At 45.7% G+C, this 144,179-nt stretch overlaps 2 protein-coding genes across 3 annotated transcripts; both read left to right on the plus strand.

The window, feature by feature from the left end:
- Positions 1 to 2,294: 2,294 nt before the first annotated feature.
- Positions 2,295 to 13,103, plus strand: sumo2a (small ubiquitin like modifier 2a). Of its 2 annotated transcripts, XM_056279888.1 has the most exons (4): positions 2,295 to 2,424; positions 3,973 to 4,104; positions 5,149 to 5,220; positions 12,432 to 13,103. In XM_056279888.1, the coding sequence occupies exons 1-4, from the start codon at positions 2,404 to 2,406 to the stop codon at positions 12,495 to 12,497; spliced, it is 291 nt and encodes a 96-aa protein (XP_056135863.1). In that variant the 5' UTR covers positions 2,295 to 2,403; the 3' UTR covers positions 12,498 to 13,103. The 2 variants fall into 2 exon arrangements, with proteins under 2 accessions (XP_056135863.1, XP_056135864.1); XM_056279889.1 differs by lacking the exon at positions 5,149 to 5,220.
- A 327-nt stretch (positions 13,104 to 13,430) lies between these two features.
- jpt1a (Jupiter microtubule associated homolog 1a) lies at positions 13,431 to 81,864 on the plus strand. Its single transcript, XM_056280261.1, has 5 exons — positions 13,431 to 13,633; positions 49,120 to 49,262; positions 73,021 to 73,130; positions 76,675 to 76,705; positions 80,318 to 81,864. The coding sequence occupies exons 1-5, from the start codon at positions 13,578 to 13,580 to the stop codon at positions 80,446 to 80,448; spliced, it is 471 nt and encodes a 156-aa protein (XP_056136236.1). The 5' UTR covers positions 13,431 to 13,577; the 3' UTR covers positions 80,449 to 81,864.
- The last annotated feature ends 62,315 nt before the right edge of the window (positions 81,865 to 144,179 follow it).

Here is a 144,179-nt window from a genome sequence, read left to right on the forward strand (position 1 = left end):
ACTGTATACGTTGATTTTCTGTTGGGGTAGGCACTATTTAACCCATAGCTGGGGGCTGGTTCGTGGGCATCAGGGAATATCCACACACCGGTGGGCCTACGTACCGCACGTCTAGGGGTCAGACCTCCTCCGAGTCCCTTGTAGTTGAGCCAGGGTCCAAGGTGTACCCAGTTACCGTGTGTCGCCACGAGGAGGCACTACATAGGGCTTGCTGTTGGAGAGGCTATGTACTGGCAGGGAGAGACTTACATGCTCAGCTCTCCTGTTCGCATTTCTGCTAGCCAGCCGTGAAGGTTGAGAGTGAGACGTGACAGGCACAGAACACTACACCAACACACTAGACGCTTCACAACAACCCGACTTCTTACACAAGAATGTCAGACACAGACTTAAACAGATACAGAAGGGCAAGAAAAAAAATCTTACAAACTAACAATCGTTTAGTCATTCATTGATTACAGTTTAGTTATTTTATTGTTATTTTACGTGTTATTCTGCTTAATTGGTTTATTTAAGGTTATTTTTTATTCTGCTTAATTGATTTATTCTTTGCCTTTTTTGTATGGTTTGTGTACATGTTTTACATCCCTTGAGGTATCTGCTCGTTGTTTTCTAGAGGATGAAAAGTTTACAATTGTAATGTTTGCCTTATTGCTATAAATTTATCGTTTGAATAATAATAAAAAAACTCTCCCAGCTGCCTCCGCCACCTTGACCGGAAGTACCCGACAGAGTAATCGACTCTGTGCATATGAGAATACTCATACTCATCCTCATAATTGTGGACGTAACTTGATATGTACAACTTGAATCGTGAAAAATATGCTATTGTCAATAGCACACGCCAACAAACAGGAAACTGGTATGACCGCTGCACTAGAAACCGAAAGTCTGGACTACCGTTATGCACAGAGCGGGTAGGCCCTTTTCACAATGACGTCAATTAACGTCCGCCTTTCCGCGAAGCATATTATCTTCACTTCCGTTTGTGCCGTAGACGGATCGGTTCTCAGTTGCAAGCAACATTGTAAATAAGAAGCGGTCAGCTCTCTTCTCGGACAATGTCAACAAGTTAGTCTGTATTAGTAGCTGGCTGAAAAAGGAGTAACAGGGCCACATTAATGTGGATAAATGTTTGTTTTGAAAAAGAGAGTAGATGTAGAGACGACTTTGAAAATGCAGGAATGCTCAACCTGAAGTAATTTCGAAAGGCAAGACTAGCTAATTATGACTATGATTCTGTCTATCTGTCTTTCTTTAAAGTAATTTTTCTGACTATCTATCTATCTATCTATCTATCTATCTATCTATCTATCTATCTATCTATCTATCTATCTATCCGTCTGTCTGTCAGCCTATCTACCTATCTGTCATAATACTGCAGGTCTTATGGCACACAGCATGGCTGAAATATTCTAGTTTTCGATCATATTTGTTCCAAGTTGCTGTAGCACACTTTCATTTGTTCATTTCTCTATCCAATCTATTCTCATCAAACGGCGGCAAAACCACATTTCGGCAGCATTGATTTTCTTTTCATCTATTTTAGGCAAAGTCCATCCTTCACTTCCGTATATCATGACTGACCATACGACTGTTTTGTAGTATCTTCAGTTTCAGATTAGTTGAGGTGGCGCGATCTTTGCATAAATTATTTATTTGAATTCAAGATCTTTCTCTCTCTCTCCCCCCCTCTCTCAAACTCTCTCTCAAGATCTCTCTCTCTCTCAAGATCTCTCTCAAGATCTAGCTTTTTTCTGATTATGATTTAAAGTTATTGCCTTTAACATAAATTATTTAGGATAATCAAACAGGTGCCGTTCGATGAAGAATTTGTAGCCTTTGTCGAGTTTGGACCGTTTGGTTAATGCAACTGTTTCGGCAATCCGTGGTACATCATCTAGCCGTATTTCAGGCAGGTTTGTCAGCGACTGTGTAAACGTCATAGTCCGTCCGGAAGTTAGCATACCCTGCAAGTGGTCAGAACGGACGTTCTCTGACGTTATGTGAAAAGGGCCTATTGGGATTGAAACGTTTCACGCGACCCCCCCCCCCCGGCACTTTTCCGAGCACGCTATTGGATGATAACCACAAATACGTCATGCATGTCATACCCCAAACATAGCTGCCCGCTCTCTTTGCCAGAAAAAAATAACTTAGACAAAGTTACCGATAGTCAAAAAATGTGCAAGTGGCAACCTTTTTTTGTTTTTTTATTTGTTGAAAACTATAGAAGTTGGCCCACCGCCTATTATGGGATGCGTTTTGCGGGCCTATATTTAGACGCTGAGTGCGGGCTGCCTCGCCTGGCGCAGTCGTGCACCATGGATGTATGTCGTGCACTGACTGAGCAGCCAACGAAAGTGAAGTTCCCGACAGCGCAAGCGCAAACAAACAGCAGCCATGGCGGACGAGAAACCCAAGGTGAGGAATGGATTTATTTACTTTTTTGGGTTGTGAGTACTTAACATCCGTCGACGTGAAATTATATTTTGAAAATATATTTGAATGGCTGGAGGTACTGAATGGGTCACTTATTCGCAACATAGGGGAAAAAATAGCGCTCCATCACTACCTTATAGCTAGTGTGATTAGCATAACAGGCTAACCTTATTATTTTGTGCCTGGATGCCGGAGTGGATGAAAACCAACCTACGGAAAATATGGCAGTTCTTATAATAACTCCAGTTTGTTTTATTTTTTTAATTACTTGGTGTTGGGTATTTTCTGCTAATATACATTTGGTTTGTTTTTAGTTTCGTAAGCGTAAAAGCTACGCAAAATAATACACACCAACGTAAAGCTTCCAGGCCGCAATGAGACACTCATTCCAGTCAATAGACTGACCCCACAGCGATACATTTCTACACTACAGTTCTCATTAAAACTCTTTGTTGCTTCTCTCGACCCGACGTGACACAAACTCGACAATCTCAGGGCATACTGCCAGTCTGTCGCTATTAAGACAACCGGCACTCAGGGCTTGTTGAGGAAAGAAAAGTTTGCTCAGCGAACCACAAACAACGGAGCCCCCCTTTTCTCTGCCCCTGCTGCGAGTCTGAACCGACTTGTGTCGCTGCGAACGTACACCTAAAGGTCCGTTTCCTGGTCCGGACCAATTGGCAAATTGAAACAATATTTCATACTCGCATTGGTTCGGTTTGCGATCACAAAGGCCAAAATCAAACGGTCCAGATATTGTAAACAAATGCCACGCGGGCGGAAATGTATTCCGCGCGAACCCTGTCGCTAAGCAACATGATACCGCACTCCACAAAGGCAATCTTCTCTTTACATCATGATGGAGCGTCGTCGGGTTATTTTCATGTTGGTTTTGATCTGGAGTGCATATCAGCAAGACTTTAGCTAAACATTTTGAATATCCCGGCGTTCTTGTGCACTTTCTCGAGGGTTTGAGAAATGTGCTCTTCAGCCCAGATATTTAAAAGGCATCTCACTTCCTCTTTACTCTAGGTTTGTCCCCTGCCAGTGCCAGTCATATTGTACACGTTAGCTAGCGTTAGCTACAACCAGTGCCGTGTAAAAAGTGCTGGCTAAAGTTACAACCAAAGCCCTTCTACTAGAGCGCCATTCAACTATACTTCTACTGGAGCCCTTCTACTATAACGCTATAATTTTTTTCTCTATGGCTCTGCTCTGCCTTCTACAGCTTGCGAACTTCGCGGTCACCAAAACAGGAAATACTCGTTATACGGTACGCTTCCCGTGATTGGTGCGGATGGCGTTCACGCCAGAAATGAACCGCTCCAGAGTTCACTTGATAGCAGTCCGAGACCACCCCTACGAGGCGGACCAGGGAGTGGTTGTTTGGTCCGCACCAGAGTTCGAGTACAGCGTTCACACCAACCTAAACGAACCGCACTAAGGGGGTAAACGCTCCAGGGTTCGATTCAACCGGATTAAACAAGGCTGGTGTGAACGAGCCCTTAACGCCATCTCTCCGTTACTTAGGAGGGAGTGAAGACGGAGACCAGTGAGCACATCAACCTGAAGGTGGCCGGGCAAGATGGCTCAGTGGTGCAATTCAAGATTAAAAGGCACACGCCTCTCAGCAAGTTGATGAAGACTTACTGTGAACGACAGGTGAGGTTGATTTCCATTAATCACGTCTTGATTATTACATCTGCAGTAATCAACTTTGTTTTGAGTTCTGCACAATATGTGATTATAGTCTAACTGATGTGATACTTTCTTCACCTCTATGTGCTCAGGGTGGGCATCTCTTGAGCTTGCATGTTCTCGATAACACTCCCACAGTTGGGCTTATATCATGCTAGATGACTGTTCAAAATGAGACCTAGAAAGCCAGTTCAGCTTTAATGACTGGTTTGAAGTAAATGTTTCTTTAAGTTGTTCAACTTCTTATCAGAAAGTTGTGTGGCTAGACAATGGGGCGCCACATGCATGAGGAGTTGTGATCGCCCGCTGTCTGATTTAGTGTGCATATTGATAAATTTGTGGTGTGTTAAACGGATTGACAGCAAGTAGGGACCAATAGAGATGCCAGCTTGCAAAGAAATCTTCTGATTGGCTGGAGCGTGTACAGAGGAAACTTTCTGTCCTCGAATCCCCATGCTACCTCCGGCTTGGTTGGTCGTCCCTACAGACACAATTGGCCATGTCTGCGGTTGGGAAACCGGATGTGGGTATGTGTTCTGGTTGCTGCACAAGCGCCTCCTCTGGTCGGTCGGGGCACCTGTTCGGGGGGGAGGGGGAACTGGGGGGGAATAGCATGATCTTTCCACAAGCTACGTCCCCCTGGCGAAACTCCTCACTGTCAGGTGAAAAGAAGCGGCTGGCAACTCCACATGTATCGGAGGAGGCATGTCGTAATCTGCAGCCCTCCCTGGATCGGCACAGGGGATGGAGCAGAGACGGAGACAGCTCGGAGAGCAGGGTGATTGGCCAGGTACAATTGGGAAGAAAAAGGGGAGGGAAAAAAAACCTTTCCGTCCTCCTTTAACAGTACTCAGGGCGGCCACAAATCCCAGCTATTTTTATCAGTGCATCTACTTACTTGATAGAATTACAGTATACTTGATATCTATTATATGCCTTGTGATCGCTCACTCAGGCCCAGTGGTCATTTTCTGAATTCTAACATTGCATTTCTTTGTGTTCACAAAGGGACTGTCGATGAGGCAAATAAGATTTCGATTTGACGGTCAGCCCATCAATGAGACAGACACGCCCTCGCAGGTAATCTATCAATCAATCAAGCTGCATTTTTATAGCGCGTTTCTAGTTGTAGCAGCCACGCAAAGTGCTTTGCCTACATGCGTATTATTAAATTTTATTCATTTTTTTTCCAAACAAAAAAATCCATCATGGATGATAACCTGTAAGGCTACAGCGAAGGGCTACTCCATCTCCTAGTCTGTCGGTCAGCTAGTCATAATCAGAGACCTGTTTTATTAGACGAGTCAAATTTGCACTTAATGGAATTTGACTTGGTGGGAAGCTAACTTAAAGCACATGACTTATTAACATTCTAAAGTGAAATATCTAAGAATATCCAAGTTTAATGGGCAAGGGAGTAAAATAAATTCTGGAAATGGATATTTATGGGTTGCAAAAAGCAAAGCTAATGATGTCACAAATTGGGTCTGTATAATATTAGCACAAATTAAGTAGATTGCTCATCAGAGCTGCATTTGGCTAAAATGTTAGTTTTAATTTTATGAGTATTTTAAAGTTTGTAATACAACAAGTTTCATGTGTGTTTGCTAAATTCACCTCTAAATCCAACAACTACATGTCACAAAACTGAACTATTAGTATGATGTATTCATTTTCATTTGTAAAAAGAAAATTAGTTAAAGACAATACATCATTGCTCTGATCTTACGTCTTCTACTGCCAGAGGGATCATTATGTAGACTCCCTAAGATGGTTACACATTAGAAAACTTAGCATAGTCAAGTCAAGTCAAGTTTATTTATATAGCACATTTAAAACAACCACAGTTGAACCAAAGTGCTGCACAAGCTTAAAATACAATATAAAATAAGTAACACATATGAATATAAAAATAAATGTAAAAGTAAAATAAAGGAATTAAAATGTAAACAATAAAACACAAGCGTAAAAGTATATTTCCACAATAAAATCACGGTGTCTAGCTCAACTTGAATTGAATGCCAGTGAGAAGAGGTAGGTCTTTAACCAAGATTTAAAAGTCTCTAGGGTCTGAGCAGATCTTATGTGTATTGGTAAGTTGTTCCAGAGATCAGGGGCAGCAACTGCAAAGGCTCTGTCACCCCTATTCTTAAGCCTGGATCTCGGAACATGTAAGAGCATCTGGTTTGCTGACCTGAGTGCTCTGACTGGTGTATGATAATATATTAGCTCAGATAAATAAGATGGTGCCAGCCCATTTAACGACTTGAAAACAAGTAATAAAATCTTAAACTGGATCCTAAAAGAGACAGGAAGCATAGGTTCACTTTTTCAAACCCAGGCCCAATTAAAACATTATCAGGCCAGGCTTCCGCAGTGGTGCAGCAGTCTAAGCATCGGCTTTGTGTCAATGTAGTTGCCCACCGGGGACCGGGGTTCGCACCTCGGTCTCGCCAGATCCAACTATGGATGGAGTCAATGAAGCAGCAACATTGGCAAATGCTGCTTCGGGAGGGGAGAGGAGTCAGCGTGTGTTCGTCACATGATACCTTGTCACGGAGGTGGCGAGGCAGTTCCTTTGACACTGCCGGTCGGAGAGATGCAGTTGGCAAACGCATACAGTACAAGGGTGGGTGTTTGATCTAGAATAGGGATCAATTGGCCAATAAATTGGGAGAAAAAAGGGAAAAGAATCAGAAATAAATTATTAAAAAAAAACATCGGACTATATTTAAAATCATAGACAAAACCTTCACTCATCGCTCTACTATTAAGAAACTTGGCACTTTGCTGAAAGTTGAATCAGTTCATGTGGACACAACGTTTATTGAGAGAGAAATGTTCCATCACTCCTCTAAGTGACCTCTACAGTATCAACTGACTGCAGGTATCCCCACCCTGAAAACAATAGTGGCATAATGACCTAAAATGATCGGTTTCTTATGCAAATTGCCATGAGCATTAACTAGTTTCAGTGGCAATGTTTACTATTCAGAGGATAAGGGAATGGTTGTAATCACAGTGCGGTAGCTTCACAGCAAGAAGATCCTGGGTTCGAACCCCGGGGTTGTCCAGCCTTGGGGGTCATCCCAGGTCATCCTCTGTGGAATTTCCATGTTCTCACCTGTGTCTGCGTGGGTTTCCTCCGGGTGCTCCGGTTTCCTCCCACAGTCCAAAGACATGTAGGTTAGGTGAATCAGCCATACTAAATTGTCCCTAGGTGTGAATGTGTCGGCCCTGTCATGGACTGGTGGCCTGTGAAGGGTGTAACCCCGCCTGCCACCAAATGACTGCTGGGATAGGCTCCAACATCCCGCAACCCTAAGTAGGATAAGCGGCTTGGATAATGGATGGATGGATGTAATCACAGCATTTTAAGATGGCGACAGATGTACTCTTAGCTTCACCCCCCCCTCCGTTCAAGGTTGATTGTTCACTCTTCACATTGATGGCCTCTTTGAGTCCCCGTTCAAACCAGTGTTCCTCCCTATCATGATTTGCACAGCCTCATCCTTGAAAGAATGGCCACTGGCCTGTAGATGGGTGTAGACCATAGAGTCCTGGCCTGACGTGTTAGCTTTTCTGTGTTATGTCATCCTCTTGGCCAGCGTCTGTTTGGTTTCCCCAATGTACAATTCATGGCAATCCTCCCAACACTTAACAGCGTACACTATATTGCTCTGTTTGTGCTGGGGGACCCGATCCTTGGGGTGGACCAATTTCTGGCGCAGCATGTTTTGGGGTTTGAAAGCAACTGAGACACGGTGTTTGGAAAATACGCGTCTCAACTCTTCTGACACTCCCGCCACTGGTTTATGTTTAGGTAGCTGTTGTCCTTCTTCTTTCTTTGATGGGCTGGTTCACTGTTTCGGTGTCTTCCTGGCTTTGACAAACGCCCAGTTAGGATAACCATATTTAACCAGGGCCTGTTTGATGTGGGATTTTTCCCCTTCACTGGCCACTGTGTTGGTAGGGACATTATCAGCTCAGTGGTACAGCGTCTTGATGATGAACCGGAAGTACTTATCAGTATGTGTTGGATGACGGTAAACATCAACAATCAAATGTCCCCCATCACCAACTGCAGTTTCACAATCGAAAAGGGCTAATCTGTAATTTTTCACATCCTCCCTGGTGAACTTGATGTGGTTGTCCATAGAGTTAATGTGGTCGGTGAAATGTGGTATGTCCTGAGATTTAATTTTAACCCAGGTTTTGTACACAAATCTGGGTGGGGATACCTGCAGTCAGTTGAGACTGAAGAGGTCACTTAGATGAGTGATGATAAGAGATGAAACGTTTCTCTCTCAATAAACATTGGTGGCCAGATGAACTGATTCAACTTTCTGTGATTTTCCTTACCTGGATTATTGAGCATGCATAAAGACATTAGCACTTTGCTAAATCTTATTCTTGGATCTCAGTACAGTTCAATCAACGGAAAGTCAGACATGCTTTCATATAGTATAATTTAATATAGTGGGAGTGTGTAGCATTGTATATGGGCATGGTGGGTTGTGGTATGGTATAGTGTGTGGGCAATATGGTATAATATAGGGGCATAGGTTGTTGATTAATAATGATGGATTACATTTATGTAGCGCTTTATCTTTACACCCAAAGCGCTTAACAGTGAAGGGGGAAAACTCGCCTATACCACTACCAATATGTAGCATCCACCTTGGTGATGCACGGCAGCCCTTTTGCACCAGAACACTCGGCACACATCAGCTTGAGGCGGAGAGGGAGGAATTGAGTGAAATACTCGGGGATGATTAGCTGGCCAGATGGAGAGAGCCAAGTTGGGAATTTAGCGAGGATGCCGGGGCACCCCCTACTCTTTGCGACAAGTGCCATGGGATCTTTAATGATCTCAGTTTTAACATCTCATCCAAATGATGAGCACAGTGTCCCCATCACTGCACTGGGGCATTGGGATTTTTGTTGTTTATTGGGACCAGGGGGAAGACTGCACCCTACTGACCCACCAACAAGACTTCCAGCAGCAACTTAATTTTCCCAGGAGGTCTCCCATCCAAGTACTATCCAAGCCCACACTTGCTTAGCTCCTGTCATTCAGCAGAACCAGGGTACATGTTGGTATGGCTGCTGGCTACTCAACTATAACAAAACTGTATAGTAGCGACATACCTATTGTGCATACATGCTTGCCTCTAGTGCCCTTTTGTTGCTCCATTTTTTAAATTCTTATTATTGTTCTTATTATTACTTCTCCTTCATCTTCAGTGATGTCTGCAAGTGCTAGTAGCTGCTGTGTACCTGAGTCAAATTCCTTGTGTGCGTAGGCACACTTGGCCAATAAACTTTATTCTGATTCTGATATATATTTCAGTGAAAAATTGGTCGCAGACCGTACTTTCTACTACTACTACTACTACTACTTTCGGCTGCTCCTGTTAGGGGTCGCCACAACAGATCATCCATTTCCATTTCATCCTGTCCTCTGCATCTTCCTCTGTCTCACCAGCCACCTGCATGTCTTCCCTCACCACATCCATAAACCTCCTTTTTGGCTTTCCTCTTCCCTGGCAGCTCCATATTCAGCATCCTTCTCCCAGTATACCCAGCATCTCTCCTCCACACATGCCCAAGCCATCTCAATCTTGCCTCTCTTGCTTTGTCTCCAAACTGTCCAACCTGTGCTGTCCCTCTAATATACTCGTCCCTAATCCTGTCTTTCTTTGTCGCTCCCAATGAAAATCTTAGCATCTTCAACTCCGCCACCTCCAGCTCTGCCTCCTGTCTTTTCGTCAGTGCCACTGTCTCCAAACCATACAACATATAGCTGGTCTCCCTACCATCTTGTAAACCTTCCCTTTAAGTCTTGCTTGTACCCTTCTGTTGCAAATCATTCCTTACACTCTTACCCATCCACTCTACCTTGCCTGCACTCTTTTCTTCACCTCTCTTCTGCACTCCCCGTTACTTTGGACAGTCGACCCCAACTGTTAAAACTCATACGCCTTCGTCACCTCTACCCTTTGCATCCTCACCATTCCACTGTCCTCCCTCTCATCTATACATATGTATTATTGGATTGTATCAAATATGCGTATCACAAACCGTACTTTCTATTAAGTTAAGATAACCATTTTGCACTTAAACAAAAGTTTTCCTTGCTATATACGTGCTAGTTTTTTTTTCTTTCTGCAGGACTGCTAGGCTACAGGACCTGCTCTCGCAATTGCAGAATTTTGTAGATGGTTGGGATGTAGTGCATCAACTGCAGAAAGGTGTTCCAAATCAAATAAGCTTTTACCCCTTTCCAAAACATATTCTGAACAAGCATAAAATAAATGAAGACATGTGTGAATGTACTGTGAGCCTCCCATTTCATAACAAGGAGATGGATCATTTATGTCTTGAAAGGTTTAAACAATTTGGCCACGTTGGATTGTGTTTAGGAGTGGCATGGTGGCGCAGTGGTTAGCGCGGTCGCCTCCCAGCAAGAAGGTCCTGGGTTCGAGCCCCGGGGTAGTCCAACCTTGGGGGTTGTCCCGGGTCATCCTATGTGGAGTTTGCATGTTCTCCCCATGTCTGCATGGGTTTCTTCCGGGGGCTCTGGTTTCCTCCCACAGTCCAAAGACCTGTAGGTCAGGTGAATCGGCCGTACTAAATTGTCCCTAGGTATGAATGTGTGTGTGTATGTGTGTGTGTGTGTGTGTGTGTGTCGGCCCTGTGTGATAGTCTGGCGGCCTGTCCAGGCTGTCTCCCCGCCTGCCGCCCAATGACTGCTGGGATAGGCTCCAGCATCCCCGCGACCCTGAGAGCAGGATAAGTGGTTCGGAAAATGGATGGATTGCGTTTAAATTCAGGTCAATCATTCACCAGTGTTGTTTGCCAGTACTGAAGCAATCAGTGAAGTTTTTGCATGTATGGTTCTAAATGTTACCTGACACCATTTTAATGTGATCTGGGTTCAAAAAAGTGGGTCAAACCATTTAGCTGATTTAAAAAAAAAAGTTTTGCAAATATATAACAATGGATTTCCCTTAATCTGTTTATCATTTGTAGGCACTTAGGTAAGAACAGGGGATCGATCACACACTAACCTGATGTCAATAGTATCTGTAGTCCATAAAGGACTCTCACAGTCCAAAGTGACACCAATGAATCATCTTTGCTTTCTGCCCATACCCACCAAGCCATTGACAGGGTTTTCCCTTCACATTGTTGGTTGGGCTAAGTTTTTAGTTAATCATTCTGTTTATTCCTATTTTTTTCTCCCTGTTAAACGTTTTTTTTTTTTTAGGGAGTTGTTCCTTATCCAATGCGAGGGTCTAAGGACAGGATATTGTGTTGCTGTAAAGCTCCTTGAGGCAATTTTGTGATATTGGGCTATACAAATAAAATTGACTTTACGACTTGACTTTATCCTCTACTGTGTACCTAGCAGTATGATAAGATAAACATTGGATACCGGAATGGAATTTTTCTGATGTGATATAATTTAATGTTCCATGCTGTAAAGGCAAACTCCACAAAATGCAGATACCAGATTTTAATTTGATAACACTGTTTAAAAATGGTTAAGTGATTGTTAACAAAAGTCTTTACAAAAAAAACGAAGTATTTCATACTTTTTTAACTCTATTCCTATTTTATACTCAATTTACGTAGCACATAGGTAGGTTTCATTTCAGTCATCCAATTTGTCATCTGCAGTTAATGGGGACAAATCCATAATCCTTGTTCAGTGCAAAAAAAATCACTGCACTGTTCAACCAAAGCTAACATGATGCTACAGAAGTGTTGTTGTAGCAAATCTGAATGGTCATTTTAAAAATTCACGTTCCGATTCATTTTGCTCTTTAGGTAGTGACTCCTGCTGGTTGTTGCTTGAAGGCTGTATCCAACTGTTAAACGACTGTAAATTTTTAAATTGACCACTTGAATTTGCCATATCAGACTGCTGTAGCATCACATTGGCTTTGGTTGATCCGTGGTGTATTTGTTTTATTTATCTATTCGTTTATTTATTGCTCTGAGTAACTGCATTGAACTTTGGCTCATAAGCCAGAGTTGTGTGTCCAGTGTGGAGAAACAGATGGATGGTTGAAAATTAAAACTACCCATGTACTACAGCAGCAGTGAGTATAAAATAGGGATGGACTTCAAAATTTCCAAACTGTTCCTTTAAGGCTGTAGTATTCCAGGTTAATCCAAATTGTACCTTACTTAATCAGTCTTCCAATTATAGGTTCGTTTAAACTGACATAAGGAGAATAAACCTCTCAAAGTGCCTTTCCTATATTTTGTTTCTCTTACAGCTAGAAATGGAGGATGAAGACACCATTGATGTGTTCCAACAGCAAACGGGAGGCTCTATTTTCTAAAGCCTGCTTCCCATTAGCACCCCTACCTCCCCACTCCTGAACCCTTTTCATTATACCCATTCTTTAAATTCCTCATGACCAGTGTTAATACCATCCAGGGAAATACTTTCACAAAATGCACATAGGCTGTATTTACAGTTGTATTTTGTAGTTTATTTTATAGTTGTTATTCAGTTGTATTTACATCTGTCATTTTTGTTTGACATTTGTTTGTACATGTAGGGTGTGCACATCTTGTGAGCGGCATTGAGTCTAAATGTGCTGAATAAAATTGGACCTTTGTCATGATGTATATGTTTTAGTTCCTAGGTTCTTGTTTGATTTTTATACTTAACTGAAATTTTGTTTCAGGGTTTTTTTTCTGTTTGGTAAACTTCTAAGATCATGGACATGTTCATTTTGAAAATTTACCATTGGAATAAAGTGAGTCTTTATGTATATATATATAGAGAGAGATATGTTCCAATGTGGTATTGTTTTTTTTTTTTATGATTCAGGAACCTGGCCATGCACACTTTTTCAGAGCTAATTATATTACAAAAATTGGAGAACATTTTTCTGAGAATATTGCAGTAAACTGATTAAAGATGCATAGCTAAATCATTTGCAGAATCAGACTCATTCTTGTTTCATCAGTGACACTCTTAGTTGTTTTTAGGATATCTTAAGTCTCGCAGGAATTTAACAATCGACCCGTGTGTATTCGTTTACCAGATTTTGGAATATCCAGTCTATGCCTGTTCAAAGGGGTCTAGTGCTGATGCCTAAACTGCAGTGCTGACAGAGGTAGCCCTTACTATGAGTTTGCACAGGACATGCGGTCCAATCATACGTGATTGAGTCAACTCTAATCCAATGAGAGGAGCGAACCACTTCCTTCTGGGCGGCACTTAAACTGCAGACACGCCCTCCAAGCGCTGATGTTAGATAGTCGCCGCACAGCAGGTTGAAGAATATCTCTGGCTCCGCCGGCTTTAGAAAGCTATAATGAGATTGTGAAATATAGTCTTATGAGACTCGAGTTCGCGACGATAATTAAACAGTTAGATTTATCAACATTCCACTAGTTCCTTGTGTAATATGACGACGACCACGACATTTCAGGGAATGGAGCCCGGTGCTAGGAACAGCTCCAGGTAAATCATGTCAATACGGTCATGTTGAACCTCCGGGATCCGTGTGGCTACAGACATATGATGTAGCTTGGTTTACTTAATAATATTCCAAACATCTTTTGTGTTGACCTGTGTCCACGGGGTCGACCGTCATACAGTCTTGCCGATTACCCAGAAATGATTAATTGAGGTCGGGTAAAAGCTAGTTACCACACCTTTCCCAATGCATTAATATGGATAGACCATTCTCTGCCTCTAACGTTACCTGTTAAGCGTATTGCCTCCCTTTTGTGGAGCTCAAGCTCATCTTTACCTTCTATTTGTCGGTACCCGATGACATGGTTAACTGACTGACCCATTTCGTGGGTAATGGTGACGTTCATGTCACATTAAGCATGTACGCAGGCCTCGGCCGATTTTTTTCTTTTTTTTTTTCTTCCTTTTTTTTCTCCCCGTTCTGCTGCCTTTATCTGTTGGAGAGCGAGAGGGCCCCTGCAAAGCAATGATCGTGGAGGTTCCATGTCGACAGTGGACATCAGCAAATTTTATAGTTGGGTGGGGCCCCGGTGGATTTAGAAAACACACATCTCACCACGTTTTGTATTTGACAAATAGAGAAAACAGTTATTTGCATTTTCTCTCATTCAGAAAATTAAGCCGTGCATTTTTCATGCTGCCACTTTGCTGTATCAACTCCTTAATTTTGATGTAATGCTTTATTTCCCTAGGTTGGACAGCGTCTGCTAATGACAGTCGGGTGTCTGAAAAATTATGCACTTGATTTCACTTACATGTCAGCCCTTAACACCTTTCAGTGTCCCTTTCTTGGCTGCCCTGTATTTTTAAAGGAATACAAGCCACTTAGAAATTGTGAAATGAACCAGGGAATGGGTCAGTATGATAAGGATTTTGGGTTTACTCATCATTTAGCTGAGATGTCATTGTGGGATGGCCGCATCAACCTGTCAGAGTAGTACAAGAGATGCCCACGTTGTCTGATCAGTGTTATCAATATATCAAATCAAAGTTTGTCAGATGCACAGTGTAATGCACAGAATTCTCTTAACACAAAACAAGGGTGGGAATATATACAAGGTGACATACAATTTGATAAATGGAGTAATGAAACCTTGTGCACAGTCATGGCGATAATGATACTATGACCTAACATATTTTTATTAATGGCTATTATTTAACAAGGTTAGATATAAGCTCAACGTGGAACACCAGTGCAGATATGACCAAATATTAATGTTGTGCACGAATAGCAGACGAGATGGTGTCTTAAGGTGCTGTAATTTAGGCAAAGGCTATAGGGTGGCAGTGCAACGTGGGCGGCGGGCACAGACTTCAGCAGTTTTGTGGGTTTTGTGCAGAAACTATCATGGTCCAGAAGCTGGTACCAGTTTCTGTACTGTAGCAGGGAAAAGAGTTTGTTAATGGATTGGCTAGAGTCTCTGATATTGGACTGGGCATTCTTCATCCATCTCCTGGAGTAAATATTGTGCATGGCCGATAACTCGTTGCCTGTGGTGAGCTGTGCTGATTCCAGCTCCCTTCTAAGGTGGTGATGCAACCAGACAGGATATTCTCAGTGGAGTCTTTGTTGAAGTTGGTCAGGATTTGGGGGAGCATGCCAAACTTCTGCAGCCCACAGAGGAATGATGAGCCCTGCTGTGGCGTTTTGACCACAATCTTGATATGGTGAGACCAGGTTAACTCCTCATTGCTGTTTACGCCCAAGAATCTTAAACTGCTGACACTCTCAATGGCAGCCTCATTGATGTGGATAGGAGTGTGTCCACCTCCTTCCTCTCTGCCGTGTCCTGTAGTCCACAATCATCCCCTTTTGGCTTGTTGATGTTGAGAGAGATTGTTATTTTGGCACAAGGGCGGGAACTGACAATTATTTTGATTATTGTTTAACCATTTGGCCTATAAAATATAAAAATTATAACCAATACCTGTCACAAGTTCGCAGAGCCCCAAAGTGGTCTTAAAACTAGGGATTGGCCGATATTTGTTATTTTTCATATTATCGTTATCGGCATATTTTTGTAGCCGGCCAGTTTTTTTAATCGCATATTGAAAATGTTTATTATTTTCTTACATACAGAAAAAAAGGTTTTGAAACAATCATATGAAGAGGAGAGATGTGAAACGAGGAGAAAGGGGAAACCTGTAGAAAAACGGCAAGCAAGTATTGTCAGGGTGTGTGTTAAAAAGCATAACTACAGCATTATCAGGAGTAAAATATATTAGACACTCCAGTCAATGCAGCAATCAAATTTCGCTGGACATTAGATTGTTAGATTGTTGTCAGATATTGCCTTGAACATCAGCACTACATACATATTTTCATGTAAAGGCAGCCTTGTGTTGGGGTTTGTGTTGTTGTAAATTTTGGCACATTTCTTGCATTTACTGCAACTTGACCCCAAATATTGGCCCTAAATATCGGCTATCAGCCTCCATAACTAACTCCATAACTACATTCTCTCAACCACAGAACATCCATCTGGTTCTGCTGATGTGCAGCATAATAATGTGCATTGCATAGGTGCACTTATGCGAAGGAATATGGACATTCTGCGGTTGAGAGAATGTAGTTCCACATGGGAGGGTTTTGTCCGTGTCCCATTCTTCAACTTTTGTGTCGGCTACTCCTGCTGAATCTCCAAACTGGGAGCGCACAGACTCCCATCTACTGCAGGTAATACACTGACTATTGATAAGTACCTCATGCAACCCCGCTTCAAAAAACCTGAACTATCACTTTAAAGATAAGAGAAAGGGAACATAATGACAGTAATGTACATTTTTCCATTCAGTTCAGTCAAAGCCTGCTGGGAGCACTTTAACCAATTTATGTGGAATATTTTAATATTGTAATTATTGTAATTATTCAGTTTGATCAAGTTTCATGTTTTGGAAGTTTTTTAATTTTCGATTAAAAAAGAATTCCACTCAGATTGTTATCTAGTGCCTTGAACATTGTGCACTTTATTTGTTCAAATATGTTCTGTTTTATACAAAATTCAATCAAACATATGTTCCTTTAAAGGCAATCTTGTGTTGGGGTTTGTGTCGCTGTAAATTTTGGCACAATGTTTTCTTACATTTACTGCAACTGAATATCGGCCCCAAATATCAGTTATTGGCCATCATAACTTACCGATAATCGATATCGGTATCGACCCTGGAAAAAAACCAAAAAAAACCAAAACAAAACATATCAGTCACCCCCTACTTAAAACTGTTGACAAAGTATGACCAGCAGCCAAAAGCCCTCTTGATTTTTATAATGATATGAACTGAATTTGACAAATGCAAAAATAACTTGGTGTTTGTGAAGCTGTAACCAGTAACTGTTAATTTTTACTCTACTAAAATGATAAATATTTCAGCAATAGTGCTACCAAACCGCCAGGACTTCAACCTCTTTTCTGTGGGTTCACTTGTCACCATCTGTGATCAGGCCGATGATTATGTTGTCATAGGCAATGATGGTGTTGGAGCAAGAGCCACTTGGCCACCCAGTTGCTAGTGCACCAGCTCCACTTTTGGACAACTCTTTTTTTATCGATAATTTGTTCTTGCGTTCGAGTGAACCCATTCTTGGCCATCACTTCTACTAATTCACCATACAGCTTACTCTTTCTCGTGCTACTTTTTCCTGAAACTCGGGAGATGCCTATATAACAACCAAACACTGATTTCCTCAGCTAACAACGACAACAGTCGACTAAAGGGTCCGACCCGTTAGCCAAGGGCTAACATGTCTATTTATTCGTGCACGTTACATTACCCCCCTACTTCGGGAAGTGCGTCCCCGCGCTTCAGCATATCGGCTCCCTCATGCCTCTGGGCGCACATGCTTCCGATGACCTCACGGTCTCACCATCCCACTTCTGACACCAATGCAGCGAATTAGGAGGGCAGCCTGGGAACCGCCACAGCCGGGACGCGAACCCGTGTCTCCCGCACTGCGGGCGACAACGTTATCCAGTTGACTAAAGGGTCCGACCCGTTAGCCAAGGGCTAACGCGTCTACTTATTCGTGCATGTTACACTTTTTTTCATAATTCCTGCCTAGCAGCTAGTTTGGCCTACCTTCAAACAAGGTTCGGTAAAGTGGACTCAATCAAAGCTAGGTAGATGGGTCACAGATTTTGGTACAATACCGGGAAGTTTGGATAGTGCATATTGCCATGATGAGAAGACGCTGTTTTCTTTGGTGCAAAGGCAAATGCATGTTGTATGGATTTCCAAAGGAAAACGAAAGGAAGAATCAGTGGTTAAAATTCCCTTTTAACAATATTCCTCAGCAATATATTCCCAAACTTTAATTGTGTCCATTCATGTTACCGAGGACTGCTTCCTGAACTGGGGACAGTTCAAAGCTGGATTTTCGATTTGTTTGCCTTCCCTAAAAAAAAAAGCACCACTGGACACATTGCACATGACACAAAGCAACATTGGATAGTTTCCTTTTTCAGGCCAACAACAGCCATATGCTGACGCATTTGTTTGTTCACGCAATATTCACAGAGGACTCTTTCCAACTGAACTGGTTTTAGCTGTCTTTATAAGCCCCCCCCCCAAAAGCCCACTGCTTTCTTCTGATTGGCCAACTTCCGGATGCCTGCCGAGGAGGCAGCACCCAGTGCATGTGAGCCCCACCTCATCCTCTTAACGGTGTAGTCGGTTCCATAATCTAACTTTAAACCTACCAAGTAACATAATTGCTTGTTCCTGATTGGAAATGGCAACTTCTCAAGTCTATCTGTACATGTTCAAGCCCAAATACAATCCGGAATATGAGAGTGGACAGCATGAACAGCCGCAGCAACAAAGATTACAGCAGGACAGCTTTGATAAATCACCTGATTACTGTGGGACATAACAGTGGATTTAGTCTTTCAGTCACAAGCTGTATATAATTTTTTTTATTCTATATATGCCCCTGTTATTCGGTGTACATGTGGCAGATGTGCTAAAATGTTGACTGAAGTGGAAAGCGTCTGCTGTCAGGAAATAACCAAGTTTACGTAGCTAGTAAATTGTTATTCTGCTGTCACATGCCATATGCTGGAGTACATTAAATGCCTATAATACTACTCAAGTAGACTGTTTGTGAGAACATTTACATACATTTACCAGGAAGATCATAGTTTGACAGGGTTTTGGCTTGGAATATCTTTGCTTGAGCATAACTGCTTTTGGAATTATAAAAATTATTGTTGATTGATTATTACTTGAAAAAATTTTGTGTTTTGGGGGATGGTGACATTTATCCTCAGCAGTTGTGAAAACACCACAATTGTGAGTGGATATGGTTGAAATAAAGGCATAGCTATATCTGGCTGCTCGGTGCATGGCTGTATTATGTGCAAATCACTGTTAGCTCCCGAAATAACATTAGCTACATTGTATACACCCATGGTCTGCACTAAAACTGTATTCACAAACCTTTTGGTCCAATTATCAAAACAAGACAAATATTTCAGTGATATGTTACTTACAGCTGGTACTTCTGACTCCTCAACACGGCCCGTTACAGATGGAACAGCCCCATCTTTTAGTACCACCCTAGCCAAAACTCTGGCTTCATACTGGGCTCTGTTGAAAGAGTCCTCTGTTAAGTGGCGTGAACAAACAAACATGTTGGCATATGGCTGTTGTTGGCCCGAAAAAAGAAACTGTATCCAATGTTGTCTGGTGCTTTCTTCATTAGGAAAGGCAAACAAATCAAAACTCCAGTGTTGAACTGTGCCTGGTTCAGAAAGCAGTCCTTGGTAAAGTGAAGGGGACACAATAAAAGGCCGGGGTTGTACTCCTGAGGAATAGTGGTAAAAAGGAATTTTAACCACTGATCTTTATTTCGTCTTCCTTTGGAAGTCCATACAAAGGGAATTTGCCTTTGCACCGAAGAAAATAGCATTTATCGACTTTGTGATATGCACTAACTAAACTCTTCCAGGCTTCTGCTGTATCCAACTTCGTTCGAGTCCTCCTGCCTCTGCTTTACCTAAGTTGTTTGAGGGTGGGCCAAACAAGCAGCAAGGTGAGCATTATGAAAATGTGTTACATAGCAACATAGATAAGTAACGAAAGAAAATGCTGGACTACAAACGAGGTTTTTCAGGCAACATTTTCTGTTGAAGAAAATGACTTGCTTTGGCGTGGACTTTGGGCTCTGCAGACATTTTACATGCACCTCCCAGCTATATAACACACTAAAGGAAAGGGGAACCCCCCCTCAAAAGCATGATATGGCCTCTTTAATTAATTACTTTTCATGGGGCATAGATTGGGAAAGGTTGTAGTCTACATGGGTACTTCATTCACATTAGCCTACTTTCTTTCACCCTGTGCACCAATTGTCGCTTATAAATAGGCATCTCTTTTCAACCCGTGTGTTATCATCGTGGCTGGGTGACTGTAATGAAACTTTCATCATCTGCTCCAAGTGTTTGTTCGTGAGTTACCGCAGTTAAAAAATACAATGGCCGAGAAAGACTGTACATAGTATATGCATTCCTGATTGTCGTTCTGCATCAACCTTCCTCCTTCGAGAGAAAGACATTATTGAATGATTCAAACTAAAGGCCAGGTCAGCCATTGATCGTTTTGTGCTTTTGAGGAGTGCATGGTTTTGAGAGAAGTTTTCCTTCAGGGCTTTCTGGCAGAAAGCTGTTAGATGGGACTGTTGGTCTAAGCCCCTCCCTGAGCATTGTGTCCGAATGGTACGCCCCAGCAGGAAAGAGGGATTGGGGTGTTACGTTATATTAATGCGACTACAATAAAGCAGTCATGCGTTGTACATATGCTGCAGTCTCCACTGTGATTATTTACACAAACATTGTGTCAGAAGTGGAAGAAACCCGAAAGTAAATGCGTGCCAAGTTGACATGCTCCACAGTGGCATCAGTGACATCGCCAGCGAGAAGAGAAAAAGGAAAATAATAGGAAAGAAAATACCATGCTAGCAGCAGACTAACTAGGCTAACAACAATAAATAAACTCCCAACAACGATAACTAGGCTAACATCACGGCGTAAAAGCATCCCGCCACCTGAGGAGATGAAAATGACTGGCTATCTCACAAGTAACTAGGACAAATTTAGAGTGGATTTTGAAGACTATACACTGGCATCGGGATTGAAGGACAAACCAGCTGAAGTGCAGGCAGCAACCTTGCAGAGAGTGATGGGCAGGGAATGCCGTCATATGATTGAAAGAGAAACTTTCAATCATATACGACGTATAATCATATAAACTTTCAAAGAAATAGATTAGATCCCAGAGAAACTGAGGATCTGCATTGAGCCCAAGGCACTCAATCAAGCTTTGAGGAGGTGTCATTACATAATGCCAACCCTTAAGGATGTGCTATATAAGCTGCCAAAGGCTCGCATCTTCACCCTTGTCGATGCACGTGATGCCTTCCTGCAATGTAACTAGTTTACATTGAGGACAGCAGTTACATGACCACGTTCTGGACACCTTGGGACAGAAAGCGCTGGTTGAAGCTGCCATTTGGTGTATCTGTGGCCCCTGAAATACACCAGCAAAAACAGCATGAATTACTGGCAGGGCTCAGTAGTGTGGAACCCATCGCAGATGACATACTAATAGTTGGCTGTGGAGAGACAGATGAGGACACCATACAGGATCGTGACACAAAGATGATAGCACTTATGGGGAGGTGCAGAGAGGTCAAACTGAGACTGAGTCTAAAAAAGCTACCATTCAAGGTTAAAGAGGTCAAGTTTCATGGGCACATTCTGTCGGCAGAGGGACTCGGGGCAGACCCGGAAAAAATCAGGGCAGTCCAGGAAATGCCCCACCCCACAGACACCAAGGTAGTGCAACGGTTCATAAGCTTTTGACCTACCTCGCAATGCTCATGCCACGCCTTTCTGAGGTGTGTGAGCGGCTACGGAGACTAGTAGACAAGGATGTGACATGGTACTGGCTACCCAAGCACGAAGCAGCAGTTGAGGAAATCAAGCAACTGGTCACAGCAGCCCCGATCCTGAGGTATTATGACGTGACCAAGCCAGTAACCATACAGAGTGATGCAAGTCAGAAAGGACTTGACTGTTGTGTACCACAGGAAGGTCAGCCAGTTGTGTTTTCATCCCAAGCATTAACACCAACAGAATAAAATTATGCGCAGATCGAAAGGAGTGCCTGGGCATTGTGTTCGCATGCCAGTGCTTCCTCTGTTATCTTTGTGGGAGAGGGGAGATCACAGGAAAAACAGACCAAAAGCTACTTGTCTATCTTTAACAAGCCCCTCCTCAGCATACCCAAGTGGCTCCAGAGCATGTTGCTCACACTTCAGAACTACAGCTTCAAGGAAGTGTACAAGCCAGGCTCGGCCGGACATGCACATTAACAACAAACTGAGCAGAGCCACAGCACCATCAAAGAAAACAGACACAGCATACATACGTCATACAGTTTTTAATCTACAGAGGGCACAAGAGGACACTGAACAGATAAATCAAGCTGATTACCTAAATGTCACCAGCCAGCGCCTTATTCAGACCAGGAAGCATACTGAGGGAGATGAAAACCTCCAGATAGAGAAAGTGGTAGTGCTACGGGGGTGGCCGGACCACCGAGAGGAAACTCCCCTAGCAATCACAGAATACTGGTCAATCCGGGATGAGATCAGTGCACAAGATGGAGTGCTTTTCAAAAGTCAACGAGTGATGATTCCAAAATCACTGCGTGCAGAAATGCTGAGACACATCCACGCCAGTCATATAGGAGGTGAAGCATGCTACAGACAGGTCAGAGACACACTGTACTGGCCCAACATGCAAGATGAGATCAAGGCCTATATGAGCCAGTGCTCAGCATGCAATGAATACTCACATGAACAACAGCGAGAACGAATGATGTCACATGCACTCCCCACATGGCCATAGCACATCCTTAGCATGGACCTGTTCAGACAAGCAGGCGAAGACTTTCTGCTCATGGTAGACTATTACTCAGATTTCTGGGAAATAGAGCTGCTCCCAGATCTCTCAGCAGAAACCACAGTACTGAGGTGCAAAGCCCAATTTGCACGGCACGGGCAGCCTGACGGGGTGATTACAGACTGTGAATCCCAGTTTGGCTGTGAATTATTCAGGAAGGTTGTGAAGGAATTGGATTTTGAACATGTTATATCATCAATCAGACACCTGAAGTCTAATGGGAAAGCTGAGTCGGCTGTGAAGAAAGTAAAAAAAAAACTGCAAGAAATTTGTGAAGGTATTATTGGTGCAAAACAACTGAGCACCTGTGACTGGAATTTGTAGTTGTAGAATATAGTTACACGTGTGTATCAGTAAATATGAAGTCACAGAGAAAAAGTTGCAAACTTGTAGAATGTTTTTCTCTCCCACAAACACAACACAAAAGTTACACCTTCTCAAATTCTTCATTGCAGGTGCACAAATCCTATTCTACAAATCACAAATTAAGCAACTCATACACTCACATTTTGGCTACAGTTGCTGCAGTGAATATGGTGCAAAACACATTCACACACCTGTATCAAACAATGTGAAGTCATGGACAAAATTTGCGCATCCGCAAATCAGTATGTGAATTCATGCAATGAGAGTTGCACACCTGTAAAATATTTTCTCACAAATACTTTTTTTTTTCTTGGATATTCTTCTAGCACACACACAAGTCATTAACTAAAACTGCTTGAATCTGCCGCTACAAATCTCAAATGCTGTTTTTTCACTCACAAATTACAAGTTCTGTGCGCTCTCACTTTTGCACCAAATATCTCAGTGGTGCAAAATAATTTTGATGATTTGTGCTTCTGTAGAGCCAGGGGCGGGTACTGTTCAGAGATCACAGAACCCTTTTGGCCACTCAAATTAGCTCATTTGGGTGCCTGTCTCAGTCTTGGCGCTGCTTGACACCCTAACGAGAGAGAGAGGGGAAAAAAAAACACCACAGCCTCCATCCAATCTCCAGAGTCCCAACTCAGGAGGAGCTGGCACCTGATGTTTAAGGTATTTTTTCTGATATCACCCACCATTATACTTTTGTTAATACTTTAAATATGCACGCTGGTCAGCTAAATTGGTATGCAATGTTTCTTAGTTAGGTTTAGCTACTCTGGCTTCCCCGAAAGGTAAGCTAGCTATCTATTTAACAAATTACTCATTACACTGTTAACGTTACGTTAGCTTGCTATCCAATTGTCTCTAGCTAGTCGGCAAAAGATACCCTTGTACTATGTGCATTGATTCCTTACCTAGCTACCTTTCGGGGAAGCCAGAGGAGCTAAACCTAACAAAACATTGATTAGCCTACCAACATAGCTGACCAGCGTGCATATTTAAAGTATTAACAAAAGTGTAATGATGGGTGATATCAGAAAACATACTTTAAACATCAGGTGCCAGCTCCTCCTGAGTCGGGATTCTGGAGATTGGATGGAGGCTGTGGTGTTTTTTTCCCTCTCTCTCGTTAGGGTGCCAAGTGGCCCCAAGACTGAGACAGGTGCCCAAACGAGCTCCTTTGAGTGGCCAAAAGGGTTTTGTGATCTCTGAACAGTGCCCGCCCCTGGCTCTACAGATGCACAAATAATCAAATCCATTTTGCACCACTGAGATATTTGGTGCAAAAGTGAGAGCACGTGGAACTTGTAATTTGTGAGCGAAAAAACAGTATTTGAGACTTGTAGCAGCAGATTCAAGCAGTTTTTGTTAATGACTTGTGTTTGTGCTAGAAAAATATCCAAGAAAAAAAAGTATTTGTGAGAAAATATTCTACAGGTGTGCAACTCTCATTGCACGAATTCACATACTGATTTGCGGATGTGCAAATTTTGTCCATGACTTCACATTGTTTGATACGGTTGTGTGAATGTGTTTTGCACCATATTCACTGCAGCAACTGCAGCAAAAAATGTGAGTGTGTGAGTTTCTTAATTTGTGATTTGTAGAATGGGATTTGTGCACCTGCAATGAAGAATTTGAGAAGGTGTAACTTTTGTGTTGTGTTTGTGGGAGAGAAAAAAATTCTACAAGTTTGCAATTTTTTCTCTGTGACTTCAAATTTACTGATACATGTGTAACTATTTTCTACAACTACAAATTCCACTGTCACAGGTGCTCAGTTGTTTTGCACCAATAATACCTTCATAGGAATCCCACATTAAACAGGCCCTGGTTAAGTGTGGTTATCCTAACTGGGCGTTTGTCAAATCCAAGAAGACGCCCAAGCTGTGCACCATCCGATCAATTAGAGGAGAAGGACAACAGCTGCCTAAGTGTAAACCATTCCGTATGTGGTGGGAGTGTCGGAACAGTTGAGACATGTATTTTCCAAACACCATATCTCAGTTGCTTTCAAACCCCAGAACACGCTGCACAAGAAATTGGTCCACCCCAAGGATCGTGTGCCCCAGCACAAACAGAGCAATATAGTGTACGCTGTTAAGTGCCGGGAGGATAGCTGTGACTTGTACATTGAGGAAACCAAAAAGACACTGGCCAAGAGGATGGCACAACACAGAAGAGCTAATGCGTCAGGCCAGGACTCCGCTGTCCGCACCCGTCTACATGCCAGTGGCCACACTTCCAAGGATGAGGATGTGCATATCCTTGATAGGGAAGAATGCTGGTTTGAACGGGGAGTAAAGGGGCCATCTGTGTGAAGAGGGAACGACCATCCCTGAACCGAGGGGTGGGTGTGGTGGTGGTGGTGAGGGGGCCTGAGTACATCTGTTGCCGTCTTACAATGCTGTGATTACAACCATTCCCAAATCCTCTGTGAATAGTACACATTACCATTGAAACTAGTTAATGCTCACAGCAATTTTCATATGAAACTGATCATTTTCAGTCGTTATGCCACTGTATTGTTTATAAAGGTCGGGATACCTGCCGTCAGTTGAGACTGAAGAGGTCACTTGTGCCCCTTTTCCACTACATGGCACCGGCTCAACTCGACTCGACTTTTTCGTTTTCCATTACCGGAAAGTACTGGCATTTTGGTAACAGTTACCACTTTTCTGGTACCACCTTTGTCGAGGTTCCAAAAAACTGGAGCGGGTACCAAAATCAATGCAGACCAACTAAACTGAGGGGGTACTGTTACGATAATGGAAAATGACACTCTGTGAGTCGAGTCAAGTTGAACCGGTACCATGTAGTGGAAAAGGGGCATTAGATGAAACGTTTGTCAGTAATATGTGCCCATAATTCCATTAAACTGGGTTCGAACCCCAGCCAGTCTCAGGTCCTTTCTGTGTGGAGTTTGCATGTTCTCCCCGTGTCTGCGTGGGTTTCCTCCCACCATCAAAAAGACCTGCATGTTAGGGTTAATACTCCTGTCTATGCCCCTGAGCAAGGTAATGGAGAGAAGAACTGGAGTTGGTCCCGGGCGCTGCAGCTGCCCACTGCTCCTATACAATAGGATGGGTTAAATGCAGAGAACACATTCATTGTAAGAATACTATTTTTTGTAAGAATGCAATGTCGGATAAAGTGGCTTTCATTTACAGATGAACTGATTCAACTTTCTGTGATTCCTGTGAATGCATCAAGAAGTTTTGAACTGAAAATGCCTTGGAATGTTTTTTTTTCCCATCAAGAACTGTTGGATTAGACTATAGAACAGAAGCTACCAACCCTCGTGTGTGTGTGTATATATATATATATATATATATACATACACACACACACACACACACACATATATATATATGTATGTAGATAACTGTTAAAAGAAACACTCAACAGTAGGAAAAGTGCTCAACAAATAAGGAGCAAAATAATTCAGTGATTCAAGTAAATTCTTTATGAGACAGTACAAGCCTGTTTCATGCCATAAGCAATCATCAGCTGTAAATAGAGTTACACGGGAAAGAACATGCCATTAACTGCCTCATCATGCATATCACGTGCACAATGTATGATGGGGAAGGGAGAGGTACCTACATTCAAAAATTCAAAACCGTGTCATCGCTAATGGTTCAGTGGGGTGGGGGTTAGGTTGCACACAAGGTTAATGTTATTTGTCTATTGGCATGATTTATTTATAATTACAAAATAGATGCTTATATCTGTGTCTGGGCGGCACAATGGTGCAGTGGTTAGCGCGGTCGCCTCACAGCAAGAAGGTCCTGGGTTTGAGCCCCGGGGTAGTCCAACCTTGGTGGGTCATCCCAGGCCGTCCTCTGTGTGAAGTTTGCATGTTCTCCCCTCTCCCCGTGTCTGCGTGGGTTTCCTCCAGGGGTTCCGGTTTCCTCCCACAGTCCAAAGACATGTAAGTCAGATGAATTGGCCATACTAAATTGTCCCTTGGAATGAATGTGTGTGTGGGGGAGCTGTGATGGCCTGGCGGTTGTCTCCCCGCCTGCCACCCAATGGCAGCTGGAATAGGCTCCAGCATCCCCGCAACCCTGAGAGCAGGATAAGTGGTTAAGATAATGGATGGATGGATATATGTGCAACTGCTGGCCAATTCATTCCTGTTATTCAATGGAGACATTTCTGGTTTGCAAATGATAAAATATTTTTCAGTTAGACATAGATTGCACATTTTACTACTGGTTGACTATGGATTGTTTTTGAGAGGATTTTACAGGTGGTTGAATAATTAATGTTTCTGTCTGCCAATGACAAATATAACGGCTTAAAGATGTTACATTCTTTTGAACGGTTGTTTCTAACGCTGCACGTGTGCATTAAACCTCTTTTTGAATGTTCCCTCTGTTAGACCAACGTATGTCTCTATTTTGCCATTGTCATTTCTTGCCACCATAGCTTGGTAGATAACTGCTTTCGTCTGGCATTTTCCTTTCGAGGGGGCATGAGTTGTTCTCACGGCAGTTGCAGTTGAGGGTGTCCATTTGTGATGAAGGGTCATTGGATTTGTTCATAATTCTTGTGTTGTGGGACGATATTAATAAAGAATTTACTTGTCTCACTGGATTTTATATATATACAGTGCTGCTTGAAAGTATGTGAACCCCTTGAGCAGTTTAGATTTTTCTGTTGTTTTACCATGATTTTGTTATTCTATCATCACCAGCTTTTATGTATGAAATGTCAGATATATGTTTATCAGTTGCATGCACTTGTTTAGTGGGACTTGTTTAAGTAGCCCAAAAACTACATGAAACATGGAATTAGTGTATGTGCAAAAGTAAGTGAACCCCCAGCTGCATTGGTTAAGTCAAGCAGGTAACAGACTCGGGTGAAACACATTTGGGTGCTTAATTAATCATTTAAGCAGACCAATGAAATGAGACATCCTTGGGAAAGGGTTTGGCCTGCACTAATTAAAAGAGAGGAAACCAACCAAACCACTGTGGTCCCATACAAATCAACAATGCCGAGAGCAAAGGAGATATCCGAGGACATGAAGAAGAGGGTAGTGATAGCCCATCAGCCTGAGGAGGGATATAAGACCATCCAAAAGATTCCAGCTCCATCCATCCACTGTAAGACAAATAATTTACAAATGGAGGGCCTTCAACATGACAGCAACTCTGCCTAGAAGTGGACGCCCATCAAAACTATCACCCAGAAGCACCAGAAAAATAATAAATCAGGTAAAGGCCAACCCACACATCACCTCTAGAGAGTTGCAGACCTCTCTGATAGCATCTGGGACAAATGTGCATGCGTCTACAATCAGACGAAAATTGAATAGCCATGACATTCATGGGAGCGTTGCTAGAAGGAAGCCTCTGCTCTCAAAAAAGAACAAAGCTGCCCGTTACAACTTTGCCAGAGAGCACTTGGACAAACCAGAGGCCTTCTGGAAGTCCATTCTCTGTCCAGAATAGAATTATTTGGTCACAATCAAAACCAACATGTTTGGAGAAAAGCCAACAGTGCATATGAAGAAAAGAACCTCCTCCCAACAGTGAAGCATGGTGGTGGAAATGTGAAGGTCTGGGTCTGCTTTTCTGCTTCTGGACCTGGATGACTCCATATTATCCAAGGAACCATGAATTCTCCAGCATATCAACAAATTCTTGACCAGAATCTCCTGCCATCAGTCAGGGAGTTGAAGCTGGAACGAAAAGGGATTATGCAACAAGACAATGACCCAAAGCATTCCAGCAAAACTACAAAGGAATGGCTTCAGAGAAAGAGGATTCGTACTCTGGATTGGCCCAGTCAAAGTCCGGATCTTAATCCAATTGAAATGTTGTGGCGAGACCTGAAGAAGTTGGTACATACCAGATGTCCCTCCAACCTCTCTCAACTGGCTGAGTTCTGCAAGGAGGAGTGGGCAAAAAGCCCCATAAGCAGATGCGAGAGACTGGTTAGTGGTTACAGAAGACGTTTGGTTGAAGTAATGGCTGCAAAAGGAGGAGCCACAAGCTACTAATACAAGGGTTCACATACTTTTGCACATGTTAAATTTTCAGTTTTTGTGAAATAAACCACCTTTGTTGAATTAAATAATGAAAATATATCACTTTTTGTGTGTGTGTCCATTATTTGGAAGGTGTGCTTTACAAATTGGGATTTGGATGTATGTGTAATAAGCTTATTTTAATGTTTTTTACAAAAACAGTGACCATGTCTGGAGGGTTCACAAACTTTCAAGCAGCACTGTATATATCAGGCACGTGCCGTGAGCTTTGAGATTGGGTAAGCATAAAATATTTTGATACACTTAATTACACATTGTGCCAAGCACAAATGATATGGGTGAGTGCAGTGTCAAGGAAATGCCATTCAGGTAAATTGATGCCGTAGAACCCACTAATAAACAGTAAGCGGAGTGTTACAGTGGCGGTCGTTATGATCAAATTACCAAATAAATAAATAAATAAATAAAAGCCAGTCGCAATATGTTGTTTCAAATCAAGGGCCATATACGTCGCCCTTCACTCATCGATTGATTCAGAACCACCGGGATGGACAGTGACAATTAGCCTAACTCAGAGCCGTTGATAGACAATCTGCTCTGGCCTTACTAATCTCTCTCCAAATACAACGTTCTCAACGTCAATGCACAACGCATAGGCCTACATTCAAAAGGTAAAGAAGGCGGTCTTAAATAAAGTACAGCCAGTGCAGCACAGCAGTCAACTCAGATCACCACTGTTATGTCTGCACACTGGGTCCTCAGTGCTGCATTTGGGTTAGCACTGTTCTATTGTGCTGCAATCGGCATGTGATGCCTTATGGTTGTTCTTGAAATGATTGGTTGAGTCTGCTTTAAGGTTTTTTGAAATGGAGGGTAAAATTAACGTTGCGTTGACTCTGATACTGAGTCATGGTATGATCCTTCAAACATAATATTGGTGACGAAGATGGCTGATGTTTCTCTTCCACCACCTGCCCCCTCTCTGGCATTGCCTGGTGAGCCTCCAATACCCTGGACTCGCTGGTTACAGTCCTTCGAAACTTACCTCATAGCCTCGGGGCTGAGCGAGGTGAGCGTGGCTCGGAAGAAGGCTCAGTTACAGCACTGCTTGGGAGCTGAGGGTCAGCATGTGCACGGGACGCTAGGGACCATCACTGACTATGACACAGCTGTGGGGCTTCTGAACACCCATTTCGCTGCTCCACATAGTGCCCTCCTTCAGCGATTTTTATTCCGTCAGCGACACCAACTGCCCGGTGAGTCTGTGCAGCAGTATGTAGCTGATTTGCGAGGGCTGGCTAGCTCGTGCAAATTTGGCGTGCTGCAGGACGAGATGGTCCGCGACCAGCTGATTGAACACACCAACAGCACGATGGTGCGTGAGACACTTACTTGAACCAGCTGATCTATCGCCATCTAGAGCAATTACCATTGCATTGCAAGTGAGAAGTGCAACTGTGTGTGCTGCTATGCTAACTACACAGCAAGTGGCCACCCCCAGGCAAGTTGCCTCCTCAGATTGCCCCCTGTACTCTAGGCTTTCCCCCGAGATGCTCCCCATTTAGCACTGTTCTATTGTGCTGCAATCGGCATGTAATGCGTTATGGTTCTTGAATTGATTGGTTGAGTCTGCTGTAAGGGTTTTTTGAAATGGAGAGTAAAACGAACGTTGTGTTGGCGCTGATACTGAGTCACGGTGTGATCCTTCAAACATAACAGCCACTTCATAGCACAAAGCATACATTCAAATGTAAATTAGACACAGCGGTCTTAAATCAATAAAGTATCCAGTGCAGCACAGCAGTTAAATCAGATCGCCATCAGCTTATTGGGCTAGCGAACAGTATGAGCCAGCAGCCATAACATAAAGTTATAGAAATATGTTATCTTACTTTACTTGAACACGAAATCCATGCCCCCCCCCCCGCGAATGAACACCTCCGTGACTCTGCTGTAAAAGTATCCCACTTGTTAGAGTTTCGAAAGTCTCTCCTTCTCAATTAAAATCAAGGCCAGCGATGAAAGGCGTCGTTGTCCGGTACGATTTCGACTGAGGGTCTTCACTCTCTTCATTATTGAAAATGACCTCTTAACAGACACCATTGTTGCTGGTATAGTTAAGGCTAATTTTAGCAACTTTGTAGCCTCGGGAACGGTTTCAACCAAATCATGCTGAATGAGCCATCCACGCATCATACTTTGCATTGAGATGAATGGTGAATGGACTGCATTTATATAGTGCTTTTCTAGTCTACCGACCATTCAAACCGCTTTTCAATGGATGCCTCACATTCACACACTGATGGCGGAGGCTGCCATGCAAGGTGCCAACCTGCTCATCAGGAGCGGTTAGGGGTTCAGTGTCTTGCTCAACAACACTTCAACACGCTCTCTGGAGGAGCCGGGGATCGAACCAGCGACTGGCCGATTTACTAGGCGACCCGCTCTACCTCCTGAGCCTTGCCGCCCCACTGAGATGAATGGGTTCCACGTAGTTGCCACGGATCAGAGTCCGTACCTTCATCATCGCCCCGAAATGCTATTTCTTGCTTAGCTAAATAGCAGGTAGCATCAATCAGTTTGTTTAGAATATCTCTATTCTCCCTAAGCTTTCGATTGTGAAGATCGATTGATAATCTCGTTTGCTCATCGAGAGCTAAATCGATACGGCTGGTGCCAAATGTTTTCAATGCTACTTGGCTTCTGATGTGTATTGCGGTCTCCTCGTGTTTACTAAGCACGTTTGTCAGGTTATTAAGGTCCCCGTATCCTGCCTGAGTCCACACACTATAATTCATCCATCCATCCATCCATCAATATCCAAACCACTTATCCTTACCCAGGGTACAGGGTACAGGAGTAGCAAAAGAGGCGGCTAGTCGCTGCACAGTTCATACCAGGCTTGTTGGAATCCCCCCACGATCCTTCCCTTTTTAGTGTGAAGGTCTTTCAACGCTGGTTTTGGGCGGGCTTTAGAAAGTAACTCCGTTTTTCCCGTGAAATCCAATTTGCGAAACCCCTGAAGGTCGCTGATGTTTACAGTACTACTGTCCATAGTCGACAGTGGTTAGCTAGGAGCTAGCGTACAGGCCCGTTGCGTGAACGTGGACGTGATGACGTTGATAACGAAAGAGCTCCTGATTGGTTTGTAAGCATGCTTACCCTGGGCATATTAGTAGTGGGCTGAGGGAACAAGTTCAACGTCCGTGGTGGAAATGCGAAATGCATTCTTCTAATGCATTTGAATCGACGCTAGAGAACGCAGAGAGAGAGAGAGAGTGCTTACACCTGCGGGTGTCGCCAAAAAGCTTAAGATAAAATTAATGACTGCTGCTGCACTGGAACCAAAGATGACGACTTTTTTAATGAAGACAAACAAACGGTTTATATTAGCACTTTCATTTTGAAATTTCGCAGTGTTTTTTTTTCTCTTTTTTTTCATTGGGTAAGCTTACCTTGCTTATAATGGCACGTCCCAGATATATATATATATATATATATATATATATATATATATATATATATATATATATATATATATAGTAGCGAATTCGGGGGGCAGTCCGAGATACTACCGTCGCCGCAGCCGGGACGCGAACCCGTATCTCCTGTACCGCAAACGACAACGTTAACCAGTCGACTAAAGGGGTGGACCCGTTAGTCAAGGACCAACGTGTGTACTTATCCATGCACGTTACACGTTATATATATATATATATATATATATATATATATATATATATATATATATATATATAAACATGGATACAGGTAAAAAGATTTTAATGCATAGCAATACAGGTCTGTTTTCACAAAGAGTCGTACAGTTACGTTGCCCAGCGTCACGCCCCTAATTTCGGTTGGACAGTGACCAATCAGATGGGGAAACATTCAAATTAAAACCACCAATGGGGTAGGTACTTATGATGCACAGCAACCAATGGAGGGGTAGAAAACATTACAACCAATGGGACTGGGGTTTGTTTTGAAAAGCATTTAGGGGCCAGGGCACTATTGAAATGGCGTACATTAAAAATATAACAAGGTAACTTATGTGAATTATATATTGGGGTTGTGTTGGGGCACAGTTGGGAGGACAGGTAGTCAAAAAAAACCCATATTTAAAAAAAAAACATTTAAAAAAAAAGCACATTTAAAAAACCTAATAAATGTCATATGTGTATCATCTAATGGGGGGAAGAGCATAATAAAGACATTTTACTTATAGTTACAAAGGAGATATTTTTTTCGGTGTCTACAACTGGTGGCCAATTTGTTTCTATTATTCAAGGTAGACATATCAGGTCTGCAAATAATAAAATACTTTTCTGCCAAGCACAGGTTACATCTTTTGCCCCTAACAGAATATGCACTACTCTTTACAAGGATTTTCCATGAGACGGAATAACTGATACTCTTGTCTACCAATGACCAAATGTGACAGCTTAAGGCCGTTGCATTTCTGAAGCTATGCACATGGGCGTTAAACCTAATTTTAAAAGGGCCCTCTGTTAATCTCACATAAGTGTCTACATTGTAGTTAAATTTTCTTGCCACCGATACCTGGTAGATGACTCCCTCTGTCTGGCATTTTCCTTCTAGAGAACACGATGTCTTAACACGGCATTTGCAGTTGGAGGTGTTTGGTTGTGGTGAGGGGGTCTGTGCCTTGGCCATGATGCTTGTGTTGTGGGATGAAATAACCTGTTGAACATTTGGTATGCAGCTGTAGCTCATTTTGACAGTGTTTCTGTTGAATATTTTCCTCAATAGATGGTCTGGGGTAATCCAAAAGTTTGAAAAATTGTTTTCCAATATTAGAGGCCACCGCCACGGTGTCGCTGTTGGGAGGATTATACCAGGTGATGTTCCGCCTTCTGTTGCGCTTTTTTTTGTTGTTGTTGCTGGCTGTCGCTAATTGGTGGTGGATTGTACTTAAGTCTGAAATCATATCCACATGTTTGTAAGGCTTCCTGGGATGGGGGGGGGCTGGCTTCGTTAAAGATGGCCTCGCTGGATGATAAACATGAGAGTCTTTTGTTTATGCTCACTGGGATATTTTTCAAAATGGAGGGCGGATGATTGCTTTCTCTGTGGATGTATTGTAGTATATTGTTGGGTTTCATGTAAGGCCTGTATGTACCATTTCTAAGATCTAAAGAGATGTCGAGGAAGTCAATCTGTTTTTTGTTAGCCTCAATTGTAATTTTTAGTCCATTGTTTGCAAATATACTACACATTTTATTTTTCATTTTCTCAACTTCTCTTGCCGGTTTGTTGCAGACTGCCAGCCCGTCGTCGCTATATAGCCCGACGTTGATGTCATCGGCTGCCAATGTGATTAAACAACAAAGAGAAATGCATAGTCAATAAATATTATGTTGCCCCACATCACGCCCCTAATTACAGTGGACAGCAACCAATGAGGGCGGCACGGTGGCGCAGTGGTTAGCACGCTTGCCTCACAGCAAGAAAGTCCTGGGTTCGAGCCCCGGGGTAGTCCAAACTTGGGGGTCATCCTGGGTCGTCCTCTGTGTGTAGTTTACATGTACTCCCCGTGTCTGCGTGGGTTTCCTCTGGGGGGCCCCGGTTTCCTCCCACAGTGCAGAGGCATGTAAGTCAGGTGAATTGGCCATACTAAATTGTCCCTACATATGGATGTGTGTCTTTCTGTGTGTGTGTGTCGGCCCTGTGATGGCCTGGCGGCCTGTCCAGGGCGACCTTGAGAGCAGGATAAGCGGTTCAGATAATGGATGGATGGATGGCTAGAGCAACCAATGAGAAGATAGAAAACATTTGAAATATTGCAACCAATGGGGTAGGTAGTTACGATGCACAACAACCAATGGTGGGATAGAAAACATTACAACCAATGGGGTAAGGGTTAGGGCTTGTTTTGAAAAAGCAAGGATTTAAAGGGCCAGGGCACTGTTGAAAAAGCATACATTTAAAATACAACAAGATAACGTCAAATGGGGTAATTTGCTTATCATATAGACCCCCTTTCAGTTAGTAAACATAATGATGTTTTTTGTGGGCGGAGCTTAGCTGGAGGCAAATATCCATACCCACAACAGACAAAAGTATAGTTTAACGTTACCTTACTTACCTGATATGAAGTGTGTGCTAATCCTCAGTCCAATCCTTTCCTCTTATCGTGTTTAACCACAGTTGTCTCTGATCTTTTTGACTGGGAGTGGCAGCTGGTATGTGATAAAACTTCAAGTTTAGTTTATTACTTCTTCAATTCTGGCACCCAAAAACACAAAGAAGTTAGTTAGACGATGTACGCTTTCCTGAGGACATGATTCGTATTTAACGTTACCGCTTCTGGCTTTGTTTTGCCTCCAGCTGACGCCCTGACGTAATCAATACGTAGGTTCTAAAAGGGTTAGTGGAGTGGTGTTGGGGTACAGTTGGAAGGGCAGACAGTTAAAATATAAAGATATAACATCTTATAACTGTCACATGTATCATCTAATGGGGGGGGGTAGTAAAGAAATTGGTTTACTTGTAATATGTCTGTGAATGTTCTCATTCATCCAGGTCATGGTTATCCAAAGGAGTTGAATCAAGTGCAACTGGACTTGGTATATATCCGTGAAGACGTTTCGCCTCTCATCCAAGAAGCTTCCTCAGTTCGTGCCTTTCTGACTAGATGAAGCTAGTCTCACTTGATTCAACTCGTTTGGATTTACTTGTAATAGCAAAGCAGTTTTTTTTGTGTGTCTACATCTGGTGCCGAATTCATTTCTACTGTTCAAAGAGGACATATCAGGCTTGCAAATAATACATTTCTCTTCCAAGCATAGGTTGCATCTTTTGCTGTTAATTAAATATGCATTGTTGTTCGTGAGGATTTTCCATGAAATAGATTAATTAATATTCTTGTCTACCAATGACCAAATGCGGTGGCTTAAGGCTGTTGCATTTCTTGCATGCTCATTCCTGAAACTACTCATATGGGCATTAAACCTAATTTTAAAAGGGCCCTCTGTTAGTCCAATGTATAAGTGTCCACTTTGCAGTTGTCTTCTCTTGTCACTGATGCCTGGTCCTGGACTGTTCCGGTGACGTCTGGACACTGCTTGGCATCCTGTGCATCATATTCTTCATACATTTTATAAGTCCATTATAATTCTGTTTATGTTAAGCCCACTGAGGCACATTTGTAATTTGTGATATTGGGTTGTACAAATAAAATTAACTTGACTTGACTTGACTTGACTTCAAGAGGGCACAATGCCTTAGCACAGCAGTTGCAGTTGGTGGTGTTTGTCTGCGTTGAGGGGGTCTGTGCCTTGGTCATGATACTTGTGTTGTGGGATGATATAACCTGCTGAACATTTGGCATGCAGCTGTAGCTAATTTTGACTGTGTTCCTGTTGAACGTTTTTCTCAATTGATGGTCTGGGGTAAAGCACTCATCTAAAAGTTTGAAAAATAGTTTTCCAATATTAGAGGCCACAGTGTCGCGGTAGGGAGGATTATACCAGGTGATGTTCCACCTTCTGCATTTTTTTTTTTGCTGGCTGTGTTGTACTTAAGCCTGAAATTATATCCACTTTTTTGTAAGGCTTCTTGGTATGGGGTGGGGGGGGCTGCTTCATTTACAATAGCTTCACTACATGATAAACATGAGAGTCTCTTATTTATGCTCCCTGGGATATTTTTCAAGATAGAGGGCAGATTGCTTTCTTTGTGGATGTATTGCAGTATATTAATGGGCTTCATGTACCATTTGTATGTACCAACGTACTAAGGCATCATGCCCTCTTGAAGGAAAATGCCAGACAGAGGAAGTCATCTTCAGTGACAAGAGAAGACAACTGCAAAGTGGACACTTACATTGGACTAACTGAGGGCCCTTTTAAAATTAGGTTTAACGCCCATATGAGTAGCTGTTGCAAATGTAGGTGCATCTAAATAACAGACAGAGTCGGGCTGTGTGCCTTAGTAACATTTATTCACCGGCTGTCCCCATAACAAAACTGATGCATGTTACATAAGGCAAGTATACATAAATCAGTGCCCCCAGGGGGAGCTGTTGGCTGCATAACATTACCCTACAACACCCCCCTCCTTTCGTAGAATACAATACCAGACAAGATAATGTATTGGCCATTAGAACATTAATGCTCATATCCCAATATTAAAATAGTGCATCAAGAAGAGACAGCAAGTCAATATCAACCAAAACCAGAACAATAACAACAAAATGGTAGCATCAGAACATTCACAAAACCACTGAATAAGAACATTAGAAGTGAACGTCACAGTTTTTTTAATTAAATGTCCACAGTCCAGTGTGTGTTTTAAACACTGTCCACTGTCCCGCATGTGAGTGTGTGTGTGTGTGTGTGTGTGTGTGTGTGCGTGTGCGCGTGTCAATCTCAGCACTGTGTATGACCTAGAGGTCAAGTCTTTCTGGAGGCTTAATCTGCCTCCCGCTCTGGGAGAAGGCCCGGCCCTGTAACTCACAGCATGGTGTGGTCACAGCCTGTGGGGGAGATGGCGGCGACCTCGGGGATGACGACCTTGGAGACATTACAGGGCTGCTGACGACTTCCTCCGCGCTGCCCCCGCTCACATGGCCCCCTTCAGCTGCACACGCGCCCACAGGCTGCTCCGGTGGCCGTTCTGTGTGGGCTGACGGCTGTGGAGGGTCAACCTCCGCTGGTCGGAGATCAACCCTGTTGCGACGGTACGTGGTTCCCTCCACGTTGACGAGATAGGACCGCGGTCCCACCTGCTGCAGGCATACACCTCCCCTCCATCGGCCTGTCCTGTCACCCGGGATTGGTTTCATCCTGACAGGCTGGCCGACGTTTAGCTCTGGCAGATCCCTCGCAGTTTTGTCATATGTGAGCTTCGCTGCCTGATGCTTCACCCTCAGCTTGTCTGTGACCCCCGTGATGATCTGAGATGCTAGCAGCTGGTCGGCCACAGGGAGAGGAGTTCTCAGTCTCCGTGACATCAGCCGTTTTGCTGGGCTGCAGCGCATGCCCTCAGTGGGCCTGTTTCTCCAGTGTAGAAAAGCCTTCCAGGGGTCTTCGTGGGCCCGGTCTGCTTTTCTGTATAGGCCTTTCACAATCTTCACTGCAGACTCTGCTTTGCCGTTAGCTTTTGGGTGTCTCGGGGAGGACATGACATGTTCGAAGCCCCACTCCCTCGCAAACGCCCGAAACTCTCCACAATCAAACGGCCCTCCACAGTCGGACATGACCCTGTCAAGGATACTGTACCGTGCAAACTGCGCCTTGCACCTTTGAATGGTCGTTTCTGCCGACAGGTCTGGGAGTAGATAAATCTCCCAGAAGTCTGAATAGTGATCCACCATGAGCAGGAAGTCCTGCCTTGCGTAACTGAACAAGTCCGTGCTCACCAGCTGCCAGGGATGTGTGGGGAGCGGGTGTGACATCATAGTCTGTTTCGTTACACACTGAGCACTGCTGCACATAGTCTTTGATTTCCCCCTGCATATTTGGCCAGTAGAGAGTATCCCAGGCCTGTCTATAGCAAGCCTCACCCCCCACGTGGTTGTAGTGGATCCGTTTCAGCATCTCAGGACGCATAGCTTTCGGAATGATGACCCGCTGGCTCCTAAAAAGCACACCGTCCTGTGCGCTTATTTCATCTCTGATGGCCCAGTATTCTCTGACGGCTATGGGGCTCTCCTCTTTGCGTTCTGGCCATCCCTCCAGCACGACCGACTTGAGTGTTTGAAGGCACACATCCTCCTCTGTGTGTTTTCGAATCTGTGCGAGGCGTTGGCTGGTGACGTTTAGATAGTCTGTTTGCTGAGTGGCTGCCATGTCGTGCTGCATGCTTCAGACCATTTCACGTCTGTACTGAGTGTCCGTTCTCTGTGGCGGGGTGGTGGCTCTGCTGAGCGTGTCACTTACGTACATTTCAGGGCCTGGCTTGTATATCACCGTAAGGGAGTAGTTCTGAAGTGTGAGGAGCATGCTTTGAAGGCACTTTGGTGCACTGAGAAGGGGCTCAGGGGCAGTGGTTGGTCTCTGCAGTCACATCACCCCTCCCATATAGGTAGTAGTGGAAGCGTTGACAAGCGAATACGATGCTCAGGCACTCCTTTTCAATCTGTGCGTAGTTTTGCTCCGTCTGGTTCAGCACGCGGGAGGCAAACGCGATCGGCTGCCCCCCCTGAAGCAGGCAGCAGCCCAAACCGGTCTGACTGGAGTCACTCTGTATGGTGACTGGCTTGCTGACATCATAGTAACGTAGTACTGGCACCGTCATGACCAGCATCTTGATTTCCTTCATAGCAGCATCATGTTTGGGCAACCAGTGCCACGGCACATCTTTGTCCAGCAACCTTCTCAGCGGTTCACACACCTCTGACAAGCGGGGCATGAACCTCGATAAATAGTTAACAAAGCCGACACACCACTGAACGCCTTTTGCATCCGTGGGGTTTGGCATGTCCAGGACTGCCCTGACCTTCTCGGGATCAGCTTTGAGGCCCTCCACCGACAGTATATGGCCGTGGAAGCGGACCTCCCTCACATGAAACTGTAGCTTTTTTATATTCAGCCTCAGCTTCACTTCCCTGCATCTGTCCATCAGAGCAATGAGGTTTGCGTCGTGGTCGCGAACGGCCTCCTCCTCCGTGTCCCCACAGCCGACTATGAGGATGTCATCAGCTATGGGCTCAATCCCTTTCAAACCGGCCAGCAGCTCATGTTGTCTCCTCTGGTACAGCTCCGGTGCAACTGACATGCCGAAAGGGAGCTTCAGCCATCGCTTTCTACCCCACGCTGTCCAGAACGTTGTCATCAGGCTGCTCTCCTCATCAAGGCGACACTGCAAGAATGCGTTGCGCGCATCCACCGGGGTGAAGATACGTGCCTTACACAGCTTGTACAGCACGTCATCTAAAGTGGGCATGAGGTAATGGGACCCTTTCAGGGCTCGGTTAAGTGGCTTGGGGTCGATGCAAAGCCTCAATTTGTCCGGCTTCTTCACTATGACCAGATTGCTAATCCAGTCTGTGGGCTGAGTGACTGTGGTTAAGTGTCCATCCTTTTCATATTGGTCCAGCTGCGCCTTAACAGCTGCCTTGAGGGCCCCCGGGACATTTCTTGGTGCGCACTGGACAGGGGCCACAGTGCTATCCAACTCGAAGTGAACATCACCCAGCAGTGACTCGACTGGGCTGGTGAACACGTCATTGTAAGTGTTAATGAGACAGTTAGCTCACCTGTCTTGCAGTGCTCCACTTTATTCCGCTCTTCGGGAATGGTGAAGCATATCAAGCCAAGTCTCTTGCATGTCTCCCCTGAAAGCAAGGGCTTCTGGCTGGTGCGCACGACCTCAAAGTCCAGTCTGTGCATCTTGCCCCTGATGATACACTGTGTGCTGTACACGCCCATTGAGCTCATCCACTCACTGTTGTAGAGTCTCAGCCTGATGAGACTTTTCTGAAGAGGCGCTCTAGGTGCCAGTCTCATTTTGTCTTTCAAGCTCATCACGGTGCAGGTGGCTCCAGAGTCAAGCTGGCACCTCTGGACCCCTCTGTGCAGTGGCAGGTTTACAAACCACTTTTTCCTTTGAGTGTTCACAGCCCCCACGCTCTCAGCCGTGTACACATCCCTCTCATCGCGGTTGCTGTCCTCCGGGCCCCTTAGCAGCGGGTCATCCACAGCGTTCAACTGACATGCTTGCTGGCCTCTTTTCATGCATACTTTGGCAAAGTGATTGGCAGTGCCACACAAGTGACATGACTTTCCAAATGCGGGGCACAGGTCTCGTCCCCGTCTGTGTGGTCTGCCACAGTACTTGCATTCACCTGTGCCTCTCTGTGGCTGTGCAGATGTGTTGGTGGGCTCGGATGGCCTGCTGGTAGGTCTCCGTCCTGGTCACTGCCCATGTGCTACATTGATGCTCTCCCCAGGCACAGAGCTGCTAAGTGACATGGATTTTTACTTATTGTCCAACACCTCCGCTGCACGGCAAATGTCAATAGCTCCCTCCAACTTAAGCTCCTTTTCTCTTAGCATGCGTCGTCTGGCACCCTCATCAGTTGTTCCAAGAACAAGCCTGTCCCTTATGAGCTCGTCTCTTATAGCTCCATATTCACATGTGGCAGCCTTTTCTCTCAGTCTCGTGACAAAAGCATCCACAGGTTCTCCTTCCTCTTGTTTAAGGTTGTCAAAAACATACCTCTCAAAGATGACGTTTTTGGTAGGTGTAAAGTATTCCCCCAGTTTGTCGAGTATTGCTCCCGCGTCTTTCTGCTCTTCCGCTGTGAGTCCCAGGTTGTGCATGTAAACATGGAGGCATTCCTTCCCCATTAGCCTCCTGAGCGTTGCTGCCTGCACCGGATTCTCTGCCTTGTCGATCCCGGTCGCAAGCAAATAATCCTCAAACTATGATAGAAAGCTAGCCCAGCTGCTGTGAAGATCCCGAGTCATCTTCATGGGCTCTGGCGGCGGAATATTGGAAGCCATCATCTTGGCGCGATGCTAATGCTAGCAGGCTAACTGAAACTTCTAACTACGCTTAGTAAAACAAATAAACGCATGCTGTTCAAGCAACAGGCAACGTAAGACTCACTTTGGGTTCCAATACAGCTTCTGACACCATGTTGCAAGTGTAGGTGCATCTAAATAACAGACAGAGTCGGGCTGTGTGCCTTAGTAACATGTATTCACCGGCTGTGCCCATAACAGAACTGACACATGTTACACAAGGCAAGAATACATAAATCAGTGCCCCCAGGGGGAGCTGTTTGCTGCATACACATTACCCTACAACAGTAGCTTCAGGAATGAGCGTGCAAGAAATGCAATGGTCTTGAGACGCCATATTTTGTCATAGGTAGACAAGAATATTAATTACTCTATTTCATGGAAAATCCTCACGAAGAACAATGCCTATTCAATTAACAGCAAAAGATGTAGCCTATGCTTGGCAGAGAAATATTTTATTTGCAAGCCTGATATATCCACCGTGAACAGTAGAAATTATTTGGCCACCAGAAATATATCTGCTTTGCAATTACAAGTAAACCAATGTCTTCATTATCCCCCCCACTCCATTAGATGATACACATGTGATGTTTATTAGATGTTATATTTTAATTGTCTGCCCTTCCAATTGTGCCCCAACACCACTCCACTATATCTACTACTACGTCCAGCTGCTTCCGTTAGGGGTCACCACAGCGGATCATCTGTTTCCATTTCTTCCTGTCCTCTGCATCTTCCTCTGTCACACCAGCCACTTGCATTTCCTCCCTCACCACATCCATAAAACTCCTCTTTGGCCTTCTTCTTTTCCTCTTCCCTGGTAGCTCCATGTTCAGCATCCTTCCCCCAATATACCCAGCATCTCTCCTACACACACATGTCCAAGCCATCTCAATCTTGCCTCTCTTGCTTTGTCTCCAAACCGTCCAACCTGAGCGGTCCCTCTAATATAATCATTCCTAATCCTGACCTTCTTCGTCACTCCCAATGAAAATCTTAGCATCTTCAACTCTGCCACCTCCAGCTCCGCCTCCTGTCTTTTCGGCCACAGTGTTAGGGTTTGCACCCGACCCCAAGAGCACAAACACAGAAGGCACAATATAGCGGGACCAACAGGCTAATTTATTGAAGAGAAAACTCAGGAAGTCCACTCTCACCAGGAAACGCGAAGTCCACCTTTAAACCGGGAACCGTGGAGTCGCCCTTTAATCCGGGAACAGTGGAGTCGGCCCTTAATCCAGGCAGGAGGGGGGGGGGTAAACAGGAGGATACCAAAGGAGAACGGAAAATCACAGCAACGCTGGAGTGAAGAAATCCTCTTCGTAAACGGAAAGCAGCGCACAGGGGAAGGGGAGCAACGAGGAAGGTCCAACAGAGAAATCTCCAGGGAAGATCCAGGTAAGTAAACAAACTTCGATGAGCAGGACAAGCACAAGTACTCTCCCAGGGAACGGCACGAACTGGCAACAAGCTGAGAGTGACACAGCCAGATATAGGGAGGTGATTGCCAACAGGTGAGTGGAGGGGTAACGAGGAAACAGGCATCAGGTGGAGTTGGCAGAGCTCCGGGTACGCTTACACTGCAGAGCGGGTGTGGAGCGGGGAGACGTTGAGCCTTGGCCAAGGTTACACTGCAGAGCGGGTGTGGAGCGGCGAGACGTAACAGTACCCCCCCCTCTACGGGAGCCACCTGGCGACTGACCTGGCGCCCCCGGGTGGGCACGGTAGAAGTCGGCGAGGAGAGAGGGATCCATAATGAGCTTCCGCGAAATCCAACTGCGCTCCTCAGGTCCATAACCTGCCCAGTCCGCGAGATACTGGAACCCGCGGCCGCAGCGCCGGACTTTAAGCAGCCGGCGGACCTTCCATTGAGGATGACCATCTACAAATTCCGGAGGCGGAGGCTCAGGAACCGGGGGCATAAGAGGACTGCTGGAGACGGGCTTAACTCGAGAGACGTGGAAGACAGGATGAATGTGCATGGAGGAAGGCAGCTTCAGCCGAACAGCTGCCGGGCTCAGGACTTTCTGGACTTGAAAAGGACCAATGAAGCGGGGCGAGAGTTTCTTGTCGGTTGTCTGGAGGGGAACGTCCTTCGTGGACAGCCAGACCCTCTGTCCCTTCTTGTACTCCGGCGCAGGGGTACGTCGCCGGTCAGCCCCTCTGCGAGCGCGCTCCCTAGCCTTGAGCAGTGCTGTCCGGATGGTCCTCCAGACACGCTGACAGCGTCGCAAGTGGAGCTGTACGGAGGGAACGGCCACTTCATCCTGCTGTGGGTCGAACAGGGGAGGTTGATACCCCAGGGATGCCTCGAATGGAGAAAGTCCAGATGCAGAGCTGACCAGGGAATTGGTGGCGTACTCTACCCACGGTAGGTAGTCACTCCAGGTGGAGGGCTTGCTGTTACATACACAACGCAACGCTGTCTCCATGCTCTGGTTTGCCCTCTCGGTCTGACCATTTGTTTGGGGGTGGTAGCCCGAAAACAGACTTACTGTGGCTCCGATGCCTTTACAAAATGCACGCCACACTTGTGAGGTGAACTGAGGACCTCTATCGGAGACTACATCTGATGGCAGGCCATGAAGCCGGAAGACATGTTGCATCAAGAGGTCCGCGGTCTCAGCAGCCGAAGGAAGTTTGGGAAGGGCTATCAGATGGACGCCCTTGCTGAAACGGTTTATGACGGTGAGAACCAGTGTTTCCCCGAGAAGGTGGTAGTCCGGAAACGAAATCCAAAGCCACGTGAGACCAGGGGCGGCTAGGAATAGGGAGTGGCTGCAACAGACCAGATGGCGCCTGGTGAGAGGCCTTGCTGCGGGCGCAAACAGTGCAGGCCGCTACAAAGCTCTTGACATCCTCCCGTATAGTTGGCTACCAGAAGCGCCGAGCGATGAACGACTGGGTACGACTAACTCCTGGGTGACAGGAGAAACGACTGCTATGACCCCACTGAAGAACTCGAGACCGAACAGCATCTGGGACGAAGAGGCGACGGGGTGGCACGTTACTCGGAGCGGGTTGAGCACGTTGGGCAGTGCGAACAGCCGACTCAAGACCAAAAGTGACCACACCGACCACTCTAGCCGCAGGGAGGATGGGTTCAGGCTCTTCAAACGCGCCTTCCTTCAGGTGTAGCCGAGACAGGATGTCAGCCTTTACGTTGCATGTCCCAGGACGGTAAGTCAGAACATAGTTGAAACGACTAAGGAAGCCAGCCCACCGAGCCTGACGACTGTTGAGACGTTTGGCTGCCCTCAGGTGAGTCAAGTTCTTGTGGTCCGTCCAGATGAGAAACGGGTGCTCAGCGCCTTCGAGCCAGTGGCGCCATTCCTCCAGAGCAGCCACTACAGCCAGTAACTCCCGGTTTCCAACGTCATAATTCTGCTCGGCCGGCAGAAAAAGGCGCAAGGATGGAGTTTCTGGTCCTCAGCCAACCGCTGGGAGAGCACCCCCCCTACGCCTGAATCCGAGGCATCAACCTCTACCACGAATTGTCTCTTGGGGTCAGGATGGAGCAGCACTGGGGCCGAGGTGAACCTTGTCTTGAGGACTTGGAAAGCAGAGCTGGCAGCAGGAGACCAGATGAAGGGTTTGGCTGGGGAGGTCAACGCAGTAAGCGGTTCTGCCAGCTGGCTGTAGTTGCGAATGAATCTCCGGTAGAAATTTGCGAACCCTAGAAAACTCTGCAGCTCCTTACGGTTGGTAGGTTCCGGCCAGTCCACCACTGTCTGGACCTTGCGGGGATCTGCTCTGGTCCGTCCCTTCTCTACGATGAATCCCAAGTAATCCACAGAGGGGGAGTGAAACAGGCACTTCTCCGCCTTGACGTAGAGTTGGTTCTGGAGGAGGCGCTGCAGTACCCTGCGAACATGCTGGACGTGTTCCTCAAGAGACTGGGAGAAAATGAGGATGTCGTCCAGGTAAACGACGACAAACACATCCAACATGTCACGGAGTACGTCGTTCATAAACGCCTGAAACACTGCTGGTGCGTTTGTGAGTCCGAACGGCATCACCAAGTACTCATAGTGGCCTCAGGGTGTTTTGAAGGCGGTCTTCCACTCATCGCCTTCCCTGATTCGCACGAGGTGGTAAGCGCTCCTCAGGTCTAGCTTGGTGAAGATGGTCGCCTGTGAGAGAGGCTCAAAAGTCGAACTCATAAGTGGAAGCGGGTACTTGTTCTTAATGGTGATTGCGTTCAGTTGCCGGTAGTCAATACAAGGTCGAAGTCCCCCGTCCTTCTTCACAAAAAAGAACCCTGCAGCAACAGAGGAAGACGAGGGCTTGATGAGACCTGCAGCAAGGGACTCGGTGATGTACTCATCCATGGCCGCCTTCTCAGGGAGTGACAAGTTGTAGAGGCGGCTACTGGGAAGAGTAGCCCCAGGACGGAGATCAATGGCGCAATCATACGGGCGGTGAGGCGGGAGTGACTTAGCACGGGTCTTGCTAAATACCTCACCAAGGTCATGATACACAGGGGGCACGGAGGAGAGATCAGGAGGCAGGGGAGTAGGCGAGCTCAAAGGCGTAGCACTAGGAGCTGCACGAAGGCATTGGGCATGGCAAGTAGAGCCCCATCCAAGGACTGTGCCTGTGGACCAAGAGATGTGGGGTTCATGGTGTCTGAGCCAGGGGCGTCCCAAGATAACTGGATTAAGCGGGGAACGTATGATGTAAAATTGCATTGTCTCTGTGTGGTTACCTGCAACGGTGAGTAACGGGGACGGTCCGCTGTGTGATACAGGCTAATCTCCGGTCATCCAAGGCAAACGCATCAATGGGGGTCCCAAGAGACTCAAGGGGAATGTCTGCCTGCGAGGCAAAGTCAAGGTCCATAAAACTATCATCTGCTCCGGAATCAATCAGGGCTCCAAGGGAAAGTCTCTGGCCCGCCCAGACTAAAGCAATAGGAACAAGATGGCCGCGAGATTCGGACCCACGGGAGAAGGAAAGGCGGCTTACTAGGATCTCCCTTGGTCCTGGTAAGCCTAATCTTTTGGCCGTGAGGGACAGTCGCGGAGTCGGTGCCCCTTAAGACCACAGTACAGGCAAAGACCTGCCTTGAATCGGCTCTCCCGTTCAGCAGGAGTAAGTCTAGCACGTCCTACCTCCATCCGCTCTTCTACATCCCCAGGTGGCGTTGTCGCGAAAGAGTCAGAGGAGGGATTGGCCGGGGAAACGGGAACAGCGGTTCGGTCTGACGCAGAGGTAGTTCTGGGATTGAAGGAAGTTCCACGCAAGGCCTTCTCACGCTTTCTCTCCCGGATACGTCCATCAATGCGGATAGCGAGAGCAATGAGGTCATCCAGAGATGAGGGTTCTTCTCGGGTAGCAAGTTGATCCTTCACCGCCTCGCTCAATCCTCTACGAAAAGTGGCACGCAGGGCCTGGTCATTCCATCCGCTCTCAGCGGCAGCCAGGCGGAAGTCGACGGAGTAATCTGTGACGCTGGCGCCGCCCTGCTGGATGTTATTCAGTCGTGAGTCAGAATCCCGACCGCTTACCGGATGGTGGAAAACCTTACGTAGCTCTGCGACAAAGTCTCTATAAGAGTTACAGTAGCTGGCCCCCATGGACCAAGAAGACGTAGCCCACTGCGCTGCTCGACCACTGAGCAGGTTGGTCACGTAAGCGATCTTAACAGCATCACTGGAGAACACGGTGGGCTGGTGTGTGAAAACAAGCTCACACTGCATAATGAAGGTAGAGCAAGTTTCAAAGTTACCGTCAAATGGGCGTGGACTGGTAATGATGGTTCCACGGGGTAAATAAACAGGAACCGGAGGATCTACTGGAGCGGCGGCCACAGGGGGCGCACTTGCTGGCGGTACAGGCTGGTTCAGCTGCTGGTTGGCAAGAGCTGCTGAAATGGTCTGCAGTTGTTGTATGATCTCTGCCTGCTGACTCGCCATCGCCGCCTGCTGGACAGCTAAAGCTTCCACAGAAGCTTGCAGGGGTTGAACTTGAGACCCTGCACAGCAACCGAAGCCTCTTGTAATTGCTGGGAATGGGCGTTGGTAATCTGAATTTGTTTTACTAGGGCTGCTTGCACCGGATTGGCTGTGGGTGTGCCGTCTGTGCTGGCTGGGGTCGTCATGGCCAGTTCGTACTGTTAGGGTTTGCACCCGACCCCAAGAGCACAAACACAGAAGGCACAATATAGCGGGACCAACAGGCTAATTTATTGAAGAGAAAACTCAGGAAGTCCACTCTCACCAGGAAACGCGAAGTCCACCTTTAAACCGGGAACCGTGGAGTCGCCCTTTAATCCGGGAACAGTGGAGTCGGCCCTTAATCCAGGCAGGAGGGGGGGGGGTAAACAGGAGGATACCAAAGGAGAACGGAAAATCACAGCAACGCTGGAGTGAAGAAATCCTCTTCGTAAACGGAAAGCAGCGCACAGGGGAAGGGGAGCAACGAGGAAGGTCCAACAGAGAAATCTCCAGGGAAGATCCAGGTAAGTAAACAAACTTCGATGAGCAGGACAAGCACAAGTACTCTCCCAGGGAACGGCACGAACTGGCAACAAGCTGAGAGTGACACAGCCAGATATAGGGAGGTGATTGCCAACAGGTAAGTGGAGGGGTAACGAGGAAACAGGCATCAGGTGGAGTTGGCAGAGCTCCGGGTACGCTTACACTGCAGAGCGGGTGTGGAGCGGGGAGACGTTGAGCCTTGGCCAAGGTTACACTGCAGAGCGGGTGTGGAGCGGCGAGACGTAACACACAGTCTCCAAACCATATAACATAGCTGGTCTCACAACCATCTTGTAAACCTTCCCTTTAACTCCACTGTATGATATACGTAAATTGCCCCATTTGACGTTATATTGTAGTATTTTAAATGTATACGTTTTCAGCAGTGCCCTGGCCTTTTAAATCCTTGCGTTTTCAAAACAAGCCCCAGCCCCTACCCTATTGGTTGTAATGTTTTCTATCCCACCATTGGTTGCTGTGCATCTTAACAAACTACCCCAGGGGTAGGCAATCTTATCCAGAAAGGGCCAGTGTGGGTGAAGGTTTTTGTTCCAGCCAAGCAGTTACACACCTAATCCCACTAATCAACCAGTGGAGTCTTTGCTGAGGATCTTGATTAGGAAACATAGGTGTGTAATTGCTTGGTTGGAACAAAAACCTTCACCCACAGTGGCCCTTTCTGGATAGGATTGCCCATCCCTGACCTACCCCATTGGTTGTAATATTTACAATGTTTTCTATCTTCTCATTTGTTGCTGTCCACCGTAATCAGGGGCATGACGTGGGGCAACATAATATTTATTGACTGTGTGTTTTTCTTTTTTGTTTAATCACATTGGCAGCTGATGAGTGCATGACGCACAAAACAAGTTGTACTGAAATGCATTAAAATTTTTCTCCTACATCTATCTTAATATCCTGCTCCTCATTTGGTGAGCACTTTTATCAACAAAACCATTGATGGTTTATGAAAAAAAACCGCTATATATATATATACACACACAAACACACACACATAGTCAATACATTCTAGGAACCCTTTTAACCAGACAGTTTTGCTAACCTTGTTTTTTATCTATAATATGACCAAATGTAATTATTTCCACTGTTTCTGATCTCTCTCTCTCTCTTTTCACACTGCTTCTTTTTGCTCTCCTATCAGGGTTTTGCGCCCCCCAGGTGGTGGCTCCAACATTTCTTTTGGCACAGATGAGGAGAAGCTGCCCGTTCGAAAAAACAAGATGGCCTCTAGTGTTTTTGCTGAGCCTGAGGACCCCTATGCTCATCGAAGAAACAACCCACCTGGTACAGTCTACCTGATCACACACACCACTCTATGGCCCACTACTGTAGTGTGACACTAGGATTGCCAACTCCTTGAAATGGAAATAAGGAAAAGGGGACAGGGACGGGAGTTGGATGGATGGGGCGGCGTGGGCATAACAAATATAATGTGCCTTACACTACACACACACACACACACACACACACACACACACACACACACACACACACACACATATATATATATAATAAGGAACGATTCCTTATTTTAAGGAACGGTTGGCAACCCCATGTTACACTGTCCTAACTGTATTCGACACATGCGAGCGTCACCGACAAAATCACTTTGATTGCTTTATGTCTGTTTGGAATGTACCAAGTGGCCATGAGGGGCGCAGCGTGCAATGGCACCCCGTTTTGAGTGGAACTTTTGTCAGACCCTCAGTTTCTATTTACTTCTTGTAGCTCGCATTGAAAAGTGCTGTGTCATAGATGCGGGACATCTCCAGTCTAATCTCGAGGGCACAGCTGCTGGGTACATCGTTTGTTCACATGACGGTATCAGTGTGGACAGAGAGCGTCCGATGCAAAGCGATGGTCGGACGCTCGCGCACGGTTAGGACACAATGTGAGAAATAGCCCCTACAGTTTTGATTTTTTTCCAAGTTTCGTAGTTTTAAATGAATTCGCTTTTTGACTAAGTTGATCCAGTTACTGCCTTAGACTACCTGCTTTATCTACCATCTGAAAACAAAAATAACTTGTCTAAGTCGCCTTTATCTTCTTCTCTAAGCACCTAGGTACTGTAAAATATGTTGCACCCCTTAACTCAGTCATCACAGTGTATTCAGTTTAATCAAATGGTCAATTCTTCTCCATTTCATTAGTTATTCACTCAGTAAATTCTCTTTTATTGACAACATCCTTCTTCAGGATTTTCCAAAAGCCGAGAATTCTTTAGACATTTAGAAAAATGTGTCCTGCCTCAAATCCTGGTCTGGATACAGTTTGTCAGAATCAAAAGGGGAAAAGGCATTGTCATGAATCTACTGAAGGAGTGAGAGCAATTTCCTTGACTGGTCAAGGAGAAACACCTTTTCTATAACTATATTCCCATAAAGGTTGTAAAACTTTGGAGGACCAGTTAGGAGTATGATGGCAGCCGCACACAAACATTGGTTCCCACAATGCTAATTTCAGATTAGCACTGTGCCCCCTGTAGTCTTCACCACTTCTGCAGTGTTTTGGACCGGTGAGTTCAGTAGATGCTTTGAGAAATATGTGTGCCAATGGCTACATTCCATCAAATTGTCAATAGCAGTTGTCATATTACCAATAACCCTACATTTAAGAGCAGGCATCACAAATAAGGCAACTCCCCTTCCTCTTTTACTGACCCTGTTTTGCCAAAACATTTTGTAGACCTCTAATCCATCCTGCAGTTCTTTATTATCCTTCCACCAAGTCTGTGAAATTACTATTACACTAAACCTTTGCTGAAACTATTGAAGGGTAATCTTTAATTTTGCAGAAGTGAATATAGAGACTCCTTCTGGTGAACTGAATCACCGAAAGCCCCTTCATTTCCACGTTGGAAGTGAACTTGTTTTCGGAATAATATTCACAATTAATGTACACGCTCTGGTAGAAGTGGGTCTCGGGATCAATGTCATGGTCTAACTCGTAAAGTTTGTGATCACTAAAGTCAAAAGACTTAAAATCTGTGTATTCACCCATTTTCGTATTCCACATTTGTCACTCACAAACAACATTGCCCCTTACAACACAACTAAAATAAATATATGATATTTCCCCACTATTCCACCTATCTACCATAATATTCATCATTATTCATTTATATTGCTCAAGATCTTTTATGTTTCTGATGTACAGGAGCTCAAGCAGGTGTCGTGACAACTTTCTCTTTCAGCTACACAACGTGCACCATTTATTCCTTCACCATTACAACAACAACAAAAACCCATGCAGCGGAAGTGTATCACTGTAAACCTAAACCGAGAAAACAGCAGCTGTAAAGAAACGTTCCTACTAGCTCAATAAGGGGAATTATGTATCCCCATAACCACTACACATGTCCCCCCAGAATTCGCCTTAATACGAAAAGTCAGTGTGGCGAGGGGGGCGGATCTCTCTGCTCCAACGGCTCCGCTGAACAGGAGCTGGGGGTTGGTTAACAGCAGGCAAAGCAGCAGAGTCCTCACAGCTGGACCGGGGAAAGGGAGGGGCTGGGGAAGCAGGGGGCGGCTCGCCGGGGGAGGGGGGCAGGGCCGGGGGGCGCCCCTGCCGTGGCGGCAGGACAAGACCAACAGGGCGGTCTAAGTCCAGGTGAGCAGGCTTGAGGCAGTCCACAGAAACCCGCTCCAGCCTGCTGCCAACCTCCACCACAAAGTGCTTATCTCCAGTGTCCCGTACTAGAAATGGGCCATTGTAGGGTGGCTGCAGGGGACCGCGGTGTGCGTCGTGACGGATGAAAACATATTCCGCCGACCGCAGCTCCATGGGGACATAGGACTGAGAGCCGCCATGCTGAGAAGTGGGGACCGGTGCAAAAGCCCTGGCTTACTCCTACAGCGCAGTCCGTTGGCAGCTGGCGGACCAGGGAGCTGTGGCGGTGGGAAGGAAATCCCCCGGGACCCGAAGCGGCTGTCTGTAGACCAGTTCGGTGGATGAGGACTGGAGGTCCTCCTTGGGGGCTGTCCTGAGCCCAAGCATGACCCAAGGCAGTTTGTCAACCCAGCGGTCGTCCTTGAGGGTAGCCCGCAATGCGGCCTTCATCGAGCGATGGAACCTCTTGACCAATCCATTAGCTTGAGGGTGATACGCTGTGGTGCGATGGAGCCTCACCCCTAAACCCGCAGCGATCTCCTCCCAGAGCGCTGACGTGAATTGCGGCCCTCTGTCCGAGGAGAGGTCAGATGGAGTGCCAAAGCGGGCGACCCAGGTTCTGATGAACGCTCGGGCAACCTCAGGCGCTGTCGTGGACGAAAGCGGGACGGCCTCTGGCCATCGCGTGGTCCTGTCGACCATGGTGAGCAGGTATGTGAACCCACGGGAGGGGGGTAGGGGGCCTACCAGGTCCACATTCACGTGGTCGAACCTCCTCTCAGGTACCGTGAAAAGTATCAGGGGCGCTTTGACGTGCCGGAGCACTTTGGAGCATTGGCACGCCACACAGGTGTCAGCCCAGCCCCTCACATCCTTTTTGAGTCCATGCCAAACAAACTTTGCCGCCACCAACCTCTGTGAAGGCTTTCTGCCAGGGTGAGACAGCCCATGGACTGCGTCGAAGACCCGCCGCCTCCAAGCAGTTGGAACGACTGGTCGGGGCTGACCCGTAGAGACGTCGCACAGGAGCTTGGCACTGGCGTCGTCGAAAGCCACATCCTCCAACTGCAGCCCTGTGACGGCGGTCCTGCATGCCTGCACTCCTGGGTCGGCGGCCTGGTCAGCCGCCAGCTGGCTGTAATCGAGTCCCAAATGGGCGGCACCAGCGATGGCCCGGGAGAGACGGTCAGCGACCGGGTTGGACTTCCCAGTGACATGGCTCACGTTGGTGGTAAACTCTGAGATGTAGGCCAACTGTCGCTGCTGGCGGGCTGACCACGGCTCTGCCACCTTGGCCATCGTGAACACCAGCGGTTTGTGATCGACGAAAGCCATGAACTGATGGCCCTCCAGTAGGAAACGAAAGTGCCTAACAGTGAGGAAAAGGCCAAGCAGCTCACGATCAAAGGTGCTGTATTTGCGCTCTCTCAGGTTCAACTGCCGGCTGAAGAAGGCAAGCGGCTGCCACGTGCCGCTCACCCACTGCTCGTAAACCGCGCCGACAGCGTAGTCCGAAGCATCCGTCGTGATGGCGATGGGCGCTCCAGACACAGGATGTGCCAGCATCGCCGCGTCAGCCAGGGCGGCCTTCACATCCTTAAAAGCCTTGTCCCTCTCTGCAGACCAGTCCACGGCGTGTTTGGGGGCTATGCCCTTCAGAGCCTCACATAGGGGGCGAAGGAGATCGGCAGCCTGGGGGATGAACCGGTGGTAGAGGACACCATGCCAATGAACTCACGGAGGGACTGGGCCGTGTGTGGGCATGGAAAGTCTGCGACAGCCTCCACCTTAGATGGAAGGGGGGCCGCCCCGTCCTTGGTGACCCGGTGGCCCAAGAAGTCGATAGTGCTCAGACCAAACTGGCATTTGGCTGGGTTAACTATCAACCCGTGCAGGCTGAGCCTCTCGAAAAGGGCTCTGAGGTGGGACAAGTGCTCGGACACGGAGGCGCTAGCGACCAGGATGTCATCCAGGTACACAAAGAGGAAAGGCAATTGTGGAAGACACCAGGTCCGTAACAGTCGCAAAGTTAAGGCTGGGTGACTGCAGTGCTTTTGAGAGCACATTGCATTGCGTGGGAACTCGTCGCATCAACAGGCATGGGAACAAAAAGTGGAAGCTTGTCATTGCTGTCATCAGAGTGTTTGCTCCCGTCCGCTTTCGTCATGTTTCACGGGCGTTGTGTTGGCTGATCTCTTCCATGGCATCCGACTATGGCCGGACTCGACGAAGCAGCAATCTTCGGGAGGGGGGCGGAGTCGGCTTGTGTTCGTCACATGAATGCGTCTCTGTGTGTGTCAGAAAAAGCAGTGGTTCGGAAAGGTTGAAAGGTTCTCCCTCCTGTTGCTGGGAATAACAGAATAGTTTGGTAGGGGCCGTTCTCCACGAAATTCAAACAGTTTCCTACACCAAGAATAGGATCTCGAGCTGCAGGTTGTAACACCACGGCATTGCCTGTTTCTCGCTGCTGAAGCTGTGGAGGCTCCATCTCTACATTGCCCACTTCTTGCAGAGATTGCTCTGAAATGTTGCCTGTCTCTGTGAGAGACACATCATCGTCCTGGCGCGATTCTTCATTTTCGTTCTCTTCAGCCCTATTGATTTTTTTTCTATTTGTAAAATAACTTAATAACGTGTTAACACGTTTGGACATTTTCAATTAGCCTCCCCTAGCTAGCTAACATGGTTCGCTTCAGATCGTTACATTGCCCCCAACGGCTCGTAGGTGTAATTACAGCAAATAATATTTGTATAATTTTTAATAACGTTATGTGATATATTAATTTAATTATTCTTTGTGAGTTGGGGGGGGGCAATTGTCCCCCTTTGCCCCCTCCCCCATAATGGCGCCCATGCCTGTGGCCTTCAATTTTTTTTGCATGCTTTAGCACCTCAATTTGTTTGTTTTCTGCTCACAAATTTAATGATGATGTTCGGCCTGTTGTTTTGTTTTTGTGGTGTGGTGTGACAAGCAGCTATGTTGTTACTATCCATATGAATATCTTTGCTATTAAAAAATTTAATGACTGGCTGCTCCAGTGTGTACAATTCACCTCTTAGCACATCATCTCCCCGCTTGTCTCCTGCTGTGATCTGTGCATATGAGCAGTGAGTTGTGTTGGAAAGGCTCCATTCACAAAGCTGATGATTGACAGATCATGGCCCCGCCCCCAAGACCAGAAGCATTCTGGGCTAGCCTCCCAACGGAGACAAGAGAGAAAGTTTGCTACTAGCCTAGCAATATTATGTTTACAGACAAGAAGACGATCTAAGTTGGAGTTTGTTTTTTGATCTATGCATGTGTGCGTCAATGAGGATATGTAAGTCCCCCCCCCCTTGTCCTTAGTGCACAACAGTGACTTGTTATTTGCTGAGATAACGTTAGCCAATTTTACGTTGTTTAGATTAGCTGTAAGTGTCCGCTAGCAACAGAGCTGTTAGCCTCCTTTCGTCACAGTATTTAGCTAGATCGTTCGGGACGTGTTATGGATCCTAGCCTATCGGGCCCGTTATTGATGTATTTGTTATGAGCGTTATTCTCTTTGTGTATGAGCTACATGTTTGGTTAGCTAGACTATATACTGAGCTTGACTATGTATACTTTCAGATCATCTGTTGTCGTCAGCTGTAGTCTAATAACGTTATAGCCTGATGTTTGACTTTGACTTGAATGTTAGATCTGTTCGTTTACTGATGGTAATATGATTTGTAATGTGTTACAGACCACACAGCATGTTAATAATTGCGAGACCAATGAAGAATGCCCATGCCTTTGTGCCTTGGAATAAAGTGGAGTAAACTATAATCTACACTCCGTGTACTGTGTCCTCACGGACACCCTGGGCTGAACGCTTGCTATACAAACAAACAACCACCGATACAGTCCTTAATAGTCCTCCCGAACATTTTTGGTCCTTCGAGCCGGATAGCAGCGCTTACCCCTACCATTTGAGATGGAGTATGATGAAGAACCTCGCCTGAGGTGTCTGACAACACGCCCACCACAACCTCTCAATGACTACGAGATGGACTATATAATCCAGAGACGTCGCGCCTCATCACCCACAGGCATGGCACACGACAGGCGTGGGCGAGAAGAGGTATGAAATTCTCAGACAGAGAGAGCTGCCAAGATGACACCCCCCAACTCTCCACATGCTTCACCCTACAGACACCAGGCCCGATGGAATGCTGCTCTCAATGAGTGGGACCCATATCATGAAGAAACTCATAGCAACTACGAAAGGTACGGTTCCGAACCCCAGCTAGCCCAAGGTCTTTGCAGAGAGGCACAGCATGAGGAGACCTACAGAGAATCCCTCTCATCTCACCACAACTTCCAGGAGGGAAGGGAGCTGCCAGTGAGGTTCCAAGATGAGCTCCAAGAAATCAGAAAGGAGAACCAGAGACTACGACAGTCACAACAAGACATGTATGCTGACCTAGCAGAGCTCCAGAAGGTCAGAGCTGACATCAAGAGGCTCGTAGAGGCTTCCAGTAGCCTGAGACCATTTCAGCATCCCCCTAGCAGCTCACCTTTCACCGACTCTTGGTCTAGACCTCCCCCCCTTCCTTCAAGGCCCAAGCCTGCTCCACCTGGCTACTCCCTCCCTCCACCATGCAATGAAGGACTGAGCGAGGATGAAGAGGAGTGGCCTGAGCCCCCTCCATGGCTTGAACCTGATGGCCAAGAGCAGCCTGCTGATGTCAAGCCTAAGTTGGAGCATCTGAATCAGAACTTAGCTGAGTATCAGCTGATGAGGGCCCAAGCCCATCCTCTTCAACCCCTGCCAATGAAGCGGGGCAGCCACCACGTGCCCTATAGCCCCCCACCTGCGATGGGATTTAGAGAGCCAGAGGACTTCGATTGTGAATATCATCCTCTCCCTACCCGCCAGTCCATCACACCACAACCCCAGCACCATCGACATGTCCCTTTCTTGCAGCCACCACCTCCCAAGGCTCACAGCTATCCAGCTGCCTACATGTCCCAACGGTCTCCAAGTCAGTACCAGCCTGGATACCCATCAGTTCACCCGCATCACTCACCATGGACGCAAAGAATGGAGTCACAATCTCTGGCCCAGACTCCCTACAGTCCAGCAACTGTAGCCAAGCAAACCTACAGGGGACCAAGACCAACCATCCCCAACTTCAGCCACCGTGACCCAAGTGAGTTTGCTCTCCTGAAGATAGCATTGGAGAACCTCCTGCCTGCCAATAGTACGGAGATGTTCAAATACCAGATCCTGGTGAATCACCTAGAGTTGGAGGAGGCAAAGCTGGTCACTGACTCCTACCTCAATTCTCCTGCATCCTACAGTGACACCTTGGCAGCCCTCAATGCAAAATTCGGCCAGCCCAATCAGATAGCTCTGAAGAAGATTGCCAGTGTCATGGACTTCCCCGATGTCCGGCGTGGGGACACCACAGCATTCAGAGGTTTGCCCTCCATGTCCAATCAATGGTCGGCCTACTGAAAACCCTGGGTCCTGACGGTGATGTGGAGCTCCGATGTGGGTCTTATGTAGCCCGCCTCCTGAGCAAGTTACCTCCGGAGCAACGAGCAGACTTCCATCGACATATGTTCAACCGGCCAGGGCCCACCTACACACTGCTTGACTTCTCGCAGTGGCTACAGCAGGGGTCAGGAACCTTTTTGACTGGGAGAGCCATAAAAGCCAAATATTTCTAAATATATTTCATTGAGAGCCATATAGTATTTTTAACGTATAATATTTAAATATGTCTTACTTTTAATGCGACTTCTGGTGCTGCATGGTTTTGCTGATGGCCTTGTAGTCTGGTTCATACATGGTGAGGTTGAGCTTCACGCAGGCGTTGAGGCTTCCATCAGTTAAACGTGAGCGTAGGTTGGTCCTAATGTTCCTCATATGCGAGAATGACTGCTCACATGCATATGTAGAGCCAAACATGGTCAATACGGCAATACTCACACGCTGCATTGTGTGGTATGTCACAGGAAGCTCGTTCCAAGTTTTAAGAATCAGCTGGTCTTCAGGTTGAAGATTTTTCATTTCTGTCCACATGTGTTCCCTCGCCAGCTCTGCTCGCTGTCACGCAAGACTTTCAAACTCTCCATTAAGTGACTTGAACTTACTCATCCACATGTCTGATGCCTTCAGGTCAGCAACTTCCAGCTCAAAGTCTCCGACAGAGACCCCGGGGATGCATGTCAGGTCGATTTTGTCCACTGCACACTCATGTGGATGAGTGATGAACTTGAAAAGACCAGTGCGCGCACGAAATTCTCCAAAACGTGCTTTGAATGACTGCAGGAGATTGGACGTAAAGCCAGCTAGCTGCTGGAGATCCAGATGTTGAGTGGAGTCACTTGCTAAGCATGCATCTCTAAATTGTTGCAGTCTTTCAAAGTGCAGAAGACGACCTGTTTCAATGTCCCTGAGAAAGACTTCCAGCTTGCTTTCAAATGCAAACACTGCTGGTTGAAGGGATGAGATTGTATTTCCAATACCTTGCATTTTCACATTGAGCTGGTTCAGATGGCCAGTTATGTCCACGAGATAGTGAAACTGCAGGAGCCAGTCAGTGTTGTCTAGCTCAGGATGCCTGACGCCTTTCATTTCAAGAAAAGTCCGGATTTCACTCAGGCAAGCTGCAAAACGGCTGAGCACCTTCCCCCTTGACAATCAACGCACGTTGCTGTGTAAAAGCAGACCGGGATAATGATTCACAACTTCTTCTAACAGAGCTTTAAACTGGCGATCATTTAAAGCTCGGGCAGCAATAAAGTTGACCACTCGAATGACCAGTGACATCACCTCACCAAGCTCCTGGCCACACGTCTGAGCGCAAAGCGCCTCCTGGTGCAGGATGCAATGAAAACTTAGGATGGCTCTCTTTTCATGTTCACGGAGAAGCGCTACAAATCCTTTGTTCTTCCCCAACATACAGGGTGCACCATCAGTACAGACAGAAATAAGCTTATCCATCGGTAGTTTTTTTTCTTTAGCAAACTCCATGAAAGACGTGAATAAATCCTCTCCTCTTGTTGTCCCTTTCATTGGCAAAACAGCCAAGCTTTCCTCACGCAGTGTGTCACCTGGAGCATACCGGGCAATTATACTGCACTGAGATAGATGGCTAACGTCTGTTGACTCATCTAACGCGAGAGAAAAGTATGTCCCGGCGTTTATGTCCTTAATTTGTGTTTCCTCGACTTGATTTGCCATCATGATGCTACGATCGTGCACAGTTCTTGCTGACAGGGGCGTGTCTTTTATTCGTTTGATTATCTTGTCTTTATTTGGGAAGTCATCAAACAGTTCATTGGCCACATCAAGCATGAGTGTTTTGGCATACTCGCCATCTGTGAATGACTTTCCATTCCTTACTATTGCCAAAGCCCCCGCAAAGCTAGCGGAATTCCCGTCACCTTGCTTGGTCCACACACGTAGTTGCTGCTGACTCGTCTGCACTCTCCGCTGTAGCTCCTCGCATGCCCTTTTCCTGCTGTCCCCCGCTGGATATTTCCATGCAAATGAAGCATGGTGCGTATCGAAGTGCCGCTTTATATTTGACCGTTTCATCGATGCAATTTTATCATTGCATATTAGACACACCGCAGATCCTGCTCTCTCCACAAATGCAAAGTCCTCTGTGCACGCAGCCTGGAACGCACGGTAATCATCGTCTTTTTTTCTTTTCGCCCTCTTTTCCGTTACAAGGGTTGAAGCGGATAAACTAGTTGGCTATCTGATAAAATTGATTTCTTCGCCTTTACAATGACCCGGACATGCTCGCGAGCCATTGGTTCCCGACCCGACCCACGGGTGACCCGTGAACCGTGAAATGTATCTTCAAAACTAATTTCTGTTTACTTTAAAATGACACAGTATTATTAAGAAATATCACAAGTATTTTAAAATCAGTTCCAAACTGATTTTTTTTTCAACTCAAAATTGTCTGGGAGCCATATGCCGTGACCGGAAGAGCCATATATGGCTCGCGAGCCATAGGTTCCCGACCGCTGGGCTACAGTATGAGTTATGGTGCCAAGACTTCGATGGGCAGTCAGCAGCCAAGGGGACAAAGGAGAAGCAAGTGCCAAAGTAAGAGGGTCGCCAGGGAAGGCGGTCCGTCACGGTCCTCCACGAAGCTGAAGAAGCGGAAGCCACTACCAGGCAGGAGGGCTCTACTAAGAAGAAAGCTAAAGCCAAGCCCCACTGCTCATTCTGCAACAATGCAGAACTCTACCTCAGTCAGTGCACAGAAGTGACAGAGCTGTCCAAAGAGCAACTCAAGGAGTGGATCCAGACCAACAGGAGATGCTGGCGCTGCGCGAAGCCCCACAGAGCCGCCCAATGCAACCTTAAGAAGCCCTGTGGCTTGTGCCAAGGGAAGCACCTGCAGGTTCTACATGAAGTCAATGCTACAGCACCTGGGGAGACAGCTGAGCCAACTAACAAGGAGAGTTGCCTGGTGAACACCGCTGAAATGCTGTACGTGGACAGACCAGCTCAAGGCAACCGTGTCCTGCTGAAGATCATCTGAGTGCTCCTGCACCATGGAAATCGTACCCTGGAGACCTACGCCATCCTGGACGATGGGTCTGAGCGTACCATGCTCCTCCCAGCAGCTGCAAGAGAGTTGGGTTTACAAGGGACACCCGAAGACCTAGCCTTAAGGACCATCCAGCAGGATGTCCAGACCTTCTGCGGCTCTTCTGTGTCCTTCCGCATCTCCCCAGCAGCTAAGCCCAAGACCAGCTTCCTCATCACAGAGGCATTCACCGCAACTTGTCTTGGCCTGGCCGACCAATCTTACCCGATGGACAGACTCCAGAAGCGGGGATTCATTGCCTGATGGGGTACACCAGCAGAGCTGTTCTCTGATCAGGGAACAAACTGCCAGGGAGGAGAGAGGGAACTACGTTAGTCCTTCACCGAGGTGTCTCCTGAGCTACAACGACAGCTTGCTAAGCAGAAGGTCACCTTCCACTTCAACCCCCATGCTGCACCCAACTTCGGAGGAGTCTGGGAGCGGGAGATCTGTTCTGTCAAGACTGCTCTATACACCACAGTGGGAGCCAATCTGTGACAGGAGAAGTACTTTGGACCATGCTTCTGGAAGTGGAAGGGATCCTCAACTCGAAGCCACTGGGCTACGTCTCTTCCAGTCTCACTGACCTTGACCCCATTACACTCAACGCCCTATTGATGGGCCGGCCTGACGGATCTCTACCCCAGATCGTCTATCCCAAGACAGAACTCATCAGTCGGCACCGCTGGAGGCACTGTCAGGTCTTAGCGGAACAGTTCTGGTCTAGTTTCATCAGGAATTATCTTCCCGGCCTGCAAACCTGCCAGAAGTGGTACTCCAATCCAGACGACCTCACTGAAGATTTTGTCGTGATGCTGGTCGAGCTGAACCTGCCACGAGCCCTTTGGCCCATTGGGCATGTCATCAAAGTACACAAGAGTGCTGATGGTCACGTCAGGTCAGCTGATGTGAGGATCAAGGACTGTGTCTACACCAGACCAGTAGCCCGGCTGGTTGTCTTGCCAGCCATTCCAGACAGTGAAGAAGAGCAGAACCTGAGTGCCTCAGCCCCCCCCCAGATCATAGAGTTTTGTTTACCGAGGCAGGAGCAGTGTCCAAGAGCTTCCACTGCAGCAGATTCTCAGAGCCGTATTCCACAAATTGGTGTGTATCTGGTACCCTTGTGACCACTATTCCTTCAAGGGAATGGAACCCCTGCAGAAACTGTTGCCCAGTGGTTTCCCGTGTGTGACATGAGAAGACGTCGAAGTTCAGTGGTTGTGGGTTTGAATTCTCTGCAGAATATCTGGAATTGTTCAGTGAACTTCGCTCCACTGTCAGTAACAACCGGGAGGTGAGATGACACTTCTTTAATATCTTTAAATGTCCATGGTCTGTGTACCAACTGACCATCTCCTTGTCCATCCGCCACTTTGATCATCGAGAGATTAAGTCTTGTACTGGTGAAGCACGATACTGGGTTCCTTGCCTGGTATGATGTGATGACACCTTTTCCATTACCGTATACGGTGGTGGAGATGCATGATCTGTACCACCAGCTGCACCCAGATGACTAAGATCTGGATGTTGCGGTGTGATTGGGATGGTGCTGTAGGTCGATTTACTAGGAGCCGTGGTGGCGGTTGTTGCTGTTCTCTTCTTGGCGGAGTCGAGTCCAGATCAGGATCCATCTGCATTTTGACACAGATACAGATGAGGATAGAACTGTCCCTGCCTTCGTTTTTCTGTCCCCGATGTTTGATTCTTTTAACCAGCATGTATGCAGTGCATCCGGAAAGTATTCACACCCCTTCACTTTCCCCACATTTTGTTATGTTACAGCCTTATTCCAAAATGGATTACATTCCTTTTTTTCCCTCATCAATCTACACACAATACCCCATAATGACAAAGTGAAAAAGGTTTTGTAGAAATTTTTGCAAATTTATAAAAAATAAAAAACTGAAATATTGCATGTACATAAGTAGTCACACCCTTTGCTATGACACTCAAAATTGAGCTCAGGTTCATCCTGTTTCCACTGTTCATCCTTGAGATGTTTCTACATCTTTATTGGAGAGCACAGTGGTCTCCATCATTCGTAAATGGAAGAAGTTTGGATCCACCAGGAATCTTCCTAGAGCTGGCCGCCTAGCCAAACTGAGCAATCAGGGGAGAAGGGCCTTGGTCAGGGAGGTGACCAAGAGCCCGATGGTCACTCTGACAGAGCTCCAGCGTTCCTCTGTGGAGATGGGAGAACCTTCCAGAAGGACAACCATCTCTGCAGCACTCCACCAATCAGGCCTTTATGGTAGAGTGGCCAGACGGAAGCCTCTGCTCAGTAAAAGGCACATGACAGCCCACTTGGAGTTTGCCAGAAAGCACCTAAAGGACTCTCAGACCATGAGAAACAAGATTTTCGGGTCTGATGAAACAAGATTGAACTATTTGGCCTTAATGCCAAAAGTCACTTCTGGAGAAAACCAGGCACCTCTCATCACCTTGCTAATACCATCCCTACAGTGAAGCATGGTGGTGGAAGCATCATGCTGTGGGGATGTTTTTCAGCGGCAGGAACTGGGAGACTAGTCAGGATCGAGGGAAAGATGAATGGAGCAAAGTACAGAGAGATCCTTGATGTAAACCTGCTCCTGAGCGCTCAGGACCTCAGACTGGGGCGAAGGTTTACCTTTCAACACGACAACGACCCTAAGCACACAGCCAAGACAACGAAGGAGTGGCTTCAGGACACTGCACCGTTGGTGCACCGTTGGTGCATTGATGTTGCACCAATGGTAACAACAGCTGAGAGCTTGTCAAAGCCCCCATGCTCACTTACAACACTTTTAATGGTGTTGAAAACATCCTTGCCCTTGGTAGTGTGATGCAAAGACCGATTTCAATAACTCCTTTTGCACTTCAAATAAACTGTCAAGGGCTCTTGTGTAAATGAGAAGCTGGCTAACATCCATCACATCTCTACTCTCGTCCAACGCTAAGGAGAAGCACTTTGCAGTCATGCATGACTTGTTTTAGCTTTCCCTTGACATGACTTTGAATGTTAAAAATTAATTGCTTCACTGTGCGATGGGACAGAGAGAATGTTTCAAATTTCTTAGCCATGTTATCTCCAAAAGCTTTGGAGATGGTAACATGGCAATGGAGATAGAGATAACATGCTCCAAAAGCATGTTATCTCCATCTCTACTGCACATACTAGCTTCACTGTTTCGCCATCTGACAAAGGCTTCTTTGCTTTAGTAAGCTCAAGGGAAACACCATAAAACACCTTGAGAGAGGACTCCTGTGTAGACGTGGCTTTGGTAAAAAAAAAAAAGGCTCTGCTGTCAAGTGTATTTTTCCTTTGAGGGCAACAATGATTGCGGCTCTGGCACCTCCGGTGTACATGCCATATTTGTCTTTGTGTTTCCAGGTACACTAAACACATCTAGGTCAAGTCTTTTTTTTTTTGCCACGCATGTCTCTTCTCGTTGCGTGTCATTGCCAAAGAGGCCCGCCAAGATCAAGACAAGACCATGTGCAAGCAGTTGCTTGACCACAGGCCTCTTGCATTTCGAGGGAGCACCCTCTATCAGTGGATAGTATAATTACAATTGGGAGTTCCAACACCCGTGAAACCAACAATTTATTGATATTTGGAAATTGACCTGTGGGCCGTACTGAGTGAGGATGGGGGCTGGATGCAGGCCGCGGGCTGCCAAGTTGCCAATGTATGCCCTACATGCAAGCCAGAGTAATTGAAGGGGCCACAGAGACACATTTGGGAATCCCATTAGAAGGGTTGCCAGCTTTAGCTCAGAAAAATAAGGGACACTAAACCCTATCCAATCTCGTCTCCCACGACCACCTACCCAGGCCCCATGACCCCCACCTCAATGGAAAAGGTTGTGTTTATTTTTAATGAATAGCAATCTCCCTGACTCAATGGATGCACACACTGTCGAGTTAGTTCAGCATGTGGCAGGCTTGAAAGGTTCATGTAAAGGGAAATATACAGTAGACTAGAAACCTGCCTACAGTAAGTAGACCTGTCAGAGTAATTTGTCTCTAGAAAACAGACAGGAAGGTGTCTCCCCACCTGCTGCCCAATGACTGCTGGGATAGGCTCCAACATCTCGCGACCCTAAATAAGATAAGACGTTTGGATAATGAATGGATGGATGAAAACAGACATGTAGTAACATCATCCATCCATTATCCAAACCGCTTATCCTGCTCTCAGGATCACGGGATGCTGGAGCCTATTCCAGCAGTCATAGGGCGGCAGGCGGGGAGACACCCTGGACAGGCTGCCAGGACATTTTATTGGCAAACAAAAGCAACACACAAAATAAATTCAATGAACATAACAATGTATTATTGTACAAATATAAAATGTACTCTTTTTTATTTCTCAAAATTATAGGCAGGTGGTAGAGGTCCTGCTGCGCTGAGTAAATCTCGAATGAAACCAGAGATATACATGGCTGTCAATGGTAAAATTATTGTGGAAGATGAACTGTTAAACTTCCTCATCGTCAAAATGAAAACGTTGAGCCAGGACGAGATTATTTTACTGGCTGTGAACCTCATAGGATCGGAGTGGATTGAGAAACCTAAAAAAGCTCTTTTTGATCTTTGCCCAGGCTCTACCCAGTGCTTTGTATCACACAAAGGGCCACAAAAAGATGCTAACAACGTTAAGAGTTGTTTAAAATTACTTAACGAGGTTGGTGAAAACATTCCTGGGTTTGTGTCTCACCATCTAGATGAGTTTCCACCTGTGACTTTCAACAGCCTTGACGTTTCTTACCTGCTTAGCAAAATTGAAAGTCTAAGTTCGGACATTTCCACCATGAAACAGGCAATGTTTGTGCAGACAAATGTCTCCGTACGGTAACATCGGATATTATCATTGCTAATGCGTGATTGAGCAACCTGGTCTGGGCAGAGGGGCTACGCCCTCCGAGGAGGCCCTGAGCCAGGCTGTGGAGACTGTGGCGTGGGCGCCTGGACCCTTGGGCCTGGACAGGCCTGATTTAAGCGGAGGGGGTGTGCTCACTCCCCAGGTCAGCAAGGAGGCCCAGGACTGTGGTGTGGAGAGTATGATGCCGGCACTTGGAACCTTGGTCCTGGATGCAAGCACAGCGGAGGGAGGCTCGAGTGTGGAGCGGAGCAGTGAGGCGGCGGTGTCACCTCTGTGGAGCCGTGTTGTGAAGGCGGGTCCCCAGCAAAAACATGGCACTGGAAATGTTATTATGCAGTCTAAAACCCATCTGAATCCTCCCAGAAAAGAAGACAGCCGACATTGTTGGAACCTGCACTGGGGGGAAAATACGAGTCATAAAGACTAGTGTAGTGTAGTGTTTTCACTACAAAATTCTTGCCTAACTTAGACTCTGAGACACTGACTAAATACCTGAAAGACAAACTCTGCTGCATTGTAACATGTCAAAAGCTAGACACTGCTCAAAGTCAGTTCAGCTCCTTTAAAATATCCGCTGAGTACAATGACGTGGGAGAAATGTATGAACCACAGCTTTGGCCAGAAAGGATTTTTGTGCGGCATTTTTATGAGACGCGCAGACCCAGGACTACTGCAGGGCCAGTGGATGTAAAAACACTTATTGCCACAAGGAATATGCATGTACCTGAGGCTGGGGATATAGTTTGTGTCATATAACTCACGTGGCTTGCACCTTGGTCAGAACGCAAGGGACAAAGTGCAATGTATTGTTATCGACAAGCTCCTGGAGAACACTGATATCTTGTGTATACAAGAGACTTTATTAGCTAAACATGATTTAGACAAATTTAATCTGTTAATAATGATTTCCATAGGGCAGGGGAGTCCACAACAGACATAAGCATTGGGATAGTGCGTGGCAGAATGAATACCTGGGGGCATGGCCCTTCTCTGGCACAAGAAATACACTGCTCAAAAAAATAAAGGGAACACATAAGCAATGCAATGTAGCTCAAAGTCAATCACACATTTGAGATATCAACCTGTCCAGTTAGGAAGCAACACTGATTTGTGAATCAATTTCACCTGTTGGTAAATTGTCTAATTTCCACCAGGTGGAAATTAGACAATTTGCAAGACAACCCCTATAAAAGGAATGGATTTGCAGGTGGTGGCCACAGACCATTTGCCTGTCCTCATCTTTTCTGGCCGTTCTTTGGTTAGTTTTTCGTTTTGCTTGTGCCCTCACCACTAGAGGTGGCATGAGGCGGTATCTGCAACCTACAGAAGTTGCTCAGGTAGTGCAGCTCATCCAGGATGGCACATCAATGCGTGCTGTGGCAAGAAGATTTGATGTGTCTCCCAGCACAGTGTCCAGAGCATGGAGGAGGTACCAGGAGACAGGCCAGTACACCAGGAGACGTGGAGGGGGCCGCAGGAGGACAACAACCCCGCAGCAGGACCGCTATCTGGTCCTTTGTGCAAGGAGGAACAGGAGGAGCACTGTCGGAGCCCTACAAAACGACCTTCAACAGGCCACTAATGTGCAGGTTTCTGCTCAAACAGTGAGAAACAGAATGCATGAGGATGGTATGAGGGCCCGACGTCCACAATTGGGGCCTGTGCTCACAGCTCAACACCGTGCAGCCCGATTGACCTTTGCCAGAGAACATCTTGGTTGGCAGATTCGCCATTGGCACCCTGTGCTCTTCACAGATGAGAGCAGGTTCACACTGAACACATGTGACAGACGTGAGAGAGTCTGGAGACGCTGTGGAGAACGTTCTGCTGCCTGCAACATCCTCCAGCATGACCGGTTTGGCGGTGGGTCAGTGATGGTCTGGGGAGGCATATCCTTGGAGGGCCGCACAGACCTCTACGTGCTAGCCAGAGGTACCATGACTGCCGTTAGGTACCGGGATGAGATCCTCAGACCCATTGTCAGACCATATGCTGGTGCAGTGGGCCCTGGGTTCCTGCTCATGCATGACAATGCTCGTCCTCATGTGGCCAGAGTGTGTCAGTAGTTCCTGTATGTCGAGGGCATTGATGCTATGGACTGGCCTGCACGTTCCCCAGACCTGAATCCAATCGAGCACCTCTGGGACATCATGTCTCGTACCATCCGCCAACGCAATGTCGCACCACAGACTGTCCAGGAGTTGACCGATGCCCTGATCCAGGTCTGGGAGGAGATCCCTCAGGAGACCATCCGTCGTCTCATCAGGAGCATGCCCAGACGTTGTAGGGAGTGCATACAGGCACGTGGAGGCCACATACACTACTGAGCCTCATTTTGAATCGTCTTGAAGAATTTCCACAGAAGTTGGATCAGCCTATGTTCTCATTTTCCACTTTGATTTTGAGTATGATTCTGAATCCAGACCTTAATGGGCTAATGATTTTGATTTCCATTGATCATTCTTAGGTTATTTTGCTCTAAACACATTCCTCTGTCTAATAAATAAAGATTTTCAGCTGAAATATTTCATTCATCGGGGTCTATATTGTGTTTTTAGGTGTTCCCTTTATTTTTTTGAGCAGTGTATGATCCACTGATCAGTGTGATTAGATTAGAGGTGCACTGGTGCATAGCAATCAAAGTTGTACATAATAAGAATGTCTTTATAATTTTAAATGTTTACACTCCTTTTGAATGTTACCAAAATGAGGATGAATATCTTAATAGGTTCACTTTTATTAGTGCATTTATTAAAGAAAGTGCATATACATGTATATTTGATGTGGGAGACATGAATGCGGATATCTCAGATAATAATTCCTTATTTGGTCAACATCTAATCCAATTTTGTCAAGATTACAAGTTGGTTCTTTCTAGTAAAGTGCTGCTACCAGTAGATAGCTACACATATATCAAGCACTAAATGTGGTGAACAAAATAAGATATCTGGTTCACATCATTAGGAATGATTTATGTAATGACGATGATGTGCAGCGCCAGTGTTGCAAACTGTATGCACAAGCCAATATGCTGGCACGCAAATTTCGGATGTGTACAGATGATGTTAAAACTGCTCTTTTTAGGGTCTACTGTACTCCACTCTATACTGCCCACTTGTGGTGCAATTATAGCAAGCAAAAATGAAAAAGATGCAGGTAGCATATAATAATGATGCATTCAGAATCTTGCTCAAGCTTCCAAGATGGATGAGTGCAAGTTGTATGTTTGTGACTAGTAATGTTCCCACTTTTCATGGTGTGTTGAGGAATTTTATGTACAAATTTATCTGTCAGTTAATGATTCTAAGAATGTAATTATAATGCTCTTAACTGAGCCTACACAAAATGACACAAGGTACTCCTCTTGTTTCTGGAAACACTGGAACAATTACCTGTATAGGTTTTAATCATTGTGGACTTGTGAATTGCTGTTTTTAGCTATATTTTTGTGTCGTCCTGTGTTGTATTTCTGTGTTGTTGTTTTTTTAAATATGGACCGGACCTACTTATGTGTCTAAATAAAGTAAGATTTGATTGATTGATTGATTGATTGATTGATATATTATTTGATTTAATAATGAATATACAATTTTAGGGCTTAGGCCATGTGTCCCTGGTACCCTGAAGAAACTGCTCTGTTAAACCACCACAATTTTCAAGTGACCGGAAAAGGCAGAAATACAGAGACACTGCCTGCATATTTTGGGATGACTTAAAAACATGTCTTGCCTCATAACCCAAAACCTCTGCTTTTGTGGTAGATGTTTTCTCGAAGGATTGAGGCCAGCACATAAAATAGCCAATAAGCAAAAATTATTTGTGTCCCCCAAGGTGCTTACCATTCCAGACCTTCCCACACAGAAGCACTCCCTTAAACCTTTCTATGATTTATACTTGTAAAGCTACTCTATTCAAATCACTCACTTTAATGCTTAGTATTCAGTTTCATAGGCGTGTGTAAATTAAGATAAAACAACACTACGGCAGCATAACAGTGGAATAAATCTTGAGGTTATACTTCTGTCTGCATAATCTCCCTGCAAATTAACTTGCAGGAAATCCCCTGTAATAACCCTGTTTAAAGTATAACACAAAAATGCCTCTCTCATCAGCTTGATGTCAGCAACACAATTTAAAACTGTATGTCGCCTCAGCTTACATCCACTGGAGAAGGACACAAGATGAATTTTCCAGACATGTGTTTACAGTGCTGCTGAAGGTAGAATGAGAATTCAGCCTCAATGCCGTGTCGATAATACGCCCTAAAGTATTTGTCACCAACATGGATTTCTCCTCATGACTGTTGTGGTGACTACTGATCAATGTTGGCCAATGCGGGTGCACCGTTTATTGACACTTGTGCAATTAGAAGAAAAGTTTGTCTGTGGGAGTGCATGCTGGTATGAGCACGTGGACCTGGGCTAATACCTGTTGGACTGTCTGAGTCCACAGACAAGGGGAGAACATGCGAACTCCACACAGATGATGACCCCCAAGGTCGGACTACCCCCAGGGCTCAAACCCAGGACCTTCTTGCTGTGAGGCGACCGTGCTAACCACTGTGCCACTGTGCCGTTGCATGAAATCATGTCCATCATATTTGTTTATAGAAATTAAAAGGAAGTTCTTGTAAAACCTAATAGAAAAAAAAATGTTGATGTCACAACATGTGATGAGCAAGTGGAAAAACACCACCGAAAACCTGCCAAGCAAGACACCACTGGCTTTATTTTTTTCACAGTACACAACATTGTTGTGAACAGATTTCATGCACTATTGGCTAATGAAAGTAAACATTTCAGTGAGTTTTGCAGCATACAGTGTTGAACAAACACCCTCGCATGCATACGTAGTGTTTTCACCAAGCATGGTCAAGGTTTGCTTTGTGAATATTTAACCGTAGTGTAACATGGTGGTAGGCCGTCCCTCCCAGGAGCCTTCGGTTTCACTCGTTGACTTCTCTTTTGTTGACAAGGGTTCATTATATTTAATGCCTTTTCTAGTTAAACCCATCCATTGGCATTAAATTTCTAGTGGAAAACCTAGACTTTGGGCTGAATGCCACTCGTTAATTCTTTGGACCCCTTGTGACATGACAGGAAATCTGAACTGGAGTCTTGCCAGGGGGGGTTTTCCACATTGTTTAATGAAACTTCCCAGTTTCAAGAGTCTATGTAATGCCTTGTTTATTGAGCTGAGATAACGATGCATTCACATCATAAAACACTTTTGGTTACTTATTACATCATGACGTTAGTTCCACTAGACGAACTAGTCAGATGGAAATTTGGTGATGGTTTATTGCATTTTCGCTTTTACACAAGTGTGGTGGAGTGGGGCACAGGTGCAGCTGTCTCAAATCAGTTCAAGAAAGCAAGGGAATTTTTTGTTACAGGAGTACATAGTCAAGTTTTCTGTTGTTGTTTTTCTTTTGCTTTAGATGCTGTGTGTGTGTGTGTGTGTGTGTGTGTGTGTGTGTGTGTGTTATTGTGGGTCTGAGACAGTCGCACACACCAGCGTTTCCGCTAGAATTTTTTTTCAGGCCTAAACAGAAGAGACCCAGATGTTGCAGGGGGTGGTCTGCAGTTTATATTTGCCCTTAGAATTTTGTTCACTTGGTAAATTCAAGACTTAAAACAAAGTGATCACAAGGAGAGGATGACTTAATAAGCTACAGTTATTGTATACAATTTTAAATAATTTTTTTTATAAAAATACATAAATTAATGATATGAAATAAAGAAATATTACATAAAATTAAACTGTGTAACCTATGACCTTTGTAAAACAATTAGCACATCATGAACACTGTGCATGATTCATTGCCGCACTTAAGGTCTATTGCAGCTTGGCTTGGAGAAATTTCACCATTCGATTATTATGATAGGAAATTTTGCTACAGGAGACCCATTTGTTATTTTCATCATTATTACCTACCAAAAAAAAAAAGAAAAGAGAATCAGTTAGAAAAAAAGAAAAAAAGAAAGCTAAACACATTTCCATTTGAATTAAAATGATGTGTGATCAACAAATTGGAATTTACCATGGATAGTCTGGTACAACCACAGACTATATTTGGGGTTCTTCAACCACTCTTGGTCCCAGCCAGATTTTCGATGTTATTCTGTTTTTCTCTTTTTTTTTTTTTGACTGGTTAAACTTCAGTTGGGCTGGCATCAACGATGTTTATGCTTGAGCTAATTTACTCGAGCCCCTCCCCTCCCCATCTGCCCCTCTCACTTCTCCCACTTTTGTCCTTCTCGCTTCTTCCCCAAATGTATTTTTGCTTGGCCCCGGAGTTTTAGAGAAAAATGTTAATATATTTGGTTGTCCATCCCTGACTTAAGAGCTTTTTCTCTTTGTAGGCAGCGCCATGCTCACATTAGCAAGCCTTCACCCCATACGCTTGCGCACTTGCCTATGCAGTAATTTAAAGGTTCTCTGATAGCAGTGGCACTTGCATTGCATCAAGAGTTTCCCAGGCAATAACACAGAAGTTGACTCACATTTCGGAACAGCGACGCACAAAGGCTCCCAAACGCAAATTGATTTCCGAATGAATGGATAATTGGCATTACTTTTGGCATTAAACATTTTTTTGGGGGGGATTTTTTTGGCCTGGCGGGTGTTCTCTGTACAACTATAGGGGAAACACTGTACACATTTTCTGTTTTTTTAAATATTTTTTTAATTCAGATTTTTCGATAGTTACAGGTCATTACAAATATAACCCCACCCACTCCCCTCCCACAACCTGTAACAGCAGCAACATCCAATTTACAATACATTAAGACAACAACATGTGGAGTGGAACCTGTCTGATTAAAAATACGAAAATCATCATTGGAAATGGAGATCATGTCACAAAACTCTATCAGACAGCAAAAAAGAATTGAATCTCCAATATGGGGGTGTTTGGGGTTGTGTAGCTAGAACTATGTCTAGGGTCAGGGGTCCATGGTCAGAGATAACAATTGGTAAATATTCAGAGGATGTAACCTTCATTAGTAATGCCTGATCAATGAAGAAATAGTCAATGCGAGAAAAGGAATGGTGTACATGTGAAAAGAATGAATACTCACGAGATTGGGGATACTGGTATCTCCAGGGGTCAGTACAACCATTCAGAGACATGACATCTGAGAAAGACTTCGCCATAACAGATGGAGGCATCAAGTTGGGAGAAGAGCAGTCTAAAGAAGGGTCAATAACACAATTTAAATCCCCACCAAATATCAAAAGGAGGGTGTTAAGACAGGGAATCCTACTCAGTAAACTGTTGGCAAAAACAATACTATCAGAATTGGGAGCATATTACATTCACTAGTATGACAGGTGTGTGCCAAAGGGTACCAGTAATAATTAAATATCTACCATTTTTATCAGAAATAACATCAGAGGAAGAAAATTGTATTTTCTTGCCAATTAGAATTGCAACACCTCTGGCCTTGGAATCATAACCTGAGTGAAAGACCTGGGCAAAGTATGAGTTCTGCAGCCTTGGGTGGTCTTTAATACACAAGTGGGTCTCTTGTAAAAAAAACAAAAAACACACATCTGCTTTTAGTTTTTTCAGATGGGAGAAGACTCTTGATGTCTTGACAGGACTATTCATGCCTTTCACGTTCCATTACAAAAACTCAGTGGAATTAGGCCTATCTGAACTCTCATCTCTAACCGCCATCTAAATACACTGTACACATTTTCAACTGCTCGTATTTGAATCCCCAACTGGAAATAGTGTGGAGTGCTCCCTGATCTAGCCTGTGTATGCTTCCATGTCTAGAGATGAAGTAGTTCAGTCTGCTTGCTGTGGAGCAAAATGTATGTGCCCACTGGTCTAGGCCTGAATCTGTCCAGAGCAGTCTTTCCTATGTCTGTGACATGTTCCTGTTGCTTCAATGAACTATGTAATATACTTAAGTATACTTTTTCATGAATTCATAAAGCAAATATCCTGCATATCTTCTTTCCTTGCTTCAGGAGGTAAGCCTACAGGGGTCCTGTGTGGGGAGTCCTCGGCTCCGCTGCGGAGAGGAGGGAACCACACTGCCTCAGGCAACCACTCTGCAGAAGCAGAAGCACCTGCCACAGTAAGATCATGTCACCCGGCCCCTCGAATACAACTGCTCACATCATGGGTTACAAAAGAGTTGCAGGGCATTAAGGTGGCGTGGCGGTCTATTCCGTTGCCTACCAACATGGGGATCGTCGGTTCGAATTCCCGTGTTACCTCGAGCTTGGTCGGACATCCCTACAGACACAATTGGCCGTGTTTGTGGGTGGGAAGCCAGATGTGGGTATGTGTCTTGGTCGCTGTACAAGCGCCTCCTCTGTTTGGTTGGGGTGCCTGTTCAAAGGGGAGGGGGAACTGGGGGGAATAGCATGATCCTCCCACATGCTATCTCCACCTGGCAAAACTCCTCACTGTCAGGTGAAAAGAAGCAGCTGGCGACTCCACATGTATTGGAGGAAGCATGTGGTAGTCTGCAGCCCTCCCCAGATCAGCAGAGCAGGTGAAGCAGTAACTGGGGACGGCTCAGAAGAGTGGGGTAATTGGCCAAGTACAATTTGGGAGAAAAACGGGGGAACCCCCCCCTCCAAAAAAAAATAGAAGAGTTGTAGGTGGGAACTTTGACTTCATGTGACAGCAAAGGTTAGGCAAACATTAGGCAGATGTTGTAAGAGCCTTGATAAATATCAAAAAAGTAAAGAAAAACAAAATTGGCTTCTATTCTAAAGGTGGCCGGTGTCTAAACGAGTAAGCGTGGCATTATTGACCGAAGTCATTTGAATAGGCAAGGTAACTTCTGCCTTAAACGTGTCAACTTTGCCTTTAAGGTCTGAAAAGGCATCAACACTTGGATAGTAGAATGCATCCAAGTACATTTTTGAGTCGTCCCATTGCCACATGATTTCAATTGGGTTTAAGGATGTCATGGAAGACTGCAATGTTTTAAGTTTTTTTTTTTTTTTTTCGTTTTTTGACCCACACTTTGTCAAAAATGGTTATATTCCTGAGATTCACTCAAACGATGTGTTTGACTGTTATTTTCAAAGATTTATTCCTATCCCTTGCTTTGGCAAGAAATGCATTGTTTTGAATCCCGCAAAGTTGAATAAGTTCATCTGGACACAAGGTTTAGTGGGAGAAATGTTCCATCACTCTTGCATAACCACTGGAACTGACACAATTGCATAACAACTGAAACCAGTGATTGGTTTCATATGCAAGTTGCTGTGACCATTAATTAGATTTACAATGACCAAGTTGGCCAAGGTAACAATATTTTTCTGGATTCATATTTTTGAATACTTAATTGTCCCTGTGTGTGTGTGTGTGTGTGTGTGTGTGTGTGTGTGTGTGTGTGTGTGTGTGTGTGTGTGTGTGTGTGTTTGTGTGGGCCCTGTGATGGCCTGGTGGCCTGTCCAGAGTGTCTCCTCGCCTGCCGCCCAATGACTGCTTGGACAGGCTCCAGCATCCCCACGACCCTGAGAGCAGGATAAGCAGTTTGGATAATTTATGGATTGACATGTACAATTCACAGAGGATTGGAGAATAGTTGCAATCACAATCCTGTAAGAAGGTGACAGATGTACTTAGCCCACCTCCTCAGTTCAGGGATGGTCGTTCCCTCTTCTCCCCTTATTGCCATATCAACTTTACAGTTGATTTGGAATATGTTTCGGTGTGCTCAAAGATAATGGCAGTAAACTTAAAACCACACAATACATACAAGGAGTGTCCACAAAAACATACTGTTAGAATTATATTACAATAATTCAATTAATTCAACCATCTGGCCCATGCCCTTATAGTGACAAATTAAAGTGCATGTGCTTAAGGAGTGTATACTTATGCAATCAGTGAAGCATTTAGAATGTGGATTGCTTCAGGGTAAGTGCTCTCTTGGAAGCAAGATGGTCAAGTCTTAAAATTGCGGAGTCTTTTACCCAAAGGGAGATGGTTGAATAGGGAGTTGGGTGGGTGTGAGGAGTCCTTTAAAATGTTAAAACCTTTCTGCTGAATGCAGATATGGTAATGGTGGGGAGTTCACAGCCAATTATTTTTGAAGCTGTGTGCATGACTCTGTCCAACAGTTTTTTTCTTGGGGACTGTAGAATTGCTATACCATACAGTTATTGAAAAAGTGAGCACACTTTCTATTGCAGCTCTGTAGCACTATAACATTGCACTTCTTGACACTCCAAATTTCCTAGTCTTTGATGAGCTTTCTTCTGGATGGTGGTGAAGTTGTCTTCCCATTTCAGGAATTTGGAATGATCCATTCCCTCTACCAGCTGCTTGTTAATTGCCAGCAGTGGTAGCTCTCCCTGATTTTTTTTTATGGAAGTCAACCACAAGTTCTTTAGTTTTGTTAATTTTCAGTTCCAGATTGTTGTTGCTACACCAGTCAGCTCGAGAGGAGACCTCTTTTCTTATCATTACAGGAAATCAGTCCCACCAGTGTTGTATCATCAGCAAACTTAAGTCATCTCTAGAGTGTCAGAGTGTGAAATATAGTCATTGGTGTATAATGAGTAGAGCAGAGGTGAGAGGACACACCCCTCAGGGGCACCTGTGCTAATGATCAATGAGTTTGAAAATCTATTGTTGAATTTGACAGCTTGTGTTGTTCTGCCCAGTAAGAAGTCCAAAACCCAAAGACATAGAGACTGATGGAAACCTAGCTGCAAAGTTGATGGGTATGACTGTAGTAAAAGCTGAGCTATAGTCAATGAACAGTACCCATAGGTGGCAGGCGCTTCTAGATGATGCAAGATGGCGTGGAAACAGAGAGATACACCATCATCCGCTGACCTATTGGCCCTGTATGCAAAATGCTTGGGATGTAGCACAGCACTAGACACATGTTTACAAACTACACACTCAAATTCTTTGATTACAACAATTGTTAGGGCAACGAGCCTGTAGTCATTTAAACAGCTAACAATGGGCTTCTTAGGCACAGGAATTATTACTGCAGATTTAAAGCATGCTGGTACTTTGCTCTGGTTAAATAAACTGACCAATTGAAAATACAAGTCAGAACAGAAGCAAGTTCAGCAGCACACCAATTTAAAGTGGCTGAGGACACAAGATCAAGGCCGGCAGCTTTCATGCTAAGTACATCTGTCACGATCTTACAGTACAGTGATTGCAGCTATTCCCCAATCCTCTGTGAATAGTACACTTGGCTATTGTAACTCTAATTAATGGTCACGGCAATTTGCATATGAATCCAATCACTGGCTTCGGTTGTTATGCGACTGTGTTGGTTTCAGTCATTATGCATATGTGCCGGCTTCAGTCGGTATGCAACTGTGCTTTTTATAAGGTTGAGGATACCTGCAGTCAGCTGAGACTGATGAAGTCACTTAGATGAGTGATGAAAGGTTTCTCCAACTAAACCATGTATCAAGACGAACTAATTCAACTTTCTGGGATTTCGTTACCTGAACTATTGATCATGCATCAAGACGCATTGTTTTGAAGTTTGCAAGTTGTCAAAGTTCAGAAGCAGTATGTGTCATGTATAATTCACTTTACTGGTATTATAACGGTTATTAAAATTCTTTATCTTGCTTGCCATCTACAATGATATATTAACCATGTCTTTTCTCCTCTCTCCTTAGGAGGTAGACAGTGGTACAGGTGGTGATGCTGGTAAGAACTTTTTAAAAAAAAGATTTTAGGTTTGAGTTTGAACTTTTTTCTCTGGCCAAGTCACCCATGATCTGAATTAGACTACATAAAAAAACACAACACCTATCTATTGACACTTAAAGCAAATATACTGATTTATAGAATTTCTGATGACAGGCGCTTGGGTGGTAGTGAAGAATTGCCAGATGGCTGGGCAACGACTGCAGAAATAGTGGGGGAGACACCTAGGAAGGTGCTTGGTGTGTCATCTGGACAGAGGATGGAAGACAAGGAGACTTGGTGGTTGAATGAGGGAGTACAGGAAAGTATACAGAGGAAGAGGTTTGCAAAGAAGAAGTGGGATAGTCACCATCTCCGACAAACCACTTGCAACAGTGGAATCCTTCAAATACCTGGGCAGCTTCCTCTCTGACGACTGCAGCATTGACAGGGAGATACAAAACCGGATTAAACAAGCGTCATCCTCTTTTGGCAGACTTAGGAGAAGGGACTTTCAAAACAAAGACCTCAATCTCCACATCAAAATATCTGTCTACTGGCAGTTGTCATCATGACTCTCCTCTACAGCTGTGAGGCATGGACCCTGTACAGCCACCACCTCAGGATGCGTGAGGCCTTCCACATCAGATGCCTACAATGCATCCTGAGGATAACCTGGCATGACGGAGTGCCCCATACTGAAATACTCCGCAAGACCAACTGTATCAGCATGGAGGCTACCGTCACCCAGCGCCAACTTCGATGGCTCGGTCACGTCATCAGGATGCCAAAGGAGCGCTTACCGCGTAAAGTGCTGTATGGCCAGCTACATCTTGGTCGTCGCTTGGCAGGGGGCCAGAAAAAGCGGTACAAAGACCAACTGAAGACCATCATAAAAAAGTGCGGCCTGAACCTGAGCCAGCTGGAAGACACTGCCGCCCAACGCTCCATCTGACGGCAGCTCTGTCAACAAGGGGTGCAAAACCTCGAGAAGGAGCGTGGTGATCGACGGACCAGGAGACGTCTGAAGAGACATGAAGCCAGTACCACACCTACACCCCCAGTCAGTGATTTCGCCTGTTCTGTCTGTGGCAGACATTGTGGATCGCGGATTGGGCTTTACAGCTATAAGAAGACTCACAAGTGACAGAGGCAGGATTGTCATCATCGGATACGACGGACAACCTAAAGCAAGCAAAGCAAACAGGAAAGTATACAGAGGAAGAGGTTTGCAAAGAAGAAGTGGGATAGTCAGAGAGATGAAGAAATTGGATAGGAGTACAAGGAGATGCAGCATAAAGTGAAGAGAGAGGTGGTAAAGGCAAAGGAAAAGGTGTATGGTAAGTTATATGAGAGGTTGGACACTTAAGGAAGGAGAAAAGGACTTGTACTGACTGGCTAGTCAGAGGGACCAAGCTGGGAAGGATGTACAGCAGGTTAGGGTGATGAACGATAGAGATGGACGTGCTGACAAGCGAGGAGAGTGTGCTGAGAAGGTGGAGTGAGTACTTCGATGAATAAGGAAAATGAGAGAGAAGGCTTGATGATGTGGGGATAATGAATCAGGAAGTGGCATGGATTAGCAAGGAGAAAGTGAGGGCAGCTATGAAAAGGATGAAGAATGGAAAGGTGGTTGGTCCAGATGACATACAGGTGGAGGCATGGAGATGTTTAGGAGAGATGACAGTGGAGTTTTTAACTAGATTTTTTAACACAATCTTGGTGAGCAGCAGTATGGTTTCATTCCACAAAAGACCACCACAGATGCGATGTTTGATTTGAGAATGTTGGAGAAATATAGAGAAGGTCAGAAAGAGTTACATTGTGTCTTTGTGGATTTAGAGAAAGCATATCGGACAAGATCAGACAGTAGTCTCTGTGGACTATCTGTAGTAAGAGTAGGGAGCAGGTTGAGGAGAGCCTGGAGAGGTGGAAGTATGCACTGGAGAGAAGATGAGTGAAAGTCAGTAGGAGCAAGATAGAATACATTTGAAGTCGGAAGCTTACATATACCTTAGCAAATACATTTAAACTCAGTTTTTCACAATTCCTGACAATCCTAGTAAACATTACCCATCTTAGGTCAGTTATGATCACTACTTTATTTTAAGAATGTGAAATGTTAGAATAATAGTGGAGAGAATGATTTATTTCAGTTTTTATTTCTTTCATCTCATTTTCAGTGGGTCAGAAGTTTACATACACTATGGTCATTATAGCCAAACAGATCAATTTTTGTTTCATGAGACATGAAGATATTTCTCCAAAAACTAAGATCTTTGTCCCCATGTTCAAACCACAGTCTGACTTTTTTTTGGTGGCAATTTCAGAGCATTGGCTTCTTCCTTGCTGAGCGACCTTTCAGGTTATGTCGATATAGGACTCGTTTCACTGTGGCTATAGATAATTGTGTACCTGTTTCCTCTAGCATCTTCACAAGGTCGTTTGCTGTTGTTCTGAGCTTGATTTACACTTCTCGCACCCAACTACGTTAATTTCTAAGACAGAACGCATCTCCTTCCTGAGCGGTATAATGGCTGCGTGGTCCCATGGTGTTTATACTTGCGTACAATTGTTTTATTTTTGGGGGGGGGCGCATGGGCCCTTTTGCAATGGAGGAGCGTTTATAGTGACGCCAGCAAAATTAACTAAAAATAAAAATTACAAGTGCGCACGCACACATGCATGCAGACAACAATTACGTGACTTACAGTAAAATGATCAATATGCAACGTATATTGCAAGCTCGGTAAGATAGCTAAAGTCCCTCTCACATTGGCCAAAAAACCCGCTAATACCCGCTAACATCCGCCTTTGGTGGTCAATGTAAAAGGGTAAACTCGGCATTCACTCCCGGGTCAAATGACTGCAGTAGTCACGGGTATTTATCGGCTCCACCTCCGATCAGCATTGATGTAAACGCGACACCCGGGTGGACAGGCTAATTTGTGCGATGATGTCGCGCCATTGTCCGCGTGTCGTAAAATCGCGCCGGCTACTGAGGAAAAACATTTGTTGTTTGTGGGTACAGCCTCTTCGTTCAAGCAGCCCCAGAACATCGTTCAATCTGTGTTGAGTTTGTATGGTTTGAAAGATGAAGTACAATATATAAAACAGTAACGTTAACCGCCGTCTCTCTGGCTTCCGTGCTGCTTTCTGCTGTTTACTTCCGTCTTTTCCGGAGCGTTCGTGACATCACGAACATCATGACGTCAAAGATGACGCTACAGAAGAAAAAAAAAGGAAAATTGTCTGCTGGCACTGTGAAAGGGGTCAATTGCCTATTTTTAGCGGGTTTACCGTTTAAAACCTGCTTACGCATGCTAATTTTGGTCTAAAAAAGGGTATAAGTTAGGAGTTAATGTTAATTGTTGTCCTTTTTGACATTTGTGGTAAGGCTGGTAATTGCATTTTTTTTTGACAAATCCTTGTTAAAAGATGTACAACCATACATTTTTTTCTGTGGAAAATACAACCACACAGTCACCATGAAATGAGTGACTACAACAGTGTTCCTGATTTGTGGATTAGCTTTCATTTTAGATATGCCACCAGCATAAATATACATTTTCAGGATTTTCTCTTTAATGTTTTGCGAATGGGTCTCTTATCTCTCTCCATACCTGTGTTCAGAGAACAGCGCAGAAGCTGAAGTTGTCCCTGAGCAAAAGGAGGAGCCCAACCCAGCCGACCCGGCTGCTGCAGGACTGAGTTCAGGCCGCAGGAATCCCCCCGGTGGCAAGTCCAGCCTCATTCTGGGTTAAAACCCAGTCAACTGTTCCCCCTTACCTCCAGTTCTTCTCGCAGAACCCATCCATTTTATGTTTCTTTTTTTTTCCATTTCAAGAAACCTTCCTTTATCTGTACCCCAAGTGCATTGTTTTGATACCTTTTGACTTTTCAAAAATGTATTTTTATTTTTGACAGAAGCACTTTATGTATCTTTATTTATATGATTGGAAGCCTGCCCTTGCAGGGTGTTATGCCTGCAGGTGTGTGCATGGGGTTTACGTTGTCTTGTACATCAACTGCCCCCAAATCTTCCTTAACATTGTTAAAATGGAAAAAGCTTTGATTAACTATGTGGCCAGTTTCTTTTTTTTATGGGGGGTAAACAGAAATGGATATAAAGACAGTTGTTGCCTTTGCTTTTTGCTTAATTTTGGCCAACCTGCATGCATGTCTGGTCTGTAACGTATGAATGTTAGGAGGGGAAAAAAACTGGACTTTGTTAATTTAAGATGGTAACAGGACTCAATGATTTTTTTTTCAATTGTTGAATAGTTGATGTGTTGTTTTTGCATGAAGTTGGAACCTGTCTACTAATTTCAGTATTAACATAGGGGGGAAAAATCTGACTGTAATCTGAAGGATGCAAAGTTAAACTGTTGTCCTGTCCTCAGAAAAATCATTCCCGTATCCAGAAATTCAGAATTAGAATGAGCATTTTTTTTTGTATAGTATCAATTACCCGTAGATTATAGTGTCCCCATTGCTAGTTTCAATTGCCATGTGTTTTTATAGATAAACTGTACTTAATGAGTGTCTCTTTGTATGGTAGGCTACAAAATCAAACAGGGTTGGGTTTCCTAAAAGCATTTTAGCAGATCATGGTCTTTCTTCTTTCATTTTAAGTCAGTAGGACATTGATGGTCTTGGTCTTGATATCACAATGTTTCTGGTAAACCCAGTCCAGATTTGACAAGTGACCTTATGGCAGCTCAGCCTATAAAATTGTCTTGTTTTTTTATTTTTCCCTTAGACACTTTTGACAACTTTTATGTATAATATCTCCAGCTTGTTGGAGATTTGTAACAGTTTTTCGGACATTTGATTTATGGGTACCCAAGGTTTACAGACCACAGTTCATTCTGACCCCCACCTCTCATTCCCACTTCTGTCGTTGTGCGTCACAGATCTGATGCTCTGACAGCAAGCTGCCATGTAAGAAAATCAACAGGTCAACTTATTGTAGTAAGCAGTACATGAAATTTATTTACTGTGGTGTCAAGTACGTAACATTTCTTTTGACGGGTACTGCAGGGTGCAAGACTTTTCAGTATGCATTCTACTCTTCTGATTTGATGCTGGATGTAAGCTACTATTGACATTTGAATCCAGAAATTGGCATAAATGGAATTAAAAGTCATTTGACCGTGGACACTATGATTGTCGTTATTATCAAATCGAGGAAGGCTAGCAGAAAAATTATCAGCTGTCAATCCATCATTTCTCCCCTGAGATTAATGTCAGGAATAGGGTTAGAGTTAGCCAAATCTGGATTGCTCACTGGGCAAAATGGGCAACTGCCTCAGGGGCCCCAAAGGCTCAATGTACCCCATATGTCAATTGGTTTGTAGATATTTGATTAAATGCAAATTGGTTTGGGAATATGTACCATTTAAACATATCAACTGAAATGGTAGGGGCCTTGAGAAGGGTCCATATCCAGTATTTGTACATCGACACTATACAGAGAGGTGACTATTGGTCAGGTTGGTTGGGGCCCAAAGTACACTATATGAACAAAAGTATTGGGGCACCTGGCCATTACACCTGCAGGAGCTTTTATGACATCCCATTCTAAATCCATAGGCATTAATATGAAGTTGGTCCCCCGTTTGCTGCTATAACAGCTTTCACTCATCTGGGAAGGCTTTCCACAAGATTTTGGAATGTGTCTGTGGGAATTTTTGCCCATTCATCCAGAAGAGCATTTGTGAGGTCAGGCACTGATGTTGGACGAGAAGACCTGGTTTGCAATCTCCCTTCTAGTTCATCCCAAAGGTGTTCAATAGGGTTGAAGTCAGGGCTCTGTGCGGGCCAGTCAAGTTCTTCCACACCAAACTTACCCAACCATGTCTTAATGGACCTTGCTTTGTGCACTGGGGCACAGTCATGCTGGAACAGAAAAGCCCGCCCCCCCAAACTGTTCCCACAAAGTTGGAAGCATAGAATTGTCCAAAATGTCTTGGTATGCTGAAGCATTAAGATTTCCCTTCACTGGGAAAGTGGCAGAGTCCAGTGGCAGCGTGCTTTACACCACTCCATCTGACGCTTGGCATTGTGCTTGGTGATGTAAGGCTTGCATGCAGCTGCTTGGCCATGGAAACCCATTCCATGAAGCTCCCGGCACACAGTTTTTGTGCTGATGTTAATGCCAGAGGAAGTTTGGAACTCTACAGTTATTGAGTCAATGGAGCATTGTCGACTTTTACGCACTATGTGCCTCAGCACTCGTTGACCCCACTGTGTGACTTTACGTGGTCTGCCAATTCGTGGCTGAGTTGCTGTTGTTCATAAATGCTTCCACTTTTCAATAATACCACCTACAGTTGACCATGGAATATCTAGCTGGGAAGAAATTTCACGAACTGACTTATTGCAAAGGTGGCATCCTATGACAGTACCACGCTTGAATTTACTGAGCTTTTCAGAACGGCCCATTCTTTCACAAATGTTTGTAAATGCAGACAGCATGGCTAGCTGCTTGATTTTGTACACCTGTGGCAATGGGTCTGAATGAAACACCTGAATTCAATGATGAAGAGGCATGTCCCAATACTTTCGTACATATAGTGTACATATTTGCCCCAGGGCCCCCTTGGCGGATTAATCCGGCCATGGAGTTAGCCCAAAAGTGACTCAGCAAATAGCTCAACAAATGAAATGTTGATCCCAGAATGTCGCTCGCTTTGTATAGTTGCTGCACGCCAAGTTGACAGGAAGATGCCAACAATAAGTTTGTTCATAGGCCAGTGGAGGCTACGTCCTTAGCAGATTATCTACTGATAAACCAGCAATGGTAAAAAAAAAAAAGGCCACCTATCTTTTGGATCTGGCGCCAGTGGGAGTCGCTAGCTGTAGGTGGGCTGATGTTAGCCTTTTATCATCGTTGGAGATGGAGCTGATGGAGAGATCAGGATAAGGGACAGAACTGGTGGACATACACTGTCAACCATCTGCAGTGATTTTAGATTTGATAACTTGAAAAAAAATTCTCTTATGACACGATGAAACTCAGACCCCACAAGCAGACAAATTATCCTCATTTGCATGTGGGAAAGACAAATACAACAGGCTAAACACATTTTGAAAATAAACACAACAGAAGAAAATACAAACAAAAATGTCACCCTGCTGTGAACACAAATAGGCCTGTTCTATGAACAAAATACCCCTAGTAATAAAAGGTTCAAAATTTTTGTTCCAAACTTAACCGCTTTTGTAGTTAAATCAGGTGTTTCAGCACCCTCAATACCTGCAACTTCCTGAGGCATCCTTGTTGACAATTCATAACTGGATCACTTAAACAACTTTTATATGTATGCTCCTCACAAAAATAGCATTACCTTTCAAAATGTGTTGGCAGACTTTGAAAGTGTGTGACAGTTTGGTTATGACTGATGGCTCAAATCTCGTGGTTGGTCTTCCCATGTTGGAACCAGATTGTTTTTATCAAGTCTGGACGGCAGACATCGTAAATCACACTTAAATCAGGTGAGACATCGTGAATTAAGTTTTTTTCCATTAAAACATGATTTAGTGGAAATTAATACATGTCAACAAAGTCTTTGGTGCTTAGACTCATCAGGGATATCTTTTAATCGAGGGGCATCAGCCCTGAGCAGCAGCATAATGAATCCCCCCATAGAGTCCAGACACTGGTGGTGGTGGTGGCTGATGACCTCTGCTGAGATTGATAAGGCTGGTGAAGAGATGAAACTGAGGACTAGGCGGTGATGGGGAGGTGGAGGGGCACGCATAACAGCAGCACAAGTGTACTAAAGGCAGAGTGAGAAACATTAAAAAGAAGCTACACTGAAAAGCTGAAAAACAGGTTTTTGGACAACAACCCTGTGTCAGTGTGGAGGGGCCTGCAAGACATTACAAACTACAGAAGAGCATCCTGTCACCCTGAGGCAAACAAAGACCTGACTAGCGACCCGAATGTCCTCTGTTGCAGGTTTGAGAGACATATTCAAACATCTCACCTGTAGTGTAGCGGTCTATTCTTTTGCCTACCAACAGAGATCACCGGTTTGAATCCCTGCGTTACCCCCGGCTTCATCGGGTGTCCCTACAGACACAGTTGGCCGTGTCTGCAGGTGGGAGGCCAGATGTGGGAATGTTTCCTGGTCGCTGCACTAGCGCCTCCTCTAGTTGTCGGTCGGGGCACCCGTTCAGGGAGGAGGGGGAACTGGGGGGAATAGCATCATCCTCCCATGCGCTACGCCCCCCTGGCAAAACTCCTCACTGTCAGGTGAAAAGAAGCAGCTGGTGGCTTTTCCAGAGACAGAATGGGACAGCAGAACAGGCCAACGTTATAGCTGTCAGAAACATAAAAGATCTTGAGCAATATAAATGAATGATGAATATTATGGTAGATAGGTGGAATAGTGGGGAAATATCATACATTTATTTTAGTTGTGTTGTAAGGGGCAATGTTGTTTGTGAGTGACAAATCTTGTATAAGAAAATGGGTGAATACACAGATTTTAAGTCTTTTGACTTTAGTGATCAAAACTTTATTAGTTAGAATATAACATTGAGCCCGAGACCCACTTCTACCAGAACATTTACATTAATTGTGAATATTATTCTGAAAACAAGTTCACTTCCAACGTGAAAATGGAGGGGTTTTCGGTGATTCAGTTCAACAGTAGGAGTCTCTATATTCACTTCTGCAAAATTAAAGATTTCCTTCAACAATTTCACAAAGGTTTAGTGTAATAGCAATTTCAGAGACTTGGTGGAAGGATAATAAAGAACTGCAGGATGGATTAGAGGGCTATGAAATGTTTTGGCAAAACAGGATCAATAAAAGGGGGTGGGGGTTGCCTTATTTGTGATGTATGCCCTTAAATGTAGGGTTATTGGTAATACGACAACTGCTATAGACAATTTCATGGAATGTGTAACCATTGAAATTAAGGTGGAATGATTCAAAAACATATGAATTAGTTGCATCTATAGAATACCGGGGTCATGTATTGATCAATTTAATAGGAAGATTTCTGAATTATACGAAAAATATAATCAATCAATCAAGTTGCATTTTATATAGCAGTTTCAGACACCTGTTATAATAGAACACAAGCTGTTTTCTGTTACAATTGCTACCCATTTCTTATGCGTAAGACCACCGAAATGTGATTTACACCAGTTAACTTATTCACATGTGCATCAACATGCGTCCAAACAGCATCTGTAAGTGTGAGCAGCTTTTATAGCCTCCAGGGATGTGCAACATGATCCAGAAAGGGTCAGTGCGGGTGCAGGTCTCCGCTCCAACCAAGCAGCCACACACCCAAATCTATAAATCAAAGTCCTCAGCAAAGACTATTGTTTGACTAATAGAATCAGTTGTGTAACTGCTTTGTTGGAACAAGACTATTGTTTGACCAATAGATCAGGTGTGTGGTGTGTAACTGCCTGGTTGGAACAAAGACCTACACCCACACCGGCCCTCCCTCGGATCACGCTGCCCACCTCTAATCTAACCTGACTCAGCATGCCCAGGCATGCCTAAAGCAACATTTGCATGCCCGGCCCAGGTATGTTTGGACTGACCAAAACAGCTTGCTTTGTGGGCAATGTACTAGTAGAATTGAAATATGATGGGAAATAGCAAAAATAGGTGGTTATATCTACAAAACCTAACGATAAAATGATTTTTGTTTGTGGTGACTTTAACATTGATTTGCTGAGATCAAATGATCATACGAAAACTACAGAATTTGTTAATATTATGTTTGGTTTGAGTTTCTATCTGTTAATAGTAAAACCGAGCAGAATAACAAAGGAAAGTGCAACTTTGGGATAAGCGGTTAAGATAATGGATGGATGGATGGATTGATGGAAAGATAAAAAGTGGTCTATTAGTGACTGATGTAAGTGTATCGTTTGCCTCTCTTTACAGTGTTAGATGTTTACAAGTTAAAATTAGGAGCAAATAGGCAGACTAACAGCTTGATTAGAATAAAATCACCAGAGGCAATTATAGCTCTTAAGGCAGAACTTTTGAATCATGATTGGCAGGAAGTTTGTGTAGAGGATACTAATGAGTCATATGATGAATTTTTGGACACATTCTTGACAATTTATGTCAAGCATTGTCCAAAGAAAGAGTATAGACAAAATTCTAAAAAAGAGGGGAAAACCATGGTTCACAAAGGGGTTGGAAAAAGTTGCCAAAAGTAAATAGGCTCTATAGGGAATTTATTAAACATCGAGCAAAGGAGGACAAGTACAAAAAATATAAAAACATGAACATTTATTATGAGATCACAACAAAAAGACTATTATAATCAGCTGTTGCAAAAGCATAAATATAATATTATGGCTACCTGGAGTGTGCTTAGTGACATGATTAAAAATGGTAGTAAAAGGAATTTCCCATCATATTTCGTAAAAAAATGATTGAAAATATGAAGGAGATTGTAATTGAGTTTAATGACTTTTTTTTTGTTAATGTAGGCCCAAATTTGGCAAAGGAAATGAATCTTCCTACAGATGAAGGCAGTTATTTTGATTTTGATTTTGTATTTGACAACAGAAATTCAATGTTCCTGGGTGGAGTGTGTGAGAGTCATGTGGTAGCAGTGGTTAGAAAGTTTAAGAATAAAAAATCCACTGTTGGTTATGCTATTGATATATCACTAATAAAAGAGGTAATTGACTGTGTTCTCGGACCATTTACTTATATATGTAATAAATCTTTTCAAACAGGTATTTTTCCTGATAAAATGAAAATGACTAAGGTGGTTCTAATCTTTAAAAATGGTGACAAACATTTTATCAAATTATAAACCTGTGTCTTTGCTACCTCAATTTTCTAAAATACTTGAAAAAATATTTGTAAATAGACTTGATGACTTTATTGAAAAATATGAGTTATTGAGGGACCATCAATATGGGTTTAGGGGCAATTGATCGACATCTTTAGCAGTAATGGATTTTGTAGAAAATATAGCAACAGCAGTAGATAAGAAGCAAAACACTGTAGGTGTTTTTATTCATTTACGTAAAGCATTTGACACAATTGATCATTCCTTACTCTTGAAGAAATTGGAGCGCTATGGTATAAGAGGTGTCACACAATGCTGGTTAAGAAGTTATTTAAATAATAGGTTTCAATATGTGAATATTGAAAACACTGAATCACTTCTAAGAAAAGTAACTTGTGGTGTTCCACAAGGTTCAGTACTGGGACCTAAGTTGTTTATACTTTATTTAAATCATATTTCTATGGTATCTAATATGTTTAAATTTGTTACGTTTGCTGGTGATACAAATTTATTTTGTTCTGGGGGGTACATGAAAGAATTGCTGAAGACAGTAGAAAGGGAATTGAGAATGTTAAAAAATTGTTTGATATCAATAAGTTATCACTAAATGAAAATAAAACAACATTTATGGTGTTTGGTGGTTTTAGGGTTAATTATGAAATAAAACTGAAGTTAAATGGAGTTGAAATTGAAAGAGTATTTGAAACAAAATTATTCGGATTGATTATAGATCATAAACTCTGTTGGAAGCCACATATAGAATATATTAAACAGAAATTATCAAAATCTATTGCTATTGTTTCCAAAACAAGGGATCTACTAAATAGGAAATGTTTGCGTATATTGTATTGTTCATTGGTAATGCCATATGTCATATTGTGTTGAGGTTTGGGGAAATGTTTATAAAACAAATATAGGCCTTATAATTTAACATCAGAAAAGAGCTATTAGAATAATAAATAAAGCTTGTTACTGCGAATCTACTAATCTATTATTTATATGGTCCTGCCCCTTAAAATTCTTAGATATTGTTTATTTAAAAACATTGGAAATACGTTATCGAGCTAGAAGTAAAAGCCTTCCTGATTGTTTCCAACAATTTTTTAAATTAAGAGAAGGAAGCTATAATTTAAGAGGGTTGTGTATTTTTGAAACATGTTAAGTCTTTTGTACACAAAAGCAGGAAATATTTGTGATTTGTAAAGGGAAAATGGTAAATGCAGACACCAAAAAGTTTTATCTGAAAGCCTTGTGTCATAGAGCCTCCTCCCTCCATTTCCAATATATGTTATTTATGCTGAGAGGAAGGTGCACATTCCTCTCGCTCATCTGCTCAACATTCATGTATCTGGTAATGTTTGTGACATACTTGCTCACTTGCTCATCCAGGTTTCTTCTATAGGGGGACTTTAATTCTCTGACCTACCTGACCTTTAAGAAGTGTACAGCCATTCTGAAATTGCTTTAGTACAAAGGAGCACCGATTGAGGGAATATTGTTGCCACCTGTGTCAAACTGGTATTCATTAGAGAGGCCCTCCCTGATTGGCCACAGACAGCAGGTGACAGGGTATAAAAGGTGTGCAAAGACAGCAAACTGGTAGGTCTGTGTTTTTTTTTTTGCTCTTCAGGACAGTGGAGAGGTTCTGTGTTTTGTAGATCGAGAGGAATTTTACCACGATTTTTTTTTCTGCAGAAGATGAAGTGATTGAAATGTTTTTCTTTGTGGCTAACTTTTTGTGGCCGATCTGAATAATTCTTTTTAAATTCTGAACATCAACTCCTGCCTGCTGGTCCATCCTTCCTATTCACACTACCGACCATCCTCAAAGTACAACATGTGGTGGGATCGTACACCTTAGCGAAGTGGAAACCAGTGAAGGAAAGAGACCAGATGTGGGGCGTGGACGAGGCTGGGTCACTAGGCAAAACCTGGTTCCACAGGAGAGCCAAGAAAGTGACAGGGCTGAGGGGAGCACAGAGTTTGAGCCTCCACTTAAAGGGGCCATGGGCTCCTATCAAGACCCACCTGACAGTTGCTCTCCAGGTACCGCTGAACCAATCTATGAAGAACCAGTGGTTGGACCAAAAATTGTTAGTGTGTACCCCAAGGGGCACAATCTGCTGATGTTAGTTTCATGGAAGAGATGAAGGCCTTCATGCATCACTCTAAACGTTAGGAAGAAAGGTTGTTTGAAAAAATCAGACTGCTGAAAGACCAGATAGTGGCAAAACCTTCACAAGACTGGACATCAGAAGATCAGCCTAGTTTACACTATCCTCTTCCAACACCTGGCCGCTCCCAAGTCCGAGCACCTGACACTTCCACACTCATGCTTGCAACCATTCAGCTGAGACAAGAGACTTAACACCACCCTTATCATCAGCCTGCTTTTCCCCAGCAGCCACTCTTACAGAATCGGCAGCTTGATAATCCTCCCAACCGAGTTCCAGCCTCCCACATTGCTGAACCGATAATCCCTGATTTCAGAGAAGGTGGGGATGCTGAAAGTTTCTTGGTGTGGTTTGAGAGGATAGTCAGAACCTGGGGGTGAGGCAGGAAGAATGAGTTGCTCGGGTAGTCGCCTTATTGACCGGAAGGTCCCTTGAAGCATATGCTGGCATGGATGAAGATCAGACAGAGTCCTATGAAGCCATTAAAGCAGAAGTACTAACCAAATACAATGTCACAGAAGAAACTTATCGGCAGAGATTCCGCAGCACCATTATTCCAGTAGGGGAGACAGTCCAAGAGAGCTACAACCGACTGAAGGGGCTGTACAAGCGGTGGATGCGTCCAGATTGCCGTACTAAGGACCAGATTGGAGAGCTCATCATTTTGGAGCAGTATCTGCGAGTACCTCAGCCAGATGCCCCCACCTGGGTGAGGGAGCACAGTCCAAAGACTGGAGAAGAAGCAGTTAGACTAGCAGAGCGGTATATGGTAGCACATCGGGAACCCATGAAGAAAAAGGTGTCTACAATTAAGCCTAGGTATGAGGAGTATAGACAACCAAATCCAATAGACATTGGTAATACTGACAATGGGGTTGGGAAATGGTCTACAAAACTACAGCCAAAAAGGTGAATTTGTTTGTTACTATTGTCAACAACCTGGCCACAAGGCTTCAATGTGCCCTTTGCGAAAAACCAAAGCTGCTGAAATGTATTCAGTACTTAGACCAGAGCAGGAAATGGTACATGGTGAGCCTCTGATCAGACACAGACATGTAACTGATATAACTATTAATGGCAAAGTGGTAAAAGTCTTAGCAGACACTGGTAGTACCCAAACACTCATAAAAGCAAATTTGGTCAGCAATACTCTACCCAGTTATGAAAGGGTTGTGAATATTACTTGTGTGCATGGTGACAGCCAGGACTACCCCACTGCTAATGTTACACTTGAGATTGAGGGCCAACCTTTTATGTTAAACGTGGGGGTGTTGGAGAGTCTTGCTTATGTTATTCTAGGAGATGACTTGCCTATTCTAGACCATGTGGTTCAACAAACATGAGAGGCCTGTACCTGTATGGAAGTTGCTAGATCTATGACTAGATGTCTGGAACCTTTACCCAATCTTGATGAGTTATTGCAGAGAGGAAACAAGATTAGGAAGAGTCAGTGATAGCGTCGACAGGAGAAAAAAAGAGGGTATGTTGGAGGCCCTATCCTCAACAATCTTGACAGCCTAGTTGTAGACCCACAGTGGCAATGCCAGACAATTTCAGAGAACTTAAAAAAAATGATTAAACTTTGAAATCTCTGTTTGCTAAAGTATTTGAGGTGGACGGAGTACCAGTGGAAGGTTTTCATGGGGTGCAAGGAGTCACTAGAGAACCATTTATTCTGAAGGATGAACTGTTATCTCTCATTGACACTGAGACACCTAGGTTAGTCATTCCTACGAGTGCCATCAAGTGATCCTCCATTTAGGACACACTATTCCATGGGTAGGGCACCAAGGACAAGCCAAGACCTATGACTGAATCAGTCAGCATTTCTATTGGCCTGGCTTGTATAAGGATGTGCAAGAATATTGTAAAACCTCTCATGCTTGTCAAGTTGTTGCTTCAGCCCGAAGGTCTGACGGATTATATGCCAAAACTACCAATTATGAGTGTTCCCTATGAGAGGATAGCCATGGACATCATTGGGACATTACCCAAGAGTAGTTCAGGATACAAATAGGCTCTGGTAATATGTGATTATGCAACCAGGTACCCTGATGTTTATTCTCTTCAGTCTGTTCAGGTGAAGCATGAGGTTTGGTGCTTGGTAGATCTGTTTTCCCAAGTTGGTATTCTAAAAGAAATTCTGATTGACCAGGGCACCAACTTCATGTGTCACCTGATGAAAACCATGTATGCTCAGCTGGAAATTAAAGGTATAAGAACTACACCTTGCCATCTGGAGACTGGTGGTCTTGTAGAATGGTTTAATGGTACTTTGAAACAAATGCTGAGCAACATCGATGTGAATCTGCTTAAGTTGTATTTGGAGAGGGAGCCAGAGCCTACAAGCAAACAGGTCATGTTGATCAGAAAAATCAAAGACTTTGATGGAGAAATGGAAAAAACAGATGAAGCCAAGTTGACACCTGAGAGGGGAGGAGAGAACCTTCCAATTTTCCCTGAGCACCTGAATCCAGAGCAATGTATGCAGTTGACCGAAGTAAAACATTATTTTTCTGCATTATTTCAAGAGACACCTGGTCAAACTGATTTTATACGCCACAGGATTGTGCTCAAAGAGAATAAACCGATATGTTTAAGACCCTACAGGATTTCAGAGAGGCTGGTGGAACCACTGAAGCAAGAGGTGCAAGCAATGCTAGACATAGGAGTCATTGAACCGTCTACCAATGAGTGGTCTAACCCTATTGTCTTGGTACCCAAGAAAGACTCTCCTCAGCTACGGTTCTGTTCAGACATGAGAAAACTCAAGTGTCTCATATTTTGATTAATATCCAATGCCTCGTATTGATGAGTTGCTGGGGAGGTTAGGCAAGGCCAAGTACATCACCACATTAGACCTATGTAAAGGCTACTGGCAAGTACCTCTGGACCCTGCTTGTAAGGAATACACTGCCTTCCAGATTCCAGGGTTAGGTCTGTTCCAGTACATGGTTTTACCTTTTGGATTGCATGGAGCACCTGCAACTTTCCAAAGGTTAATGGACATTGTTCTCCAGGACTGTTGCAGATTTGCAGCTGCCTATCTGGATGATGTCATGAGCTACAGTGAGGATTGGGAGGACCACCTGGAACACCTCAAAACTGTCCTGGGGAAAATCCAAAATGCTGGTCTGACCATCAATGAGAGGAATGGGCTCAAGAGGAGGTGAGATACCTAGGTTGTGTGATCAGAAGGGGGCAGATCAAACCACAGGTGGAGAAGGTGAAGGCTGTGGAGATGATCCCAAAACCTGAAACCAAGAAGCAACTGAGGTCATTCCTGGGACTAATTGGGTGGTATCGAAGGTTCATTCCCCATTGTGCTACATTGGTAGCCCCATTAATTGATCTCACAAAAAAAATCCTGTATATCCAGACTGCAATGGTCAGACATGTGTGAGCAGGCTTTTAAATCCTTGAAATTGTTCATCTGTCAAGCTCCTGTGTTTCAAAATCCAGACTTCACAAAGAAGTTTGTGGTGCATGTGGATGCATCAAATGTTGGACTGGGGGCTTTCATCCAATCACAGCACTGGTTAGGGTTAGCACAAGTGCTGTGATTGGCTGAAACTGTAGGGGGCGGGGAGTGCCTTCCATGCAGCGCTGCCTTGAAGAGTACGTTTGGGGCTTAAAACACCATCGAGCTTCTCAAAAGTGTGTGGCGCCCCGGCACAGAGGCATGACGGGGGGATGTAGTGCGGAACTACTGTTTTGACGTCAGAATCTTTTTCACAGTGGAACAATCAACAAAATTTGTTTATGAGACAGAGTCTGTACGTTCACAGAATGGAGAGATATTGGACAGGGACGAAAGAAAGACAGAGATGATCCCGAGACAAACAAGACAAAGTGCTTAGCTGACGGAAATCAACCAAAAAACAAGTTAAGAAAATATGACGAAGCCTGTCTTGCCCTTGGGTTCACAGTGAAAGTGGTGGGAGATGAGAGACCAGTGTGTATTTTATGCTGTGAGGTTTGCCGTGGGTTTGCTGTGCTGCACGGAAGGTGAGTATTGGTAGCACCCCTGGGCACTCCTCAGTTAGTCTGCCTTCCACAGTTGGCCTCAGCCTAATTTTCTAGTTTGGTTACCATTATTTGTGTAGGCTGGGCATTTTTTTTGGTATATTAAAGTGGGTTTTTTAATATTCTTAATTGTATTAAAAGATCCTTTTCCCAAATTATTTTTAATAAAGATTCAATGGCTCATGTTGGTTTTAATCGGGTTTTTTTCTTGATTTCCTTAGCAGCTCCAGTTCCGGTCCTTTCTTGTTTTGATTAATTAAACAAAGTATTTATATTTTTGAACCACGTCTCTGTCCTTTTTCAGTAGCGAATCTGTTCGCCTGGCTAAGCTTCAAATCCTTCACTCTGGTTTTAAAGAGAAATAGTACTTCCTGGGGTGCAATTCCCCAGGTGGCGTTGTTGGCCCTTTTCTTCGTCTTAGCCCTCCGACACACCAATTACCCCACTCTTCGCTGCTCCACCCCATCTGCCGATCCGGGGAGGGCTGCACACTACCACATGCCTCCTCCGATAAATGTGGAGTCGTCAGCCGCTTCTTTTCACCTGACAGTCAGGAGTTTCGCCAGGGTGACGTTATGCGTGGGAAGATCATGCTATTCTCCTCAGACTGACCAGAGGAGGCGCTAGTGCAGCGACCAGGACACATACCCACATCCGGCTTCCCACTGTTGTTGATTTTCTTATCCTCTTAATGGGCTCTTGCCCCAGCAACCTCTGGGAAGAATAATCATCAGACAAATATTGGAGCAAACAGAGAATCCTTAATGCATCTGCAGATGGAGAGTCATATAATCACAGAAGTCAGTCTGTGAGGACATGCTCTGCCCCTATACTGGAGATAGGGGTTTTTATAGCACAGTCCGTCGTGTCATACCCTATGTTTCTTGCATTAACCAAGGTGTTGTCTTACAAAGGAATGCAGGAAAACATCAATCATGTTCTGTGACTGGTGAGTGTCTGTAGATTTATTCTTTTACTGCCCCAGGCCGGAGTGGCCCTCATGTTTTAGTGACCCCTTGTTGTTATCTTTACTGCCCAAGGCTGGAGAGGCCCTCGTGTTAGTGACCATTTGTTGTCCGCAGTGTGTGGGATTTAGTGGCCATGTGTGTGTGTCTGCAGTGAGTGAGAAGTTTCATACACACAGAGAAGTGGAAAACTACAGAGTACATACGGAGTGCATATGGAGTACAGTTTGTACTCACAATTCCCCCCTTTTGTTCATCATTGAACACCCAGAGGTAACATAGAAATAATACAAATCAGCACACATAACATGCATACACAGAAATGATAAACAGACATGAGAACAACCAGAATCGAAAGGTTTAACCAGTGTTCGTCATAAAGTATCATTCAGACGGGGGAGTCGCTGTCATTGGAGGAAGTGTAGGAGGAGTCAGAACCGGAGTCCTTGTGGGGGGGCGGGGAAGAGGGGAACAGCAGTGGTGGAGAGGGGGAAGATGAAACAAGGTCCCCGTCCTGTTGGGCAAGGAGGTGATAATACACAAGCTGAGTAGCAATGAGGCCGTGTATCAAACGCCGAACTATGGGCACAATGCAGCAGGTGAGGAGTAGCAAGACACCCAGGAAAAGTGATGCTGCTATGGCTAGGCGAGTAAAAGACATCAGGACCTATTATTTGCATTAGCATCTCCGACATGAACTGCACCGGATCTTTACCTCACTGCCTTCAGGAATGTTCAGTACATGGAGATTGGCCCTCCGAGATCGGTTCTGGAGGTCGTCGATTCGGTCCTGCAGAGACAGGTTTTGGGTTCGAAGCATTTTGATGGTGAACTCAGCTGCAGTTAAACGTTCAAAGTTGTCACTGGTTACAGACTCCACAGAGGCAAGGCGATTTCAGACTCTCAAAGCCAAACCCAATTCTATGGTCTCCAGAGCTAGGGAGTTGGTGCTAGTCTCATCTAGACAACCAGAGGGTCTTCATGTGTGGGAGGATTGGCTGGGCCAGGAGCAGACCACCCTGACCTCCTCTCTCACCCGGAAGCTGACCGGGACACCTTGGAGACCACCCTCACACCGACACAGCTCCTACAGCCGCGTTATGTGGCGGGTTGCTCTTTGTTCTGTCCAGCCGGGAGGCTGTCTTTCCGTGGAGCATACCACGGGCCCCTGGACCCGGTACCACGGGAGTGGGGGTGTTACTCAGCCAGTCTGGAGGAGGGGGAGGAGCAGGTGGTGACAGCTCTGGGCAGGCTGTGTAACCCCGGAGGAATGTTTTCAGTGCATGGACCTTTAGTTGGACAATTCTGGAGGGAAAAACTGTCAGAGTGAAACCGCACAACAGTGAAAACCCTGTCATTCTAGGATTCTGAAGATTTGTAGTCAACTTGATTCAGTGTTCTTCAGATACTTCCGCTATGATCTAAGTTTGTATTCGTCAAACAGTTTGTTTCCTATGAAGTAAAAAATCAAAGAAAACTGTACAGAAGAAGGCTCACAACCATCCTAAATTTCAATTCCTCATTCCCACTACCCCTCTTTTTACACAAGAACAGAACACATTGTGTCAACCCATTTACCATGAAGGAAAAAAAAATGAAAGTATGATATGATCAGTTTGTATGTTAGTTGTTAGTAAACCAAAAACAATGTCATGCAGTCAAATGAATCGGACTTTCATTTCATCCAAGCTGTTTACAAATGTTCCGAAGTCTGTAATGTTGTACTTATCCGAAATAAATTGTCTTTAAAACTAAAACAGATGAGGGATGATAAAGATAGTTGTCTCAGATCCTGAACGTTCAAATAAACCTAAATTAATAAAACCATAAGGTATCTTGTAAATCATTGAAACAATGAGCTGTTTGAAGACAAAAAACAAATACCCACCACCTTAACCAAGTGAAACAACAAGAAGCCCCTTTCAAGGCCCCAAAAAGAGGGAGGGGTGGGGTTTTAAAGAAAAGAAACGCTCAATTAACAATACAAAGAAATTGATGTAATCAGTTAAAACCAAATAAATCAAGCCAAAAATTAGTCTTATGAGGGGGTTCAAACTCATGGTAAAAAATAACATAAACATAGCCATAGCATAAACATTTAAAACACATGACTCAGTAGGTTTCATTCATATTGAAATAAAATGTAATTGTCCTCAAAAAAAAAAATCTCAGTAACAGAAAGAAAAACAGAATAAGTAAAATTACAAATATTGCAACTGTGGCGTTGGACATAACAGAGTTCTGCTTAACAGTTCAGAAAATGAAATAGGGACAGGAAATCCTTCGGCTTTGGGGAATCCTAAAAGAAGTGAGGACAGGATCAATTTAACGTGAAAAATACACAACAACAACTTTTTCAATGCTCCAAAAAAAACCAAATGGATATATCACATTTTATATGAGGTACCTCGGGAAGAAAAGAAATAGATTTCTTGAAAGGATTTGAATAAACAATGCTTCAGGTTGGTGACTTTCTAAAGCCAGTTGTTTGTCAAACAGGAACAAAGCCAGGTTGGGTCTGATAAGAATGCTAAACGAGGTGGTCTCTGAAAACTCCTCTCACACCCCAATTGTCAGGAAAACAAAGGGTTTGGAAAAGCCAAAACAAAACCTCCCCCAGCTTTTATATCCCCATTTAAGCCACTCTCAAGGACTTGCAACTTCTAAACAACACACAATGGCCAGACGGACAAACACGGAACAAACTATGAACACATACACAGACAAGTCATGTCAAACACAAAAGTCAGTCAGGGTCAGTAAGGCAACCCCCCCCCCCCTTTTCCACGGACTGTCGGACTTTCATTAGTTTATTCTTGCTCAAAGTTCGTTCAACAGGAAACCCATGACTCTGTATCCAATCTAAAACATACTTTACCGAGTCTTCACCATATTTCCTTATCATTATCTGATAGATCGGACCCTCCATATCTATCGGGGGCAGTTTACTGCCCTTGTTACCCATTCTTCTTCATTTTATTTTTTCTCACTTAACCCTACCAGGTAACCACTTTAATTAGTGCGAGACCGAGGGTAAACAGCCGCTTAACGTAGCGTCGGTTCACTGATCCTACCACGTTATCACTTTAGAAGTGGGAAACCGAGGGTAAACGCTCGCTTTACGTTGCGGGAAACCGAGGGTAAACAACCGCTTAAATGTCAGTGTACGACCTCATACGCGTTTTAAATGATCATTTTATCCTTTAAAGAATCCTGCTTACCCGTGCGATGAATCTCCCAGGGTTTTGCTGAGGAATCTCGGCGACACTGACCAAACGGACCACCCGCCTCTCCCTTTCTACTTCTTGAACCTGGTGAGGTTATTGGGAGATTGGTGACTATGTCCTCGTCCCGAGATGATCAGTCAGCCGGTTGTCCGTTTGGCGGGCGACGCGAGATCCCACTTCTGACACCAAATTGTTGTGGATTTTCTTATCCTCTTAATGGGCTCTTGCCCCAGCAACCTCTGGGAAGAATAATCACCGGACAAGTATTGGAGCAAACAGAGAATCCTTAATGCATCTGCAGATGGAGAGTCATATAATCACAGAAGTCAGTGTGTGAGGTTATGCTCTGCCCCTATACTGGAGATAGGGGGTTTTATAGCACAGTCCGTCGTGTCATACCCTATGTTTCTTGCATTAACCAAGGTGTTGTCTTACAAAGGAATGCAGGAAAACATCAATCATGTTCTGTGACTGGTGAGTGTCTGTAGATTTATTCTTTTACTGCCCCAGGCCGGAGTGGCCCTCATGTTTTAGTGACCCCTTGTTGTTATCTTTACTGCCCAAGGCTGGAGAGGCCCTCGTGTTAGTGACCATTTGTTGTCCACAGTGTGTGGGATTTAGTGGCCATGTGTGTGTGTCTGCAGTGAGTGAGAAGTTTCATACACACAGAGAAGTGGAAAACTACAGAGTACATACGGAGTGCATATGGAGTACAGTTTGTACTCCACACCACTCACAGACAAGGCCAATTGTGTCTGTAGGGATGCCCGACCAAGCCAGAGGTAACACAGGGATTCGAACCGCCGATCCCCATGTTGGCAGGCAATGGAATAGACCACTGTGCTACCCAGACACCCCTAATGGGGTTTTGACCGATGTTGTTAGTGTGGTCAGCTTCATCAAAACAAGACCCCTGAGGGCGCGGCTGTTCGCTGATTTTTGTGAGATGGGAGCTGAACATTCAGCTGTGTTGTTTCACAGAGAGGCTAGTGGGCTCTTGTGAGGTAAAGTGTTGTTACGAGTCTTTGAGCTCAGAGGAAATTCGGGTATTTCTGGAGGAAGAGCGTATGCATGAAGTTGCAAGCAAGTTTAGTGATGCACAATTTCTGATGAAACTGGCCTATCTCAGCGATATATTTAGAAAGCCATATCCCTGGCAGAGGCTTCTGAGGTAGTCAAAAAGCTCCTCAGTGGCAAGGCGCCAGGTGTGGATGAGATTTTCCCTGAGATGCTGAAGGCTCTGGACATTGTTGGGCTGTCTTCACTGCGTGGAGGTCGGGGACAGTACCTGTGGAGTGACAAACTGGGGTGGTGGTTCTCATATTTAAAAAAGGGGACCGGAGGGTGTACTCCAATTATCGGGGCATCACATTGGTCAGCCTCCCTGGGAAAGTCTACACTAGGGTGCTGGAACGGAGGCTGTGACCGATTGTCGAACCTCGGATCCTGGAGGAACAATGCGGATTCCGTCCTGGCCGTGGAACAACGGATCAACTCTTTACCCTTGTGGAAGTGCTGAGGAAGGCATGGGAGTTTGACCAGCCAGTCTACGCTGTTTTTTTTTTTTTTTGCCATAGCAGCATCTACTGTTTGCTGATTTTCCAGGGTTAGGTCATTCCAGAGCTCTGGGTCATCAAGATGGTTGTTGTGCTGCTAACTCTCAAACGAGCCCCGCAGCTGAGGCGAGGATGAACAGGACGTCACTCAATGGTCGAAAATTTCTTTATTTTAACCAACAGGTTACGAACCTTGAAAAGAAAACACACAAAATACAAACATACATCATTCAAATACCCCTCAACTCAAAGCTAACACACAATATAACTCACTCACTCTCGCAATCACTCACCAGTCCGTCCTCTCGTCCAGTCATGCTAAAGAATCTCCGCTCTGAAGCTGTATTAACTTTCTTGACGTCACCCCCAGAACGTAAATCACCCAATCACAGCAGCTCCCCAACTGAGACCCCGGATGCACGCATTTCTCAACAATAGAATTTCGCAATAAAAGTCCTTATCAAGCACACAGAAATCACATACATCAAAACTGAAATAAATATCATTATTATTATCAATACTCAGTTTCACTTATGTACCTAACAATTCAAACAATGTTACAATTTAACTACATGTAAACGAAATAACTTTCACAAGTTTGTACTTAAACCAAACTAAAATCTCTGACTAAACACAACTCAAACTCCACCACCCCATAGAAAGTAACACACCTCCCACTTGGTCTCCTGGACTCTAGACCTAAGGAGACCACACTAATAATCACCGCTTTCTCTTTGGTGGTGTTTCTTCGGTCAACTCTTCAATTTCTTCTTAAAGCCTTTAACGACCCCGGAGCCAGGTCCCCCCGAAGAGGCACGGCCAGCATCACAGGGTCGCTCGCTGCTGATCTTCGTACAGGGCCCCCGAAGAGGCACAGCCAGAGTCACGGAGTCGAATGCTCTCCTGACCTCTCACAACCCCGGAGCCAGGTCCTCCTGGAGAGGCATGGCCGCCGTCCTGGGGCCGCTCACTCCCCAGCCCTTCCTGCTCCTCCACAGGCAGGAGCACCACAAGCCTTCGAACGTCTCTGCTGAGCACCGTGGAGAACCTCCGGCTGCTGTCGTTCTTCTCCTCTGGACGCTTGCCTGTAGCCACTGGACAGCTGGGGCACGTTCTCACTTTGACATCACGAACGACCCCTTTCTCATCGAGGGTCACCTCCAGGACTCGACCCAGCCTAAACTGACCCCTCAGAGCGTTCTGATCAGCTAGCCAAACCAAGTCCCCCACTGCGATGTTGCAAGCCTTTCTATGCCACTTAGGCCTGATGAACAGGCCTGGCCCAGCTAGCTGGCTCCACCGCAGCGAGAATCTGTTTACTTCAGCCTGGACTGCCCTCAACCTCACAAATGGATAGTTCTGAAACTCAAAGCCCCGCGTGTCCCCTGTGGGTCCAGCTCTTCCCAACAGCAGAGTGTTGGGCGTAACCAACTCCACCGTGTCGTCTCGGATCTGTAGTCTGGCGCCGATCGGCCTCTCATTTGACAAGTTGGCTGCCAGGCAGAGCAGAGTTTGAAACTCCAGTCCCGTGAGGTTTCCGTCACTCCCAACGTTGCTCAGTGCCCTCTTGAGTATGCGGACTGCTGCTTCCACTGCGCCATTCCTGTGAGGCGAGTTGGCTGGGTGGAGAACCCAAATCCATTCTGTTCTTGCCTGGCGGCTTTTCCTCTTACTTCTTCCTTGTCAACATTCTCCAGGAACTCATGGAGCTCCTTCAGCGCCGGTCAAGCTCCAACAAAGTTCGTACCCTGGTCAGACCAGACCTTTTTCGGGTGCCCTCTGAGAGCAGTGAACCGCTGGTAAGTGCCCAAGAAGCCCTCTGTGGACAGGCTCTCCACCATATCCGCATGTAGGGCCCTAGAGGCCATACAAGAGAACACCACACCCCAGACCTTTAACCTAGACCTCCTCTTTACCACATCCCTGATCATGTATGGGCCAAATAGATCTAGGGTCGTAAACTGAAATGGAGCGACTGGCTCGGTCCGCTCAGAGGGAAGGTCGCCCATGACCTGCTGGCATGTCTCTGCTCTGGTCTTCCGGCAGGGGACACAGGAGTCAACGACCTTCCAAGCTACTCGCTGAGCCTGAACCACCCAAGCCTTTTTCCTCATCCGAAACAGGGTGCCAGTCACCCCTTCATGGTTTGCTTCATGGGCCTCTCGTGCCAGCAGGGTGCTCATCCATGCTCCATACGGAACCAGCGGCACTCCTGTCTCTCCTGTGGTCTGGACCCTTCCATAGCACAACAGTAGTCCTGACGTCTCTTCTCTGACGACTACAAGCCTGTTCAATGTAGACTCAGGGAAAGCTACCCCCTCTTGGGCTGCCAAGCATAGGTCCCAAAAGGCAGCTCTGACCTCCCCCACGTCGAGAACTGGCTTGCCCACCTTCTCTCTCGAGTGCTTAGCCTCCCACTCTCTCTCTCCATGGCTCTCCCGCGAATCAGTCATCTCTCAACAGCTCGGCGAACCCAACTTATCACCCCACAGAGCTTGGCCAAGCTACTGAACTTTTCAGGTTCAACCAGATCAATGATGGCCGCGCCCCAGAGCCTCTCCTTGCTTTCAATCTCAGCGGAGGTCGACTCTTCCTCCTTCACCGTGTGCACAGGAGCCTCGTCAGCCCCATCCAGAGGCCCCTGGACAGGACTTGCCGTCTTCTTCCACTGGGCTCGAGTGAGAGCTGCTGTGAATGCCCTCCGCTGGAGCTTACTCACGGCCTCTCTGGCGCTGGCCGCCACCTCCGCCGCGGACTTCATGGGCCACTCTTCTACCGGCCTCACTTGGAACTCAGGACCCTTTTGCCAAACGGAGCCTTCACCCAGGTCTTCTGGAGGACCTCCTCGGGTGACAAGGTCGGCGACATTCAGATCTCCTGGGATCCACCACCAGTCAGCTACAAGCCCAACCTTCTGAATCTCCCCGACCCTGTTCGCGAAGAATGTCTGATACCCGTAACTCTCCCTCTGGATAGCTCCCAAGATAGTCTGGCTGTCTACGAAGTGGAACCATCTCTCCACCTCAAGTCGACCCTGCCTCTCCCAGAACCCTCTCAGCCTGGCAGCGAAGACGGCGCCGCAGATCTCTGCTTTGACCACGTCGCCCTTCTGGTCAAGGGGCGCCAGCTTCGCCTTTGACTCAACAAGGCGGATGTCCGCCCCTGTAGACGTCTCCCACCTCAGGTACAGAACAGCTCCGAAGGCGTCATCACTCCCGTCTGAAAACGTGATGCCCCACGGCCTCCCCCTCCATCCAGGAGGAGTAAGGCTCCTTTCGAAACTGATTTGACGAAGCCGCACAAACTCTTCAAAAAACTTTATGGCATCTGCCCGGAGGTCTGCCGGAAGGGGTCTGTCCCACGTGTCTTTCTTGGAATCTCCTCCCCCAGCCTCCTGGAAGGCTCTCCTGACCAAGATGGCCCCTCTCTCTTTGGCCGGGGTAGCTAGACAAACAGGGTCGTAGAGCCCTGCTACCTGGCTTAGGAGCTCCCGTCTGGTCAGAGGGTTTGGTGTTTTCTCCTTGATCTCCTTCTCCGAGAGGTCGACCCCCGTCCTCATCTTCTGCTTTCTTTTGGAGAAGTTGATTGAAACCATAAGGAAGAGTCTGTCGCTGTCCACGTAGTATCCGACACCAAGAGCCTTGTTGTCTTCCTGCCCTAGCTGGTTGGGCAACACCAGGGTTCCGGACTCTGGACTTCGGCTTTTAACAGCTTGCCCGACCTGACTACCCTCGCACCTCCCACTTTGACCGGACCGAAACCACGGTTTGAGCGAGAAGCCTCCGGCCCAGAGTATCTCCTCCACTCCTCTTGTGATCTTGTCCAGTTTCTCTGGGTCATTGTGGGATGTGAGGATGTCGTTCACATAGCTGTCCTCTTCAAGCACTCTTCTCTCGTCGTTCATGTGAGAGAACCTGGGCAGTCTCGCGGTTTCCCTCATGGCCAACTGCGCTATGCATCTCGCTGGCCTGTCTCCAATATTGACCCGAGTGATAGCGAAGTCTCTGATCTCTTCCTCCGGTGAGTCCCTCCAGAGGAACCGATGAAGGTGAACCTCTCTTTCGTTCAGCCACACAGAATTGTAGATCTTCTTGATGTCTCCTATGGCCGCATGCTCTCCTGTTCTGAACCTGAGCAGAACCGCCCGGATTGGATTTAGCACATCCGGACCCTTCAGCAGGATGTTGTTCATGCTCGTCCCTTTGAATTCTTGGCTACTGTTCCAGACGAGTCGCACTGGCGTGGTGACAGAGTGAGGGTTTGGTGCGATTAGGTGACTTACGTACCAAACTGGCCCTCTCCAACTGTTGATCGTGTCCTTCTTTAACTCGATGGCTGCTCCTCTTTCCACCATCTCGTGTACTTGGGCTGCGTAAGCGGCTCTCCAAAATGGGTCCTTCATGAGGCGCTTTTCAGTTCTCAGGAATGTCGCCTCCACCACTTTCCTGTTATTTGGAAGTGAAGCCGGGTCTTCAGTCCAGGGGTATCCCGCGTCCCAGTGCGGCGAGTCACTGTGGTCGTCAGTAGCCACATAGGTCAGGCCTTCCTTGATCTTTTCTAGTTCCTCCTCTTCAGCTAGAGTCATTTCCTTCCCCGCTGGCTGGCATTTCCCGCACCGACATCCTCCACACTTTGGCTCACACGCAGCTCCGATGCTGTCCCATTTCCACCACCCAAGAACTTCCTTGCTGGTTGCGGCCGTGTTCCTGATCTCCTCACCACTCTCTCGCTCCAGGCCCAGCGTTTCCTCTCTGGAGCTATTTGGCTCTCTGGAAGTCTCTTCGACCTTGATCACTTTTGCTCTCATTGAGCGTGCAAAATGTGTCTTTGAGTTGTGAATGGATACCTTCACCTCCTCGAACAGATTAGGGTGCACTACCCCCACAGTCTTGCCCAGTGGGCCGTCCCACAACACCAGGTCTCCCACTCTCTTCATCCGCTGCGGAGCAAGCCTACCCTCTCGGTGGCTGATTAAGAGGTCGATTTTCTCTGGCCTGACCAGTTCCTCTGTCTTGACCTCCGGGAAGAACTTCTTGAGCTGCCCCGGGCTAATGACACGGTCTGCTTGTGCGATCTCATCCAGTCCATAACAGACGATCTGGTTGGGACTCCACTCATTCTCTGAAGTCCACATTCTGACTTTGAGCAAGTACCTTTTTGTCTGGACTCTTACTTTCATTCCACCAACTCCATGCATGACCAGCATTACCTTCTCGCCTTTCAGTCGGAGTCTGTTGGCAGCTTGGTGGGTAATGTAATTAGTATCGGACGCAAGGTCCATCAGGGTCCCGATAGTTTGTCCTCCATTGGTTGTGACTTCCATGATCATCATAAGCACTGGATGCTCTGTCAAACCCCTTTCTTCAAGGAGACCAACACCTTTTGTGCTCGCTCTCATTGACACTGTCGTCTTGTTGGAAAATGCCCTTATTACCCTTTCCGCTACTTCAGGGGAGACATCAGCTAGGGCCTTCTCTTGTTCTTTTGAGAGCCTTCCTGCCTTTGTGTCTCTCTTTCCCCCTTCTTGCTCTTCCCTCTTTTTCTCATCACTTTTGTGCCCTCCTTCCACGGAGCACAAGAGGTAGTGGCGGTCTGAGCCATCTCTTTTCTGGCAGCACTTCTTCTTGCAGAGGAACCTGTTACTACAGTCTCCATCCGCACCACGGGATGCCAAGCATCTCCTGCAGGCTCCATTCCTTTCGGTGACGTCTTTCTTTTCGGCTAGGCCGAGCCCTTTGAACTCCTTGCAGAAGAAGATCCTGCCTCCGTGTTTCTCATCTCCACACACACTGCACTCCTCTTCCGCCAAATTCCTTCCTGTGGCCCTTGTGAACGCCCTCCTTTCCGGTTTGCTCGACTTCTCAGGCTCTTCTGAGACTCTTAGCTGCTCCAACCTTTCGAAGACCGCTTCTTGCTCCTTTAGGAACTTTAAGAGAGCATTAAAGCGACCATCAGCGGTGACACCATTCTCGGGTTTGGTTTCGAATTTGAGCCAGTCCATCTTCACACTGTCAGGTAGTTTGCTCTCTATAGTTTCCATTGCCAGCGGATTCTTTATGGCATTGGTATTTCCGTGATCCGTCAGATCGGTCAGGGCCTTCTCCACAGCTTGAATCAGATCAATTGTCTTTCTTGGTTGGTTTCCTTTCACCACTGGAAACTTCTCCAACTCCCTGATTATCTGAATCGCGATGGTAGTCTTGTTCCCAAACCGGTTCTCCAGGACCCTGAACATTTCTCCTGCAGTATCATAGCTCGAAAGTCTGAGGTCTTTGGTGATTTTTTCTTCCATGCTGTCTAGGAGCTGGAATTTTTTTCACTTCCGGTGACTCTGACCGATCTCCCTGCCGCTGCAGACTTTCCCAGTCCCTTCGCCAACGGTGGAAGTCTCTCATGCAACCGCTGAACGTCGGTAGTCTTGTTGGTTGGAGGCGCACTCTCGGTTTGGCTGCTGCTTGCGCGCCTCCCGCTCCCAGGCTTGCCATACTGGCGCTATGTGCTTCCTCCCATGCTTTCCGCTGAGCCTTAGCTAGCTCAGCACGCTCTTCTTCGGCAGCGTCTGCCATCCTTTGCTGAGCTTCAGCAGCCTTTTTCCTGGCCTCCGCAGCCCTCTCCTCAGACTCGGCGCTAACTTCGGCAGCCTTTAGCCTGGCCTCGGCGGCTCTCTTCTCAGTCTCGGCGATCTCATCGGCCTCCTTTTTCCTGGCTCTGCCGAATTCTGCCAACCACCTGATCCAGAGCTCGTTTCTCTTGTCCTCCAGCACCCGTAGCCGCTTACTTATGTCGCACGTAACCCCTTCAGGGATCCACTCTTCCCAGACAGCCAGCAGATTTTCTGCCTTGGCGATGAGACCTTCCAAGAGTGCGTTTTGCTCCTTACTGTTGTTGTAGGTTACTCCTTCCAGGCTGATTCCCTCAGCGCTTTTATAGCTTCTTTCTGCCCGTCCAATGGTAGATATTAGCTCGGTCTCCGCATATCTCGACCAAAGGCTGGACTTGACTGCCTGTCTCACCTCTTCAACTTTGAGCTCACACTCTCTGGTTACTCTCTCTATGTCTGCTTTGAGCTGCCCATCCAGTGCCTCCGCGTCATCGTTCGCTTCAGCTAGCAACCCAGCCTCATAGTCATCATTTGCAGAAAGAACCTTTTTTGCATCATCAGAAAATGATTTCCACTCAACTTTCAGCTCATCTCGAACCGTGGTTGTTGCCATTCTAAGGATGTAGTTGGCTCTTTTTGTGAACGCCGTCTTCACTTTGGTCCTCTCTTTCTTTAGTGATTCAATTTTTATTGATTGACCTAGGATGCTAAGCCCTGAGCGTACCTGTATCTCCTTTTCTAACTCAAAGTCTTCCGCCCTCTCTAGCTGCCTACACTAGCTCAGAATCTTCTGCTCTGACTAGCTCAGCCTGGCTAGTCTTCAGTGGCGTTACCAGGCTCACCAGGGGTCCCCCCGGGGATACCGCCCAAAATAGAAAACAACACAAATAAATAAAGTGGGGAAGGTCTCACCTTCCCCCGCCGGCTTGCTACCCAGGTACGCTCAAAACTAAGCTAAGGCTTAGGTCATTAATTTAGACGGCTGCTAAATGTGATCACTGGCATCAGCAGGTAGCTGTTTAGTTAGCCATCTCCTATTCTACTGGCTGGGCTAGCTTTCCTTGCTAGCTCACGTCAGCTTTTGTTATGGTAATTACGTTAGCTTTTGATGCTAACTCACGTTAGCTTTCCCTTGCTAACTCTCATGATTGCTAGCTAGCACACTAGCTTCATAGACTACTAGCTGTGCTTACTTTAGCTAGCAGCGTTAGCTTCCTAAACTGCTAGCTGAGCCCTTACTTTAGTTAGCTACACGGAACTGAGCTAGCATGCTAGCTACAAACAGGTACGTTGTTGAAAGGGAAAGTTCACTACCTGCTCGCTGACCCTAGCGGCCTTATGTGCGGGTTTATTACGTTTACACCAACAACATGGATACCACAACCTTTCTCTTCCAGGCGACGGTTCAGCAACTCGTCTGCCGTCGTGGTGGTTCGTAACTGTGCTGCTAATTCTCAAACGAGCCCCGCAGCTGAGGCGAGGATGAACAGGACGTCACTCAATGGTCAAAGTTTTCTTTATTTTAACCAACAGGTTACGAACCTTGAAAAGAAAACCACACAAAATACAAACATACATCATTCAAATACCCCTCAGCTCAAAGCTAACATACAATCTAACTCTCACTCTCGCAATCACTCACCAGTCCGTCCTCTCGTCCAGTCATACTAAAGAATCTCCGCTCTGAAGCTGTATCAACTTTCTTGACGTCAACCCCAAAATAATATAGTGCACTTTATCTTTAATGTTGTACTCATCACATATGGCCTCAAACTGCTCACAGATTCTTTCGGCTGTGTGTGAGCCTTTGAAGTGGACGTAGGTCAAGACATTGGACTTCAGCTGTATCCTCTCTGCATCTTTCTCCATATAATAACAATAATAAGCTTTATTTGTGTAGCACCTTTCATACATAAAATGCAGCTCAAAGTGCTTTACATTAAAAACAAGGGAAACAATAATACTCAACAACAATACAGATAAAATAAGTTAAAAGTAATAAAACACAGACCTAGGCAAAAAAAAAACAGGGCAAGAAATAAAACCACAGGACAACATAAAAAAATAACAGTAAAGGAAATAAAATGGAATTAATTAAAAGCAAGAGCATAAAAATTGGGTCTTGAGCTGATTCTTAAAACTAGCTATGGAGTGCACAGTGACACCAAGGAACCCCCTCATCCAAATGTCCACTCTGACTGAAACATGGTCAGTGTTGCTCAACTGAGTTTTTAGTTTGGAACGTCTCTCTGTAGCGAGGTTCTCTGCTTTTGATGTCAATGTTCTGTGACACACTGGGCTGTATTTACTGTCAACTACTGTCAGAAAGTGCCGAAAACTCTTGTTTTCCACAATAGACAGGGGCAAGTTGCAATCAGTAACCAAATCGGACAGTATTGCATTGGTGAGAGCTTTCTGCTGTGGATGATTCATGCTGTACTGCCGTACACGGTTCTCCATGAACTGTGAGATTGAAGGTTGTTGTGGTTCATTTGTGATGCTTTTGTTCATCTGGTGTTCTTCAAATCTGTAAGCAGTAAGCATATTAAACAGATGTCAGAATATGCCTTATAGCCCAACATGAATTGTAGATGAAACTATTCTTTACTACTCTCATATTATTAATTTACTTATCAACTTGTTGGCAAAACATAATCTAATTTCTATCAATCTTAATAATATTCAGAATCAGGGTTACGCTTACAACTAGATAAATTTGGGCAAGAGCTGCTTGAGAAAACCAGTTCAGGAGCATATTTAAAAAATGAATAATGATCTCCATATCCATTTTAAAGGTCGGATAACAATAACCAACATTGTCTTCCTACTTGGATCAATAATTATATTTAACTTCTGCCTGTCCTGTATAGACAGCCTATGGCACATGGTCCATATCAGACCCCAGTTCAACTAACTAGTCTGCCTGAACCCTTTATCAATTTTGGGGTATAAAAAAATTGTACTGAAATGACAAGGCATCTTTAACGAGGAACATAACAATGAGTGAGGGAAGGATGGACTGGGAGATTAACAGGCAGATTGGTGCAGCATCAGCAGTAATGCGGATATTGTACCAGACCATTGTGGTGAAGAGAGAGCTGAGCCTGAAGGCAAAGCTCTCAATTTTCCAGTCAGTCTTCATTCCAACCCTCACCTATGGTCATGAGCTTTGGGTAGTGATCGAAAGGGTCACGGATAGAAGTGGCTGAAATGAGTTTCATCCATAGGGTGTCTGGGCTCAGCCTTAGAGATAGGGTGAGGCGCTCAGACATCTGAAGGGAGCTCAGAGTTGAGCCACTGCTCCTTCACGTCGAAAGGAGCCAGTTGAGGTGGTTCGGGCATCTGATTAGGATGCCTCCTGGGCACCTTCATTTGGAGGTTTTCCGGGCACATCCAACTGGGAGGAGACCCCTGGGTAGACCCAGAGCTCGCTGGAGGGAGTACATGTCCAGTCTGGCCTGGGAATGCCTTTGGATCCCCCAGGAGGAGCTGGAGGGTGTTGCTAGGGAGAGGGATGTCTGGAGTGCCCTACTTAGCTTGCTACCACCGCAACCTGACCCTGGAGAAGCGGCTGATGATATGAGATGTAGATGAGATATATGGAAAGCTGAATGAATTAAATCTTCAGCTTCAAGGGAGAGACAAGCACCTTCCTCACCTGGCAGACAAGATCAGTGCATTCACTCAAAAGCTTGAGATGTGGGGCAGGCGACTGGATCAAGGAAATACCGATTTCTTTGATAATCTGATAGAATTTGTTGCAACCACTGATTCTGGAGCCACCACTGTGATTTCATGTATTAAGAAACACATCTCTTCCTTGAGAGGATTCTTTTAAAAATACTTCCCAAACAACAGTATGACTGGGTGACAGATCCATTCAATGCAGCAGCACCTGCTGATTTCAGCTCTGCTGGAGAGGATCAGTTCATCGAGATGACATCTAACGCCACCCTGAGGCTGAGTTTTACAGCTCAGACACTGAGTGAATTCTGGCTTGGTGTGGAGAGGGAGTATCCACTCATAGGAGAGAGGATTGAGGGCATTCTACTTCCCTTCACCACATCCTATCTCTGTGAGATGGGCGTTTCTGCTGTTGCCTCACTTATAACAAAGTACAGATCTAAGCTTAGCATTGAGCATGACTTGAGAGTGGCAGTATCAAGCCTGCAACCCCATTTTGAAAAGATATGCAGTGCAAAACAGGCTCATTGCAGCCACTAATGCAGTGATAAGAGTTGAGCTCTCACAAATTGACTTGCTCATCGTTTTTACCAAATATCTGGATTTGTTTTTTTGTTGTTGCACAGATTGAACTTTATTGTTATTTTTCTAGCAAAGGGATTTTTTAATTTTATTTAGTTTTTCTCTGTTTTTGAAAAAGCACAAGGACTGATGGAGCAATCTAGTGAAAACTAGTGACAAATGTCACTAGATTGCAAAATTTGACAAAGTTGAAGTGGAACTTAGACTTAGACTACATTTATTGTCATTGCCTCATATGCAGATCTCATACATACAAAGGAACACAATTATGTTTCACAAGGACCACAGTGTCGCATAAAAACAAATGACACACAATAAATATTAAAAACAAAAAGTGCATTAAAAGCAAAAATTACTTCACAGACCTAAACACCACAAGCACACTTGACATGGACAGTGAGAAAGACGGTCATAAAGTCATTTTGTGGAAGGTCTAAGTGTAATTTCTGGTGTGCAAATGCAAGTTTGCACAACAGAAATTACTGAAAGAAAAGTGAAAGGAATGTTCATGAACTTGATGTTGTCTAAAAAAAAGTTAAACTTGGCCCATTTTGTTGGGGCGGGGGGCATGAAAATGTTTCTTCCTCCAAAGGGGGGCATGACAGAAACATTTTGAGAACCACTGCCCTGCACCAATGACTGTACCTCCAAGGACCCAGCTGTTAAATGACTGAAGTTTGGAGACAACACCATGGTCATTGGACTCATCCAGGATGACGATGAGTCTACATGTTGGTGGGAGGTTGAGTGGCTAGTGCTCTGGTGTAGTCAGAACAACTTGGAGCTGAAGATGCTCAAGAATGTGGAGATGACAGTGGACTTTAGGAGACACCCCTCAGCACTGCTCCCTCTCACACTATCCAACAGCCCTGTGTCAACTGTGGAGACCTTCAAGTTTCTGGGAACAACCATTTCCAAAGACCTGAAGTGGGAGACCAACATCAACTCCACCCTCAAAAAGGCCCAGCAGAGGATGTTCTTTCTGTGGCAATTGAGGAAATTTGGTCTGCCACAGGAGCTGTTGAGCCAGTTCTACACCACAGTCATTGAATCTGTCCTGTGCACATCCATCATAGTCTGGTTCGGAGAAGAAACAAAACTGGATAGGAACAGACTGCAGCAAACAGTAAGGACAGGGGAATAAATCATTGGCGCTCCTCTGCCCACCTCTAGTGCCCAGAAATGGGTGGACAGAATCTGTACAGACCCCCCACACCCAGGACACAGTCTGTTTGAACGTGTACCCTCTGGCAAGCACTACAGAGTAATGGGCACCAAAATCACCAGACATAGGAACAGTGTTTTCCCGCAGGCCATCTCTCTCATGAACACTTAACAGCATGGTGCAGAAATAGACACCTATGTAAACATAACACTTTGTAAATAGCCCCCCTCTGGTCAAGATGTATCACCTACATATCTACAATGTGCACTACCTCTTTTAACCAGATGTGCAATAAAAATATTTGTGCAATACAAATTATACAATTGTAAATACGCATACAACTGCTGTATACTGGTTAAAAATTATGCAGTTATTGTTGTGGTTGTAACATAGGTTTATGTTATAGTATTTAGTTGTGAGGTGGATGGTAGGTGAATATAGGGTTTACTTCTTGTACATAAGATAACAGTGTAATATAGTGGAGTGGCAATATAGCATACATGCTTGCCTCCAATGTCCTTTCGTTCCATTTATTTCTGCTGTTTTTTCTTTTTCTTTTGTGTGAATGACTTCTGCAAGTGCTAGAAGCTTCTGTGTACAGCAGTCATATTCCTCATATGCATAGGCACACTTGGTCAATGAAGGTGATTCTGAAAAAGACAGCGGCAAGATGATAGGCTAACCATGCAGGTTAGCCTATCAACAGGTGATGTGAACAGCTGATAGCTCAATTCACATTCCCAGACAATGACAGCAAGGGAAACTATGAATGAGCATGAGTGAGAGATGAGAATGGCAGGATAAAATAAGAAATAATAACTACAGGCCTATGCATGCAAAAGATATTCTTCCTGACTGAACTTGCGCTAAAGCTCAATTTAAACCCCATCTTTGGGTGGTTTGAAATACCATCAAAATCAAATTCTGAGATATGCGTCTTAGTCTGGCCGCTCACTTCGGATGTCGGATTGCACCACATCTCTCCCTGCACAGACATGCTGGCAGGCGTGGGAATGCAGCATAAGTCATGGCTGCATATCTCATCCCCATCTGTTGCTGTCTGGTACGACGGAGGAGCCCTGCACTGCAACAAAACATTTACCGTGGCAGAGGGACCTTATGGATTCATCTTCAGTGTGCAGCTTGCTGTTTTGGTTCCTACCTTAGCGCAAAAGGTGTAGTACCCACAACCCAAACCCAAACCCCAACCTTAGGATTTGGAAGGACCACTTGAAATGATAGAACACGGTCTCATCTAGAGGGTAACCCTAGAATTGCGAAACTCTCACACACTTGCACATGCACAACTGATTCAGCACAGTACTTGTCAAAGAAAGTGGCTCAGCACAAAGAGTGAAGGTGACAAGTCCAACCTGATTGCTTGCAAATAACAACATGGAAAGGCCATCATAATGATATGAGAAACATCTGGTTTGCCTGCTGTCTAGCCACAGCCACAGCAGGGCCAACCGGACATGAAAGGTGATGAATTAATAACTATTTGGGAAGTCATCTCCCTCAGGTTGCATTATTATGGATCCTGGATTTGTCTGGCAAGATACCGAATGTTTTCTGACCAGAGACAGTCATTTTTGTACAGTACAAACAAGTACATTTGTGTACAGTACACACAAGTACATTGACATAGTCATTGTACTTTTTTCTTTCTGAGTTTTTTTTAAATGTTTTAATCAGCTATCCGTAAGATAAAATCATATTAAGTAGTTAATGGTGGTTAATGGGAATAATACAACGGCTATAAATCCATATAATTTTGTTATCCTGTTTCAATGTTACAGTGCCTTTCAAAAGTATTCAACCCCCCTGATAGTCAAGCAAGCAAGTTTATTTATATAGCACATTTCGTACCCAGGGCAAGTCGGTGTGCTTTACACAAATAAAAACAGAAAAGGAAAAATCATATGAAATATAATTAAAAGAGAGTAAATAAAAACAAAGAGGAACAACCATATAAAATATAATTAACAGTACAAAGTAATTAAAATGTACTTTGAATTAGTAATTAAAAAGTAATATAATTAAAAGATAGGTACTATAAAAAGAAAATACAAAGTACAAAAAAATAAATAGAATAACTACATAGTCACTTCCTGGCCAGGAGTGACTAGAGATCTACTTCCAGAGTTAAAGTGCAGTTGGAATGAGGTGCAAGTTTTAATGCTCAATCATAGGAACAAGAAAAAAAGAAATGTTTTTAACCTAGATTTTAAAATTGCCATACTTGGGGCACATCTAAGATCTTCTGGTAGTTTGTTCCAGTTGCATGCAGCATAACAGCTTAATGCTGCTTCACCATATTTGGTTTGGACTCTGTCTGGGCTGAACTAACTGACATGAGTCCGTGGAGCTTAGACTGGAGTAATGTGCTCTGTTCTCTTGGTCCTGGTTAAAACTGTAGCAGCAGCATTCTGAATAAGCTGCAGCTGTTAAATGGTGTTTTTGAGAAGACCAGTTAAGAGACCGTTACAGTAATCAATTCTACTGGAAATAAAAGCATGGATGAGTTTCTCTTGGTCATTTGGGATACCAGACCCTTGCCTCTGGCTATGTTTTTAAGATGATAGAAGGCTGTTTTAGTGATTGCTTTGATATGGCTGGTGAACGTCAGATCTGAGTCTATTAAAATGCCAAGATTTCGGGCACTGCTTGGCATCCTGCATATTGTGGTGTATTGGATCGAGCACTCGGTGTTCGATTGTGTTGGACTGTCACCGCTACTGAGTTCTGTAATACACTGGTCGATCCTAGTAGTGTGTGACGTCTCCGTCAGTAACGATCAGACTTGTGCCGCATCCTCGTCTCCGTGTACTTATATATTGTAGCGAATTCGGGGGACAACGCAACCACAGGAACTGCCGCGGCCGGAAAGCGAACCCGTATCGCCCGCACTGCAGGAGACATCGCTAACCGCTCGACTAAAGGGTCAGACCCGCCAGCGTGTCTACTTATCCATGCACGTTACACTACCCCCCCTCCTTCGGGAAGCGCGTCCCCGCGCTTAAGCATATCAGCTCCTTCACGCCTCAGGGCGCCTACGCTTCCGATGGCCTTACGGTCGATCCATCCCACTTCTGACACCAATGTAGCGAATTCGGGGGACAACGCAACCACAGGAACTGCCACGGCCGGGAAGCGAACCTGTATCGCCCGCACCGCAGGAGGCATCGCTAACCGCTAGACTAAAGGGTCAGACCCGCCAGTGTGTCTACTTATCCATGCACGTTACACTATATTAGTGATTAAGTTAGTAACCCACGAATAGTAACACTACAATAGTGTACATAAGAGAAGTCACAACATGGTGTCAGAAGACGGAGTTACGGTATAATTCGAGGGCGGTACTTCAACGAGTTCGCTGGTAGCTGAGGCAGCTAGCTAACACGTGCTAGCCTGCGCACAAATATGGAACAGTTCAAGCCGCCACCGCCGCTGATACTTACCGGGAATGTCGCAGAAAACTGGAGAAGATGGGAACAGCGTTTCCAGCTGTACATGACCGCTTCAGGTGCGTTGGATAAGGAAGAGACGGTTAAAATAGCCATTCTGCTTCACACCATCGGCGAGGAGGCGCTAGAAGTGTATAACACACTCACCATCATCCCAGAAGGAGACGACGAATCTATGGAGGACGTTCTGAAAGCCTTCAAGGACTACTGCAGCCCTCGGAAGAACGTCGTGTACGAACGCCATCAATTCTGGTCGCACACGATGTCAGCAGGAATATCGGTGGACAGATTCATCACAGAGCTGCGCCAGAAGAGCAAAGACTGTGAGTTTGGCAGACATGAAGATGACATGATAAGGGATAAATTAGTGTTCAGCATAAATGATGCCCGTTTGAAAGAAAGACTGTTACGTGATAATGAGCTTACTTTGCGCAGGGTCGTAGAGATATGTAGATCAGCCGAGCTCGCTAAGTCACAAATACAAGCGATGCAGACGTCACATGTTGTCCAAGACGCCTCAGTGGATGCATTGAAGAAAGCAACAGGGCAAACGCGCACGGGCAGCTGGAACAAGAACAAAACGAGCAGCAAGAGGCATGTAGCAACAACTCTCTGCCACAAGTGTGGAAATAAACATGAGCCCCGTCAATGCCCAGCTTATGGTGCAGTGTGCCACAAATGTGGTAAGAACAATCATTTTTCCAAGGTGTGTAAATCGAGCACTGAAAAAAGCGGCAATTACAAGACAAAGACAGTGCATAATCTAGAAAGTGAAATTGATTCCTTATATATAGGCATGATTGGAAAATACAAAAACAAAGCAGCCCACCAAGCTAAAGGCACTGTATGGTGTGAAACAGCCACGGTCAGAGGCGTAGCAATTAACTTCAAGTTGGACACAGGCGCCGATGCAAATGTGCTTCCTATGCGCGTATTCCGGCAGCTACCAGGTCCCGTTCAGTTACGGCCCACAAAGACTGTGCTGATTGCTTTTGGTGGTGCACGACTACCCTCAGATGGTGTTGCATCTCTAGATTGCCGCACGTCTAAGCATACGGCTATATTGGACTTCCATGTGTCTAGCCGAGCTGGCAAGCCAATCCTGGGTGGAGATGCGTGTGAAGAGCTGCAGCTGGTGAGAAGAGTCGAGGCGCTTGCAGTGGAGTCCCCACAACCAGCAAAACCTCCGGCCACCAAAGAGGAGCTGCTGCAGAGGTATGCGGAGGTCTTCACAGGATTAGGCGAATTTCCTGGAGTTCATCACATACACATTGACCCCAGCGTCACGCCTGTGATTCACGCGTGCAGGAACGTACCACTCTCCATCATGGACTCACTAAGAGAGACACTCACAGACTTGCAGAACAGGAAAGTCATAACTCCTGTCAATGAACCTACAGAATGGGTGAACAGTCTTGTTGCCACAAAGAAAAAAAATGTTGCGCTAAGGGTATGTTTGGATCCTTGCAACCTGAATGAGGCAGTCAAGCGTCAACACTACTCCATTCCTACACCGGAAGACGTGCGCAGCAGGCTAACAGGAAAATCCATCTTCTCCATCCTAGATGAAAAGGATGGATACTGGCAGATCAAGCCAGATGAGCCGTCGTCTAAGCTATGCACCTTCAACACGCCGTGGGGCCGGTTCCGTTTCCTCAGACTCCCATTCGGGATCAAATCGGCCAGCGAAGTGTTTCAACAAAAGAACTGTGAGACCTTCGGCGATATCCCAGGTGTGTACATTATAGCAGACGACATGATCATCGCAGCGTCATCAGAGCGGGAACACGATGAAATCCTGCAGAAAATAATGGAGAGAGCCAAGACCACACATGTGAAATTTAACAGGGACAAGATCCAGTTTAAAGTTGATACTGTAAAGTACATGGGACATGTCATCACGGCAGCAGGACAGAGAGCTGACGACACAAAGATCAAAGCGATTGTCGACATGCCAACCCCGGAAGACAAACAAAGTCTCCAACGTCTGCTGGGAATGACAAAATTCCTAGCGCAATACATACCAAACGAAGCCTCACTCACGGCACCCCTCAGACAGCTGCTCAAGAAGGATGTAGCGTGGCAATGGTGCCCGCACCACAGCTCAGCGCTAAAGGCACTAAAGACCACCCTCACACAAGCCCCTGTGCTGAGATACTACGATCACAAGCAGCCTCTCACTCTACAAGCAGACTCCTCAAAGGATGGACTGGGAGCCTGTCGGATGCAGGACGACCGCCCAGTGTGCTATGCCTCACGAGCGCTCACCAACACAGAAAAGAGGTACGCACAGATAGAGAAAGAGTTGCTCACTATAGTGTTTGCTGCCAAGAGATTCCACCAGTATGTGGGGTACTTGGGATTTAGTAGCCCCCCATCTATTTTTTATTTTATATACTTACCTTCATTGACCACTCACTACTAGTAAAGAGGGAATTGTCTGCTGTGTTGTTGTGATAGCCGGTTCTCGCCACAGGAGGGCACTGCAGGTTAATTGCTTCTAGCCTGTGTGACGTAGTGCTGGCTCTCGCGGTGCACTCTGGGACATTCGGGTAGAGTCGTCAGATGAGTGTTGCCGTTCGTATAGTGAGCCATGCTCTGAAAACGTGTCCTCTGTAATGTCTATTTGACAGATGGAGTAAAACAACAAAAACACCAGCCCTTGTAAGTGTCATTCTTATCAAGTGTGCTACAAATATTGGTGCCGAAACCCGGGATCAGCGCCATTGCCACCATTGTCAGGAGAAGAAGTGGGGAGCGGAGTGAGAACACGTGACCAACAATGGAACTGGAGCTTGAGCAACTGCAAGACAGGCTGAGTGAGACCCTCCTGCAGTTAGGGCTGGACCAGTTAAAAGAGGTGTGTGTTATTGCTAAAGTCCCCACTGAAAACCAGACAAAGAGGCATGCGCTGATCAGACTTATTAGTGAGACTGTGGATGAAGCAATTGAGAAGGAGGATGAAGAGGTAGCACGTCAGTTTCTGTCCAGACTAGTGGACCTCTCTAGTGAAATGAAGCAGAGAGGGGCGGAGTCACATACTGGTGCAGGTGCAGACAGTAATAACAAGGATGCTGCTGAATTGGCAAGCTTACATGAACAATATCAGGCCTTACAGTCCAGCTTTACTGCATCCACAAAAGCGCTTGAGGAAGAGATATCACGCCTCAGTGAGAAACTAAGTCTTAAAGAACCCAGTAGACCTAGTCAACCTTCAAACCCAATCCCGTCAGTAATCCAACCCCCTGAAGTATCCATACGCAGAGACTTTAAGATAAATGGCCAAATAGGAGAACGGGGGCAGATAGACAAGTTGTCTTATATAAATCTTACGCATCAGATTGATATGGGGGTGAGAAAAGGCCACAGCGAGTTGGAGATAATAGAGGCTGTAATCCGAGCCATCAGCCCTGGGCTGACTCTCCGTGACTTGTTAGAGATCAAAACCGAACTCACCCTCCCTCAGCTGAGGACCATCCTGAAAGGCCATTTCAAAGAGGATAGTTCTGTGGACCTATATCACCGACTAATCAACATCACACAGGACAGTCAGGAGTCACCACAGAACTTCCTGTTCCGAGCCATAGCATGTAAAGAGAGACTCTTAGCAGCAGCGAGAGAGCCTGGCTCTGATGAACAATACAGCCCTGAACTGATACAGAAGAAGTTCCTAAGAGCTGTGGGAACTGGGCTAGTGAGTGACCAGGTAAAATATCAGCTCAAGAGCTATCTCGATGATCAAGCAACTACTGATGATGTTCTCATTGTTAAGATGATAGAGGCCGCAAGTTTCGAGTCAGAGAGACAGCGGAAATTCAAGAAGAGCTCCCACAGTAAGGAAACCAGAGTGCGGGAAGTGCGAGCTGAGGCACATCAGTATCTAGGAGCGGAAGCTGCAGTGGTCGGGGGTCAGGAGTCGTCGCCATCAACATCCGCGAGTGTGAAAGCCCTTAAGACACAGGCAGGGAACCAAAAGGAGTCTGCGTTCTACGAGATAATCCAACAGCTGAAAGGAGAAATGGAACAGATGAGAAAAGCCATGAACCACTCCTCTGGCCAAAGACCTTCTCGTCAGCAGCAGCCTGTGAGGAAGCGCGGATGCAAAGCCTGTCAAGACAGTGAAAGGGGCGACCAGTGCAACCACTGTTTCAATTGCGGACAGAGTGGCCATCTTTCAAGAGGGTGTAGAGCTCAGAGGCCTGAAAAATCGGAGCAGGTAGACACATCTAGCTGTACTGTCACCAGCAAGCTCATCGACGACAGTATTCAGCTACTAGAAGCCAGAGTGTCTGCCCGACAGCGAGACGAGGCAGGGCGGGAACAGCAAGCACCCACAGTGAGTCATATCTCCTCAAAACGCCAGTCACAGCTGCTGAACCTAATTGGAAAGAAATACATGATAAACTGTTACATTGATGGTGTAGCCACACAGGCATTGTGGGATACCGGGTCGCAGGTCTGCCTAATCAGTGAAGAATGGAGGAGAAAACATCTCCCACACACCAAGGTGAGAAGCACAGAAGAGATCCTTGGCCCTGGCACCCTGACTGGTAAAGCAGCAAACCAGACAACCATTCCTTTCTCTGGATGGGTGGAAGTGACTGTCCAGTTAGCACCGAATAGCACCACTCAGACCCCACCAATGGAACTCACTGTGCCAATACTAGTAACCACACACCAGGGCACCGCAGAAGAACCGATCATCGGTTACAATGTAATTGAACACCTGTTAGAGTCTGGAGCTGGACAGCCATCAAGTGTAATCACAAAGGCACTAAGCATTGCGTTCGCGGTTGACTACAAGAAGGCTGAAGTCCTCGTGAAGCCGATAAAGAGCCGAGATGATATGGAAGGTGAGGGGATGGTTAAAGTGGGCCGAGAAAGCATGACTATTCCGGCGGGCCAGACAAAGACTGTTAAGTGTGGTGTTAGAGCAGGGCCCCTCCAAGCAGACCAGAACGTCCTCTTTGAGCCTAATGTGAACCCAAAGTGGCCAGAGGGCCTGAAGGTGGATGAAAACATTGTATGTTTACAGAAGGGAACCTGGTCACGCATCGCTGTCCCAGTGACTAACGTCACAGCTCATGACATCACACTGCCGCCACGGACTCCCCTGGGGCAGACCCAAAGAACTAGAGCCATCTACCCTGCCGCCGTGAAACCGTTGGATGTGGATGGGACTAGTACAGTGAACCCAGTCATCCCAGGGACCTCCACAACAGGTACAGAACGAAGACCTGTGATTAGAGACACAACAAAGCTGAAAGGGCCAGGTGATGTCAAGACGGAACACCAGGAGGAAGATCTATGGGACCCGCCTGTCCCTCTGAACCACCTGACACCTGAACAACAACTGCAGGTGAGAGAGCTACTGCGGGAGGAGAGTAGTGTGTTCGCACGCAATGACCATGATGTGGGGACTATTCCATCACTCCAGCTCAAGATCTCCAGCTCAAGCGGACATACACATCAGTCCCAAAGCCTCTTCATAAAGAAGTGAAGGAATATCTCGAGGATTTACTGAACAGAGGCTGGATAACTAAGTCAAAATCACCCTACTCAAGCCCAATCGTGTGTGTGCGGAAAAAGGATGGGAGCCTCCGCCTCTGCTGTGACTACCGTGAGTTGAACAAGAGGTCCATCCCAGACCGCCATCCAATACCACGCATCCAGGATATGCTCAACAGCCTGAAGGGGAGTGCCTGGTTTTCTGTCTTGGATCAGGGGAAGGCATATCACCAGGGGTTTCTTGAGGAGTCCAGCCGCCCACTGACTGCATTCATCACCCCGTGGGGATTATATGAATGGGTGAGAATTCCCTTCGGACTGTCCTCAGCACCAGCAGAGTTCCAGAGGTCCATGCACCAGCAGAGTTCCAGAGGTCCATGGAGGAATGTTTGATTGGGCTGAGGGACGACATTTGTCAGCCGTATTTAGATGACAACCTGGTCCACTCAACCACATTCGACGAACACCTCCAGCGCCTGAGAAGAGTACTGCACCGCTACAGAAGCCATGGAATCAGCTGACGGCAAGAAAATGTGAACTCTTCAAAAACCAAGTAAGGTTCCTGGGAAGGCTTGTGACCAAGGATGGATACACAATGGACCCCGCTGATGTGGCCCCGGTCCAGGCACTGAAGGAGAGAGAACCTACGACCATCGGAGAGCTCAGGAAGATGCTGGGATTCATCTCGTATTACCGGCCCTACATACCTAACTTCTCCCGAATCGCAAGGCCTCTCTATGACCTCCTCACCCAAGAGAAGACAGCAGCGGGGAAGCTCAAACAAAAGAGAAAGGACAAGGGGAGGAAGGGCTCCCGAGACCATCTGCCCTCCTCTCACCCAGTTAAGTGGGCAGCTGAACACCAACAGGTCCTCTGTCAGTTGATTGAATTCCTCATCCAGCCACCAGTGTTGGGCTACCCAGACTTTGAACAGCCCTTTATCCTTCACTGCGACGCGTCACGAGAGGGCCTCGGGGCAGTATTGTATCAAAGACAGTCACAGGGTGGGCTGGCAGTCATCGCGTACGGGTCTAGGACACTGACAACTCCTGAGAAGAACTACCATCTCCACTCAGGGAAGTTGGAGTTCCTCGCGATGAAATGGGCCATATGTGAGAGATTTAGAGATTACCTCTACCACGCTCCATCATTCACTGTCTACACAGACAATAATCCCCTCACCTATGTGCTCACGACAGCCAAACTGAATGCGACCACCCACAGGTGGGTAGCAGAGTTAGCCGATTTCCAGTTCTCTATCAAGTACCGGCCTGGACGAGCCAATGGGGACGCAGATGGCCTCTCACGCATGCCGATGGAGCAGTACATGCAGACCTGTTCACAAGAAGTACACCCCGAGGTCATGAACAGTGTGACCCAGGCGCTGTCAGTACAGCTGGAGAGAGCTGAGCCTTGGATGTGTCCGGTAACCATAGCCACAGCACTAGCCGAGTTTGAGAGGGAACATACATCACCTGTGGCAGAGATACCCAGTCAGACGGTGAGAGACGCCCAGAGGGAGGATGCTGTCATTGGTGAGGTGCTGAAGTACATAACCTCCGATCAGTGGCCTCGGGAAAAAACACAGTGTGCGAGCAGGGGTGTTGCGACACTCATGAGAGAGAAGCATCGGCTGTGCCTTGATGATGATGGCATCCTGCGTCGGAAAACAGCTACCCGAACTCAGCTAGTCCTGCCGAAAAAGTTCCATGAGCTGGTGTATAAAGAACTGCACAGAGACCTGGGCCATCGAGGCGTGGAGAGGGTGTTGCACCTGTTGAGGGACCGTTTCTATTGGCCTCACATGCAGAAAGATGTGGAACATTACATCACACAGGTGTGTAGCTGCCTGAAGACCAAGCGCCCCAACAAACCAACCAGAGCCCCTCTCACCAACATCGTGACCACACACCCATTTGAGATGGTCTCCATTGACTTCTTACACTTAGAGAAGTGTAAGGGAGGGTACGAGTATATACTGGTGGTTATGGACCACTTTACCCGTTTTGTTCAAGCCTATGCATGCAGAAACAAAGCTGCCAAGACCGCCGCAGAGAAGGTATTCGGGACTTTGTGCTGAGATTTGGTTTCCCGGCGACGCTGCACCATGACCAAGGGAAGGAGTTTGACAATAAGCTCTTCGCCAAGCTGCAGGAGTACAGTGGAGTCAGGGGTTCTCACACAACACCGTATCACCCGCAAGGAAATGGTCAGGTCGAGCGTTTCAACAGAACGGTTCTGGCGATGCTGAGAAACCTGCCAGCGGTTGCGAAAACGGATTGGAAAGCGTCACTCCCAAAGGTGATACATGCATACAACTGCACCCGAAATGAAGCGACCGGATTTGCACCTTACTATCTGTTGTTCGGCAGAAATCCAAGACTTCCCATTGACCTGATGTTTGGCCTTAGAGCAAAGGACCAGGCACTATCCCATCAAGAATATGCAAAGAAGTGGAAGGCCCGCATGAATGACGCCTATCGCCTAGCATCAGAGACAGCACGGAAGGAGGGGGCCAGAAACAAAACACTATACGACAAAAAGGCCCACGGGACAGAGCTGTATCCCGGATGCAGAGTTCTCATCCGCAACCTGAACGAGAAAGGAGGACCGGGGAAATTAAGACCATTCTGGGAGGACCAGGTGCATGTAGTAACACAGAGGAAGCACGCTGACAGCCCTGTGTATGAGCTGAAGCCGGAGAATGGAAAAGGACGAACCAGAATCATGCATAGGAACCTTCTTCTGCCATGCGACTTCCTGCCGGTGGAACCAAGAGAAGAGGACTTACCTGTGAAACCTAGACGGGAGAGAAAGAAGACAGACAGACAAATGCAGTGGAACCAGGAACAGGACAGTGACTCAGATGGTGAGGATAACTGGAGATGCATCGTGGGACGACCAACAGTCAGAGCCAGTGAGCGGATCCAGAGTCAGCTGAGCCCAGACGCCTTGGAGTTCTATCCGGAGGAAAGAGACGGTCAAGATGAAGAGGATTTTGCGGAGCAGCCTGCAACAATAGAGGACAATGGGACAGTGTCAGAGAATGGCGAGACATCTGGAGCTGAAGAAGAGGATGAGCCCGATGATGACAAGAGCCCGGAAGATGCCTTGCAGCCTCCACCAGAAGATGCCTTGCAGCCTCCTCCAGGGGAAGCTGTGCAGCCTGCCAGAGAAAAAGCATATCCTTTGAGAAATAGAAAACCTACACCAGTGTTTACTTATCACAGACTAGGGCAGCCTAGTGTGTCTGGTAGATAAGCAAATCAGACAAGTCAGTATAAATAAATAAATTAATTAAAAAATTAAAAAAAAAAAAACCAAAAAAAAAAAACCAAAAAACTTTTGACATGTTACAATTGTTATAGCTATGTGATTTTAGTTGTCCTGTGATCACCAGACATAGAGTTACTGTAGCATTGGTGTTTTAGAACACACCTGTTACCACCAGGGATATTACTATTACAAAGTTATTTGCTTTTAGTCAGATACTATAGCTCCCCGGCCTCAAGACAGACGAAGCAGTGGATTCAAGTGCACATTATTTACTGCAAACATATACCATTAATAGGAGATGTGTGTTATATGTTATGACTGATTACAGTACAGTATCCAGATTGACTCCTGCTTAGTAATAACCTATCTTTTCAATGAAAAGTTATGCAATGTGGACTGGTAGATTTGTTATGTCGGGACGCCATTATCTTTTTGAGGGGAGAGTGTGGGGTACTTGGGATTTAGTAGCCCCCCATCTATTTTTTATTTTATATACTTACCTTCATTGACCACTCACTACTAGTAAAGAGGGAATTGTCTGCTGTGTTGTTGTGATAGCCGGTTCTCGCCACAGGAGGGCACTGCAGGTTAATTGCTTCTAGCCTGTGTGACGTAGTGCTGGCTCTCGCGGTGCACTCTGGGACATTCGGGTAGAGTCTTCAGATGAGTGTTGCCGTTCGTATAGTGAGCCATGCTCTGAAAACGTGTCCTCTGTAATGTCTATTTGACAGATGGAGTAAAACAACAAAAACACCAGCCCTTGTAAGTGTCATTCTTATCAAGTGTGCTACAAGTATGTCTACGGCAGACCAGTAACTGTCCAGTCCGATCATAAGCCTCTGGAGGTCATCATGCGCAAGCCGCTGAGCAAAGCACCTGCGCGGCTGCAAGGTATGCTTTTACAACTGCAGAGGTATGATCTGAGTGTAACATACACACCAGGCAAGCACATGTACATTGCCGACACACTCTCACGCGCTACAGCTTGCAGAGAAGGTGACCATATTGATGAAAACCCTTGTGATGAGAGAGTTGTGTATGCCTTGGATGCCACAGATGCCTTGAGCGAAGAAACACTCAGCCAATTAAAGAAAGCAACGGCAGCAGATAGCGTGCTGCAAGCTGTGTGTGAGAAACACAAGAAAGGCTGGCCCATGAAAAAGAAAAGTTTGGACAGAAAACTACATGCCTATTGGGCAGTAAAGGACATTATAAGCATGGAAGATGACATTGTCTTGGTCGGAGACAAAATCATCATACCCCAGAGCTTCAGGAGCACGATTTTGGAGAAGCTGCATCTTGCACACCAAGGAGTGCAGCGCACAAAAGCCAGAGCAAGAAAGTCTCTCTACTGGCCTGGCATGGCACGAGATATAGAGGCAATGGTGGAAAAGTGCGTGCAATGCCAGCAGCTACAGCCCAAACAGCAGGCTGAGCCACTTATGCCGCATCAGGTCCCAGAACTGCCATGGATGAAAGTCGGAGCTGACATCTTTGAGCTACACGGTCAGTCATACCTGTTGTCAGTTGATTACCTAACCAAATATCCTAAAGTGCTCAACATATCTGACAAAACAGCATACACAGTAATCCAGAAGATGAAGTCTGGGTTTGCCAGACACGGGATTCCTAGGGAGATAGTGAGTGACCATGTCCCATTTGCCAGCTATGAGATGAAGTCATTTGCAGCTTCATGGGAGTTCAAGCTCACACGCTCCAGCCCAGGTTTTCCCTCTTCAAATGGCATGGCTGAGAGAGCCATAAAGACAGTGAAACATGCGCTGAAGAAGGCAATGCAGACCGGCACTGACCCACATCTGGTGCTGCTGTCACTGAGGAACACACCGGTGACAGGACTGGACGTATCACCTGCACAAATGTTGATGGGGAGAGTTCTACGAAGTACACTTCCGTGCTCCAGTGCTGTGCTTACACAATCAGTCCCACAGCACATTCACAGCAAGATCCAGAACCTGCAGTTCCACCAAAAACGTTACGACCAGTGTGCAAAGCCCCTGCCAGTGTTGACCCCAGGAGACACTGTACACATGCAAACGCGGCGCAGCTGGGAGCCTGCCGTTGTCATCCGACAGCGAGATGAACCACGGTCCTACACTGTGCAGACACCGGCTGGGAGGATGCAAAGAAGGAACAGGCGACATCTGAGGAAGATACATCCGAGCCTATTCAGAGACACGGACAGTGATGAACATTTTGACTCAGAGGTACAACCCTCACCCTCACAAGCGCCTGTGCCAGTCGACTCACCACCACATGACCTGCCACCACACGACCCTCCTCCGGTGACTACAGGCAGTACACCCACATGCTACACAAAGTGCGGCAGACCAGTTAGGCGCCCTGCCAGATACAATGACTAACCTCAGGGTTATTTTGTGTGATCATTCAAGTGTTTATTAAGAAAAGAAAAAAGAAAAAAAGAAGGTGAAACAAAGAGTACAAGGTGTGTTTAACCTGAAATGTTGCAAGATTGCTGAATGTTCAAAATGTTTACATGCTAACCACCAGAATGTGAAAAGGAAATGGTTTATGTTGTTTAATGAGAGTCATCTGCAACTGATGAGTAGGCCACATCTCAGTTGGAAAAGAGGGATGTGGTGTATTGGATCGAGCACTCGGTGCTCGATTGTGTTGGACTGTCACCACTACTGAGTGCTGTAATACACTGGTCGAGCCTAGTAGTGTGTGACGTCTCCGTCAGTAAAGATCAGACTTGTGCCGCATCCTCGTCTCCGTGTACTCATATATATTAGTGATTAAGTTAGTAATCCACGAATAGTAACAGTACAATAGTGTACATAAGAGAAGTCACAACACATATCATATTCGTCATAAATTTTGTAATTCCATTATAATTCTGTTTATCCTCTTTCATTGTTGTATTGTGTAAATTGTGTAAATACAGCATCCATTGCACGTTGTCCCTCTTGGGAGAGATGTCTCCTCTGTTGCTCTCCCTGAGGTTTCTTCCTATTTTTTCTCCCTGTTAAAGGGTTTTTTTTTTCAGGGAGTTGTTCCTTATCTGATGAAAGGGTCTAAGGACAGGATGTTGTGTTGCTGTAAAGCCCACTGAAGCAAATTTGTAATTTGTGATATTGGGCTATACAAATGAAATTGACTTGACTTGACTTGACTTGGTGTTTGGTTTTAAGAGCTCGAGACTTGAGTTGTTCATTTATAATGGTTTTCTTCTCTTTGTTGCCACACAATAATCTCTGTTTTTTCCTTATTTAATTGAAGAAAGTTTTGGCTCAACCAATTATTTATCTGCTCCAGCCAGTGACACAGTGAGACAGTCATCACTAATTTCTGGATTATAAAAGATATTCACACATCTGTTCCTGAACAATATTATTTTTGCGAAACCATAAGCTCTAACAGCATGTTCCCAAAGCCAAAATAAGTTATGTTTCACTGACTTTTTGTAAATAAATTAAAAACTAAAATATAGTGCTTTCATAAGTGTTCAACCCCCACATATATCATCCGTTCCATCCATCCATCCATTATCTGAACCGCTTATCCTGCTCTCAGGGATGCTGGAGCCTATCCCAGCAGTCATTTGGGTGGCAGGCGGGGAGACATCCTGTATAGGCCACCAGGCCATCTCACTCACACACAAACACACCTAGGGGCAATTTAGTATGGCCAATTCACCTGACCTACATGTCTTTGGACGACCCCCCCCCCCCAAGGTTGGACTACCCTGGGGTTGAACCCAGGACCTTCTTGCTGTGAGGCGACCACGCTAACCGCTGCACCACTGTGCCACAGATCAATACTTTGTAAAGTAACCTTTTGCTGCAATAACAGCCATAATTATCTTGAGGTAAGTATGTCAAGCTTTGCACATTCTCCTGGAGTAATTTTTAAATAATAAATAATCATTACATTTATATAGCACTTTTCTAGATACCCAAAGCGCTTCACATTGAAGGGGGTAACTCACCTCAATCACCACCAATCTGCCCATTCTTGGCAGAATTTGTACAGGTCTTGCAGGATGGTGGGATGGTCCCTCTGGACTGCGACTTTCAGTCTATGCCACAGATTTTCAGTGGGGTCAAGGTCCAGACTTTGACTTGGCCACTCCAAAACATTCACTTTTTTTGTTGCTGAGCCATGCTATTGTTGCTTTAGCCTTGTAGTTAGGATCATTATCCTGCTGGAAGGTGAACCTTCTCCCAGCTTCAGTTTTATTGTTATTTTATGTAAAGCACATTGTGTTACCCTGTGTATGAAATGTGCTATATAAATAAAGTTTGACTTGACTTTTATGGCAGACTGCAACAGGTTTTCTTCCAATATTTCCCTGTATTTAGCTCCATCCTTTCTTCCCTCAATTTGAACAAGGTTCCCAGTGCCTGCAGGTGAAAAGCAACCCCATAGCATTGTGCTGCCGCTGTCATGCTTCACTGTAGGGAGTGTGTTTTTTAGGGCATGAGCAGTGTTAGGTTTGTGCCACACTTAACGCTTTGAGTTTTGGCTAAAAAGCTCAACTTTCGTCTCATCTGACCACAAAACCTTTACCCACATCCTAACTGGGTCGCTCTCATGCTTGCTAGCAAACTCCAAGTGTGCTTTTATATACATAGTTTTGAGCAACAGCTTCTTTTTTACCTCCCTCCCATACAGGCCAGATTTATGGAGAGCCCATGACAGGGTTGACTCATGCACATTTACTCCAGTTTCAGCCACTGACCTCTGGAGCTCCTTCAAAGTGATTGCAGGATCATCTGTGGCTTTCCTCACCAGCCCATGTCTTGCTCAGACGAGTGGCGATGCTAGGGTTTATTGGAGCCCTAGGCAAAAATTCTCAGGAGGGGCCCCCAACCAGTGTTCATCGCCATTATGTTATAAATAATCTGACACCAACAAAAAATATACAAAATATGAACTTTTTTTTGGTTCCAAATGTGCACATAATGTAACTTTCAAAATATAAAGAACAATAAAAACCAGAACACTGTCACACTATCAAGGCCAGATTAAAGTAACATGGGCCCCGGGGCTATGAGTTTTTCAAGCCCCCCCATCAACAATCACTTAAGACTGCGGTTTTATTTTATGACACAATGAGATTTTTGATGATGGATATAATGTCTAAGTGAGTAAAGGCAACTAATAGAACAGTCTGGTAAATTCAGAAGATTACTTCACTTTACTGTGATGCAGCATTTAAAACCAGGAAAAGATAACACTTATGCCATATCACAAAATCTAAGGCAATATATCTAGTCTCATATCACAATATCTGATACACATGTTAACACATTGCCAACTGCTGCTATGACTAATTCCACTTATTCTTCCTCTCATAGCAGTTCTCACACACACACACACACACACACACACACACACACACACACACACACACACACACACACACACACACACACACGTAAACAAACAGATGAAAGCAAGCCCTTTGCTTTGCCGAGTAAGTTCAAGTGCCATACAGTCTAAATGGCCACAATAAAATGTCCAGTGTCCAAAAACAAACTCATATAACACTGGCGAGTAAAGCCTGCATGCATCCTTCTGTCCGGTGTTCCTCCACTCAAAAGTAGTGCAAGCATAAGAATGTTGAACGAATCAATAACAACCGCAGGTATTAAAGTCTGTTCTTACCCTTAAAATGACTTCCTCCTGGTTTGACGAATGGCAAAGTCTTTGATTAGAGTGGTGAAGTCCAGGGCTCTAACAATGTCAATGACATCAATGTTAAGTGGCTGAGTCTTTCTTGTCCCATTGTAGAGCGCAGTCTGTTCTTGACACGTCCAAGTTTTGAAAAGGGGCGCCCTTGAGGCATTGGTTACAGAGAGAATAAAATAAATCCTGAAGGCTATATCCATGTTTGGAAAACTAGTGACAGGTTCCTCTTCCTTATTAATTGAAGCAAGGCCCGCGCACTTGTATTTTCTTCATTTCTGATTAATTCTTTGAACTGCTCTATTTCATCAACAAAGTCCCCCTGTAAGTCTGCATGGTATTTCATCTGAAGCAGTGTAGCTGCTGAACGAAGTTCTTGAGATGAGATGATGTGAATTTTATTTAGAAATCCAGAGCTGCTATTCAGTGCATTATGGGATTCATACCTCATGTCTAGTTCTGCCACACATATTATCAATGATCACAGTGAAAACATCCACTGCAAATTTTTGTCGGCCGATCATTGTCATTCCAACATCTGGCTCAGATGATTCATCTGGTGGTTTTTTACGCCGTCTCCCTCTGACTGTGTCGGCCTTGTAAGTCTCTGCGACACTTGGTGACAGCCTGGATGAGCACCTGTGCCATCTCGTCAGTGAGGAATGGGCGAATTCTCCTGATGTTATAGAGTAGAAATCTGCAGGAGTGAGCTACCGATGCAACATTTTCAGCAAATGACAGTTGGTCATCCAGGATCACACCCAGATTCCTCACAGTCCGAGTTGGCATCACCACGGTGTTGTCAATGGTGATGTCCAGGTCTCGGTGCGCAACCTTTCCCCGGGAGGAACATCAGCTCTGTCTTGTCCAGATTGAGCTTCAGGTGGTGTGTCGCCATCCACTCTGAGATGTCAGTCAAGCACGCAGCAATGCGTGTCTCTACTTGTGTGTCAGAGGGAGGAAAGGACAAGATCAGCTAGGTGTCATCAGCATAACAATGGTAAGAGTAGGCATGCGAGTGAATAACAGAATCCAGGGATGTCGTGCACAGGGAGAAAAGGAGAGGACCCAGAACCAAACCCTGTGGAACGCCTGCAGTCAGTCTGCGAGGCTCCGACACAGATCCCCTCCATGTCACCTGGTAGGAGCAACCCGTCAGGTAGGTTGCAAACATTGAGAGTGCAGAGCCTGTGACACCCAGCCCCTCGACGGTAGAGAGGAGGATCTGGTGGTTCACTGTGTCGAACGCAGCTGACAGGTCCAGGAGTATCAGGACAGAGGAGAGAGAGTTTGCTGTCGCAGAGTGCAGTGATTCTGTCACCGCAAGGAGGGCCGTCTCTGTTGAGTGACCCAACCTGAACCTAGAGTGGTTGGGGTCCAGGAGGTTGTTCTGGTTGAGGTACAAAGAAAGTTGGTTAAAGACAGCACGTTTGAAAGTTTTGGATAGAAAGGGTAGAAGGGAAACTGGTCTGTAGTTTTTGATGTCAGAGGGATTAAGTGATGGTTTCTTGAGGAGGGGGGTGACTCTAGCAGTCTTGAAGGCAGATGGAAAGCATCCTGCCTAGAGAGAGGGGTTGATGAGGTGGGTTAGATAGGGAAGGAGTTAAGGTGCTATAGACTGAAGAAGAGGGGAGCGGACCGGGTCAAGGGAGTTTGTGGTGGGGCGACTGGATGTGATGAGGTTTAGAACCTCGTCGGGGGAGAGGGGAGCGTGGTGGGATAGGGTGGAACGTGGAGAGGTGAGGGAGGGTGCAGAGGGTGGGATAGTGTAAGCAGCACTAACCAGGTGGTGAGAAATGGAGGATCTGATGTAGTTTACCTTCTTTTCAAAGAAGTTTGCGAAGTCATCAAGGAGAAGGGAGGAAGTAGGATGAGGAGGTGGGGGTTGAAGAAGTGTAGAGAAGGTTTCAAAGAGTTTCTTAGGATTAGAGGCAGAGGATATGATTGTAGAGCGATAGAAGGCATCCTTAGCAGCAGCAAGGGAGGAGGAGAAAGTGGAAAGAAGAGACTGGAAGTTGAGAAGGTCCTCTGTGAGTTTGCCTTATCTCTATTTGCGCTCTGCCACTCTCAGGCTCCGTCTGTCAGTACATACTGAGTCGGTCAGCCAAGGGGCAGGTGGAGTTGGGCGTGCAGACCTGGAGGTGAGGGGACAGAGATTTTCCAGAGAAGAGGAGAGGGTAGAGAGAAGAAGATCAGTAGCAGTGTCAGGGGGTAGGAGAGAGAAAGATTCAGGTTTAGGGAGGATAGAGGTAACAGAGGAAGAAAGATCAGTGGCGGAGAGAGAGCGGAGGTGTCTACGGATGGAAACCATGTGGGTAGGGGAAGGGGCTGAGGGGGGTGAAGAGAGGGAGAGAGAGTAGGACATGAAATAGTGGTCATCGAGCTGGAGGGGAGTAACAGAGAGATTGGAAATAGGACAGTGTCTGGTAAAGATAAGGTCCAGCTGGTTGCCGGCCTTGTAGGTATGAGGAGAGGGTGAAAGGTGGAGTTCAAAGGAGGAGAGGAAAGAGAGAAGAGGATCTAGTTTGTTCGTGTGGATGTTGAAGTCACCGAGAAAGATAAGTGCAGAGTCATCAACAGGGAAGTGCGAGACAAGTGTGTCAAGCTCCTCCAGAAACTCACCCAGGGGGCCTGTTGGGCGGTACACAACCACGATGGTGAGTTTGACTGGGTAAGAGACAGTAACAGCATGAAATTCAAAAGAGGGAGCAGAAAATTGTGGAATGGAAACAAGAGAGTATTTCCATTTCAGGAAGATTGGCAAGCCAGTACCACCACCCCGCCTCCCAGTTCTGAGAGTGGGAGAAAAAGGTTGCACATCAGACAGAGCTGCGGGTGTGGTAGTGTTTTCTGGCATGATCCAGGTCTCAGTTAGAGCAAGAAAGTTGAGGGAGAGCAAGGATGCGTAGCCTGAGATAAACTCAGCTTTCGGCACCGCAGACTGGCAATTCCAGAGCCCTCCCGTCACCACTTGCTCAACGTGAGTGGAGAGAGTGGGATAGATGAGATTGGTAGGGTCAAAGCGCCTAGGAGTGACCCACCGTCTATGCCAGCCCCGGGAAGAGGAAAGGACAGGAATGCGAAGGAAACCCAGTCTATACTAGGTACACAAAATACAGATGACTGAACAGATCTAAAAAGAGCAGTCCGTGCTTGACGAAGTCTTGGCTTGAAAAAGTCGCGCTTGCCTTTGTTCACTTTAGCCTTTGTTCAACCTAGGCTTGTTTGACTGATGCTTGGAAGCTGACGTTTCCAAGTAGCAGCAGTGATTTAAAGAACACGGTTTGCTAATTGTCTGCCGTGAGTGCAGGCCACACCCTGGCCATTTAACACCCAATTGGCCAAAGAAGTACACTAAAAATACGCCTATTGCCCAGAAACTGGTCACTTATGTAAAACTCTATCAATCCTCACACAATACCATTAAAACTGCAAACAGCAAGTTACCAAGGAATATATTTATAAGCTAAAAGGATAACTAAGTCAAAACAGCTAGGCAACAATGAATATTTAAGGACACACTAGGTGAAAACAGCTACAGTTAGAATAAGTAAATAAGACAAGTAAGTAAATAGAATAAGACAACTACAGCTAAAATAAGATCCCACTAGGTACCAGCAGCAGATGTATAGACAAAGGACTAATACTCAAGCAGCTGGAATAAGACCAGTAGCAACTTGTTAAGCAAGAAAGATGATACTTACTCTATTCTAGATGAACCAGCAATTCAGAATCACTCCAGAAGTTAAAATGCACACTGATGCGGAACAGATGCAGATCTGATGATACGACCACCCGAGCATCCAAAACATGTGGCCGTATGTTTTTGACACTCAGGTGAAGAGAAGCGCAGTGTCAACTGATCACCACCTGGTGGTGAGTTGGATCAGATGGTGGGGAAGGTTGCCGGACAGACCTGGCAAACCCGAACGTGTAGTGAGTGTGAACTGGTAACATCTGGCGGAGGCCCCTGTCCGTGAGGTCTTCAACTCCCACCTCCGGAAGAAGTTCTTGTGTATCCCAAGGGAGGCTAGCGACATGAGTCTGAGTGGGCCATGTTCAAAGCCTCTATTGTAGATGCGACAGGCAGGAGCTGAGGTCAAAAGGTCATCGGTGCCTGTCGAGGCGGCAACCCAAGAATCCGCTGGTGGACACTGGTGGTGAAGGAAGCCATCAGGCTGAAAAAGGAGGCCTTTCAGATTTGGTTGGCCGAGGGGGCTCCTGAAGCAGCAGACAGGTACCACGAGGCCAGAAGGGCTGCTGCTTCGGCGGTTGCGAAAGCAAAAACTCGGGTGTGGGAGGAGTTCGGCGAGGCTATGGAGGAGGACTTTCGGTTGGCGTCAAGGAAGTTCTGGCAAACCATCCGGCGACTCAGGAAGGGGAAGCAGGGCTTGACTCAGGCTATGTTCAGCCGGGGAGGGGAACTGTTGACCCGGACTGGGGATGTTGTCAAGCGGTGGAAAGAACACTTTGAGGAGGTCCTGAATCCGACTAACACGTCCTCAGTGGAGGAGGTAGAGTCTGAAGACTCAGGGGAAGCCCCACCCATATCCCTGGCAGAGGTCTCTGAGGTACTTAAAAAGCTCCTCGGTAGCAAGGTACCGGGTGTGGATGAGATTCGCCCTGAGATGCTGAAGGCTCTGGACATTGTTGGGCTGTCTTGGTTGACATGCCTCTTCAGTGTTGCGTGAAGGTCAGGGACAGTACTTGTGGAGTGGCAGACTGGGGTATTGGTTCCCATATTCAAAAAGGGGGACCGGAGGGTGTGCTCCAATTATCGGGGCATCACGTTGCTCAGCCTCCCTGGGAAAGTCTACTTTAGGGTGCTCGAAAGGAGGCTCCGACTGATTGTCGAATCTCAGAACCAGGAGGAACAATGCGGATTCCGTCCTGGCCGTGTAACAACGGACAAACTCTTTACCCTTGCGGAAGTGCTGAGGGTGGCATGGGAGTTTGACCAGCCAGTCTACATGTGTTTTGTGGACTTGGAGAAGGCTTACGACCGTGTACCCTGGGGCACTCTGTGGGGGGTACTGTGAGAGTATGAGGTACCGGGGCAGTTGCTGCAAGCCATTCAGTCCTTGTATAACCAAAGTGAGAGCTGTGTCCATATTCTTGGCACAAAGTCAAACACGTTTTCGGTGGGTGTCGGACTCCGCCAAGGTTGTCCCTTGTCTCCGATGCTGTTTGTGATATTGTGGTGGCCAGTGATACAGAGAAATTGCAAAAACAGTCAATGAGACGAGGATCCCTCAAAATAAGACATTTATTGACGTATCAACAAAGTCTGAGTCAGGTCTGCAGAGGGACTGAAAATCAGACAAAAGCCTCCCTGTCTTTATACCATTTACAAATCTAGTGAACAATCTACTTGCGTCAGTCAGTGTCCTGCTTTTAATCAGGGACCTTGTTGATCAGGACATGTTGGCGGAGCAGGAGCCTCTCTATCGATGCAAGGATGACGTTAGGATGTCTTCAGTCATTGCCCTTTGACAGTCTAATGATTGTCTTCATATGCTACTACTACTGCTACTACTGTTTTCTGCATAATAATGGTTACACTTACATGATGGAATGTCACTTATCATACTTTTGGGCATGAACAAGTTAATTTTCTACTAACGTTCTGTCCTGGTTATATGGCCTTGTGCTACTTGCCACAATTGCTTGTCACTCTAGTCACATGAAACGACAGATTCTCACATGTGCCCTTACGTACTACCATAATATTCATGGACAGGGTCTCAAGGCGCAGCAAAGGTGAGGAGTGTGTCCGTTTTGGGAACCTCAGAATTGCATCTCTGCTCTTCGCAGATGATGTGGTTTTGTTGGCTACATCAGAACGCAACCTCCGGCATGCACTGGGGTGGTTTGCAGCTGAGTGTGATGTGGCTGGGATGAGAGTCAGCACCTCCAAGTCTGAGGCCATGGTTCTCTACCAGAAAATGGTGGATTGCTCCCTCCGGGTTGGGGATGAGTTGTTGCCTCAAGTGAAGGAATTCAATTATCTCGGGGTCTTGTTCATGAGTGCGGGTAGGATGGAGCGGGAGATTGACAGGCGGATTGGTGTAGCATCAGCAGTAATGCGGACATTGTACCGGACCGTTGTGGCAAAGAAGGAGCTGAGCCGGGAGGCAAAGCTCTCAATTTACCAGTCAATCTTCGTTCCAATCCTCACCTATGGTCATGAGCTTTGGGTAGTGATCAAAAGGGTGAGATCGCGGATACAAGCGGCTGAAATTAGTTTCCTCCGTAGGGTGTCTGGGCTCAGCCTTATAGATAGGGTGAGGAGCTCAGACATCTGGAGGGAGCTTGGAGTAGAGCCGCTGCTCCTTCGCATCGAAAGGAGCCAGTTGAGGTGGTTCAGGCATCTGATTAGGATGCCTCCTGGGCGCTTTCCTTTGGAGATTTTCCAGGCATGTCCAACTGGGAGAAGCCCCCTGGGGTAGACCCAGAACTCACTGGAGGGATTACATGTCCAATCTGGCCTAGGAACGCTTTAGGATCCCCCAGGAGTATCTGGAGAGCTTTGCATGGGAGAGGGACGTCTGGAGTGCCCTACTTAGCTTGCTGCCACTGTGACCCGACCCCGGAGAAGTGGCTGATGATGAGATGAGATGAGGAACAGATGCGTGAGTATTTTATAATCCAGAAATTAGTGATGACTATCAAGGGGGTTGAATACTTTTGCAAGGCACTGTACATCCTTCTCTTACTCAGACATGTGACTACAGTGTGTTTGTTTTTTGTTTTTTTGTCTACATGGTGATGGTGGTCATGTGGCTCAGGTCCTGAGCTGTTCCGGTGGCATCTGGACACTGCTTGGCATCCTCCTCATCATATTATCTATCTGCTCAGGATGGTGGCCTGAGCAGACACTCCTTGCCACTGCTCGTCTGTTGTCGGCTGGATTTGCTGTTGTTTTCTTTTTTTGTCTTCCTCGCCTTTTGTATGTCCGTTTGTTGTTTAAGTCGGAGTACTGCTGGCGTTGTGTGTGACTGCCGCTTCTCCCACCAACTTGTCTTTCCCCTCTCTGTCTCCGTCTTTTCGGCACTCCGTGCTAGCCGCCTAACTAGCTAACTGGCTAACCACCACTCAGCTAACGTTAGCTTTACATGAGCTCTGACCTCCTGGCTCTGCATGCTAGCTTGCGGATCTGGCTCCGTCCCCCACCCCCCGGCGGATTATTTATTTTATTTTTCCACAGCAGTGGACACTATCCCTCTTTGGACCATCGTCAATTGGGACTAGCATAATCTGGACATCACCGTCCCTGGCGGCACTCCCCTTCATATCGTGAGTAGCAAGCCCCATCTCATCTGTCCTCTGTGCTATCCCTCCTATGCTTCCAACGTTATTAACTCACCCATCTCATGGAACCAATACTCTGCCTGTAATGAATGAAAGGTCACGTGTTTAACTTGACCTACTCACGGGTGTACGTGCAGTGCGTGTGACGTATACAGGAAGTGAGAAGCGCATGTTATGAAGGTTGTATGTCGGATGAACGCTAGTAAAAGCTACGCAGTTAAGAACCTACGAAGTCGGCTCGTTCTTGAATTATTCTTATGTCAGTAAGACAAGGCGTCTACGGACATTACACTGCCCTCTCCTGTTTTTACTTACGTTACCCCCCTTATTATGACTACATAGAATATCCTGGTTTCTCTTATTATTATCTCCCCTGATTAGCTCCCCTCCTCCTCCTCCCTTACACTACTCTCCCGATGAACTCCTGTCCCTCAACAAAAACTACCGGCTATTCTCTATTGCATGCACCTCCACTCTGTCTGTTGGCACCCTCTGCTGTTGCCGTTATCTTCATCATGGCCCCAGACACTCCTGCCATCTACATTCTTCCACTAACCCCAATATCCAAACGGTACCCCACATCCAAACCCTATGTTCTCACCACCACCCCCTCCACTGCACCTCCCCGCACTGCTAACCTGGACAACCTCAGACCTCTCCAGTATGCCCCTGTTACATTGCCCTCTCATTCGACCAACCTTTCCCTCCTTAACATCTGATTACTAAATAACAAATTCCTCATCCTACATGAAATAATCCTTGATAATTCATTTGACTTTCTCCTGCTAACTGAAACCTGGCAACAACCTGACAGCTTTTTCTCCCTCAGTGAAGCATCCCCCCTGGTTTTGGCTACATCTGCAGATCCCATCCCTCCCGTCGTGGAGGTGGCCTTGCTGTTGTATTTAGTCAGAATTTCAGGACCACTGAGCTCTCACTCCCCACCATCTCATCATTTGAATTACTTGCCTTTAAAACCTGCTCAATGACTGTCATTCTCATCTACCGGCCACCCGCACAAAATCCATCTTTCCTGTCTGACCTCTCTTAACTCCTCACAATGGCCTCATCGCTCTACTCACACTTACTACTGCTTGGTGATTTTAACATCCACATTGATTTACCTGTCACCACTAGTGATGGTTCCGGCCTATTTATCAACCCGGTGACACAGTTCACAGCATCCCCACAATACACACACACACAAACAGGTCAGGTAGGTATAACAGCACTAACTTTATTCACAATATTTCATTTCACACATTTAACAATTCATAAAACACTACTTTAGAATGCTACATCTGACAAATGTATAACACAGCACTGTAAGGAAGCCCTTCCCGCACCCCTAGCTAAATAGCTCCCTGCTGCCTACTCGTCAGCCCTAATGAGCATCCCCACTGCCCGGTGAAGGTTACTTTTGCTATTGCACCCCAAACATTAGCAAACCACAACATACACATGGAAACCAACCGGATCAACTAACTCCCCCTCTAACCAGGGAACACTCCACTCTAGTCACCTCCGACGCAGGGAGCACTCGCATAATCCCACAATAAACCCTAGTGCACTGCCCTAATGAGCATCCCCACTGCCCGGTGAAGGTTACTTTTGCTATTGCACCCCAAACATTAGCAAACCACAACATACACATGGAAACCAACCGGATCAACTAACTCCCCCTCTAACCAGGGAACACTCCACTCTAGTCACCTCCGACGCAGGGAGCACTCGCATAATCCCACAATAAACCCTAGTGCACTAGGGTACTTGGAAGGCTTAAGGCCCGGGCCACTGCAGCTCCCACTCCACCACTGAGCTCGGCCGGCAGAGGCTAACTATCTAGTAGGCTATGGGCGCCAGCTTAACTCAAATTAATGTCTCTCCTTTCCTCGGTGAACCGCTTGGTTCCCTGCACGACGAGGTCCCTCCGACTCCCTGCGGCGCGCTCTGTTGACTGGGCCGTAGGCTATACTGTGGGTCCAGTTCGGGGTCGGGTCTCTCCGGCGTTATCCAGGCGGTCGGCGGACGAAGACAGAAACAAAACACAATTCAACCACTGGTGCCAGCTACAACAGAGGGTTCCAGGCTAGCCGTACGATTCTTCCGGCGTCAGATCAACCATAGACAAGGATAGGCACTTATCTTGAAGAAGGGGGGGGACACATCGCTACCCCCCCCCCCGCTGATGCGTCCAGGACTCGGCTCCGTGGCTGCTGCCGTCCGGTTCACGTTCTGATTAACGGGGGGACCCGAAAAGCCTCCCTTCGAAGTCATCTGCCGGAGCTACAAGTGGTTCGGCGGTGGCCAAGACTTCCACCATTCGGCTCTCAGGACGACTTCCGAGGGACACTGGCGGCTATAAAACCCGAGATCACGACGGCGGAGGAAAGTTTAGATCGGGTCAGCCCCCGCGTCTGACAGGCACGCCCACTGTCCACAGAAAGCTAGCTAGCGTTAGTTTGTTAGCTAGCAGTCCCAAGTTTCCGGGGTTTCGCCGCCGCAGAACAAGAGGCCGTGTTTCTCTTCCCGCTTCTGTACGAGCGGCGCCTGTTGTGTGTGCGTAATTTCCTACCCTTCCCTACTCATATTGGAAAGTTCACTCCCACTTCCCTACACTGGTTCCCCCTAGTTCCCCCTAGCGACATACCCACCTGTAAGTTTGCATCAGAATTAATCACTCTCACTCTTCATCACTATTGGACAATTTCAACCTCACCCAACACGTCACTTTCCCCACCCACGTCAAAGGTCATACCCTTGACCTGGTCTGCTCTGTCAATCAACCAGTGCACAACATCCATTCATCCCCATTTCCTCTGTCAGACCATAATCTCATCCAGTTCACTATTCCATCCCCAACCCCTTGGCCACACCTCCTCAGAGAAATAACATTCCGCAATACTAAATCTATGGACCCCCTCCAACTCTCTGATCTGTTCTCTCCCTGGAACCAGCCTCTACCTCACCCGATGAGCTCACCAATCACCTCAACGCCACTCTGTCTGCCTCCCTCAACACACTGGCCCCTCTCAAAACAAAAACAGTCTCCTTCAACACCTCTGTACCCTGGTTCACACCTGAGCTCTACCCAATGAAACAGACTGCCCGCCAACTGGAACGACTCGTCAAGAAAACATCTCTCACTGTACATCAAGAAACCCACAAACTCCACCTCTCTGCATACAAAGATGCCCTCACCACCGCCAAGTCTGCTTATTTTTTCACCATCATTAATGATTCCAGCCGTAGCCCCAGCACCCTCTTCTTCACTGTGAACAACCTCCTCAAGCCCTGTGCAGATGCCTTCTCCGACTTTACTCCTGAAAAATGCAACTAATTTCTTCAATTTTTTGCAGACAAAATCACCACTGTCAACAAGTCACTGTCCCCTGCATCTGACCTGGCAGCCCCTACTCCGGCCCCTCAACTCCCCATTCCTCTTGACCTCCCTACCCCTCCTCCTGATCGCCGCCTCCCCAGTTTGTTCCAGTTTTCCCTACCTCTATCTCTGAACTCACTAGCTCATCAAAATCCACAACCTGCTCCCTTGTGGGGGGGGGGGTCCCTGCTGAAGAAATGCCTCCGTGCCCTATGCCTTTACCTCACCAACCTTTTCAATTCCTCACTGTCCCATGGAATTGTCCCCTCTGCCTTCAAAACTGCTGCTGTCATCCCAATTTTCAAGAAACCCGGTCTTAATCCAGCCTGCCTCAACCACTACCAGCCAATCTCCAGCCTCGCCTTCCTCCCAAAAACCCTGGAATGAATGGTTGCCACACAACTCCAAACCTACTTACACGCCAGCAACCTACTTGAACCTCTCCAGTCCGGTTTTTGCCCACTCCACAGCACTGAAACTGCGCTCCTTGAAGCACTCAATGACCTTCTCACCTCTGCTGATACTGGAGCCCTTAACATCCTCATCCTCCTCGACCTGAGTGCAGCCTTTGATACTGTGAGCCATAACATTCTGCTCACCAGATTGAAAGATGTCGGTATTGAAGGCACCATATTCAGCTGGCTCCGGTCCTACCTCTCCAACAGGTCACCTCACTTCACAATCACTACTCTGTTCCGTCCACAGTCACACAAGGTGTTCCCCAAGGCAGGGGCATAGCCAGTAATGGGCCCAGGTGGGCCAGTGCCGCCCAAACTAGTCACTGGTCCACCCATCCATGTTTGATCAAAATACATTAATTTGTTAGAAATTGAAATTAATATAAATTAAAACTCATATATGAAAAGAAGTAAATATAAAATTGATTTATTGTTGACTTGTTATGAGTGTTTAATTTGTCATCTGATTAAAACGGAACTGCTGAAACAAGTTGAAGGAAGCCTCCGGAACAATTCTGACAGTGACGCGGGGATTTTTTACCTGGCGCAGCGTCACTGCCAGAACAATGGCTAAACAAAGTTCCTTAATGGGTTACTTTAAAAGAGCAAGAGTCGAGGAGGAAGCCACACAACTGCCTCCAACAACTGAGTCCACCCAGCCCAGTTCTACAGATTCATCAGCCCACAAGATGGTTAGCTCGCCGGCGCCAACCCCAGCCACTTGCTACCCACAGCCAGTGCTGTTTGCCGGTCAGCCTAATGTGGCTTTACCCGCCGATTTATCAGCAATTGATGAACCACCTTCACAGCCAAATCTGAAGGAATTTCCCTGCACTACTAAAAATGGAAAGTCACGGTGCTTCTCATCCAAGTGATATGGGCAGTTTTCTTGGTTGGAATACAGTGTGAAAACGGACGCGCTTTTTTGTAAAATGTGCAGACATTTCCCCAGCGGAGCTCGTGGCCCACTTGTGAGAGAGGGGTTTGTGGACTGGAAACACCTGCGTCAGGCATGTGAGAAACACGAGAGGAGCAAGCCTCACTCAGTTTCACTGGAAAAGTTTCTAAGCTACCGGGCCAACCAAACTTCAGGCTGGGGAAATGTGCTAAACCAAATGAACCGTGATGCCATGGACCATTCATTCATCGAGAGGAATCGGGAGCATCTAAAAATCGTTTTGGATATTGTACTGTTTTGTGCCAAGCAGGACATCCCCCTGCGAGGACACAGGGAGGATGTGGACGCTCTCAATAAAGGAAACTTCCTTGAGCTGTTCAAGTTCATGTGCAAATATGATCCACAGATCCAAAGTCATCTAGAGCAGCTGCCCAGAAACGGAACTTTGATGAGCCCCGAAGTTCAAAATGAGCTGCTGGAGTCAGCTGCCTCTTTGCTGTTGCGCAAGATCAAAGCAGAAATATGTGAACCGGGCACCTATTATGCACTCATGGCAGACGAATGCAAGGATGAGTCAAAACGTGAACTCGTAGCTGTTTGTGTGAGATACATTCACGAAGGAAAAATAAAAGAACGGGCGATCGGGTTCATGGACACAAGTGACATGAGCGCAGGGGGTATTTCAGAGAAAATATTGCAGGTGATTGAACCACTTCAGCTTGACCCATCTCTCTGTGTTGGCTTCAGTTTCGACGGGGCCTCTGTTATGTCAGGACACAAGGGAGGTGTGCATGTTATTCTAAAACAAACTTTTCCTCAGGCTGTGTATGTCCACTGTAATTCTCACAGACTGAATTTGGTACTCTGTGCAGCATCAAAAGTCTCCGGGCATGTCAGCACATTTTTTGACACAGTGAACAATATATATAGTTTCATGACAGGCAGCAGCAGACACGCAAGGTTTGTGGAGGTGCAAAAGGAGCTGCATCCAGGATGCGCGTGCATGGAACTTGAGCGGTCAGTAGACACGCGCTGGAGCTCCAAATCTGGAGCAGTGAGCAAAATACTGACGTTACTCGACGTAATATTAGAGGTACTCGCTGAGTATGCTGAAAGCAGCGGACCAACAAATGTTGAGGCGCAGTCCCTGCTCCAACAGATGCAAACAACAAAGTTCATATTCTTATTCGCCACATCTGGGAAATTATTTCAAACAAGCGATTTTGCTACACGGGGTTTACAAAGCCCGACACTGTCAGTTTCTAGGTGCATCGACCTCATTGAGGGACTAAAAGAGAACTTTGCTCAGTTCAGAGACAACTCAAAGTGTGGCTTTGAACAAGTGATGAAGCTGACAGAAGAGCTGATGCAGAAATATGAAATCATGAGCCGGGACATCACAGCCAGGGCCAGAGGGAGAAGGCTCCCGGTGAGGCTCGCAGAATCTGTGGTCACAACTAGTTTGGGAAAAGCAACAAGTGTGAGAAATGATGATGACTTGCGACACCTCTGGTATGACATTCTTGACAGACAACTGACAGAGCTGGACACTCGTTTCCAAGAGGATCAGTATAGAATAATGAGGGCAGCAACAACGTTTCTTCCACACTCTTAAGACATTTGTGCAGAGGGAGTCCCTGCAGACCCCATGTGATCACTATCACATCTCGGTTGAGGATGCTGAGTTAACGGTATTCATTGAGCAACTGCGTCGGAAAGTAGCCAACGGGCTTGAATTTCCATTCCTCATGGAAGTTTTGGACATTTGTGCTTCTGATGTTTTTCCTAACCTCAGTAAACTACTTCGAGTCATCACCACTCTTCCCATGACTTCTTGTAGTGTTGAGAGACTGTTTTCCACTGCAGGTCGGATTAAAACGCACCTCAGAGCATCCATGAGTACTGCCCGTCTCAACAACCTGTCCATTTTGTCCTTTGAAAAGGAACTCTGTGACTCTTTGAACTATGATGAGATCATCACTGTATTCAATGCAAAACCCAGGCGTTTGCACCTTGTTTTGTAGGCCATGAAAACAAAAGGTAGGCGTGTTTTATTCATTTTCCACTGCTACATATTTGTGATGTGAAGGGATTTCACTTTAAATAACGGTGCGTTGTGTAGTAGCCACATACATGTAGGCCTGCTGTTAATATGCTACATTGTTTATTCTAAATGAGTGGCTCAGTTTTTCCTCAAAGAAGCTAAATTTCAACTAGATTTCAATGTATGTGTGATTTAGTTAGTAGAAATGAAGGAGGGTGTTATTTCTTAATTCAACTCATGCTCAGCTGAGTGTTTTCATTCTTTGTTTTGTTTTTCACTGCTGATTTATGAGAACAGCTTGCATATTTGCTGTCATTTGTGAGCTGTCCATGGTAGTGAAGTGACAATGGCTGTAATTAATGCACAAGGGATATATTACAGTAGTGCAATTAAGTCTGATGTATGCCATGTCATGCAATTGCTGTTTGTGTTCATGTTTAGTTGGCAACTTTGTGCAATAAAATAGTTAACAGTGCCATGCGCTGTAGAGCTGTTTCTGCAAAAGCAAATATATTTTACTCTGATGTAATAGACAGGTTTTTGTCTATAGTGTTGTGCGCAGCCTTTCCTGAGCTCTGTTGATTGTTGATTGAGTATGTTGTGTAGGCAGTGTTTTGCTATTATTGATTTTGTAAAGCAGAATATTACAAATAAAAGTGTCGGTTTCCTCAGTTTGTCTATGTTTCTCCTTTAGTTTATTCTACTTTA

This window comes from Lampris incognitus, chromosome 5, assembly GCF_029633865.1.
Source record: "Lampris incognitus isolate fLamInc1 chromosome 5, fLamInc1.hap2, whole genome shotgun sequence".
Lineage (NCBI taxonomy): Eukaryota > Metazoa > Chordata > Actinopteri > Lampriformes > Lampridae > Lampris > Lampris incognitus.

Excerpts from the sequence above, each read along its gene's own strand:
- sumo2a (XM_056279888.1), top strand. The coding sequence starts at position 2,404 with ATGGCGGACGAGAAACCCAAG. Across the intron at positions 2,425-3,972 it reads TGGCGGACGAGAAACCCAAG|GAGGGAGTGAAGACGGAGAC; the intron begins GTGAGGAATGGA and ends TCCGTTACTTAG. Across the intron at positions 4,105-5,148 it reads AGACTTACTGTGAACGACAG|GGACTGTCGATGAGGCAAAT; the intron begins GTGAGGTTGATT and ends GTGTTCACAAAG.
- jpt1a (XM_056280261.1), top strand. The coding sequence starts at position 13,578 with ATGACGACGACCACGACATTTCAGGGAATGGAGCCCGGTGCTAGGAAC. Across the intron at positions 13,634-49,119 it reads GGTGCTAGGAACAGCTCCAG|GGTTTTGCGCCCCCCAGGTG; the intron begins GTAAATCATGTC and ends CTCTCCTATCAG. Across the intron at positions 76,706-80,317 it reads TGGTACAGGTGGTGATGCTG|AGAACAGCGCAGAAGCTGAA; the intron begins GTAAGAACTTTT and ends ACCTGTGTTCAG.